We start from the raw sequence: 144,179 nt of genomic DNA on the forward strand, positions 1-144,179 counted from the left end.
TGCGGAACACTTGTATTTAACTATCATTATCCCATTTACGTACTGTTCACTGGTATCGTCATCATTAGATAAAGGGAACATCGCACCATACAATAGTATTTTAGTTGATGTATTGTACAGGAATACATGACTTCAACAGAGATATGATCTGCTATATTTCTCCATTATTGGGTCATTGTTGACATTAAATGTAGGTCAAGGAAAACCCAGAGAATTTCATTCATGGTTTAAACACATGTGGCGGGGTATTTAAATACGGCATTGTAACACCGACAAATGTACTCTTCGCTTCTTAATGTAGCCCGTTAGCAATACATGTGCGAGTTCCATAGCTATATCATATAATTTAACCCCTTTTCAATCGATCACACAAGTAGTTGATAATGTAGATGTCACGTGCAAAGTCAGCTGCTCATGTAATATATTTTTTATTTCATTATTCTATTACCAAACTGAACCTAAGAGATACAATTTACTCATTTTCCTCTGATAACAATCATTACTATGATAGTACTTACAACTGAAGATCCCATTCACAGAGATTATATATTTTGTATTAAGATATTCCTTTTGTAGTGATTATATTGGTTCTACTTATTTTTCCTGTCATCAGTATCTCAATAATGCGTCGTTAGATCGCCCAGAACTTCCCTACGTTATATCATAGATCAATTATTCCCGACATATTCATATTATTTCCTTTGTAAAATTTATTTCTGGTTCGGGGTTATTCACCCAACCATACCCATTTACGCTACAATTTTGACTCTTCAATGTTTTCGGCTTAAGCTGTTAAAGTGAAACTTGCAGGATAGATACTAACTGTGTAAATTCAACACAATTGATTGTCTGTTGAAGTCATTTCCTGTCAGCAAGAAAAAAAAATGATAAGAAAAATCTTTAATAAGATCGGCAAATATAACTAACACATCACAACAAATAAACATTGGTTTTGGGATGTCACATGCAAAGTCCATAGATTAGAACAGTTCCTCGGTTCTTCTTGCTTGTCGTAATAAACAACTAAATTGGGTAGTCCGTCGGACGAGATTGCAAAAAACTGAGGCCCAGGGACACTGCAGGTGTGACACGATTAAGATTTCTACTGCCTAAAGACCGTAAGAGCAGAGCATAGACCTAGATTTAGCAGCGCTTCTCCGGCATTTATGACGTCTCGAATAGAGAAAGGAATCTAGAGATGGGCATTAAACAATATACAACCAACCAAAAATGTTTTTGAACTTTCCAAACCGTAAATGTAGAAATGTAGTCTCCTATTCTTGGTGTCAAATTAACGACTGTGCAGTTTAACACGAGCATAGTTTCCATTCTATAAACCTCTCATCTTAACAAATGTGTACAGTTAACATCACAGGAAAGAAAAGGTGTTGAAATCTATGAACGGTTAACGGAATCTTTATGAGTGCCAAAGGACCCTGGTGCTTTGTAACTCAGGTTTACTGAAATGGAATATGACACAACTGTAAAAATTTAACTTTCTATGATATACGTTCCAGTTCTTCGTTACAATTGGAAAATATAGGTTCATAATAAACCACCATTATTATGAGAATTATAATTTAAAAAAAAAAACTGACGATATAAAAATCTCTCAAAGCTAGTTGATTGGATTGAACCATTCAACAGACCGGTATTACATTAGCGGTTGACATTACAGATTATATCCATTGGAGGTGGATTACGTTAGCATGTACATGCGTAACCTTTATTGTAATCAGGATTACATTAGACAGGTATTGTACTTTTATTAGATATGTGTTATAATCTGATTAGTCGGTACAACAAAGTACATTTCATGTGTATTTCTATGTCACATACAGTCCCTATCTGTTATTGAATATTGTCATGTAATGCCAAAGAACCCATTCATGAATGCACACAAACAGTCCCTATCTGTTATTGAATATTGTCACGTAAAGCCAAAAAAAACCATTCATGAATGCAAGGTGAAGATAACGAACAGTGATCAATCTCATAACTCCTACAAGCTGTACTGTGCGAACCATTGGATTTAAGTTGTTTGTTATGAGATGTGAATTGTCAAGCGTAGTGCTGACAAAAAAGGACGCATATATTACACCATGGAATCTCTGGAGGATCATTTTAAGGATTTAAAAGAATGTTATCAATATCAAGGTACACAACAGTACTTTTTTATTACGCTGTTTTAATTCAGCATATATGTATTATATAGTATTTGCCCAACTATCTATTTTGTATTGCTTGTAGGAGTTAGGAGATTGATCACTCTTCGTTATCTTCGTTATCGTAACCTTGCATCAAATAACTAGCATATTGAAACAATGAATGATGCAGATAAGTGGGCAATTGATGTAGTCGCTAGGTACAAACTGAGAAAACACATATATACCAACATATAATAAAACTAACATGGGTCCAATGAAGATATCTAGGAACGTGCTATCGAGCTAAAACTAAAAGCGGAAATTGATAATGTTTTGAGGGAATTCATTTTACATAATCAGAAGACATAGAAGCACATATAGTGTTTTAAACCTGAAATGACATTCAGATTCTTACTGAATAAGCTAAAATGAAAAAAAAAAATATTTATTTCCCCAAAGTATGTACAATTCAGGTTCTTATCGTTTGAGTGGTATTATCTGTAATGTGTAGAAGGCATGCATTACCTAACCGACGTCTCAATAGCCGAAAACATATAAGATAATGACAATAATAAAGAAGACTATGACTTGTTCGATGGAGATTGATTGACAAACGGCAACCCCCATAGCATAATCCAGACACAAATGAAAACTTAAAATTGGTATCATGTCCTATTGATATTGACAATGTAGATATACTTCTAGCTTATTCCAGTGTATGTATTTCATAGGAAAAGTTCATGGAAATCTTATGAAACAACATGATCACATTCTAATTCGTCTTTCACATCAGATTCATAGACTTTTTATCAAAATAACTTTTCATGAAAATTATACCTCATCAAAATGTACATTAATTAACTTTTATTACATTTTCGCATTGATGCATCTTTGAAAAATTTAAATGCTTTTGTGAAATGTTGCAAATCTTGACCTACACAGACTTTCAAGACAATAGCAATAACGTCACTTGCTTGTGCAGCGTGAATAACCAGTCTTTACACGCCATACTAAGCATACCTCACTAACACGTCTATGCAATAAAACCCCATGCCAAATGCATGTAGGAAAGGCATTTAAACTATATGACAAACAAACCATTTCTATATCTAGGTGAATTCCCAATTTTTTACAAACACGTACATTTCTCCATTTATTAAAAACATCGTGACAATAGCAACACCATCGACCAAGTTTTGATTTAAAATAGGTTAATTATCTCAATTAATGATAGGAAGATAAATGAGGATTACAATCTCTTTTTAAAATATAACGAACAGTAGCCAGTCTCATAACTCCTATAAGGAAATAAGCAATACAACAGTTTGGCAAACACGAACCCCTGGACACCAGAGGTGGGATCAGGTACCTAGAAAGATTTTGATTGTATCGAGAAAAACGCAACACACAAAGTTTTTTTTAAAGGATAGTGAAATGGTTCTTCTGATCAGGAAAACAGAGTTATTCGTTGTTAAAACGCAACTTTACTGAACAAGCTGATACTTCAAATGTATACGACCTACAAAATTCTACTGTAGCAAAGGAAACACGTTGTATGAAACAAAACTTATATTTAGATCTAAAACTTCATAGTTATTTCGGATTTCAAACATTTCGGTTGAGCATCACTGAAGAGACATTATTTGTCGAAATGCGCATCTAGTGCATCAAAATTGGTACCGTATAAGTTATATATATATATATATATATATATATATATATATATAGTTGACACATACAACGCCAAACAAGTGGAGCCAAATTCGTCCAAGGATAAGAGCTATGCATGAGGGAGATAATCCTTAATTTTGAAATGGATTTCTAAATTTTATAACAGCAATTAAATATACATTCGTATTTTCAAGCTAGTAACGAAGTACTTAGCTACTGGGCTGTAGAGACCCTCGGGGACTAACAGTCCACCAGCAGAGGCCTCGATCCAGGGGTCATAATGTAAAACTTATACGGTACCAACTTTGATGCACCAGATGCGCATTTCGACAAATAATGTCTCTTCAGTGATGCTCAACCGAATTGTTTGAAATCCGAAATAACTATGAAGTTTTAGATCTAAATATAGCCAAAAACAGCGTGCCAAACAAGTGGAGCCAAATTCGTCCAGGGATAAGAGCTATCCATGAGGGAGATAATCCTTAAGTTAGATCTAAATATAGCCAAAAACAGCGTATATATAGCTTTTTAAATAAATATATACGCAGTTCTGAAACTTGGATGGGTTGAAAGGGTCCAAATTCCGACATTGTCTAGTTTTACATAAAACACATAACCTATTTTTCAGTGACATTGTTAAGTGTTGAGATAAGATTTGTATAACCTTTATGTGATGTGTTCTGGATAGACTTAGGTATGTAAGTAATTATGGCTAGTTATGTTTGGCTTATTACCAATAAAGACAGTCATGTTTTCGGAAGAAAAAAAAGAACCAGATCACTCCGAAATATATATTTTAGGAGTACCAATACACATTAAGCTCCAGATACAGGAGGATATATATTGGGTAACATCCGATATAATTATTGGACAAGCAGTGTTTTTTTTTTCAATATCAAACCGCTATGAATAGGTACGACATTCAATATTTCTTCTGCTTGTTTCCATTTCAATGATCGTAAATTTCTGATATCAATATTCAATATTTGATTGAAATTTTCTCATCCTTTTCTCGTAAAACTGATTTTTGAAATCCGTTTTTTTTCTTTGTTGTACCCTGGATGGCACATATTGATTATAATTAAATCTGTGTTTTAATATATATGATCGAACTTGATATCAGGGACATGCATTGTGAATCGGGTCAGTGCTATATGAGTCATAGTTGTCTTGCTTTTGTCGGGTAATTCTTTTGCGCTCAATTGGCTGAAATGAAAATAGCACATCAAATGCAACGACACGACAACGTTACAATATGCATAGTATCAAATCACAAACTTAACATTCGCTGTACTGGTGTCATGTTGTACCTCTTTGATTGTATTGAGAAAGAAACAACACACAAAGAATAGTTATTTTTAAAGCATAACGAAATGATTAATCACAGTAAATGATTCATTCTTTAGATTTGGTTTTATTTGAAATCATTCATTTACATATAGGTTTCATACAAACAAATCCCCAAGACCCAAGATCCAATCACGCAAATGATTGTATCATCAGAATGATTTGATGCGTATTGTGCATTGAATATAGGTTCTTTCATAATGTACAATGTAGGTAAGTGAGGATAGTTAGGGATTCTACAACGGTTACTGATGTTTTAGAATAGTTTTCAAACATCATTTAGATTCAGATTAAGCATCCAAAATCATCGTGTTTTACTCAGCTAGGGAAAGGAATTATCTTCTATTTAGAATTCACATTTGGATTTCGGCAATATATTTCAGAGGAACAATCAGAAAAAAGGGTGAAAAGTAATAATTGTGTTATTATTTTGAAAATACAAGACTTTGTATGGCAATGATTCATATGATTGAAACACATTTCAGTTAGATATTGTGAATTCATTGGTCGTATACTCGCCACGATAGCTCAGCGGCAAAGTGTACACTCTGTGACCTGGGGCTCATGTGTTCGAGTTTAATCTGTATGGAACATATACTTATATACATGCAAGGTGAAGAAAACGAACAGTGATCAATCTTAAAACTCCTAAAAGCTATACAAAATAGATAGTTGGGCAAACACGGAACTCTGGACACACCAGAGGTAAAATCAGTTGCCTAGGAGGAGTAAGCATCCCTATAAGGAATTCATATGACTTCAAATTCAAAATAATCACTGACCAAGAACATACAGGTCAATGCAAGCATATGAATCAATTATGAACAACCTTGCCTTCACAGAAACCATGTACGCAAGGTTGTTGAATATGCAATTACAAAGAATAGAACATGGTCGAGAGAAAAAAAACCCAACACGTACATTTGTCAAGTAACTGAAAGACTTCATAGCACACTATCAAAGACAGATACATACATACTTTCAATTTCCAGTTCATTTATTTTAACAAAATATGGCACTGGTACATCTTTCCACGTTAAAGAACAAATAAACAGGTGGTAACAAAATGGATAGTTAAAAACAGGTAAATGGTAAAAATGCAAAGACATGAAATATTGCTGCCACCAGTCAACATTTTTTATCTATCATTAATATACTATCCCTTAGTCAAACATTCTTCGAACATCAGTCATTAAAATCTCTATTTAACATCACTCAGTCAATCTCTAACCTCACTCAGTCAATCTCTAACATCATTCAGTCAATCTCTAATATCATTCAGTCAATCTCTAACATCACTCAGTCAATCTCTAACATCACTCAGTCAAGCTCTAACATCACTCAGTCAAGCTCTAACATCACTCAATTTCTAACATCACTCAGTCAATTGCTAACATCACTCAGTCAATCTCTAACATCACTCAGTTAATCTATAACATCATTCGGTCAATTTCGAACATCACTCAATCAAATTCTAACATCACTCATTCAACCTCTAATACTACTCAGTCAATATCTAAAATCACCCAGTCAATCCCTAACATCACTCAGTCAATCTCTAACATTACTTACTCAGTCTCTAACATTACCCAGTCAATATCTAACATCACTCAGTCAATCTCTAACATCACTCAGTCAATCTCTACCATCATTCGGTCAATCTCTAACATCACTCAGTTAATCTCTAACAGCATTCGGTCAATCTCAAACATCACTCGGTCAATCTTTAACAACACTCGATCAATGTCTACCTAACATCACCCAGTCAATCTCTAACATTACTAAGTCAATATCGAACATAACTCAGTCAATATCTTTCAAAAATCACTCAGTAAATCTCTAACATCACTCAGTCATTTTTTATCTAACATCACTCAATCTGTAACATCATTCACTAAACCTATCTAACATCAGTTAGTCAATCCCTATTTGTCATCAATCAGTCAATCCAAAACTTTTTGATATGGTGCATAGTCTGCAAATTTATCTTTTGTTGTCAATTTCAACCCCCCATTTGTCAGTCAATCGTTATCTGCCATTAGTCAGTCAGGTTTAACTGCCATTAATTAGTCGATCTTAAGCTGCCATTAATCAGTTTATTTTGATATTCTATTATTCACTCAACTTACACACTCTTTACTATATCGTTCAGACTATGTCTACTGCCAATGGATATTCTTCCGTGAACCTCTCGTCTTCAAGTTTCCCTTCATTATCTTCAACATCGATGTCTGTCTTCCGCAGTGTCTGAGATTCTGAAGGTACACAGCACAAGTCACAGTTTTGAATTACGTCATAAAACATGGGGTTGAACAGAAACATTTCTCAATAAAGGAAAACAGAAAAAAGGATTAGGGTGACTTACCGTACTTTGTTTTGAACAGGGATGAAAAAATACCTGAAATTGTTAAAAAGTACTGGCTAGTTATATTTATTATGCTTTGACCATCACAAGCATTCTTTGCAGATAAAAAAATCAGATGAAAGTGCGTATAATGTGTTGATACCTTTCAAGGAACAATATTCTTTATCTTTGCAAAATCTGTATGCAACTAATATCAGGCAAATGATGATAACTGTTATAGCCCCGGATATGCCCACACCAAGTAGAACCCTGTAAACATGAAGTCCACATCACATGATAATATCTAACACGTTGCATAAGATCTGTCAAAAAGATGATAAATACAGCATGTTCAGTCTAAATGTTTTTTCTTTAATTTAGTTAAACATAAAAATAATTACGTATTTCTGGGGGATGATTCCAGCTTTTGATTTTCTACGTTCGTATGGTTAATATTAGGGGCAATCTGTGACTCTGACGTCAGCCCTGCCTGGATATGGACATACACTGGTGACGATGTTAAGATTATAACCTCGTTTATCGTATATACGCTAGAGGACGTGCTGATATTAGGTCTCGTTGTCTTTCGACGTTGATGGGCTTGGTTATAACATTCTGAATCTGTAAGTATAAAATAGTTATTGCACCCTACATATAACTACATCTGTGTCTTGAAATACATTTCGCGTGTTTCTAATACAGGAAATATCTGCTGTGTAAAACACAAAATAAATTGCATTTGAATGATGTTTTAAAATAGCAAAGATTTTAAGGTCAAAATGTAAACGTTATTTTGTACGTACATTTGTAACTCTCATTTGATTTATAAACAGCTGGACATGTAGCGCACTTTTTATCCCTATTGCGTTGGATTCTACGTCCACCAAAACTGTATTCTGTACAGACGTTTCCTATAAGGAGATATTGTTACTTTATCTTCAGTTATAATTTTTGTGTGGTTTCAAAGATGACAAGATGAAAATAATGACATTTTAAAAAATAGATTTGATTTGAATGTGTTTCTTACCTACAATATTTATGACTTTAGAACACACTTCTATTGTCTCATTTTGCCAGACATTCATCACACAGTGGTACTCAAATGACCCGCAGCTGTTTTTTATGTTATGACAACCTTTCTTTGATGCCGCAGTCGCCCACTCTGCAGCTGTTTTAGGGCAAGCTTGGACAATCTTCGCCGTTGATTGAAATGTTGTGCATCCCTCTCCTATGACCAGTATCTTAAAATATTTCCACACATTCAATTTAAATTACTATTTATGTTTCATCGTCTTCATCAGGATCGTTATTATCTTTTCATTACGTTGAATTAGACTTTATGAAGTTAACAAACACAAATTGACAATCAAACAATTTGTAAAGATCAAAACTGTATAGCGTATTCAAGCCTACCTTAATATCTAAAAGACATGCACTGGCAGCGATTATCACTTTGAAATATAGCAAAGTCATATTCATTAATGTTCCGAACCTTCTAAACGCACACTGTGAAGTAGATATGCATTATTTCAATGGTTATAAATCATGATTCAACGTTCAATGACGTATAAAGGTACTGTTAAGATACTTATGTATTGTGAGTGGATACTTACAGCAAGAGTGATATTGGGATGTTTCCTTTTACAGATAATCAAGCGTACATTGTTCGCAGGTTGCTTTTGATATGAAGTATGCATAGATATATAATGTGTACGTTTATAGATATATATGCATGCATAAGTAGATATCTGGGGATCCTTTTTATGAGTCATGGGAATACCCGACCGACTCCAGATTTATGTATAAAGTGTCGTCAATAAACGAAATGATAAACAATAGGTATGCTTCCATAACACACCGGAATAAAGTATAACATTTAAAATGCCTGTAAGAAGTTTTCACTAACCCATGAATTAGTATTCGACGTCTTGTCCCAGATGGGTATTTTATTATCGTTTCAGAGTACAGACTTCTAATTGTAAAGGTATGTATCGGTGCACAGTCATATCGTCAGTAAAATAGGCAGGTCCAATACAGCAGCGAGTTAGTTTTATAAAAAGCAAGAATATAACGCGGTGTGGCAAAGACGATATCAATAACCAGAGTGAACTATTCAGATAATTTCGACATCTGTTGGAATATGGACTCATGAGGAACGCAAAAATACAGATAATTAATTTTTCTACAATTTTGTGATGCATATACTGTATAATATGATAAAGGATGGAATAAAGGCCACTGACTTCTCACTTAATATTGTTGACATGTTCGTTTAAATATAATCATAAAGTATTGAATGTCTTCTGAACAAAGAAACGGACATTCGAGAAATAAGATTTGCCATTTATTTTTTGTGTCTTGGTAGTAAGCCACACATTTTAAAACCTTGAAATATGTACCTCTTTAAAGGTATACCAACTATGCTCAGAGTACTTGTAACGAAAGAAATCGTCTGTAAAATGTGCAAGACATTTGGAATAACAACACCAGTTAGAACATTTAATTTCTGAGTGATGTATTATCACTGGTTAAATTCTACATCATACTTTTCATATTGGTTTTGTGTTTTAATTGAAATGAGAAGTTAAAAATCTCTGAATGATTTTGTGAATTTTGTAGAAAGTCAATTCCTTAATTACTATCATAAAATGTGATATAATCAAATCCACGTATTTTGTTACATATGTCTTTCATTGAAAACGTTTTTCAAAATTTCACCAGTAAAGGTCTCGTATTTGAAAATCACTACCTATATTTATATGGAGCGGAGTGGATCGAACTCTTTAATCGGGAAGATGAATTAATACAAGGCCTTGCTTTTCTACAGAAAAATAAAATTGATTTTTTTTCTATATGCATTTTGACGGACTTTCAAAAAAACGCAATCCCTATTTTGTTCTGAGTATGAAAGATCAAAGATTTAGTTTTCAAACTTATTTCGAAATTCCATACCATGCATCGGCCTCATGTTTAAGATCAACTACAAGTGTTACTCGCTTTAACTGCTTACACGCTGTGAGTAACATTACACAAAATTTTTCAAACGCTGTTTGCAAAGCAATAACTAGGTATAAATTAGGTAAAAACCATCATCGAAAATCCCATTTGTTGATGACAAATGCACTTACAAGTGAAGAAATGGTTCCGCGCTTAAGTAATGATTTGCAAAAGCAAGCACATTACGTGGTGTAAGCAAGCGGTATTAATCGGAAAGTATCTGGAAGTTTTATTATTCAGAATTGCAAGATAAGACGATTGATCCTGTTACACCCGCAAATGTTGCCCTATCCCAAATCGGCGGCAACAATATGGGATGACATTTTACCCCAAACCGTCGCCCGCCATCCAAAATCGTCAACAGGACGAAGATTTCGGAAAACATTGCACCATCATTAGGTACTATATTACACCTCAAATCATCACCCGTCCTAGATCGTCCCCCACCAATATTTTATTGACGTGTTTTTTAAGGATATATTACACATATATATTTCATTGAACCCAGTCTTATATGGGGGTACATAGGTTTCACTAGGTCTGTTTGTCTGTCCGTCCCCACTCATATCTGTTTGTCAACCTATTTTGCTGAAATTGTGTATCTAAATTACAAATGACAACTGACATGCCTCCCTATAAATGAGAATTCTAGAATGAAAGCTTAAAGTGCAACGAGCTATGTACAATTTTCAGCAACTCAGCAATATTTCTTATGTTTATGAACCGATATGTGGGTTACATGTGTTCCTGGCATGTACTTTCCTTAACTTGAAATCTCTTAATCGTGTTCTCAAAGCGTCGAGAGTTGCAATCATAACTAACTGTTCTTGACTGTAACTCTGGTGTTTGTGAAGCGATTGAACTAAACTTTTGTATATAGGTTATATAAGGGACTAAACACATAGGTTTCAGTTATTTGTTTGTATGAGAGAGAGAGAGAGAGAGAGAGAGAGAGAGAGAGAGATTAGTTTCACACAAGCAGCGAGGGATTTTTATCGTACCTTATCTGTTGAGATAAAGGATCTCGTATTTTGCGGTCCCATCCGAAGGACCACCCCATTTAGTATCCTCTTACAACAAACAATTGGTACTGAGGATCTATTCGAACCCGGATTCAGAATTTACTTATTACAAATTACAGCGTGTGTGCCAGAAAAACGATATTTTTCAAATAAATGAAATAAACAATAAGACAAGTAATTACCTAGCGTTGCGTTCTTAAAGTCCCTCATCATAAATTGGCTGTCAGTGGGTGTAACTAGTATTGTATAATATCGAAAATACGATATGTGTTGGTAAACAGAAACCGCTTTGATTTGATGCATGAAAAACACCTATCGCTTAAAATGAACAAATCTGAGACTTGGCTTGTGAAAGTAACCAAACGTTTAAGGAATCGAAGACCAAAGAGAAGTTTGATAGAGCAGTTTAAAAATTGTCCTTTCACTGGATTGGTGGTGATCTTCTTTGGAAACGTCTTTGAACAACAGATATCCATGATCAACACTACTTGTTTATCAGAGACATAAATCTAAGGATTAAAGCTCCATTACACTTATTATCTTTATGGACAGACTTTCAAAATTCATATCACCAAAACTGCTGAAGAAGTTTGTACACAATATACGCCTCCACTTGATACTGCCTCAATTCAAAATACATATAGGATTCTCAAATATGGATAAAGAGATACCATTAAAAACATAATATCTTTTGCACTATTTAGATGTACAAATAAATGGATGTCTTCTCCAGGATACCAAATGCATTGATAAGGGATAAAAGTTCAAAATTGATTTCTATTAAATCCAGGAGAGGTTTAACACAGCCACCACATGAAATTACAGATTTCTCTCTAGTTCTAGAGATAGTATTTAGGAATTTACATATATGTACAGAAGTTTCAGTTCCTTTCCCTCAGAAATAAGTCATACAATTTTTGAGGACAACAAAGTGGTGTTTCTATGTTATGATAGTACATATCATTTTGAGTAAAAAAAAAAGGAATAAATAATTTTAAAAATATGCTCAAAGTAAGATACAAACCAAAGTATAGATATGTTACGGAAAACTACTACAATGTATATGAAAACAGGATATTCAAGTAAACAATAAGCCCTTCGTAAATAAACATATTCAATCTGATTTCAACATGTGTGATGTATCACAATGACTATAAGATTGTCTCAGGAATATGACCTTTCTAAATATTTTATGTCAAACTTAAAAGATTAGTGTAGAGGGAACAATCCACATAAAATGTCAGATATTTGATCGCTGAATGCCCTCACTTTCGCTTGAGTTTTAATCAAGCTGTCAGAGACAAATTGAAAAGCCAAGTTCCGATGAAGTCTCAGTCTATTTTCTTGCTAACTTTATGAATAGAAATACGATATTATAACAAAGGTTTTAGAAGCTTATCAAAATTTTATTCAAAATTTCTTTTCGTTCTTTAGTTATAGACTTTAAAAATAACAACGGTTAACATTACCTGAGCTGGTGAAGAGTTACGTTGTCGTAGTGTGTTGTTCAAATTGATCCTCAATAAGGTCATTGCAGGACGCGTTGCAAAATGGATATGGCACACCATACTGTAGGAAATAGTTGGTGGCTTTAATGAATACTTTCGCTAGAAAAAAATATCAAAGACGTAACATTTGGAAAGAAGGCAGACCAAATTGATAAACTTGTTGATATACTGGTGCACACACTTGCTATTTATGGTGATTCCCTCATATGTTGGAAATGAACTTCTTGTTTTGTTCGGCCTTGGTGAATCCAGATGTAATCGTAGCGCCGTCTAACCCCTGTTAAAATACTACAGAAACCCTTGCTTTAGTTACTGGTCAACATTTAGTAAAATTAAAAAAAAAAGTTATGGTGATTATCAATTGTTAAAGATTCAATACATTCCATACGGGGGTCCGTGTTTGCCCAACTGTCTATTTTGTATTGTTTGTAGGAGTTATGAGATTGATCATTGTTCTTTATCTTCGCCTTTCAGGGATTTGTGTAGTTTTATGTAAAGCAAAGGATGATCCATGTTTGATAATGACTACACAGGTACTTCAAACCGGATTGAACTAATGTGCAACATTGCCTATGGTGAAAGCAACGCTAATTTCAAAAGAAAATCAGAAACAAGATTTAGTAAATGTAAATATATAATATTCAACACTCTTATTTCAACAGCAGCAAACATATCATGAATTGCATTTGATTTTAATTTCTTTATGCAGTATTAAATGATTTTTGAGGTTTATTATTCCTCATTCTAATAGAAACACAATTGTAAATCTTTCGGCTGTAACCACCATCAGCTAACCTCCAACAAGAAAGGGAATTATTTTTATATATATCATCTTTTTTCAGAAATCAATGTAAATAAATGAAATCATGTGACATAAAATGTGCATGTAATAAAAAATCAAATTATTCATGCCAACTATTGTTATCCTCATATTGCATTCCATGAAAATAAATAAATTTGATAGAACTAGTAACTTGGGAAAGTAGATTAATTGTTTTATCAGCATGTTTTGCACTCTTAAATCGGACAGTGATATTTGAAAGTTAATATCCACTGTGCTTAGGTTTTTGTCAAATGATCTCAATGTCTGGTCGTACTTCCTGAAACCAACTATGCTACTATCTGTCTATACTCCAAACAAGAAGGTCATTGATCTGAAATACCCGTTTGAAGATCAGAAATGGCTAAATAGATCAATTTCAAAAGGACAGTTGGTAATTTACGTTTTACGCTTTTACGCTACCTCGCTAACAAATTTTAGTCAAAACTGATTATTAGAAATTTCGAATGCTTTCAACGACAAGCAGTATTTTAAAAGTAATCAAAGTTAATCGAAATCAAGATAAAACAATAAACGATTTTTAAAAGACATTTTAACTTGTTGCTCATTGTAAAGATATAACTCGTACAATTACCACATCAACGTTTAAAAAAACGATAATATTTCGCACCTTGACCAGACATACTAGAATGATATATATCACTTTAGATTTTGAAAAAAAACCTATCTATTTATGAAACATAGTGAATGACAGCATACAAAATACTGGTCAGCACTGCGCGTTGTTAATGTAAACAAGGTCCAATTATATTGACATATCTATTTGCACATTTATGATTTTATCAGCGAAAGGCACGTTTAAGTTGTACATCTTTACATAAAATAACACAGTGTATGCATTTGATTTGTCCCAGTCGTCACCTGCATTTTAATAACTCTGATTTGGATTTGTTCATAAAATGACATTTTCTGATAATAATTATTGTTGTATCATATAATTTTGATCGCTAAAACGACCATACGTACCTTGAATTTTTTATATATTATATATCTCTGCACTGTATAACTCGTTGACATTTACCTTCGCAAAGCAGCCAAAAACGTACAAAAAAAAAAAGCGACTGATGATCCGATTGAAGATATAAAGTTTGTCATAGCCGAGGGCGAAAACAAACATCCAAATGCATAAATCATTCCTTTTGAAAATAATTTGTCTCTAGTTTAATGTTTCGGCAGCGATAATTCTCCTGAAAGGTGGTAAAAGTTAAAAAAAATCAGCCCATTTTCCAGATTCTGTAAAGGTTTGAAAGAGTACACACTATTTAAAGTGACATAGATTCACCGATATGCTTGGGTATATGATATGTAGGATAATCGACTTCTTGCATATCCTACATTTGTCTTCATAATTACTACCTTCTACTTATACTGTATATATATATATATATAATTTGTCATAGCCGAGGGCGAAAATAAATATCCAAAAGCATAAATCATTTCTTTTGAAAATAATTTGTCTCTAGTGTAATGTTTCGGTAGCGATAATTCTCCTGAAGGGTGGTAAAAGTGAAAAAATATCAGCCCATTTTGAAAGAGTACACACTATTTAAAGTGCTTGGGTTTTTGATATGTAGGATCATCGAGGTCTTGTATATCTTACATTTGTCTTCATAATTACTACCTTTTACTTATACTGTATATATATATATATATATATATATATATATATATATATATATATATATAATGTTAAAATCAGTACGTGTAAATACAGTTTACCATTCGTGTATTCATTTCCATTGGTAAGGACACATCCGTTTACGAAATCACATGCTTCATTGTCACAGGAACAATTTTGTAGGCATCTTTCTCCATAGGTGGGATATGGGCATGGTTTACTGCAGTTGATCCAGAAATATCCAGTTGAACATGCTTCAAAGAAGCAATAAATGCAGAACATCAATGAAAATTTAAGGTACATGTAAATTATGATTTCAAACGATTCATTATTTACATCAACGTAAATATGAATTGACAAGTATCACGCAATATACTGTTAATTCATATGAATATGCAATGGATATGATATGTCTAGTGGTTCGTGGTTTCCCTGCTCTTAATTTTGTATTTTTTATAGGATTTATGCGATGGATTACTGTTCCTTACTTTCCGTTTTCATCAATTTGTTAAATTATATTTGTTGTTTTAATCTTGTTGTAGGAGAACCTTATATGTGTAGAAGCATAAGTGTACTTCGCAAAAAGAGCAACTTGTAGAAATATCTGCATTGAAGCAAGACTAAGCCTTTCTTCGGAGATACATGTATGATATCTTAAATCTTCTAGTGTGAAAGGTGTAAATTTTGAAATTTTCTATAAAAATTACTTTAAAAATAAGGTATATGCATAGCAAAATATCCATGTACATGATTTGAACATGTTCAAACATACGCTGGTTGTGTGCGATGTCAGCTTTGTGTATTTGCATCACTTATGAATCAGTGCGAAGGAAAACCATATATGAAAGGTGAAGATAACGAGCAGTGATCAAATATATCTACAGCACAAATTCAGCAAAAGGGCATACACGGAGTAGGAGAGGAAGAAACATCATTCGCTACACGAAATCGCTATTGAAAAACAGGTGAAGATAACGAACAGTGATCAATCTCATAACTCCTATAAGTTATGATTTGTCAATTTGCAACAGTAACGATTGACAAGCTAGACAGACCGATATAATTTACTCTAACTAGCCATTGAAAAGTTCATGAATGGGATTTGTAAAGCTACGATATTGAAGTATATGTTATTTAACTTATCTTATGAATGAATTGCAGAAGTTGTTCAATTACATATCAATATGCTAGATAGATTAAGTGTGAAAACATTGAAGCCATCACCTCAAGTAGGATAGCGAATCATTCAAATGTGTGTGTTAACATATTTTGTTCCGTAAGAGTTTGGTTTGACTTAAATGAATTTAAAATGAAATAATTTGATGTGTATTGGGGATATTAGGTCTACAATATTAGGTATTTCCGTAAAGTTATCAATAAGCGATTAATGTACACTTGGTTGTCATGTATTTACAGTTTAACATATCATTTGTAACTTATCACCCCGATTGATAATCCCAAAGATAAAATTGAGTGGATATGTTAATAATGCATAGCCATATATAATCACCAACATTGGGAACCCTACTTTATGTTGATACATTTGATATATTGGTGGTTGAGACTGAAGATAAGAACTTCACATTTGCTTTTTGAATAATTTTGATATTTTCCACATGCTCATAATTTAGATAATTCCGAACTTGTCTTCATTGTGATCAATACATCTGTCTAGTATTAAACTTGGATTCCCCCCTTACAGTTATTATTATTATTATTCATGTATATACATGTAGCACTGTATCTAATGAACAGAATTACCCTAATGCGCATTACATATAAAACAATAAAAACAAACCAAAAGAAAGAACTAAAATAAAGAACAATAAATACATAGAAAAAGGCATAAAATAATACTAAAGGTGATGTGTTTTTTTTAATAACTGTGTACATAAATATCCAATTACAGATTAAATGCAAGTTTAAAAAGGTATGTTTAAGTTTGCTTTTAAAAACAGCTAATGAACCCTAGACACGAAGATCCAACGGGAGGCAGTTCAACAGAGTTGATGAAGAAACATCAAACCGTTCAAGGTGTAAACTAGCAAATGCTTAATTACTTACTTATGAAACTTGGTATGAACATATAATCAGCGGAGTGATAATGTTTGATAAATTAAAAGGACATTGGTAATGAGGTTGATGCCATTTTGTGTACTAGGACGCTTTTAGCAAGTAAATGGATGATGGCATATTTTCTTTCAAACCTTCATGATGCACACTAAACTAAATACTTTTAATGTAAGAAATAACAATTTCATCAAATAATTCCGAACCAAATGTAGGAAGAGCTAATTAATTTTCATAAAATGAAATTTTTAACTTGTAGGGATTATGAGATTGATCACTGTTCGTTATGTTCACCTTTCATAATAAACTGCAAGTTTAGAGAAGAACTAATCATACTCGAGCTGTTGTCTGTAAACACAATTTCTATTTAGATTCGATTAAGCCATTTTTAAAGAAACGAATCCACATATCAAACAAGTACAAGATAACCTGTCCATTTTATCCCCCTCATGTGGTGTTTTCATCTAAACTGTTTTCCCCCCAGATATTTAACTTTCACTGCAAGTTTCAAAATTTGGTTTAATATGTCTTGTTACTTTATTCTAGCATAGGGCTCATGGCGGGTGTGAACGGTCGATAGTGGATGCTTACTCCTCCTTGGCACCTGATCTCACCTCTGGTATATCTAGGGGTCCGTGTTTGTCCATCTCTCTATTTTGTATTGCTTGTAGGAGTTATAAGATTGATCACTGCTCGTTATATCCACCTTTCAGCACGTATATGTACATAAACGCAATAAACATAAGTAGCATTAATCTGTTCGGGAATCGAATCTCTTTTTTTTTTAAATTTGCATAATGTAGAGCTGAATCAAGAAAATATGGGCAATCTACACTGTACATTCCATTGATATAAAGTGAACGACCTTTCAACGCATACCTTACCTTAGTTAGAATTGATGATACGATAACTTTATGTACGGACAATAAACCTTACTTACCAACACAAGCTTCAGCAACTGGATCCCATCGGGTACTAGGACAGCACTCCTTATAGAACCTGTATTGAATTTGATCGTTATATACAATAGCACTAGTATCTATTTATCTATATATGTAACATCAAACGTGTTCTATCCGACTCGGTTCTCTAAGAATATTTGACAGAATTACACCTAATAGAAAAACGCATCGAATTTAATTGAATTTGATTGGTAAGCAGCCATTGATGATAATAGGAGAATTACAAGGAACTTTTCTTATGTTATATTTAAGCAATATGTTGGATAAATATAAAAACTTTTTTCGACGTCTACTGTGGTTACAACGCCATCAGATTTCGTTCAGATTTATCCACATACTGTGATACACTTAGCATACCAGCCAGAATCTGTTTTCTGGGAGATAATGCTTTTTTGTGAACTGCAGTGCAATATCTAGATTTACGAACAATTTCTTGTAATTGTCCTTCAATAAATGAATAAATGGATAACTGTAAAGATAGACATTTAACGTTATCGATTAAAATTTCAACTGAAATACATGAGTTACGCCCATAAAGAAATATGATATTAACACTATTACCTTGTGCAGGGTCCTTTATCAGTGACTGTCAAGTGTGTAGTAATTGCCAAGAGAAACACATACCGGTATTGAAACATGTTATATGTATGTGGATTGATTCAGAAATCTTGGGATTTTATCGATATTGGCTGATAGTTAATTTCCTCAAACATCTTCCGCATAAATTGTTGAATGCATGTATATGTTACATTTTCGGGGATTTGAAATATAACTTCATGATTTTCCCCCCAAATTCTCTTTTGTAAGACATGTAGGGAGTACAATTATGATGTAGCTTGTACAATTTCCATGATATGAAGATGTGATGATAGCAAACAATCTCATGACTGTTTCAGTAGTTTCACTTACATGGATACAACATATAGACACTTTAAAACAACTTATTAGACTTATGCATTTAGCGAAAAAAGAAAGACATAGAACCGGTACTTTAAGGTAATAGCAAGAGCATATTGAATGCAGATACATGTATGAGGAAAGTATACCTGTCGTAAGAAGACGTTGATCTCAAAATTCAATTCATGCCTCCCATATTTTATAATTATACAACACATATGGAGAAAATAATACAATTCCCGTGGGAATCCAGATTAGAATAGGTCCTCAGTACCCAATGTCTGTCGTAGGAGGCGACTAAATCGCGTTGTATTTCGGATAAGACCCCAAAAACTGAGGTTCATTGATATGCGGTGGTATATTAAAGATTGCATCCTTCTCAAAGACCTCGATCTCCGATTATAAGCAGTCCTTCACCGGCAGTGGCGACGCCTCCATAAAAGGTGAAGACAACTCCTATAAGCGATACAAAATAGAGCATTTGGCAAACACGGACTCCTGGACACACCAGATGTGGGACCAGGTGCCTAGGACGAGTAAGCATCTCCTTTCGAACGAGTAAAAATTTCCAAACGTTACGTTAAACAATATAAAACCAAACATTCGATATGTAGTAATGCTATTTTAAGAAACCGATTTACACAGTCTCCTAACTTAGTAATGACACAAAATTCAACATGATTATATACAATAAAACAAAGCCCCTGGATATTTCAATTAGCACATTAAAACACATAATTTTTCAACATTATTTGATACAAAGATTACTTAGAATTGTATTCTCTTCACTTTGATTCTCAACAATGTAATTCTTTTTAGTGGCGATAACAAGGAGATAATTATGGTGTACATATGGAAAACAATAGGTCAGTGTCCCAATACCGAGAAGAGAAATAACTTTAATCTACAATACATCAACATGTTGTGATATGATTAGAGTAGTTTTAGGAGAAGTCATTATTAGGTAGATTATTCATATACACTTTACTCAATCTTAATTATGTCTTGGTTACCGACCTTAAAAAGGGGCATGTGTCTTCGTTGGAACAATAATACATCTTCTGATCCCAAGGGTTATGTAGCACTTTGATGGAATTTTCTGCAGTTACTAACTTTTGATGAAAATGCCAAACTACAGGCTATTTGCACACAAGAATGCACTTTTGAATCGTTTCAGCTTAAGCGTTAACTCCTTTTTACATCTGTCACACATTAAAACTGAACTTGTGGAAAGCTAAATCATAATAATATGTACAACTTATTTGATAAGAATTTGATGTTTTTGACTCATTTTTAGTTTAATTTTGTGTGTCCCTGTGAACATTACACAGTATAAAACATTCTCTCTCTCTCTCTCTCTCTCTCTCGATCGATCGATCGAGAGAGAGAGAGAGAGAGAGAGAGAGAGAAAGGTACATTATATTATGGGCTTTCAATAACACACAAAAGCGTATGATTCTATGAAATCATTGCGTACGGACTTCCTTATAGGTATGATAACAACTTTCCGAAAATTTCCTCAATTAGTTGTCTTGATTTTAGAAAATACGCGTTTTCTGCCAATTATATCGGGTCCTTAGTAGTAGCATACTATTAGCTGCTCCGAAAGTGCATATGTATACATAAGACAGTATAATTTCGGTATTGCCGTTTAAGAATCCTTTAATGTATATGTCAACATACACTCGATTATTTCTAATGCCGCTGTATACTGTGTTCTTCTTTTTGTTAAACATTGTATGGAGTATCAAACATCGATGAGCAATTATATCATCAAAATGAGGCATTCGTTCAAGGGAATTTCGGTATTGGATGTCAAAAACAACAGATGTCGAAATAATGCAATGTTCCTTATAGATTTATTCGTTCTCTTTTATAAGAAAATAAGGCAACAAGTGTAAACGTCTGTTAGAATTTCATTCAGCACCACATATGTAAACAACAAGTTCAATTGTCCAAGTGTCATGCTGATTTAACCGTAGTCAGGCCCACTGCATTCTGTAACGGCGATGATTGGGCTGTAAACCTCTGTAAGGTTTTCCGCAGATAATCCGCAGATAATCCTTGAGATCCATGAGATTCAAATGTTTGCTTTACCGTCGTTGCGGCTGCTGTAAACCTATCCCGCAAGTGGTGTTGCAGTATGAACGCCTGTTGACGTTGGTTTTTCACAATTGGTCAACCAGGTCTTAGTTGATCATTTATGGACCCTGTTCAGTTCATTTTTCACACACTGAACAAACGAAATTTGCCTATACCAAATCACTGGGTACATCCCAAGTCCAGGCTTTATGGTTGGGTAGCCATGCCATTGTACTTATCATTATTAAACCAATCAATGATTAGTGGTACTTGAGAACGGGGTGGCTTGTACTCTGAGCCCAGTGATTCCACTTATATGTATTCAGCTAACATTTGATATTAAAATTAGCAAATGTTTGGGTGACGTAGAAAAGCAACAAATACAGGATACCAGATATTTATTCTGATAGAGCGATGTAAATATTTACTCGAATTATATTTAGAATATTTTCTCTGTTTTCTCCATATTTATATTTCGATTAATTAATTGCATCTTGCTTAAAGTTTCGCTGACCGGTGAAGGGCTTCAAATTTAGGCCTATGCTCGGTGCGTACTGCCACTGATCAGTGGGGGTTCTTTCGCGTGCAACACCTACTGTGACACAGAACATCTGTATTTAAGGTCATATCCTAGGACCCGTGACATTCACAGCTGATGCTAAGCGTTTGGCGATGGAACTGCTACTACCTGTTTTAGCGACTTTAGGTCTGTCGCGCCCGGTATTCGAACTCTGGCCTTCCACATGCGGGGCGAACGCTCTAACTTCTCGGCCACCGCAGTGGTTTTATCTTTATCTTTTGAAGTATCTGGCATGCCCAATCATCATCTTCATTAAAGTAGTATAAGAACTCGTTTTCGGGCTTTACAAAACGAGACATCCCGAAATCGAAATAAGTTTAAAAGAAGCAGGGACAATTTTATATCTCTATCAGCATGTTGATGTTGGTCGCTGAGATCATTCAGGTGATCTTGATTTCAAAAAATGCAGAAGGCTTCTGATAAGTTAAACACAAACCACAAAATTTTTAATTACTTGTGTGAAACATGTACTAGATTCGTTACGTTTTATAAATCCGTTGCAATGTAGTATATACATATCAGCTTCGAATTGATAATTTTACTGCAAAATAAAACCTTTATAGAATCTAACGTTCAAAGGTTGAGCTACCCGTATCAACAATTATTATTAATCATTTATATAGCGCCTTATATAATCCAATAATTCGACTTGTACATCACTGAAGAGATATTATTTGTCGAAATGCGGATCTGGTGCATCAAAAGTGGTACCGTATCAGTTTTACTTTACGACCCCGGGGTCGAGGCCTCTGTTGGTGGACTGTTAGTCCCCGAGGTTCTATACAGCCCAGTAGCTAAGTACTTCGTTACTAGCTTGAAAAGACGGATGTATATTTAATAGCTGTGATAAGATTTAGAAATTTATTTCAAAAATAAGAATAATCTCTCTCATGCATAGCTCTGATCGTTAGACAAATTTGACTCAAGTCTTGGGCACTCTGTTTTTTCTAGTTGTTACAAGTTTATTGTTATTTCGGATTTCCAATATTTCGGCTTGAGCATCCAATAGTTTGCTTTTTAAATTAGCGAAAGACAAGACGGTATGTGGAGATACAATGTATCAGTAACTAGATAATACAGACTATAGGAACTCTTCAGTTTCTGGAGATAAAATATTGTGCCATGGACGTCATCATTCGAACGGAAAGTTTACTATTTTCGCTTTGGGTTTTTCATACTTAAACGGTAAGCAATGCAAATTTAATAGTGATAGAGAGTTAGTTGAACAGTCAAATCACTTATCTGAAGCGAACAACAGTGTTATTTGAAGCGAACAGCAGTGTTACCTAAGTGCACATTGATTGCTAGAACCGGCCGAAGCTGAGAGTAAATGACATGAATTATGAAGGACTACTCCGAGATTCGGTGAAGACGTCAGCCCAAATATTCATCCAAGCCGAATTTCAGCCGAGATTATGTTGATTCTACAGTGTATATTAATATACATGTATACGTATACATGTATACAATTACACATCACTTATTAGTCGTCTTCACATCTCAACCTAGAGATTCAACACGAAAGAGAGGGAAACAAGGACGTAACATTTGTTTCAAAATAAGAGGGAGGGCTATGAAACTTTTTTTATGTCGACAAGTATAGAGCTGCCGTTCAAAGGTATGTGTGGGTGGGAGTTGCTTTGTTCCTGGGGGAGCCAGAATCCTAAGATGTGAGGTATAGAGAACTTTAAGCTTTTAGGGCTGATGACACATTATTTAAAAATGTCAGGATAACTTGAGGTCGTCTGCTTACATTGGGCGCGCTGTGGTACACTTATAATATACAGTAAAGCTTTAAACCACCCTTTCTTTTTATGGCAATTTGCTGGGTCTCTTCATGCATTTCTCAGCTCGTCATTCACAGTTAATAAATGAAATGTACATTTGAATATCGAGAAATTTAACTTAATGAAATGTTAAAACGAGTAGTGCATTGTCAAAGTGTCGAACAAAGGTAGAAAGAAGAAGAGTTGCTAAAGAGTTTACATTACTCTTGTAATAAACATAATTATCTGTTTTTGTGTTTTTACTAAAGCAGTCTGTATATTCATTTCAGTCTAATTTCTGTAGTTGGAGTTGATCCCCTTAAATTGTAAAAGTCAGCCGTCGATTGTAAAAGTAAGCCTCTTCGTAAAACTCCAGTAATCCATGTGCAGAATGTCCACTGAATTATTATTCACATAATTCGAGAAGATATAAGTATTGTTTGATAGGCAACCGGTTTTAGAATTCCCCTTATCACATGCCGATTGTTGCTATGGGCTATCCTAGAACATATTTTGATTTCATTTTCCTTTCCCCTGAAATTGAATAGATAATAACTTATAATCCAAAGTATATTGCGGTCGCTGAAACATATCTCTTTTCTGACAAAAATATGCTTTTAAACAGGATATTAAAATTGTCATCGTTTTAGATGTACAGTCCACTCAACTTATATTGAAGTCGGTTACATTGAAATAACTGTTATATTGAAAATGAATCCCCCAGTAGCAATATTTGTGTAGTTCAGCATTGGTTATATTGAACTTTGGATATAATGAACTATTCAGGTCGGTCCCCTGAATTTCATTATATCCGGAGTAGACTGTATTTCCTTTCAAATAGTGAAAAAATGTTCTAATATCTTTTGACCACAAGATTCAATATGTGTGAAGCCGATCAAGAAAATATCAAATTCAACAAGACAGACATTGCAAGATGATGAGATTCTCAACTGCAAGGATTCAACGTTTTCAAAACGTTCCTACGCGTAAAATGCGATACAAAGCAAAATGAGACAATTAACAACAATCCATCAAATTCTACAAATGAAGATGAGAAATATGAAACCAGGTATAATTCTTATCAAACAAATTTCAGTGTGTGTGACATGGGTGTCCGGGTAGCGCAGAGGTAGCGCTCTCGCTTCTCACCGCTGCGACCCGAGTTCGATCCATGTGATCGGCAGTGGTTAAATGTAAGAGGGAATGGCTGTCGCCCGCTTAGACACGTGGGTTTTGTCCGGGTACTCTGGTTTCCTCCCACATAAGATGATTGGTTGTTTATTGTTTAACGTCCCTCTTGAGGGTATTTCACTGATATGGAGACGCCACCACTGCTGATGAAGGGCTGCACAATTTAGGCGTATGCTCGGCGCATATGGCCATTGAGCAGGGAGGGATCTTTATCGTGCCACATGTGCTGTGACATGGGACCTCGGTTTTTGAGGTGTCATCCGAAGGACCGCCCAAATTAGTCGCCTCTTACGACACGCAAGGGATACTGAGGATCTATTCTGACTGTTCCACAGGAACCCACAGAAATGACACCCTAGCGCAAACAGACATGCATTAAAGGACCCCATTGGAAATAAGAGTTCGAGCTTTCATGGGTTATCCTTGGTATCTATGTATGTTTATATGTAAGTGTATACCGAAGACATATTTATTTATTCTATTTTTATTTCCTATCTTGAATTTTCCAAAATTAAGCTGCTTTAAATTAACTGTCCTTCGATATGTATATATACAAATGGAGAGAGAGAGAGAGAGAGAGAGAGAGAGAGAGAGAGAGAGAGAGAGAGAGAGAGTGATACACTGTACATAGAGAGCGAACGGTGAACGCACGCAGAGCGAAGGGTGAGCGCACGCAGAGCTAACGGTGAAAGCAATTTAGTGAACGGTGAGCACAAAGAGAACGATGAGCGCACGGTGAACGCAAAATATTCTATCCATTCGGTATATTTCAGATTTTTCCCTTGGATTGTCCTTACTTTGTAACCAGGTGGAGAATATATATATATATATATGAAAACATCTGTGGTTTTTTTTTTGGTTTTTTTTTTCATTTTTGTGCAAGCACTGGATGTATATTTCTCATGAAAATGATCGTAAAGTTCAGATCAATGCACGTAGCAATCATGCACAAACAAAAGCAAACTTCATATGTGCATTGTTTACAGTATTACATATACAGATGCATGTATTCACAGAAAATAGAAACATATATTTTATAATATCTAGAAATCTTGACGTTTTCATAAATCATGAATATCGGTGCGTCATCTCGGGTACTGACTAAAACCCGGTCTCGGTCCCGGTCTTCGGTCTCGGTCCCGTGACTAAAACCCGGTCTTCGGTCCCGGTCCCAGATACTTTTATTCGATAAAAACAGAATATATCAGGATATGTGAGCCCCATTTCTCAATAACTTAGGTATGACATCTAATGCCTGCATTCTGATAATAAATTGATAATATTATTTTCTTCTTTCGTAAAATAATATGTGAAAACTCCGGGACCGTTGGGACCGAGAAATAAAAACAATGCTAAAAGCCGGTCCCGGTCTCGACATTTTTCCTCAATTGCCGCTTTAATCTACCTTTTCATAAAAAAGATAAGGACGTGATACTCCATGGCACCCTTTTGTATATATATATTTCTGATTTATTGTGTGTGTAGGTTTTTTTATTCCAATATTCTTTATATTTATATGTCAGAATCGAACTCGACTACATGTACGTGACATTTTGTCCCAAATGATCGCGTTACACTACCTTTTCATAAGAAGATAAGGATGTAGAGGGGAAATAATATATATGTACTTATCCTGGTGTATTTGTTTGTAATTTACAGTTAGTTTATTTGTTCATTTATTTTATTTCTTCTATTCCTGTCAAAATCAGTTTTCAAAGATTCATGTTTTGTATTCCGAACCCGATCTCTTTATATGGGTATATATCATAGTTTTACATATATTTGTATATAACCAATGAATAATAACTATAAAATATTTCTTCCTGTCTTATTTGATACTTAGGTTTCTTTTTTTTCAGTTGTGGTTCTTTTAGATACAATGCTTTAAAACAAACCCACCTAATAATATATTTATAGTATCTATAAAAGTGTGTCATACATAGAGCACATGATCACCAAAAATGTCAGATTCTGTATACTTATACAGACTTTAGATGCTCTTCAAATAATCTATGGTATGTTTTTACTGTGATAATATGTGGTAACTATATTTATTGTGAATAGTTATGTACGTATATATATGTACAAACATACATGTAATTAATTATGCTGCACAAAAACTGTTTGTTTTCTATTTTCAAAATATCTTATATTTCAAAGAGCATAAATTTGACATAAACTGACAAATTTACAAACAACGAAATCTAAATTTATAAATATACAAGACATACATGTAAATTCATTTAAGAAATAAATTTCAGTTTTGAAATACAAATAGGCCTACTGTTAGCGCTTCAAGAAAAGTATGCCTGCCTGAAGCATTTTATACCCTCGTGTATTTTTACTAACCATTCAAAAGTTATGGCTAAGGTTAAAGATTTTCAAAAGTAGGTCAAATTTGAAAGGTGAAGAATTGCATGTAAAGAAAGGTCTTGTCACAAGGAGTACACATGTGAAATATGAAAACCCTATCAACATGCATTCAAAAGGTATGCCGAAGGTTCAAGTTTTTACTGACAAACAGACGAATGGACCAAAAACTATATAAATGCGCCCCGAATACCCGATTACGGGGGTATAACATTTGCTTTTTAAAAGCATCATTCTTGTATTCAGAATCTTTCTGGAAAGGGGCGGGGGGAGGGGGTTGTTGACAAGAGTGCACATTAATTTTGTTTCGCTATCAACAACAATTATTCATCATGTTTCAAAAATTATAATAAAATTTAAGGACAATATTTGTTTTGTTTTTTTCCATTTCACTAATGAACATAATTTTTAAAGAACTTCATACATCGTACATTCTGGACTCATATTTTGCACGTGCACTCTACTTTGTATTATTCTAATATTTACATAGCGGTTTTTCTTCCCTGATTAAAACAACTAACATAACATCATAATTTAACAAATTAATGCGATTCGCACGATACACTCGTAAATGAGAGAGAGAGAGAGAGAGAGAGAGAGAGAGAGAGAGAGAGAGAGAGAGAGAGAACAGTAACCGGCGTATACATATACATGTACAGAGACCCGGTTCGGAATACACCAACATTGAATTTGAAAATTTTATCAATTTTTGACCTAAATGAAAAAAAAAAAAAGAATTAATTTTGTAAAAATTACATCCAACAGTAAATTACAAACAAATACACCAGGATAAGTGCATATATATTATTTCTCTTCTACATCCTTATCTTTTTATGAAAATGTAATGTAACGCGTTCGTTTGGGAGGGAAAAAATCACGTAGTTGAGTTCGATTTTGACATAAAAAGGAAAATTGAATAAAACACAAACATACAATAAATCAGAAACATATATGTGCATACAAAGGAATGTCATTGAATATAACACTCTTATCTTTTTTTAATAAAAAAGTAAATTCAAGCGGCTATTTAGGAAAAATAAAAAATATCGAGACCGGGACCGGCTTTTAGCACTGTTTTTACTTCTCGGTCCCACCGGTCCCGGAGTTTTCACATATTATTTTACGAAAGACGACAATAATATTATCAATCAACTATCAGAATGCAGGCATGATATGTCATATCTAAATTAACGAGAAATTGGGGCTAAAATATTCTGATGTATTCTGTTTTTATCGAATAAAAAAATCTGGGACCGGGACCGAAGACCGGGTTTTAGTCACGGGACCGAGACCGAAGACCGGGGCCGAGACCGGGTTTTAGTCAGTACCGTCATCTCGGTATACAACTTGTAATGATTTATTTTGCATAGTATTTAATTTCTTAGTACAAGTGTATAAACAGTGCATGTGAATTAAAGATAGTCTAGTATTTAGTGCCTTGCATTTACACGTGTACAACGCATAGAAACTATATGTAATTTTCCGCTGTATAAATGAATAAAATAAAAACAACAATCATAATTTCAAAATTTATGAGAGCGGTTATTTGGATTATCCCCGAAAGGAGTCAAGATAAATGCATTACACAAGCAACACGGGTAGAACAGGTATCTCGTGTTGACACCTGGACGCTTCTAAATAGTATAAAAGTTTATTCCCACGTAGATTTTGCGTATTGTCACTTCACTGCAAATACATGTATAGTATATCGACCTGAGGAAATAATGTGTGATCATGAAGTAACATTTAGATTGTGCAATATTTGTATATTCTGATGCGAAAAAAAACGTTTATTGTACTGAGCTATACGCATATCATATCGGGGGGGGGGGGGGGGGGGGGGGGGGGGGGCAGAAATGTACGAGAAATATTTCATCTTTTGATTAGAGACGAGACAGTGTATTCAAAAGTTTCAAATCTGGGGAAAGGAGTAAATGAATTTATTGACAATGTCTCCCATAAATATAGGCGTAAAATAATCAGAAATACTTGTCAAATCAATTTGACATTTGGACACGAATGTGCATTGAAATGTACAGTGTAGCATAAGTAAGAGACAGAGGGGGGGGGGGGGGGGGGGGGGGCTTAAGAAAAATAATAAACTTATATAGAATCATTGTCACGTGAGACAAAATAAAACATCATAAATTGTGATTTTGTCCATTCTTGAAAATGTTAAAATGATAATTTTCATTCGTAGCCTTAATTGTACTGTGTAAAATGTATGTAATAAAACAATGAAGATAAGAAACGTGTATTACCAATAGTAGATATACATCCTCTGATAGGATTACAAGAACTGGCATTACAAGCGCACTGTAGTTTACACTTGTTTCCGTACAAACGATAGAAACATGGACGACTGCAGTTCAATCCGTAATATCCGGGAGAACATTCTGAAAAGAAATGAAATGTAAGAAATAAAACCTAAAAAATTATACCATCAATAGAAAGGTCCATCAACTCGTTTGGAAAACTAGTAATATTGCTTTATGGATTTAGTTAAACGCATTCATTAGGGACTGGTAGAATACTAAATATAGTGTTATTAAAAGTCCTTAGAATTTCATTTCATGCAAATATTTGGATTCCGTCAATGAAAAAATGAAGTTGGAATTAAAATACGGTGATGACTAGATGGTATCCCTCAAAAGCAGGTGACCCACGAGTTACTTGCCCCTGATCATATATGGAAAGATAAGTCGTACGTCGAATAATATTTCGTAAAGAAATGTGTTTACGATGAAGAAGGCAAAGAAAATTGTTGGGATTTTTTTTTTACTAATTAAGATTACTAATTAAACCCTAATTAGCTGAACTATTAAAAATGTAAGAAATAAATAAAGCAATGAACGCAATATGGAGAGAAATACGATTTGATAGAAAGTGTACAGAGTATTATTTAATTAACATAATTAATCGAACCCTAATTCTCTCAGATGTTAAAACAGTAAGAAATTTGATATAAAAAACTGTAAGGGGCGAGATCAAAAGATTGATTTCGGATAAAAATCTAAATTCAAATAGTTAGGGGGAGGAGGGGGGTGTGTTAAAACTTCTGTAAGTTTCTCTCATCCTACATCGATTACACATTAGTCGAAAAAGGAGAAAGACAAGTGACTGTTAAAACTACATGACGATATTACATTTTAATGAACATTTGATAGTTTTAATCTACACTTTCATTTGTGAATAAACAGAAGATAGGGTATACAGAGTTATTTATACTCGTTTGTTCTTACTTGTTAATCGATTATCATATCTAGCGGTGGTCAAAGTAACATATCTTTAGAAATTATTTTTGAAAGTACAGAAGGGTATTTTTGATCAAAAGTTAATCATAGAAATTATTTTAATTACCCCCTCCCCCTCATTCAGTACACAAAATCAACTCAAAACTTTCATTCAACACTATAACTCACTAAAAAGACCATTCCTCAAAACCTGCTTTTGGATATCGAGTTAATTATTAAGACCAAACTAACTCAAGATCCAGGGCGATATAAACACCTACTTTTGAGGGATACCAGATAAGCTTTGCCACCCAGCGAGGCCTATGCTAGCCCTGCCTTTCAGGGATACCAAGTTACTTAATAGGGCTCAACTAGACCAGGTTCCCGGGCGATCTAAACACCTACTTTTGAGGGATACCAGATAAGCTTTGCCACCCAGCGAGCCCTATGCTAGACCTGCCTTTCAGGGATACCAAGTTAATTATCAAGGCTCAACTAGCCCGGGTAACCGGGCGATCTAAACACCTACTTTTGAAGGATACCAAATAAGTTTTACCACCCAGCGAACCCTATGCTAGATCTGCCTTTCAGGGATACCAAGTTAATTATCAAGGCTCAACTAGCCCGGGTAACCGGGCGATCTAAACACCTACTTTTGAGGGATACCAAATAAGTTTTACCACCCAGCGAACCCTACGCTAGACCTGCCTTTCAGGGATACCAAGTTAGTTATCAAGGCTCAACTAGCCCGGGTTCCCGGACCCTAAAATCACCTACTTTTGAGGGATACCAGATAAGCTTTACCAGCCAGCGAGCCCTATGTTAAACCTGTCTTTCAGGGATACTAAGTCAATTATCAAGGCTCAACTAACCCGGGTAACCGGGCGATCTAAACACCTACTTTTGAGGGATACCAGATAAGCTTTACCACCCAGCGAGCCCTATGCTAGACTGCCTTTCAGGGATACCGAGTTAATTATCAAGGCTCAACTAGCCCGGGTTCCTGGGCCCTTAAAATCACCTACTTTTGAGGGATACCAGATAAGCTTTACCAGCCAGCGAGCCCTATGCTAGACCTGCCTTTCAGGGATACCAAGTTGATTTATAGGGCTCAACTAGCCCGGGTTCCCGGGCGATCTAAACACCTACTTTTGAGGGATACCAGATAAGCTTTACCACCCAGCGAAACCTATGCTAGAACTGTCTTTCAGGGATACCGAGTTAATTATCAAGGCTCAACTAGCCCGGGTTCCCGGGCCCTAAAGTCACCTACTTTTGAGGGATACCAGATAAGCTTTACCAGCCAGCGAGCCCTATGCTAGACCTGCCTTTCAGGGATACCAAGTTAGTTATCAATGCTCAACTAGCCCGGGTTCCCGGACCCTAAAATCACCTACTTTTGAGGGATACCAGATAAGCTTTACCAGCCAGCGAGCCCTATGTTAAACCTGTCTTTCAGGGATACTAAGTCAATTATCAAGGCTCAACTAACCCGGGTAACCGGGCGATCTAAACACCTACTTTTGAGGGATACCAGATAAGCTTTACCACCCAGCGAGCCCTATGCTAGACTGCCTTTCAGGGATACCGAGTTAATTATCAAGGCTCAACTAGCCCGGGTTCCTGGGCCCTTAAAATCACCTACTTTTGAGGGATACCAGATAAGCTTTACCAGCCAGCGAGCCCTATGCTAGACCTGCCTTTCAGGGATACCAAGTTGATTTATAGGGCTCAACTAGCCCGGGTTCCCGGGTGATCTAAACACCTACTTTTGAGGGATACCAAATAAGCTTTACCACCCAGCGAAACCTATGCTAGAACTGTCTTTCAGGGATACCGAGTTAATTATCAAGGCTCAACTAGCCCGGGTTCCCGGGCCCTAAAGTCACCTACTTTTGAGGGATACCAGATAAGCTTTACCAGCCAGCGAGCCCTATGCTAGACCTGCCTTTCAGGGATACCAAGTTAATTATCAAGGCTCAACTAGCCCGGGTTCCCAGGCCCTAAAGTCACCTACTTTTGAGGGATACCAGATAAGCTTTACCACCCAGCGAGCCCTATGCCAGACCTGCCTTTCAGGGATACCAAGTTCATTAATAGGGCTCAACTAGCCCGGCTTCCTGGGCGATTTAAACACCCAATTTTGAGGGATACCAGATAAGCTTTACCACCCAGCGAGCCCTATGCTAGACCTGCCTTTTAGGGATACCGAATTAATTATCAAAGCTCAACTAGCCCGGGTTCCTAGGCCCTAAAGTCACCTAGGGATACCAGATAAGCTTTACCACCCAGCGAGATCTATGCTAGAACTGTATTTCAGGGATACCGAGTTAATTATCAAGGCTCAACTAGCCCGGGTTCCTGGGTCGTTAAAATCACCTACTTTTGAGGGATACCAGATAAGCTTTACCACCCAGCGAGCCCTATGCTAGACCTGTCTTTCAGGGATACCAAGTTGATTTATAGGGCTCAACTAGCTCGGGTTCCCGGGCGATCTAAACACCTACTTTTGAGGGATACCAGATAAGCTTTACCACCCAGCGAAACCTATGCTAGAACTGTCTTTCAGGGATACCGAGTTAATTATCAAGGCTCAACTAGCCCGGGTTCCCGGGCCCTAAAGTCACCTACTTTTGAGGGATATCAGATAAGCTTTACCAGCCAGCGAGCCCTATGCTAGACCTGCCTTTCAGGGATACCAAGTTAATTATCAAGGCTCAACTAGCTTGGGTTCCTGGGCCCTTAAAATCACCTACTTTTGAGGGATACCAGATAAGCTTTACCACCCAGCGAGCCCTATGCTAGACCTGCCTTTCAGGAATACCAAGTTGATTTATAGGGCTCAACTAGCCCGGGTTCCTGGGCCCTTAAAATCACCTACTTTTGAGGGATACCAGATAAGCTTTACCACCCAGCGAGCCCTATGCCAGACCTGCCTTTCAGGGATACCAAGTTCATTAATAGGGCTCAACTAGCCCGGCTTCCTGGGCGATTTAAACACCCAATTTTGAGGGATACCAGATAAGCTTTACCACCCAGCGAGCCCTATGCTAACGAGGCTGGTCTGAGGGGTATACCCAACTTACCCTATAATAATGTCTAAGTATAAAAGTACTTCCTGTTTTGGGTTAATAGTATGTTTTTCTTTATCCTTGGATTTTTACCCTGGTTCGAGGGGCAATGGTTGATAACATACCCTCCGAAAATTGCAGCCCGATCCCCCAACTTTTGGGGTGGGGATGGACTTTGATATTTTTTTGAAATTTTTTTATAAGCCAAGACTGGCCCTAAAATCTCATATCAGTGGCCAGTTCGAGCCTTTTTTTCAACCCCCACCCCGGGTGCTAAGCGCCCCCGTCAGAGATTTTCTGGGTGGGGTAATAAAGAGTGAACCCTGCCCTACGGATCTGGCAAGCTTCGCGCCTGAAATCAGCCTGGAAAGGGGATAGGATGATGTTTTACTAAGGTAGCCACTTGCCCTTAAAGTGCAGGGCTCGCCCTAAAAGGGTTTTTTCCAGGGTTGTGCCCATTTAGAAAAGGGGGTTAGACCCCTTCTTTCGACCCCAAAGGACCCCCAACATTTCAGGTCGGCTCCTAAAAGGATATTACAGAAGAAGTCAAAGGCGACGGTTGACGCTCCAGTTACTTCCCGGAGGCCTTGGGGGTGGTCTTGGCCCCTAGCCCCTATTTTCAACCATGGGGCAATAGAGTGGGGCCAGGTCATGCTTGGGTACAAAGGGGTCTTCGGCAGCCCCAAAGACTTGGGCTCAGTGAAGAATCAAAGTCCCCGACTCGCCTCAAAAGGGTGGGGCTAGGGTTGGGGTCAGAAGGACCCTTTGCCCTTGACCCAGGCCCCTGATTTTTGGGGCCTGAATTGCACAATCCTTTCTAGGTAAAGGGCAACAAGATCCGTTATAGGATCTTAGAGATAGCGTCTTTCAAAAATGGCCCATATTCGCCATTTTGGCCATTGGGGGACTTCAATCCTGACCCCATATCTCCGCTACCCTGTACGACCCTGTAGGACCCTTTGGGATCTCAAATGGGAGGTTTGGGGTCCCATCTTACGTGAATGTTGATTCCCTAGCACTAAGGCTTCTAGGACTTCTGGCCCTTCAAAAAAGTGGAAAAAAGTGAAAAAATCGACTTGGGTCCCACTTGACCCCTGATTTCAAGAGGCCAAATTTCTCCCATGGGAGTCGAGGGCGGTCCCTTAAGAGGTCCTTCGCGAAAATTGGAACCCTCCAACCCACTCGATCTTAGGGCAACGACTCTTAGAAAAAAGGTCGAAAATGGAAAACATGGGGTCCATTGGGGAGTTGTTGTCACCAAACATTTTAAGGAAAAACAATGCCTTTCTAGGATTGGGTAAAACATAAATGGGGCTCAAAAGGGGCTAAAACTCAGTCTCCTCGCACGCTCAATTTTAGAGTTACGCCCCCTAAAAAATGACCCAAAATTCGAAGGTCACCATATGGGCCCTTCGACCCCAAAGGGCCAACATACCTCATGAGGGGCGACTCCCATCCCTATCAAGGGTCCTCCGGTAATTTTAGCTCTCTAGTCCCATTAGTTCCGGACCCTCGAAAAAATTATTTTGAGGTGATGACCGGGAAGGGACAAAATTCCGACTTTTCAAAAAGGGGCTCACTGGCCCCGGACCGGTTGGGATCGCGTCCCCGAAGGGCCCTTCAGCTCATACTAGACCCGGGAGCCCCAACACCTCCCTCCAAAAAGTTATTCAAAAAAGATCACTCGTGCGAACAATGCTTGCATGGGGCAAATTGGCCCCATGGCGTCCGAAGTGCACCCCATGGAAGGGGCCTCAAACCGATTGGGGGTCCCTTGCACCATCCGTTCCAGAGCACTAAACCTTAAATGAAAAGGAGTACTCCCCATGGGATTCCCGATGACCGGAGGGGCCATGTCACCCCATGGGGATTTCGGATCGTCCCTTACGAGGGCCCCATTTTCGAATTGGGGACCCTTTGCCCCACTTCTGTCAGGTAGCCATTTTGGCCCTAAAACAATTTTCCAGGACCCAGTAGTCGTTTCTGCCCTCAAAGTAGCCAAGTAGCCCTATAAAAATCACTCCTCTTTCCAGCAAGCACGGTGACCATACCTCGGGACCTAGGGACCCCATTTTCCGCACAGGAACTCCCAGAGAGGGGCTCTGTTGACCCCTAGAAGGGCAACTCCCAACAAGGGTCAAAAGTGGATTGGGGTCACCCCTTAAGAAGGTTGTGGTCAGGGTGGGTATTTAGCCCCCTAGCCCCAACACGGCCCCATGGGGCCACACAGTGGGGCCCAACATTTCTCGCACAGAAAGGGGTCTGGTCTGGCCCCATCCAGTAGGTCTCAGTCCTGACTATAAAAATGTTGGGCCCGTCCCTGATGGCTCTGGGACCCCACAGGGATCGAGATCGCCCCCTTCCAAGGACTCTCTCCCAAATTGGGGTATCCTAGCCTCATCGACCCCGGACCAACAGGTCTTCCACTAGAGGGTGATCACTCAAGAAAATCCTGCCCCGGGGGGGGGGAAACTGGATCCATGGGGCATCAGGGAGCCCCATCCAAGGTCCTTGCCCCAATTTCAGTTCCGTAGCCCCTTCCACTCCGGAGCTACAAAATTTGCAAAAAGGGTCCAAAAGGGCAAAAGGGGCTCTTTTGGAAGGTTCATATCTCGGGACCCGAAGTACTTGGAGACCCAATTTTTTGCGCCCCCCCCCCCGACCCCTCGAGGGGTTCTCTTACGATCCATGGAAAGGCAGGTCCCTAAAGGGGCCCACAATAGTTTGGGGCCACCCTTTTAAAACGGTCATGTCAGGTAATATTTATGGCCCTTAGCCACAAATGGACCCCAAGTGGGCACAGAGTTGGGCCCCACTAATCTTCCAAACAAATAGGGTTAGGTCTGACTCCATCATGAGGGGCTCGACCAGTGGTTAAAAAGTTCTAGCCCCACCTCTGGGGACTGCTGACCACAAGGGGACTCATTTGCCCCACAGGGGCCGAGAACGGACCCCTCTTAGGCCCCATCCCAAATTGGGGCCCGCTAGCCCCATCGACCTCAGCGCTACACGTCTACCAGTGAAGGGTGACCCATTTTTCAACTCCGGCCCCAAAGGGGCAAACTGGCTCCAGAACCCTCGAACGCGACCCCTCTCAAGGTCCCTCCCGAGCTTTGAGTGTTCGGGCCCCACAAGTTTGGCAGTGACCCCTCTTTTAAAATGGCTGTTATTCAGGTAGCCAAAATAGCCCTAAAAGGTAGCCAATATGGCACTTAAACAAAAACGTAAACAATCCCAGAAGTTTGAGAGTGAGCCATTTTTTCAGATTGCGGATCTTCCGATAGCGAAAACGGACCTTCAAAAACGTTAAAAAATCCCCAACTTTCGATTGGTCATATCTCAGGACCGAAAGTACTTAGGGACCCTATTTTTTGGCCCTGGATCCCTCGAAGGGCCCTTGGTTGATCCCCGGAAGAACAGGTCCTTAAAGGGGCTGGCAATAGTTTGGGGTCACCCTCTTTAAAGGGTCATGGATAAGGTTTTTAGCCCTTTGCCCGAAATCGACCCCATTGGGCCATACAGTGGGGCCCAATAATATTAGCTCCTTAAAAAATATGGGGCTGACCCCATCAAGTGGGGTTCAGTCAGCAGTCTAAAAATTCTTAACCACCCTTTGAGGACTCCTGACCCCAAGGGGGCAAATTTGCCCCACAGGGGCAGAGAACGGACACCTCTTATGCCCCAGTCCCAAGGGGGGTCCTCTAGCCCCATCAACCTCAGAGCTACAAGTTCTCGAATAGAGGGTGTCACCCTGAAACACTTGGACTCCAAGGGGGCAAATGAACCCCATGGGGCTCCAAGGCGCTCTCCTCGAAGGCCCCTGCCCAAATTTGGGTCCCATAGCCCCACCCACTCTCGAGCCCCATAACTTGCAAAAAGGGTCGAAATCGTTAAATGGGGCTCTGTTGGAGGGTTCATATCTCGGGACCGGAAGTACCTAGGGACCCCATTTTCTGGCCCTTAACCCCTCGAAGGGCTTTCTGTCGACACTGGGAAGGGCAGTTCCCAAAAGAGGCCAACAATACTTTGGGGTCAATCTCTTCAAAGGGTCATGCTACGGTAGGGTTTTTAGCCCTTTACCCCAAATCGACCCCAAGTGGGCACAGAGTGGGGCCCCACTAGTTCTGTAAACGAATAGGGTTAGGTCTGGCCCCATCATGAGGGGCTCGACCCGTGGTTAAATAATTCTACCCCACTCCTGGGAACTGCTTACCCCAAGGGGGCCAATTTGCCGCACAGGGGCCGAGAACGGACCCCTCTTACGCCCCATTCCAAATTGAGGCCCTCTAGCCCAATCGACCCCAGAGCTACATGTTTTCCAGTAAAGGGTGACCCTTTCTAAACTCCTGCATCGTTGGGGCAAACTGGCCCCAGGGGGCTCGAGAGAAGCAACACGGAAGGTCCCTCCCCAAACTTGAGTCCTCTGGCCCCACCCATTTGGCAGTGACAGTCTTGGAAAAAAGCCATAATTCCGGTAGCCAAACCTGCCCTTAAAAGTAACCAAAATTGCCCTTAAAAATGTAAAATTCTCCATTTATCTAAATCGGTACCGGAAGTACCTAGTGACCCCATCTTCTTAAAAACTGACCCCAAATGGGGCCCTCTGATGACTCGGCGAAGGCCAGGCCCCATGAGGGGCCAGAGTGGATTGGCATGACAACTTTAGAAAGGTAGGGTCGTGATAGGTTTTTGCCCCTTAGGACCCCATGGAGCAACAGAGTGGGGCAGTCCTTTTGCCACTCGGGAAAAGTCTGGTCTGGCCCCATCCACTTGGGCCCAGTCGGAATTCAAAAAATGTTGGCCCCACTTTTGAGGACCCCTGACCCCAAAGGGCCGATTTGCCCCAAAGCAACCGAGAACGGACCCCTTTTAGGCCCCATCCCAAATTGGTGTCCTCTAGCCCCATCGACCCCAGACCTACAAGTCCTCCAGTAAAGGGTGTCACCCACTTTATCCCCACGGTGGCAAATAAGTTCCATGGGGCTCCAAGGCGCTCACCACGAAGGCCCCTCCCCAAATTTGGGTCCCGTAGCCCACCCACTCTCGAGCCCCAAAACTTGCAAAAAGGGTCGAAATCGGCCAAGGGGGCTCTCTTTGAGGGCTCATATCTCGGTACCGGAAATACCTAGGGACCCCAGTTTTTAACCCTGGACCCCACGAAGGGTCTTCGGACGACCCCTTTAAAGGCAGGTTCTTAAATGGTCTTACAATAGTTTTGGGTCACCCTCTTAAAAGGGTCATGTCGGAGTAGGGTTTTTCTTATGTATAGTAACCATTGGTGTAGCACCAATCAGCGGGGAACCAGTTTAGGTTGGGACCCAATCGTAATTCCTCGAATGTCTCGCGCACTATCATTCTCTCAACAAAGGGGGTGTTACGCAAGCTTCTCTTACCAGAGGGGGCGCTACGAAAGCGTCGCTTATACCTCTGTCAACGTTTGGAATCACGTAATAATATAATCACATGATATAAACAATTATTCTCGTTTCCTTTCCCTTTAAAAGTAGCGCACAGAACACTGGGTAGAGAATGGCGCACTATGTCGAGTGCACGAGACATTCGAGGCGTTCCGATTGGGTTGGGACCTAGGTAAACTGGTACCCTGTTGATCTCGCTTCTCTCGTGTGTAGCACCAATCAGTAGGGAACCAGTTTAGGACCTAAGGTAGTCTAGTGCAACCAGACGCTCGGCTGTTTCCAGAAATCTCCGACGAGCAGAGATTTTCGTTGCAGATTTGCCGAGACAGCCGAGTGTCTGGTTGAACGAGACTAGACCTAGGTCGGGTATGACGTAACAATGGAAGCCGGGAGCGGTATGACGTAGGAATGCAAGAGCGTACAATCTCCCCGTCGAGGCCTCACTGCGTCACCTATGTATAGACCTCTCCTATGTGACGCAGTACAATATACAGAATTGTATATTGTGAGTCCGCGATTATCACGCGGGCAAATAACACTAAAGAAGTAGTTCATAGTTAAAGCTTGAAAATATTGACATTAAGAGCATAAATATAAATGTATGGATTTTATTTTAAATATAAAATGATCAAAAGATCATTAAAGACAAGGGATACTCTGTTCAAATTATAGTGTAAAGTAATAAACTTGTTGTTTACGTTCTTGATTTGAACTATTTACGTTTAACGTTATGGTTCTTTTTTCGTCATTCTACAGTGACGTCACACAGTATACAATCGCTATCTCATGCCTAACTGGAAGAATTTGGTTTGTGAGCAAACGAACTCTGGCGGAAGTTTGAAGAGTGATATGACGTTAAGTCGAGCATGACGTAAGAATGGGAGTTATTAGCTTTACGTCGGGAAAATAACGTTAGAAAAATTGAAATAGCAGAGAACACAATGACGTAACAATTGCAGTGATATGTGATATAGGTGTAATGGTATTTTGTAGTATGGGTGGTGGTATGTGGAGTATGGGCAGTGTAATAGTATGTGGTGTATAGGTTGTAGTTGATAGTGTATGGGTGGTGTACACCACATACACCACACCACCACCCATACAATCACCTATATCACCTCCTATACATACGTGGTACCACTGGCACACTTATTATTAACACATTTAAACACTACGCCGACTTTATCGATTTTTCCCTTGTCATTGCTACGTCATAGTGCTCTTGGCTTTCTCAATTTTTTCTGCGTTATCATTACAACATAGCGCTCCCAACTTCTATTGTTACGTCATATCCGACTTGACGTCACAGGTCTCTTGTATTTTTATATCATACCCTAAACTGGTTCCCCGCTGATTTGCAAGAGAAGCGAGGTCAACAGGGTACTATTTCATATCATACCCGACCTAGTTCACCCCAATCGTAACTACTCGGCTATTTCTGCAACCGCAAATGAACCTCATATGTGGATCGACGCCATCAGAGTCTGTTACCATGTGTACAGAAATGCAACTATGACGTCACAGGCGTACGTTACAATATGAAACGCGAGCTTTCAAATGCATTTAAGATATCATACATGTCTAAGGTATTCTACCACTACTATTTTTTACTTTTATGTTTATGTATTGGAGTGAATAAGACGTTAATGATACCAAAACTGAATCTCTGGTGAAAATATAAATAATACATTATACAAGGATTCGGTTTTGGCCTTTTAACCTCATCCACAGGCACGCTTCCGGCGAAGAAATGCATCAATTTGATGCAATTCTTGCGCCGATCCACGTCCGAGTCTTTTTACTGGTTACGGTAAAAGGCGAGCGCGTGATCCGATTGAGTCGATCCTAATCCTACGTCATTGACATTTTACGTTATAGCGCTAATGGCTTATATTGTTACATCATCACTTGACATTTGACCCACCTATCAATGCTGTTTATACTTACACGGAATGTGATATTGCAGAAAAGAAGGATCAATTATACACGTAACTCTCAATTAGATTTTTCACCCAAGATTTATAATAAATCATTTCTTTTTATGGTAATGTTGGTATATCAGTAACAATTCTGATTACATATAGTTGCAATGTCTCAAGCTCTCTCAATGCAATGATACATGCTTTTGCCCAAAATATGATGATATATCTTGAGTATATATTTGTATACAGATAAAAATATTATTACTATCTTACCTTCACTCAATGGACTTATTGATTAAACTGCAAAATCAAAATAAATGAGGAGCCTTTCTTTTACACTGCAGTCAGAGAGAGAGGGGGAGAAAAAGAAAGGGAGAGAGAGAGGGATGGATAGAGAGATAAAGAGGTGAGAATGAGGGAGAGAGAGATAAAGAGGAGAGGGTAGAGAGTGAAGGGAGAGGGGGGAAGGGTGGTACAGAGAGAGAAGAGGAAGAAGACAGGAGATAGAGAAAGGATGGGAGAGACATGGAGTGGAGAGAGAGAGGGTAGATAGAGAGAGAGCTGTGGGAATAGATAGGAGAGAAAGAGGATAATCAGAGAAGGGAGAGGGAAAGAGGTTAGAAAGATGGAGATAGAAAGAACAACAGAGGGAAATATATATGGAGAGAGGTTAAGAGAGAGAGAAGGGGGAAAGGAAAGAGATAAAGAGGGGACAGAGAGAAGTTAAAGGGTGGGAGAGGGAGGGAGAGAGAAGAGAGAGGGAAGAGAGACATAGGGCATAGGGAGATAGAAAGGGAAAAGAGAGGAAGTGTGGGAGGGGGAGAATGAAAGGAGAGAGAGAGTTTAGAGAGAGGAAGAATGGGGATTGGAGATAGAGAGATGGGGACAAGGGGAGAGAAAGAGGAGAGGAATTAGAAAGAGAGGAGGGAGAGAGATGGAAGAGGAAGGGTGGGAGAGGGAGCCGAGCGAGAGAAGGGAGAGATGGGGAGAAATAGAGGAAGGATGAGAGAAATGGAGGGAGAGGGATAAGGGGAGAGAAGAGATAGGAGATAAACAGGGGAGATGGAAGAGAGATAGGAAGGGTGGGAAAGGAAATGAAAGAGAAAGGGTAGGGGAAAGAAGAGAAAGAGGAGGGAATATAATTATGGAAGAGGGGATATGGGAGAGAGGGAAAGAGGGCGAGAATAGGGAGGGAAAAGAGAAGAGAGAGAAGAAGGAAAATGATAAGAGAGATAGAAAGAGGGGAAGGATTGGAAAGAGATAAATGGAGAAGATGAGAGAAGATAGAACGGGAAGAGGGGAGAGAGATAAGATGGGTGGAAAATGGAGAAAGGGTGGGAGAGAAAAAAGAGAAAGACATGAGGGAGAGATAGACGGAAGAATGGAAGAGGGAATGCGACAGAGGGAGGAGAGAGAAGGGAGAGATGGGGAGAGATAGAGAGGAAGGATGGGAGAGAGAAATAAGGGGAGAGAGGAGATAGAAATGGGGAGAGGGACGAGAGAGAAAGAGGAAGGGTATAAAATGAGTGAGAGAAAGGGTGAGGAGAGAGAAAAGAAAGATGAGAGAGATGGAAGAGAGAGAGGGGGAAAAGTGGAAGAGGTAGAGAGATGGGAGAGAAAAGAAGAGAGAGAGAGAGAAGAGAAGAAAGACATGGGGAGAAATGGAGAGGGGAAGGATGGGATAGGGAGAAAGAGATGGAGGGGGAGAGAAGAGAAAGGAGATAGAAAGGGGGAGAGGGAAGAGAGATAGGGATGGTGGGAAAGGAAAGGAGTGAGAGAAATGGTTGGGGAGAGGGAGAAGAGGAGAAAGGGAGAGAGAGAGAGGGAAGAGTAGGATAGGGAGAAATATATAGAGAGAGAGTGAGAGAAAGGGTAATGAGAGGAGAGAAAGAGAGGAAAAGGAGTGAGAGAGAAAACATGGAGAGAGAGAGAGAGGAGGAGGAAGGGTAGGGAGAGAGAGGGGCAAGAGAGAAAGGGAAAGACAGGCATGGAGGCATTGAGTAGGGAGATATAGATTAGACCGAGAGAGAGTGAGAGGAAAGATGGGAGGAGGTAGAGACAAGAGAGCGAGAGAAATAAAAACAGTAACAACTAACACCCAATATCATATGTGCACACATTCATTTACAAATTATCATATCTGATGAGCTTAATCAGTCTATCAAAAATTAATATTCCGTACTAAATGTTGTTTTAATTTGATCTAGTCAATGCAACGTGGTGATTATTTCATAACGTTTAAGGATGTCCATGGAGATTTTTTGATCATTACAGTGTAGCGTCATTTTCATTACAGTACGAAGTGTTTCTCATTTACTAATATTATACATCTTAGTTCCATAGTAATAACTATGCTAGGCGCGAAATACGTTATTGTAATAGCATCATTTGTACACAATAGTCCTCAAAGGCAGCTTAGTAAAACAGCATAGGAATTGGCTTAGCTGTCCAAGGATTACAAACTCCGTATCTCTAAAAGACAGATCTTATGAATCGATCTTTGTATAGGAAATCAAAAATACTATCCTTAAAAGGCAGATTAGTACCGTAGCCTAAAAATTGTACTGCACTCGTCGTTATGCGTTGCTGATTAACTCAGTATCCCTGAAAGGCAGGTTTAGCATAGGGCTCGCTGGGTGGCAAAGCTTATCTGGTATCCCTCAAAAGTAGGTGTTTAGATCCCCAGGAACCCGGGCTAGTAAACCCCTATACATTTACTTGGTATCCCTGAAAGGCAGGTCTAGCACAGGGCTCGCTGGGTGGTAAAGCTTATCTGGTATCCCTCAAAAGTAGGTGTTTAGATCGTCCGGTTACCCGGGGTTGGTTGGGCCCTATTAATTAACTTGGTATACCTCAACGACAGGGTTAGAATAGGTATCGCTGGGTGGCAAAGCTTATCTGGTATCCCTCAAAAGTAGGTGACTCTAGCGCCTGGGAACTTGGGCTAGTTGAGTGTCGATAATTAACTCGGTATCCCTGAAAAGCAGGTCAGATATAGGGCTCGCTGAGTGACAAAGCTTATCTGGCATCCCTCAAAAGTAGGTGACTTTAGGGCCCGGGACCTTAGGCTAGTTGAGCGTCGATAATTAACTCGGTATCCCTGAATGGCAGGTCTGATATAGGGCTCGCTGGGTGGCAAGGCTTATCTGGTATCCCTCAAAAGTAGGTGACTCTAGCTCCTGGGAACTTGGGCTAGTTGAGCGTCGATAATTAACTCGGTATCCCTGAAAGGCAGGTCTGATATATGGCTCGTTGGGCGGCAAAGCTTATCTGGTATCCTTCAAAAGTAGGTGACTTAAGCGCCCGGGAACTTGGGCTAGTTAAGCGTCGATAATTAAATCTGTATCCCTGAAAGGCAGGTCTGATATAGGGCTCGTTCGGTGACAAGGCTTATCTGGTATCCTTCAAAAGTAAGTGACTTTAGCGCCTGGGAACTTGGGCTAGTTGAGCGTCGATAATTAACTCGGTATACATGAAAGGCAGGTCTGGTATAGGGCTCGTTGGGTGGCAAAGCTTATCTGGTATCCCTCAAAAGTAGGTGATTGTAGCGCCTGGGAACTTGGGCTAGTTGAGCGTCGATAATTAACTCGGTATCCCTGAAAGGCAGGTCTGATATAGGGCTCGTTGGGTGGCAAAGCTTATCTGGTATCCCTTAAAAGTAGGTGACTTTAACGCCCGGGACCTTGAGTTAGTTGAGCATCGATAATTAACTCGGTATCCCTGAAAGGCAGGTCTGATATAGGGCTCGTTGGGCGGAAAAGCTTTTCTGGTATCCCTCAAAAGTAGGTGACTTAAGCGCCCGGGAACTTGGGCTAGTTAAGCGTCGATAATTAAGTCGGTATCCCTGAAAGGCAGGTCTGATATAGGGCTCGCTGAGTGGCAAAGCTTACCTGGTATCCCTCAAAAGTAGGTGACTTAAGCGCCCGGGAACTTGGGCTAGTTGAGCGTCGATAATTAAATCGGTATCCCTGAATGACAGGTCTGATAAAGGGCTCGTTGGGTGGCAAAGCTTATCTGGTATCCCTCAAAAGTAGGTAATTTTAGCGCCTGGAATCTTGGGCTAGTTGAGCATCGATAATTAACTCGGTATCCCTGAAAGGCAGGTCTGGTTTAGGGCTCGTTGGGCAGCAAAGCTTATCTGGTATCCCTCAAAAGTAGGTGACTTAATCGCCCGGGAACTTGGACTAGTTAAGCTTCGATAATTAACTTGGTATCCCTGAAAGGCAAGTCTGATATAGGGCTCGTTGGGTGGCAAAGCGTATCTGGTATCCCTCAAAAGTAGGTAACTTTAACGCCTGGGAACTTGGGCTAGTTGAGCGTCGATAATTAACTCGGTATCCCTGAAAGGCAGGTCTGATATAGGGCTCGTTGGGTGGCAAAGCTTATCTGGTATCCTTCAAAAGTAGGTGATTGTAGCGCCTGGGAACTTGGGCTAGTTGAGTGTCGATAATTAAATCGGTATCCCTGAAAGGCAGGTCTGGTATAGGGCTCGTTGGGTGGCAAAGCTTATATGGTATCCCTCAAAAGTAGGTGACTTTAGCGCCTGCGAACTTGGGCTAGTTGAGTGTCGATAATTAACTCGGTATCCCTGAAAGGCAGGTCTGATATAGGGTTCGTTGGGTGGCAAAGCTTATCTGATATCCCTCAAAAGTAGGTGACTGTAGCGCCCTGGAACTTGGGCTAGTTGAGCGTCGATAATTTACTCGGTATCCCTGAAAGGCAGGTCAGATATAGGGCTCGCTGGGTGGTAAAGCTTATCTGGTATCCCTCAAATGTAGGTGACTTTAGCGCCCGGGACCTTGGGCTAGTTGAGCGTCGATAATTAAGTCGGTATCCCTGAAAGGCAGGTCTGATATAGGGCTCGCTGAGTGACAAAGCTTATCTGGTATCCCTCAAAAGTAGGTGACTGTAGCGCCCGGGAACTCGGGGCTAGTTGAGCCTTGATAATTAACTCGGTATTCCTGAAAGGCAGGTCGGATATGGAGCTCGCTGGGTGGCAAAGAGTATATGTTACCCTTCAAAAGTAGTTGTATATATCGCTCATGAACACGGGCTTGTTGAGCCTTGATAATTAACTAGGTATCCCTTAAAAGTTATATTCACATAGATTTTACGACCCCCTCACGTTGAAATAGATATGATGAGTGTTAAAATTAATCGATTAACAAGTAAGAACAAACGAGTATAAATAACACTGTATACTATATCTACTGTTTACTCACAAAAAAAGTGTGTATTGAAATTATCAAATGCTTATTAAAATGTAATATCGTCATGTGAGGAAAAAGAGGGAAAAGATGTTACAATTGTCTTTTTTTTTCCTTTTTCGACTGCGTAATCGATGTCGGATGAGAGAAACTTACAGAAGACTCCTCTTAACTATTTGAATTTAGATTGGTATCCGAAATCAATCATTTGATATCGCCCCTTACAGTTTTTTATATCTAATTTCTTACTGTTTTTAACATCTGAGAGAATTAGGATCTGATTAATTATATTAATTAGCTAATACTCTGTACAATTTCTATCAAGTCTTATTTTTCTCCATATAGCCTTCATTGCTTTATTCATTTCTTACATTTTTAATAGTTCAGCTAATTAGGGTTTAATTAGTAATCTTAATTAGTAAAAAGTCCCAACAATTTTCTTTGCCTTCTTCATCGTAAACATATTTCTATACGAAATATTATAAGACGTACGACTTATCTTTCTATCTATAATCAGGGGCAAGTAACTCGTGGGTCACCTGCTTTTGAGGGATACCATTTAGTCATAACCTTAAAATACACTTACTGACACAATTTTCTAGTTCTGGGTCCCATTTTGTGTGAGCACAACATCCTTGAAAATTTTCTTCTCTGCAAAATATAACATACCCTAACATAATGCATGTTCACAGCTATATCCATCATTGCTTCACATTTGCATCCCCAAGGAGTTACTCATTTGAAACTACTCGATCTAAAATAAACTGAATACACTTCTCTGAAAATCAGTGAAAACGAATATTGCTTTGAACACGGGACAAATGAAATAATATCATGAAATAATTATTTTTATACATTGAGTGAACACAGATTAAACTAAACCGAAAGACATACTTATTTATCAAAGAATGTTCAATTTTGCACATGAAGTCAATCAAAACTATCAATTTCTTTTCTTTTCAAATCTTTCATTTATTCTTTTTCATATTCCTGCATTTTTACAAATTCATATTAAAATCCTATATGACGTATGTTTACACAATCTGAAACATGGAGTACATATTCATTAGATCAATATCCACCTGTTAGTAAGTAATTTGTTACTATATTTACAACATGCATGATGTTCATCAGTCTGATCTTTAATTAATCGTGGTGAATGATGACATAGAGTGTTGAAAGGTCATTCATTGTCATTTTGTTAATTTTGGAAAAGTTTTGTGATTTCAACATTTACAAACAGGTGTTAAAATGTTTTACAATCCACATATTGATCAACACCACTTCTTGGAATATATTTTGGTATAATTGGACAGACAATTTCCCTTGATGAAAATTGCATAATAATATCCTATCTTTAGACGCGTACTTTGTGCATTTTCTATTTCATCAAGTACATCAGTCAGAGTAAAGTCTACAAACACTGTGACACAATTGTTTTCTGAAAATGTATTCGGATATTAGAAGGAAATGTTGAATCTAACTTTAACGTGGCATATGTAAAAATAGCAGAATCATAATTCCACAACAGGCACATCTGTTTATCACATTGAGAGGATCTGCAAATATGGGATGTTGCTGAAAGATTGATAAAACTGTTTTTAACAGAAATCAAAACTATTTCTTCAAACCTCGATGCATAATGTTCTCAAATTCGTGATTTTAACTATCATGACATTGCTCTCTCTCTCTCTCTCTCTCTCTCTCTCTCTCTCTCTCTCTCTCTCTCATGCACGTATATGATATGATAATAGGTCATTATCTCGGTTTGAGAAATAGTGTTAAACATTTTGAACATCCTGTATGACTAATGTAGATGTTTTGTTTTCTTCTTTTAATTGTAAACTTGTGTTTGTTGTAGTTGTCTACAAAAAGTCTAAGTATCTCTATCTTTCATTTACTTATCATTTCATTAAACAGTTCATTGTACTTGTTCTTCTTTGAAATGACTGATACAACAAAACAAAGTAGTTTAACAGTGAAATATTGTATCTACTAATGACGCAAATTAAGCTTCACAGACAAAAGCTGTTGGTTGTTATTTGTTTGTTTTTCACATAAAATGAGACGTCACCATTTGGAGTTGAATTACCATAAACTTAGACATATGCTTAACGCTTACTCCTGTAACACTGTGGGTTTTTCAACGTGCGCATACCTGCCGTGACACAAGGCCCCTGTCTCTAAGGTGATATCCGAAAGACTCGTGATTAAAACTAGTAAATGCCGAGTGTTTAGTGAAGAAACACTCAATCCCAATGTTTTTTTTTATCAGCATCGTCCATTGTACCAATAGAAATTAAGTGCATCATAATATATACTTTTAAAGGTAAGGTGTACAATAGATATATAATCACTCATACCAACCATTCATAATCCACTCATACATTTCAAAACTAGCTGAAATTATACCAAAAACAAATTTTATTGAGGTTGCTATAATAATAATAGTATCAAAAAATATAAATTTATACAAAACATGCAGTAAAAAATATATCATTCAGTGGGTTCAAATATATTGTTCCACTCACTCCAAGTATTAATGTCTTTGGTTTGACGCGGCCATGACATGAACGGACAGACACAGGAGGAAATCATCGATAGCACATTTCGTTACACAAGGTTCGAGTACGTGTTCTGGTTTTTCCAAAAATAATTGTCAAAAATAACAAGTTTACCTTCAAATATACATCGTTTATGTTTTCTTATCCATTTTCAACTGTGATATAAACAACTATTCATGTCTATCAATGCCATATCTAATAGAGTTCCATTGATCAATAGTGATTGGATTGGTAAAACAAATCCTTTGGAATATTTCTTATATATTTGCTTATCATATTTTTCTCCGCTAAAAACTACTCTTATATGTATCCTTTGCAGCAAAAGACTTTTCGTATATGGATCTTCACAATCATCATCAATTTATTTTTTTTAACTGAGGGTCGGTACACTTTCCAATGGAAAACATTCATGTTTAACACTATCAATGATTCAGATTAAAAGATATATTTGAACGATCTCCTCAACCTGAAAGATTGTTAAAATCCCTACTCATAACTTAAGGATAATGCATGTCCACACCGATGATCCTGGTGCCTAAGTCAGTAGCAATGGAAACTTAAGTGTATTGTCATGTAGTTGAAAATGAATGCAATATATAATTTGTCTTGATTTGACAAGTTCAAGCAATTTTCAAATCAAAATAAGAAACAAATATGACATATGTAATAGAATCTTAACCCACCATCTGTGCTTCGTGACTGGAGATTCATGGGATCGAGCTCCGTTCGTACTTTGGGCGAGTCGAACAAATCTAAAACGTACAAATGGGTATTGAATGTTCCTTTGCCAAGCGTTCAGCATTTACAAGTGACAATCGCGGGTTTTGCAAATGTTGATTTTAAATAACAGAGGAAACTGGCATAGTACATAATGTACAACCCTATAATTAATTGCCCAGAACGTTATTCATACTGGTCAAACTAAATTGGTGGTATCTTATTTTTCAAACTTATTTTGACTACATATCACTCCGTTTATCTGATCAAGATAAAAGTCTCATTTCGGATGTCACCAGTCAACAGTGAGTATATGCTCCCCAAGCACAACTAATTTCGCTTCTCATGTGTCCTGGGGCTCGCATGTGTTCTGCTCTAAATTTAGTATTCTCTATTATGTGATTTAGGAACATTATCAATATTAGTTATTGTATCATGTTCATATACAGCTAGTGAGTTTTCAATATAAACGAAAAATTCTGAAAGGGACGTGAACAAAACAAAACAAAGAAATAAACAAATAAAGAGACACTCTAGATGCACATCAGAGAGTGAAGAAGAAGTAGCACGATCGTCAAAATTCAAAGCTTTGGTGAGAATTGTTACTCAGGTAAAGGTGAACAGAAAATTGAGCACACCTATTACGTGACTGTGTTCTTACACAAACTACTTATAACGAGTGCCGTGGTTTAAAAATATGTATTAGCTTGGTAGTATTTGGTGTTTTTATAAGAAATGAAAGAAAGCTATACTAATGCAATACCTAAATGATATTGATCAAGATTTCATCATTGAAATTTCCAGGTCTTGTTGGATATGACGTTGAGAACGGAATACACCTGTTACGATAGGCGTTAGCAAGATCAGACAATCACCGTAACTAGTACAGCTGTACGCTGTTCAAAACGGAACATGTCTTCCTAAACTTACGCCAAATGCGGGTTCAAATAAAATTGAGACCAAATTCCATATATGTGCTGAAATATGTATGTATTCTATAGTGAAATGTGTACTGTATTGGACAGGAATTAGAAATACGTTTGTACTTTTTAGAAATAGACTGTCGACGTCTGTGAGTCGATAATGAAAACTATTAGATAAGAAAATCAGATTAACATAAGAATTGCCTGTGGTAAATACAAATACGATTGAAGTGTATGAGGTAAAACACCGTGAAACATGATCTTTTTTTAAATGCTGGAAAACTCACCCTCAAGACAACTCGCCCCCTCTTAGGACAACTCGCCCAAAGACAACTCGCCCCTTCTTAGGACAACTCACCCCAAGACAACTCGCCCCTTCTTAGGACAAATCGCCCTCTCTCAGTACAAGTCACCCCTTCTCTTGAGATAACTCGCCTCCAATATTATATATCAATATATTATCACATTTTATTTTCATTTTGTGTGTGTGTGTGTGTGTGTGTGTGTGTGTGTGTGTGTGTGTGTGTGTGTGTGTGTGTGTGTGTAATTGTACAAAAATGTACACGTTTAACCCTATAAACATACGTCTTTTTATTTCATACTTTAACACGAATAGTAAATTCTAATAGAATTATCAACAAATTTAATTATTGCATTTCAGAAAAAAAATGTATTTTTCATAATTCATTTTGACAAGGAAAATTATATTTACTGATTTTCAGGTAATTGATTAAATGTCTCCAATACTGAGAAAAATGTTGGGGGTTGGGGGTTGGGTGGTGTGTTATCGATACAGTATACATAAGTGTAAATGTGAAACATGAATGCTCTGATGCATGTATCTTTTAATGCGTTTCTCATCTAATTCCCGTTGAAAAATCATAAAATTCCCATATTAGAAATTTTATAACGGCTTTGCCTTACTGATTCTTTTTACGCAACGATTTCAGAGTGAAAATTACTCTGATGATGAGTACATTATAACGTTTGAAGTAAATTTATAACAGCTTGGGGAAATCAAACAATGATATTTAACAACAGACGCAGATTATAGATAATTATACTACACCAGCTGTAGTCCAAGCTAACACTTTCCTTACCAAACGCTAATATAACTTGCTTCCGCTCAAATTATGTATTTTACATATACATAAAAGTGATGATGAATTTACTGAACCCAAACACTGGATTTTTACTAAAATCTTTCGTCTTGCATAAAAAGACACGAAGTTCGGTGTTTATGTGAACATTTCTTTTTGTTTGAGATTTATATACTATTTATAAGAAATCTATTAATTTCTGCTAATTCATTTCTTGGATTTAGACTAAAGATAATAATTGTAAACATGTATGATATGAAGGGGCGGGTTATCTCAAGAGAGGGGGCAAGTTATCCCGAAGATGGGACGAGTTGACTTGAGGGCGAGTTGTCTTAGGGGCGAGTTGTCCCGAAGAGGGGCGAATTGTTTTGAGGGCGAGTTGCCTTAGGGGCGAGTTGTCCTGATACTATTCTTTTTACATAATAATTAATATTGGATGACAGTAAAATACTATTCTAAAAAGGAAAACAAGGAAAAGACCATTAGGTTTTCCATATCATAAAAATATGGCAAACACGACCAGCTAAAAAAATCAAAATGATAAACATTCAATCATACATGATGCTGAAAAACTCGCGAGTCTTCCATACATGCTTAATATTTGGATATTTTATTGCCCATAAATGTTAATGACACACTACATTCTCACTGACAAACGGGGTGACTTCACTTTCGCATTGAAAAGGTGAAGATGACGAACAGTGATCAATGCCATAACTCTGATAAGGAATACAACATTAAGAGCACGGATAAGACGGACCCCTAGACACGCCAGAGATTGATTCAGATGTCTAGCCGGAGTAAACATCCTCTGTTGATCGCTTACACCCACCGTGGCTCATATATCTTGATCAAGTAAACGGAGTAATCCGTAGTTAAACAGTGTGTAAAGAACGACGTAGCAATCGGTATGAAACAAGTCAGACAGCATTTGACCCTATGATAGATTGCATTGGCAAACTAAATCGAGACTGTTGAAACCTCTGTAGCATCAACTTGCTTGTCAGTATCCTATCTAAATAAAAAAAAAAGATAATTCATAGAACAAGTCTTGCGTATGAAATTAATGAAGATACATAAATCCATTTGCAGGTGATCATAAAATATACCTACATAGATATGGGAAGTTGACGATGGAGAAGCTGATGTTGTGGTAAAGTTGAGTTGTTAGTTGCCGTTAAAGACATTCTCACCTGACATTTGGAGTAATGTCAATTTTGTAGTAAGTGTATTTTTCATTTCTATATTGAAGGAGAATTAGGAAATTAAAAAGAAAACCTGGAGTCGCAACGCTTGTTATTGAGCTATAGTGTTCTAAACATGACCTTTTTGCACTTAAAATTTATTCAATTAAACTTGATTTTTCTGTTAGTGTCAACACAACATAAGCAACACAAATCAATCATTAAATAAAATAGATACATAATCATGTTCTCTAACACTACAGATGAAGAAAGAAATTAATACTAATAAAGGAAATAAATAATGACTTTTTGCACTTGATATACAAAAAAACTTCATGATATCAAAATTGAGGGTTTAAAAAGATGTATTAGGAGTAATGTCAATTTTTAAAATTTTACATAATTTTCAAGGTCTGTTTTTTTAATTTAGAATGCATCTAAAAAAAAAAAGTGGGGGTTGGAGATCAGAGTTTTGAATTATTGGCGAAAATACTAAATTTTTATACAAAATTTTGAGTAAATTAATTAAAATGTTTTGAAAAATCGGTGTTCTGTTTGGAAAAATATATCAACCAAGTTCATACATTACAATATTTGAACTAGTTCCAAGTCTCAACTACCTGTATCATAAATTATAAAACTGAAGTACACGTATAGGGGTATAAAAATAGACGATACATTGGATGAAACAGAAACTGTAATATCATGCAGAATAAGAACATTTTGATTAGTGAATCCTTCCGCCACAAAACATAGTCTTTGTCAAACCCTTTCAATATTTGAATTGACACCAAAAATTTCAACTGGATAGGGTTCAGCAATAGATGTGTAATATATCTGCACCAATGGGATCAGTATTGAACCATTGAACATTTAGTTTTAGCATCCTGCGCAGTTGTACTCAAAAGCTCAGGAGCTAACTTCCTTAACATACATATTCAGCTGAGTTTCTCTTATATTGTCATTAGTATGTACACGTGTGTCATTCTTTGAAAATTGTTGTTAAAGATATGTCATTTAATATATTAATTTTTGAAATCTTTAAAACGGAGAACATTAACATCCCCTATTAGTTTTCCGTGTATATGACATGCAAATTAATGAAAAAGAGGAAGATAAACCTGACTAATATTAAGCTCTGAAGTTCATTTTAAGATGTACGTTAAGTATACATTATCGCAAGATATTATCTGATGTCAGTTTTGTTTTCTTCTTTCATTTGCTCCATCACCTTCTGAAGGCACGTTCTCCTCATTTCTACACTTATTAATATTTTCTGTCATTGGATCAACGGTTGTGTATAACGAGTCCCTGCGTCCTCAAGGGATTGAAGTAAATAAATGTAATTCAACATAATCCTCTACTGATCATATTTTCCTTCCTGGTTCCTTAACAGTACTGATGATCTCTTCTTACATATTCTTTAGTTGTATTAATTTGTAGAAAAAAAAGGATTTGCTGTCTTTGCAATGAGATATCACCGCTTTCATTAAAATGATGAAGGTTATCACCACGAGATTGGAAAATGAAGTGAGAAGAAAAAGATGTGAAGGGGCAACACCATTTCTTTTTTGTAGATGAGAACAGCGCCATAATCCCAGACAAGTGGTTCTGATTGGTTAACAGCAATTTGTGATTTAATTGATTGATAAAGATGGAGATTAAGCATTGGAAACGGTAGCAATATTTGAAAAGAATACAATGACAAGATTGCAAAGAGAGAAGAAAAATATCCAACGTTCGGACTTTCATAAAAAGTGAAGATAAAGAACAGGGATCAATCTCACAATAGCTATAAGCTATACAAAATAGAGGATTAGGTAAACACGGATCCCTCGATATACCAGAGGTTGGATCGGGTGTCTAGGAGGAGTAAGCATCCCCTGTCGACCGGTCACACCCGCTGTGGTCCTATATCTTGATCAGGTAAACGGAGTTATCCGCTCTCAAAACCAATGTGCTAAGAACGGTCTAATAATCGATATGAAGCATGTCAGTTAACAGTTGCACAGTGATATGTTGTATTGGCAATCAAGGTTGTTATAACGACCATAACATTCGCGAAATGCTGCCATTAAATGAGGCTTGCATGAACAATACAAAATAGTATAAGGCAATTTATACAATGTGCTGATAATGTGTACGTGGTGATCCAGGTGAATTTTACAATAAGAGAATATCGAGTACATTTGTACTTAAGCAGTAGATTTGTTATTATGGATATGTTTTTGTGTGTTTTAGTGTTATCATGTTTGCTGTTGTTGAAAGAATATAAAAATGTGTTGTTAAAACAAACTGTAGGACAATCCTGATCCTTTAATAAAGCAGTTATTGCATTTTGATGAAGACAGTTTATTGCTATATGGACCTTGTCAGGGTCAATGAATTAATAGCCGACCAGATCCGCATATGCATGAGTACAACTCATTAAAAGTGAATAGTTATCTAAAATATTTATTATCTATCATCATACTTCAACGATATCAACACATACTAAAGCAAACCCTGGGGATCCGCGTTAGAATAGGTCCTCAGTACTCTTTGCTTGTCGTAAGAGGCTACTAAATGGGGCGGTCCTTCGGATTAAACCGCAAAACCGAAGTCCCCTGTCAAAGCAGGTGTAGCACGATGAAGACCCCTCCATGCTCAAAGGCGGTTAACGCGAGCATAGACCTAACTTTTGCAACCCTTCACCAGTATTGTTGACGTCTCGAGAGGGACGCTAAACAATATCCAATCAATCAATCATAGTAAAACTACGTGTAAACAAAATTCAAAAAGTATTGGAATGAAAACAAGTGGCTTCATTACACATGCAAGGCATTGAACGTTTTATATTTTTCGATGTTGGTATAAATGTAGTTTTTGGAGCTTGGGGATAACGTTCATTTTCGTATGAAACAATCTCTGCATCTTTTGATTTTTTGTATGTACAATCACATCGAACTATGAGATCCCGTCCACATTGAACATATATAGTTCCTATCTTGCCTTAAATCTTGATCACGATTCAGTTTTATGATGACTCTATCATTAGAATTCGTACATATGTTCAAAGTGTTTACAGTAATCAGTGGTTTCTTTCTTTTTTTTTCTTGTAAAGATTAATATATGGTTTTAATGATTTAAAACTCCGTACCCTAAATCATATAGAGAAATGGGAACTAATCTACTACGGTATTCAATAAATAACATGTCAATAACCTTGAAGAAAATGTACAGGTGAAGATAAGACACCGCGATTTTTGAGAAAAATATATGAAATTTACTTCCACTTTGACAAAGTTGATTTATTAGATGTTCTCAAATTATAGTAAGCACTTCAGGTTAATGTACATTAAGATTATGCGGACAATAAAGCTGGTAGATTTAGGACCAAAAGTTGATGTTACGGGGTTTATACAGTCTCGATTGGGGGCGACATTTAGCAACTTTTATTTGCAAATACAATTTGTCATTAAGTTGAATAATTTATAAAAATAATTAATTGTCATTAAGTTGAAAGTTCCCATGGGGATCTGTGTTAAAATAGGTCCTTTATACCTCTTGCTTGTCATAAGAGTCGAATCAATGGGACGGTCGCTCGGATGATACCGCAAAAACTGAGGACCCGTGTCACAGCAAGTGTGGCACAAAAAAGATTCCTCCCTGCTCAAATACCGCATGCGCCGAGCATAGGCCTACATTTTGCAGCCCCTCACCTGTAATGGTGATGTCTCCATATCAGTGAAATATTCTCGAGACGCGGGTATGTTAAGGCAAGTTGTGAAAATCTTTACTGGGATAAAATCCGCGAAACAATGTGACGTCATAATTGAAATACGTATATCGCCAAATATATATATTAAATTCCGATTTTATTTTTTATTTAAGTTTTATTTATGCATAAAATAAACCATGCAGCTACTAAGATCCAACGAAATTCGATATGTTATACTGCTGTCGTGTAATTTCTGTCTGGTGAATATGGAAGTAAACTGATGACGTCATGACTATACATCGAGTAACGTTGACACATGCAAGGAATTTGTTTATGTGTGCCATGCAAATATCGACAAAATGTGGAGTATTGGAGATATATGACATGGAATATATAGAATATATATATGAAACGTTGACAATTTATTGATACTAAGAATGTATGTTGATATCATTTATTGACAATTTTGTTTAACGGGGGAAACATTCCATTTAGCATGTCGTTCCGATTTTCCTCTGTCACACACGGAAATAAAACTGCAAAAGTAGCACATTACGCCGCATTCTTTTAGAGACTTTTTATACACCATGTGAAAGGTCATAAACTAATGTACACGGCAATTACTGATAGAATCGTCTGTTAAGAAAACTTTTAAAGAAAACTGCATAGCATTAGGTCTAGTGCAAAATGTAAAACATGGGCTAGATGGTTCGTGTTTAAACATTTAATAATTATTTCTTACTAAAAGTGGTAGGATTCTATGAAAAATGCTGATATACTATGGGTGTTTTACCATCATTATCGCCAGTTAGACCAATATTTAAATCTGGGGTAGTGTGCTACTTTTCCATTTTCTTTCAATGTACATCCATGATCTATTTATAACAGTCATGCAATGACGTCATACGGAAGCGCATGTTTGTCTTGTTGTTATGATACAAAATGCTACGATGTAAATAACCAAAATAGCTTTTAAGAGTTAGTAGCCCCCTCTCTGTGTGTAAGACATTAAAACAAATATGCAGTTTACGTGCATAAATGAAGCATGATCTGTCTTAAGATACCCGCGGAGAGACATTAAACAATATTCAACTAATCAAAAGATTAGATCGAATGTTGTTTTACGTGTTTGACACCACTTGTTTAGATGTTCTTTACATTACTGATTTTGACGACGGGTTACTATATTTACTTGATTAAGATATCGCAAACTTTCTATATTTATGTAGCAATATTCCAATATCACCTGCATATAGTGTTTATATATCTCAACTGATTCAATATGCGATGGCTTGTTCTAAGCATAGTCAGTTTTTAAATCGAGGCAAGTTACTGACAAACAAGTTGATGTTACAGGGGTTTCAATAGTCTCGATTGAAGTCAGTATTTCGCAAATTCTATGGTCGTTATAACGATCTAGTTCGTCAATACAATCTACCATTGGGTCAATTGCAGTCTGATGTGTTTCATACCAATTGTTATGGCGTTTTTGCACACTGATTTTGACTATGGATAACTCTGTTTACCTGATCAGGATATGGGGCTCACGACGGGTGTGACCGGTCGACAGGGAATGCTTACTCCTCCTAGTGAATTGGTCCTACCTCTGGTGTGTCCAGGGGTTCCGTGTTTGCCCAACTATCTGTTTTGGATTGTTTATACATGTAAGAGTTATGAGATTGATCACTGTTCGTTATCTTCACCCTTCATATAAATGTCACAGCGAGAGTATCCAGCCAACACGGGATACGTAATTCTGATGGGCAATTTATCACACCACGGATGATTACATCATGTATTGATAGATTAACATTAGATGCATACATGTATATAAGAGGGATTATGCATCTAGTATTGCTGTTTGGATTTATTCAATCAAATACCTACTTAACTATAAGAATTATGACAAACTATGTTGCACAATTCGACTAGCTATCAACCCGATTGATAATTATATTTTTGATTTACTTCTTTACAACTTCTTTATCATATTGAGCTGATATTGAGCTAAATTGTCACATATTCATCGCCCATAAGCCAGGGTTTCTATGTTGCCTCATGATCATCAGACGGTGAATCTTTTCTACTCGGTGGAATTTTACTACCCCACACTCCATGTAATGAATTATTATGTCAGACTTCAGTATTAGCTATGGAATGATTTTCAATCGTTATGTCGAGGTTTTGGAAATATATGTTACTTTTGATTTAACGTTTCCATAGATACTAACTCATTTTAAGTAATTCGTTATAGCGAGATAATTAACTCGTTATTACGAGATAACTAACTCGATATAACGCGATTAATTTGTTACATCGAGATAACTAACTCCTTATAACGAGATCACAAACTCCTCATAGCGAAATAATTAACTCGTTATAAAGTTATTATTAACATGTTATAACGAGATACTAACACTTTAGAACGAGATAATGACTTACTATAACGAGTTGCATATCTTACGTCTTCAAAAAATCAGCCAACCCGTCTTTAATATACCGTGGCATTTAACATGACATACTTACTTGCCCTGTAATATCTATTTTTAATGTTTAAATATTTTATGACTGGGTTACATAAATAACTATTGGAAATTGCCATTTGGCTATAAATAGATCATCCAGTGTGCTATATAGGAGTGCAACTTTGAGTCAAATAATTCAAAGATATTTGCATTAATGGATGTTTTCTTAATTATGATACTTTGTTGATTCAATACAATTTATCTCAAGATAAAACTTTTTTTTTAATTTGACATAACATTTGATACCTTACAAACATAAAGATAAGAATGAGTGTTGTTTGTATTTTCGAGGACAGATAGAACAAACAGTATGTACGTTAAATAGATTATGAAAAAATATGACATGCTTCATTTTCGTATACCTCCGTCTCTTATAATGATGTGTTCCTTTCTTCTTTGGTTTACGTTGTTCAGAAATGACCCAAATGTTTAATCCTTCAATACAAGCGATTTCTAAGCAAAATATGAAATCAAAATAATATCAAATCCTCTTTTGAAAATGGATCATAATTTGTATTCCGGAATTATTTAACATTTTAAGCATATCTTCCTCATGCATAGCTCTTATCCTTAGACGAATTTGACCTCACTTTTCCCTCTCTGTTTTCCCCTGAAATAACTTTTACAAGTTTATTGCTATTTTGGATTTCAAAAATTTCGATTGAATATCACTGAAGAAACATTATTTGCTGAAATACGCATCTGGCGCATCAAGATTGGTACTATAAAGGCGCCCTCGGATCATAACCCTACTAAGAACTGATAATTTGTGATGCATCCCTACTAAATAGTCCATAAGTGTATAGTATCGCATTTTCTCTATTTTTCACTTGCATCGTCCTCCCATAGATGAAGGAAATACCCCAACACACTATCGTATTTTAGTTGATGTCTTGTACAAGAATGCTGACTTCAGCAAAGGCATTATCTGCTATATTTCTCCATTATTAGGTCATTGTTGACATTAAATGTAGGCCAAGGAAAGCCCAAAGAATTTCATTCATGGTTTGAACACAAGGAGTAGGGTATTTAAATAGGGCATTGTAACACCGACAAATGTACTCTTCGCTTCTTAATGTAGCCCGTTAACATTACCTGAGCGAGTTGCATAGCTACATTCTATAATATCCGAATACTTCCTAATAGATCACACAAGTAGTTGATGATGTAGATGTTGCCTGCAATGTCAACAGCTAATGTAATATCTGTTTATTTTATGATTTCATTACCAATACTTCCATTGAAAGACCTGAATCATAGAGTTTCTATTATTTCTTATTAAGGTACTCCTTTTCAGTGATTCTATTGGTTCTACTTATCTTTCCTGTCGTCAGTATCTCAATAATCAGTCGTTAAATCGATAAAATATCCCCATGTTATATCATATATAACTTATTTGCCCACACATTCATGTGATTTTCTTCGTAAGATGTATTTCCGATTCGGGGTTAACAACTTAATCATTCCTATCAACGCTACAATCTTTGTCCTTCAATATTTCCGGCTCAAGATGTCAAAGTGAAACTTTCAGGATAGATAGTAACTGCGTAGATTCAATATCACACCACTGTAAACAATTAACTTTCTACCCTATACGTTCGAGTTCTTCATTATGATTGGAAACTTTGGGTTCACAGTACACGTATTAATACATGTATTTGTACAAAAGGGGGGGGGGGCTGTACAACGGGAAAAACGAAAGAGAAAGAATGGAGAAAAGAATAACAGAAAGGAGCTAACGAAGGAGTACCTTAAAAATATCAGTTATGAATATCAGTTACAATTATAACAACCACTATCATTATGAGAAACGAGAATCATAATCAAAAGAGACTGAGGATGTAAAAATCTCCAAACTTAGTTTATTGGATTGAACCATTCAACAGACCGGTATAACATTAGCGGTTGACATTGCAGATGATATCCATTGGAGGTGGATTCGATTAGCAGGTACATGCGTAACTTTTAATGTGATCAGGATTACATTAGATAAGTATTGTAATTTTATTAGTCGGTAGAACAAGGTACATTTCATGTGCATCTCTATGCCACAAACAGTCCCTATCTGTTATTGAATATTGTCACGTAAAGCCAAAGAACTCATTCATGAATGCACTGTGCGAACCATGGGATTTAAATTGCTTGTTATGAGATATGAATTGTCAAGTGCAGTGCTGACAAAAAAGGACGCATATATTACACCATGGAATCTTTGGGAGATCAGTTTAAGAATTTAAAAGGGTTTTATCAATATCAAAGTACACAGAAGTACATGTTTATTACGGTTTTTGATTCAGCACATACGTATTATATCAAATAACTAGCACAGTAAAACAATGAATGATGCAGATAAGTGGGAACGTGATGTAGTCACTAGCTACAAAGTGAGAAACACACATATACCAACATATACCAAAAATAACATGGGACCAATGAAGATATCTGTAGAAAGCACGTGCGCTTTTGTAGAAGGCACGTGCTTTTGAGGTAAAAATAAAAGTTGAATGTGATAGCAATGCTTTGAATTCATTCATTTTACAAAATCAGAAGACATAGAAGCACATATAGTGTTTTAAACCTGAAATGACTTTACGGAAATTTCGACATTCAGATTCGATGGAGATTAATTGACAAACGACAACTCCCATATTATAATCAAGACAAAAATGAAAGCTTTAAATACATATCATGTCGTATCGATATTGACAGTGTAAATTTACTTCTATCATATTCCAGTGTATGTATTTCATAGGGAATATGCGATGGAAATCTTATAAAACAACATGATCACATTCTAATTCGTCTTTCACATCAATTTCATAGAGTTTCTATGAAAATTATTTTTTTGAAAATCAAATGTCATCAAAATGTACATTAATTAACTTTTTTTTTTACATTTTTGCGTCGGTGCGTCCTTTTGAAAATTTGCTTGCATATGCTAAGTCTTGACAATTTTGACGTACACAGACTTTCAAGACAATAGCAATAACGTCACTTTCTTGTGCCAATACGAATAACTAGTTTTTGCACGCCATACTAAGCATACATCACTGACAATTCTGTGAAATATCAATGAAACTCCTTGTCAAACGCATGAAGCAAAGTCATTTAAACTGTATGACAAACCCACCACTTCTATATCTAGGTGAATTCCCGATTTTCTACAAACACGTACATTTCTCCATTTATTAAAAAATAAATCGTGATAATAGAACTTCATCCAACTAGTTTTGATCTGGAATTAGCTAATTATCTCAATTAATGATAGGAAGATAAATGAGGATTACAATCTCGTTTTAAAATATAACGAACAGTGACCAGTCTCATATATATCGAGTAACATCCGAGATAATCATTGAACATCCAGTGTTTTTCTTGTAATATTAAACAGCCATGAATAGGTACGACATTCAGCATTTGTTCTGCTTGTTTCCATTTCAATGCTCGTAAATTTCTTATATCACTATTCAATATCTGATTGAAATTTTCTCATCCTTTTCTCGCAAAACTCATTTTTGAAATCCGTTTTTTTTTCTTTGCTGTACCCTGGATGGCACATGTTGATTATAATTAAATCTGTGTTGTAATAGATATGATCGAACTTGATATCAGGGACATGTATTGTGAATTGGGTCGGCGCTGTATGAGTCATAATTGTCTTGGATTTGTCGGGTAATTCGTTTCCACTAAATTGGCTTAAATGAAAACAGCACATAAAATGTAACGACAAAACAACGTTACAATATACATAATATCAAATTACAAACTGAACATTCGTTGTACTGGTGTCGTTTCGTACCTCTTTGATTGCATTGAGAAAGAATCAACACACAAACAATAGTTATTTTTAAAGCATAACGAAATGGTTCATCACAGTAAATTATTCATTCTTTAGATTTCTTTTTATTTGAAACCATTCATTTACATATAGGTTTCATGCAAACAAATCCCCAGGATCCAATCACGCAAATAATTGTATCATCAGAATGATTTGATGCGTATTTTGCATTGCATATAGGTTCATTCATAATGTACAATGTAGATAGGTGAGGACTTTTAGGGATTCTACAACGGTTACTGATGTTTTAGGATAGTTTTCAAACATCATTTATATTCAGATTAAGCATACAAAATCATCGTGTTTTACTCAGCTAGGGAAAGGAATTATCTTCTATCTAGAATTCACATTTGGATTTCGGCAATATATTTCAGAGGAACAATCAGGAAAAGGGTGACAAGTAATAATTGTGTTATTTTTAGAAAACAAGACTTTGTATGGCAATGATTTATATCATTAAAACACATTTCATTTAGAGATTGTGAATTCATTGGTCGTATACTCGCCACGATAGCTCAGCGGCAAAGTGTACAATTTGTGACCTGGGGCCCATGTGTTCGAGTTTAATCTGTATGGAACATATATTTATATACATGCAAAGTGAAGATAACGAACAGTGATCAATCTCATAACTCCTTTAAGCAATACAAAATAGATAGTTGGGCAAACACGGACCCCTGGACACACCAGAGGTGGGATCAGGTGCCTAGGAGGAGTAAGCATCCCCTATAAGGAATTCATATGACTTCAAATTCAAAATAATCACTGACCAAGAACGTACAGGTCAATGCAAGCATATGAAGTAATTATGAACAACCTTGCCTTCATAGGAATCTTGTACGCAAAATCCATCATTGTTGAATATGCAATTACGAAGAATAGAACATGCTCGAGAGAAAAAAAACCCACGTATATTTGTCAAGTAACTGAAAGCACAATATCAAAGACTAATACATAACATAGTTTCAATTTTCAGTTCATTTATTTTAACACAATATGATACTGGTACATTTTCCACGTTAAAGAACAAATAAACAGGTGTAACAAAATGGATAGTTGCAAACAGGTAAATGGTAAAAATGCAAAGACATGAAATATTGCTGACACCCGTCAACATTTTGATCTATCATTAGTATAGTATCCCTTAGTCAAACACTCTTCGAACATCAGTCATTAAAATCTCTATTTAACATCACTCAGTCAATATCTAACATCACTCAATCAATCTCTAACACCACTCAGTCATTCTCTAAGATCACTCAGTTAATCTCTAACATTACTCAGTCAATCTCTAACATCACACAGTCAATATCTAACATCACTCAGTCAATCTCTAACATCACTCAGTCAATCTCTAACATTACTCAATCAATCTCTAACATCACTCAGTCAATCTCTAGCATCACTCAGTCAATCTCTCACATCACACAGTCAATCTCTAACATTACTCAATCAATCTCCAACATTACTCAGTCAATCTCTAACATCACTCAGTCAATCTCTACCTAACATCACCTTGTCAATCTCTAACATTACTCAGTTAATATCGAACATCACTAAGTCAAGTTCTTTCTAAAATCACTCAATCCATCTCTAACATCACTCAGTCAATCTTTATCTAACATCACTCAGTCAATTTGTAACATCATTCACTAAACATATCTAATATCAGTTAGTCAATCTCTATTTGACATCAATCAGTCAATCCAACACTTTATGATATGGTGCATAGTCTTTACATTTGTCCTTCATTGTCAATTTCAATTTCAACCCGCCATTAGTCAGTCAATCGTCATCTGCCATTAGTCAGTCAGGTTTAACTGCCATTAATTAGTCAATCTTAAGTTGCCATTAATCAGTTTATTTTGATATCCCATTATTCACTCAACATGCACATCCTTTACTAAATCACTCAGACTGCATGTACTGTTAATGGATGTTCTTCCGTGAACCTCTCGTCTTCAAGTTTGCCTCCATTATCTTCAACATCGATGACTGTCTGCCGTGGTGTCTGAGATTCTGAAGGTACACAGCACAAGTCACAGTTTTGTATTACGTCAGGAAACATATCTCGATAAAGGAAAACAGAAAAAAGGATTAGGGTGACTTACCGTACTTTGTTTTGAACAGGGATGAAAAAATACCTGAAATTGTTAAAAAGTACTGGCTAGTTATATTCATTATGCCTTGACCATCAGAAGCATTCTCTACCGATAAGAAATGCAGATGAAAGTGCGTATAATATGTTGATACCTTTCAAGGAACAGTATTCTCTGTCTTTGCAAAATCTGTATACAACTAATATCAGGCAAAGGGTTATAACTGTTATAGTCCCGGATATGCCAACACAAAGTACAACCCTGTAAACATGAAGTCCATTGTTATTTCGGATTTCATACATTTCGGTTGAGCATCACTGAAGAGACATTATTTGTCGAAATGCGCATCTGGTGCATCAAAATTGGTACCGTATAAGTCTTACATGATAATATCTAACACGATGAATAAGATCTGTCAAACAGATGATAAATAAAGCATATACAGTCTAATTTTTTTCTTCTTTAACTTCGTTAAACAGAAAAATAATTACGCATGTTCGGGGGATGACTCCAGATTTTGCTTTTCTGCGTTCTTATGATTAATGTTAAGGGCGAGCTGTGACTCTGACGTCAGCCCTGCCTGGATATGAAAAAGCACTGGTGACGGTGTTAAGATTATACCCTTGTTTGTCGTATATACTCTAGAGGACGTGCTGATATTAGGTCTCACTGTCTTTCGACTTTGATAGGTTTAGTTATAACATTCTGAATCTGTAAGTATAAAATGGTTATAGCACCCTACATATAACTACATCGGTGTCTTGAAATATTTTCGCGTGTTTCTAATATTTGAAATATCTGCTGTGTAAAACACAAAAGAAAATGCATTTGAAGGATATTTTAAGATAGCAAAGATTTTAAGGTCAACATGTAAGCGTTATTTTGAACGTACATTTGTAAGTCTCATTTGATTTGTAAACAAATGGACATGTAGGGCACTTTGTATCCCTATTGCGTTGGATTCTACGTCCACCAAAACTGTATTCTGCACAGACCTTTCCTATAAAGAGATATTGTTACTTTACCTTCAGTTAAACTTTTTGTTTGATTTCAAAGATCGCAAGAAGAAAATGAAAATATTCCTCATTTCAAACTGTTTCTTACCTACAATATTTATAACGTTAGAACACACTTCTATTGTCTCATTCTGCCAGGTATTAATCACACAGTGGTACTCGAATGACTCGCAGCTGTTTTTGATGTGATGACAACCTTTCTTTGATGCCGCAGTCGCCCACTCTGCAGCTGTTTTGGGGCAAACTTGGAAAGCCTTCGCAGTTGATTGGGATTCTGTGCATTCTTCTCCTATGACCGATACCTTAAAATATTTTCACACATTCAATATAGATTATTATTGGATGTTTCATCGTCATCAGCAGCATCGTTATTATCTTTTCATTTCGTTGAATTAGAATTTAATTAACTTAACACACACAAAATTACAATCAAACAATTTGCAAAGAAGAAAACTGTATAGCGTATTTAATCCTACCTTAACATCGAAAAGGCATGCACTGGCAGCGATTACCACTTTGAAATATTGCAAAGCCATATCAATCAATGTTCCACAGCCTTCAAACGCATGCTGTAAAGTAGAAATTCATTATTACAATGGTTACCATTCCTGATTCCACGTCCTCTGATGTATAAAGGTTATGTTGTGATGCCTATGTATTGTGAGTGGATACTTACAGTAAGAGTGATATTGGGATGTTTCCTACTACAGATTTACAAGCGTACGTTGCTCTCAGGTTGCTTGTGATATGAAGTATGAATAAATAGATAATACCCGCATTTATAAATATGAATACATGCATAAGTAGAGATATGGGGATCTTTATTATGAGTCATGGGAATACCCGGCCGACTCCAAATTTATGTATAAAATGTGACCTCAATAAACGAAAAGATAAACAATAGTTCTACTTCCATAGCATATCGGAATAAGGTATAACATTTACAATGTCTGTAAGAATGTTTTCGTCATATTATCATTCAGTATTCATAGTTTTGTCCCTGGTGCGTATTTTATTATCGTTTCAGAGTACATACTTCTAATTGTAAAGGTATGTCTATCGGTGCACAATCATATCGTCAATAGGATAAGCAGGTCTAGTACAAAAGAGCGTTATTTCGTAAAGAGCAAGAATAAGACGTGATGTGGTAAAAACAATATTAACACCAGAGCCAGCTCGTCAGATAATTTCGACATCTCTCGGAATTTGGACTCGTGAGGAACGTAAAGATACAGGTCATCAATTGTTCTACAATTTTATGATGCATATACTGTATCAAATGGTAACAGATGGAATAAAGGCCACCGACTTAGTAAAATGATCATAAGATCATAAAGTTTGGAATGTCTTCCAAACAAAGAAACGGGTACTTGATATTTAATATTTCCCATTTATTCCTTGTATCTTGGTAGTTAGCCATGAAATTTAAAATCTTTGATAAATGTACCTCTTTCAGGATATACCAACTATACTCAGAGTACGTGTAACTTGCATTTTTCTGACGAAGGAAGTCGCCTGGTATAATGTGCGAGACATTTCAATAGCTACACCAGTGAGGACATGTAATTTCTATCTGATGGATGCATCATCACTTGTTCGATTCTACATATGCTTTTCACATGGGTTTTGTGCTTTAATTGAAATAAGATTTTCAAAAAATCTCAATGATCTTATGCATTTTGTAGAAAGGCAATTCCTTCAATGCTACAGTACGGCCAACGCGGATCCCGTATTTCCCGCGCTCCCCCCGCGGGATAGAGCTACCGCGGTATATCTCAGGTAACCCTGCATATCCCGCGCTCTCCCCGCGGTCCCGCTGTCCTCGCCGCGGTCTCACCTGTAGATGATTAATGCCATCAACAAACGCGAGTTATCTCCCATTAACGTAAAAATAAATACTGATCATCAACTGAAAACATATCGTTTGTTCAGCAATACTATAAATAAATCAATTACCATATACATGTGCATGCACCGCTTGTAAAAACACATTTTACAAAAACTTCTCATGTTACCTTTATTGAACCATACATTCAATATAAGGGTAGATTACCATATACCAATGTCGGAAGATGACCATATACAAGTGCATATATATACGCTTTATCCGTAAACCGGCAAAGGTAACTTCACGAAAACTGATTATCCCTGTCAGTATCAATCACATATTTGTGGTTTCATAAATTGTTTTTCAGGAATTTAATTCTATACAATGTATTTGTACAAATATTTAAAAACAAAACAAAACATGGATAACATAAATTTATATCAAAGTAGATGAAAGAAAACCTTGCATCAGCAAATTCTAATCTTTATAAAATTTGAGAGAGAGAGAGAGAGAGAGAGAGAGAGAGAGAGAGAGAGAGAGAGAGAGTACTATTTAACATAGCTGACTGGACTGTGAAGAAACGGTCATGGGTATGTGTATATCTGTTACATAACACGCCCTGTCTGCTTCAACGCCTCAGACATCGATCGGCGCATGCTTTACCCGTGAAACAGCAAAAGTAACTTCACGAAAACTGATTATTTCTGTTAATATCAATCACAGAGTGGTGGTTTCATAAATTATTTTTCAGGAATATAAGTCTATACATGTATTTGTACAAATATAAAAAACATGTATCACGCATATATTAAAGTAGGAAAAGGAAAACCTAGCATCATTAAACTCGATATAAAATTTGATAGGGGAGAGATAAAACGTGTAAAGTGAGGACAATTTTTAAGGATTTGACAAAAATCTGCCAAATTACGTCTCCGTAAACGTGACCCGCAGCATAAGAAAGATGTAGATACAAAATGTTAGATTAGAGGGGACAAGTGGTGTGAGGATATGTTCTAATTAATATTCTCTCAAAACCATTTTTTTCCCAATTCGAAAGAGAGTATTAGATAGGTGTCCCTATAGCTATATAAACACAGTACATATTTGCCTTTACATCAACATGCGTGTATTCTCGTCTAAACATTGTGAAGACGTCCTAACTTAATAGGTTTCATTGTTTGTGCCATAGTTTGGCGTGTTTTCTTTTGTTAAAAGTGTGGGTTATCTGTACTAGTCTAATGTTGTCTTAGCAGATTCACGGGTAGAGCGTGCGCTGATCGAGGTCTGGGGCGTTGAAGCAGACAGGAAGTGTTATGTAACAGATATACACATACCCGAGACGTTCTCTACGCCACACAAACACCGATTGGTAATCAATACAAATAAAGCATCAATCCAATTAAGTTGGATCCAAATTCTCAAATTTTAATTAAATTTTTGGGGCTTTGAATATAAGAGAGAGAGAGGGGAAAAAAACCGCAATGCATATTTTAAGGGATATAATATAATACCAAAAAGTAGATAACAAGTAAAACGCAGTTTTGGGGTATACACCACCCCTGTCGTATATATGTGGCCTTACTCTACAGCGTATATTAAATTTTGATTTAACATGCAATTAGAGAGTAATTTTGATGATACTGACATTCATATGTACCGTAATAAAAAGGAATTAGTAAGTTGTAAGCGAGGAAACCAGCACATGACGAAGGAATTAAAAACAAACACCCTAGTTTAATTACTGGTAAAATTTGTTGCGTATAGGTAATTGTAAGCTGATAAGTAGATCCCATGCCCTGGAGTAGAGACATTACAATTTTGACATCCTGTATTCGACGCGTTGAACATATACACACAGGGTCTTGTTTTAAGAACACTGTCAGCAGGGACCTAAGAGGTGTACATAAAAACGATGTTCGATTGAAATGAGAAAACAAAAATCTTTCTTTTAGCATAATATAAAATTTACGTTTTTTTATTCATAAAACATACAAAATAATATTTTGTTAATTATAAATTTTTGAACCAATTCTCGAAGTCTACACAAACGCCATTAAAACAGGCAGAACATATTATTCTTGCACTAGTATACGGTCATTTGTAGATCTATTTGTATTATTTTTTCACTGTAAAAAATATTAGGACACAGCTCCTAATCCTTATCATTAAATGTAGCATAAATAAAATGTTTTGTTTTGGGTTTTTTTTTAGAATAAAAAAAAATCGGAGGTGTATTAAATATGCTAAATCCTAAGTATATCTGGTTTTAGTAGGTCCCTGATTTTCTGGTTTTTATTTATTTTTTTTCTAAAATGATTTATTTAATATACCGGTATGTAATGCGAAATAGCTGGCCATAAGCAAGCCGTACTCATTTTCTGCCGACGAATAAAATAGCTATCGTACAGTTAGTTTGTCCTAACAGGTAAATGACGGTACTTCACACCGCGGCGGTGTAAATCTGCCCCGCGATGAAATCCCACGGAGGGTTAGCGCGGGAAGGATTAACATACCGCGGGGGGAGCGCGGTCTAATACGGGATCCGCGATGACCGTACTGTATTATCAGATGTGATGTAATCAAATACATGTATGTTGTTACTTATTTCTTTCATTAAAAGCTTATTGTAAAAACATTCTTAGTGTGGGTCTAGTGTTTGAAATCAACTACCTTTGTTTATATGAAGTGGAGCGGATCAAACTCTTATCTCGGAAGACACATTAGTACATGCACTATAATGACCTTGCTGTTCTACAGATAGATATAATATTATATATATCGAGATATATATATATATATATATATATATATATATATATATATATATATATATATATATATGACATATATGCTGACGGACTTTAAAATACGTAACTCTTGTTCTGAGTATGAAAGATCAAACATTTTGTTTTCAAACTTACCTCAAAATTCCCTACCATACATTGGCATGGTTTTTTAAAGCATCTACCTGTATTACCTGTGTTAATTACGTACACGCTGTGAGTAGCATTGGGAGAACATTTCCACATGCTAGTTGCAAAGCAATGAATAGGTAAAAATCATTTTGTCTGTATGGAACAACTCTTTTGTTGATGGCAAATACACGTACAAGTGAAAATATACTTCCGCGTTTAAGTAATGATTTGCAAAAGCAAGCACTTGGCATGATGTAAGCAAGCGGTAGTAATAGGAAAATAGCTAAACGTTTTATTGTTCAGAATTGCAAGATAAGACGATTGATCCTGTTACACCCGCAAACGTGGCCCTATCCCAAATCCCCGGTGACGATTTTGGACAACATTGCACTATCATTAGTTAGCTGTTTATACTGTATAACGACATTTGGACAAACTGTGATCTCAATTTCAATACAAACACAACAATTCATCAGAAGGAGGAAATATCATCAAAGAATATAAAGTGTGCTTCTGTTTAAAACAATGAACTGTCATATGCATTTACAAATAAAACCATCAATTTTTTTGTCCTGTTCCTGTGAAATTGCCTTGCCGAACAAATTAAGTAATATTTAGAGTATCCATGAACGAGTGTATCTTCGGATACCAGTCGAGGGGGCGGAGCCCCCGAAACTGGTATCGGAAGATGCACGAGTTCAAGGTTACTCTAAATGTTTTGTATCATTGCGCTCAGAAATTATTGCATCATCCTTAATTATATAACTGTACTCTAACAAGTAACTGCATGACCAAAATTTAGACCAATCAAAACTCATTATCGAAATTGCATGTTTATCCGATATGGTCGAATAAAACGCTTGTCACTTTTTAAGCAATAACCACCATGGACGATGACTGGGAATTTTTGCTCTCACAGTTTGCAGAATCCGTATATAGAAAATCAGATACATGTTGAAGATTCGTTGCAAAGTATGACGCTCGATCTACCGGGACTAAAAAATGAACCTCATGAATTTCGATATAGGAGATATTTTGGACATGATGGAGACTGATTTGAGTGCGCCAAATCTCTCCAGTCCTGAGGTCGAGATGAAAAATGAACGATTTGAACCGGTGTCCGATGATGAAATTCAGCGTTTGATAGACTCACAAAATATCTCAACACTCGTAAAAATACTAAATGGGCAATTAAAACGTTCAACAAGTGCCGTGCCGCACGGGACAGTGTCCCATTTTTGACCGAGATGAATTACTGGATGCAACGATTTGTGTTGAAGTAAGAAAACAAGAAGACAGCTCGGAATATCCAATACGTTTATTTGAGTTTGTTTTATTGATAATTAAATGGACTAGTTTGTTTATATTGTTTCTCATCCAATGTAAGGTCAAATGTCATTGAGATTGTCGATTCACCCTGACATCCTCTATCTTGATAGAATATGTTGTTAGAGCACAACAAGTCATGGTGTATCACAGATAAAGACACAGTGATCTTCAAAGGAAAAACACCACAGCAATGATACAACTATTATCATCGTATATATTTATTTATTTATTTTTTACCTGTATCGTCATCATTAGATGAAGGAAATGTCTCACCATACTATCGTATTTTAGTTGATTTATTGTACAATAATGCATGACGTTAACAACGATATGATCTGCTACATTTCTCTATTATTGGGTCATTGTTGACATTAAATGTAGGCCAAGGAAAACCCAAAGAATTTCATTCATGATTTAAAGATATAGGTCAGGGTATTTAGATAAGGCATTGTTACACTGACAAATCTAATCTTCTCCTGCTAATATAGCCCGATAACATTTCCTGTGCGCGTCATATAGCTATATTATATAATTTAATTCCTTTCCAGTGGATCACACGAGTAGTTGATCATGTAAATTTCACGTGCAATGTTCATCGCTAAGCTAATTTAATATGATTCTATTACCAAACTGAATTTAATAGTTACAATCTACTAATTTTCCTCTGATAACAATCACTATTATGATAATACTTCAAACGGAAAACCTCGATCATAGAGATTCTATTATTTCTTATTAAGGTATTCATTTTGTAGGGATTATGTTTGTTCTATTTATATTTCCTATCATCAGTATTTCAATAATTAGTCGTTAAATCGATAAAATGTTCCTATGTTATATCATATATGAATTATTTGTCCACACATTCATGTGATTTCCATTGTAAAATTTATTTCCGATTCGGGGTTATCAACTAAACCATTCCCATCCACGCTACAATAATTGTCCTTCAACATTTCCGGCTCAAGATGTCAAAGTGAAACTTGCAAGATAGACAGTAACTGCGTGGATTCAACATGAGTGATCGTCTGTTGAAGTCATTTCCTGTCAGCACGAAAACAAAATGATAAAAAAACAAACTTCAAGCAAATCGCAACAGATTATATACAGTTGCGTTTTTTATGTCCTAAAACACTTTTCAAAACATCAGCTTGTTATCAGAAAGCATGCCATTTAATAAGATCGGAAAATACCATTATCACAAATCGGACGCAAACATGAATAACGAACTACAACAAATAACCTTGAGTTTGGAATGTCACATTTCACTGGTAAACCAAATTGGACAATATCTAGATTCTTTTTTTCTCTTCAATTAACCTTCCCCATAACAAGCTATCATGAACTGAGCATGCAGAAATTCTGCCTCTTAAAACCCCTAATTACGGAATATATGGACGGATGTTATTATTGTCAGGTAGGTATCGTCACAATAAACAACTGCATTTATACACATATGCTACAATATCAATTAATTGTCATTTATCAGTAAAGTATATAGATAAGAATATGTCATCATGTCCCCTTGCTTGTCGTAAGAGACGACTAAATGGGGTGGTCCGTGGGACAAGATTGCAAAAAAAAACCGAGGCCTTGTGACACAGCAGGTGCAACACGATTAAGATTTCTACCTGCCCAAATACCGGAAGATGAGAGTATAGGCCTATATTTACCAGCCCTTCTTCGGCATTCAAAGACGTCTCCATTTGAAAAAGGGAATATTGAGAGTGACATTAAACAATATACAACCAACCAACCAAAAAGGATTTAGAACTTTCCAAACCCTAAATGTAAAAATGAAGTCTCTTATTTTTGGTGTCACATTAATGCATGTGCAGTTTGTCTCGCGTATAATTTCCATTCTATAAACCTTTCATCTTAACAAATGGGTACGATTAAAATTACACGAAAGAAAACGTGTTGAAATCTATGAACGGTTAGCGGCGCCTTTTTGAGTCCCAATGGGCTCTGGTGCTTTGTTACTCAGGTTTACTGAAATGCAATATCACAGCACTGTAAACATTTAACTTTTTACCGTATACATTCCAGTTCTTCATTATGATTGGAAACTTTGGATTCACAATGCACGTATTAATACGCGTATTCGTAAAAAAGGTCTATACAACGGGAAAAACGAAAAAAAAAAGAAAAGAAGAAAAGTTATAAGAATAAGAGAAAGGAGCTGACGAAGGAGTACCTTAAAATGGTCAGTTTTGAATATCAGTTATAATTGTAACAACCACTATCATTATGAGAATCATAACCAAAAGAGACTGAGGATGTAAAAATCTCCAAAACTTAGTTTAATGGATTGAACCATTCAACCGACCGGTATTACATTAGCGGTTGACATTGCAGATGATATCCATTAGAGATGGATTACATTAGCAGGTACATGAGTAACCTTTAATGTAATCAGGATTACATTAGATGGGTATTGTAATTTCATTTGTCGGTACAACAAGGTACATTTCATGTGCATCTCTATGTCACAAACAGTCCCTATCTGTTATTGAATATTGTCACGTAAAGCCAAAGAACCCATTCATGAATGAACCGTGCGAACCATGGGATTTAAATTGTTTGTTTCAAAATATGAATTGTCAAGTGCAGTGGCGACAAAAAAGGACGCATGCATTACACCATGCTATCTCTGGGGTATAAGTTTAAGGATTTTAAAGAATTTTAACAATATCAAATTACACAGAAGTACATTTTTATTACGCTGTTTTGATTCAGCACATACGTATGATATCAAATAACTAGCATAGTAAAACAATGAATGATGCAGATGAGTGGGCAAGTGATGTAGTCACCTGCTACAAACTAGGAAACACACATCTACCAACATATACCAAAAAATAGCATGGATACAATGAAGATATCTATAAAAAGTACGTGCTATCGAAACTAAAAGCTGAATATGATAATAATGCTTTGAATGAATTCATTTTACATAATCAGAAGACATAGAAGCACGTATATTGTTTTAAACCTGAAATGACTTCATGAAAATTTCGACATTCAAATTGTTACTGAATGAGATCAAATGAAAATGGTATTTATTTCCCCGAAGTATGTACTGATCAATTTCATATCGTTTGAGTGGTATTATTTGTAATGTGTAAAATGCATGCATTACATAACCGACGTCTCAATATCCTCAAACATATATACACTGTCTTTGCCTATAATAGCTCTAAAACTTCATTGTTATTTCGGATTTCAAACATTTCGGTTGAGCATCACTGAAGAGACATAATTTGTCGAAATGCGCATCTGGTGCAGCAACATTGTACCGTATAAGTTTTACATTATGACCCCTGCTGGTGGACTGTTAGTCCCCAAAGGTCTCTACAGCCCAGTAGCTAAGTACTTCGTTACTAGCTTGCAAATACGGATATATATTTAATTGCTGTTATAAAATTTAAAAATTCATTTCAAAATTAAGGATTATCTCCCTCACGCATAGCTCTTATCCTTCAAAGAATTTGACTCCACTTTTTTGTCACACTGTTTGTTCCTATAATAGCTCTAAAACGTCATTGTTATTTCGGATTTCAAACATTTCAGTTGAGCATCACTGAAGAGACATAATTTGTCGAAATGAGCATCTGGTGCAGCAAAATTGGTACCGTATAGTTTTTACATATAATGTAATGAGAAGAATAAAGAAGACTATTACTTGTTCGATGGAGATTTATTGACAAACAGCAACTCCCATGGCATAATCCAGACACAAATGAAAACTTTAAATACATATCATGTCGTATCGATATTGACAGTGTAAATTTACTTTTAGCTTATTCCAGTGTATATATTTCAATGGGAAAATGCGATGGAAATCTTATGAAACAACATGATCACATTCTAATTCGTCTTTCACAGTGTTTCATAGTGTTTTTATGAAAATAGCTTTTCATGAAAATCATAACTCATCAAAATGTTCATTGATTAACTTTTTTACATTTTCGCGTCGATGCTTCCTTGAAATTTTACTTGCATATGCGAAGTGTTGCAAATCGTGACCTACGCAGACGTTCAAGACAATAGCAATAACGTCACTTTCTTGTGCCAGCGTGAATAACCAGTCTTTACACGACATACTAAGCATACCTCAATAACACGTCTATGCAATAAAACCCCATGCCAAATGCATGTCTGAAAGTCATTTAAACTGCATGACAAACAAACCATTTCTGTATCTAGGTGAATTCCCGATTTTCTACAAACACGTAAATTTCTCTATTTATTAAAAAATCGTGATAATAGCAACTCCGTCGAACAAGTTTTGATCTAAAATAGGTTAATTATCTCAGGAAATGATAGGAAGATAAATGAGGATTAAAATCTCTTTTTAACATATAACGAACAGTGACCATTCTCATAACTCCTATACGGAAATAAGCAATACAGCAGTTTGGCAAACACGGACCCCTGGACGCAACAGAGGTGGGATCAGGTTACTAGGGAGAGTAAACACACCCTGTCAATCGGTCACATACAATGCAACGCCAATGACAAAACAACTTTACAGTATACATGATATCAAATTTCGAACTGAAGATTCGCCGTACTGGTGTCGTTTGGTACCTCTTTGATTGTATTGAGAAAAACCGCAACACACAAATTAAAGTTTTTTTTAAAGGATAGTAAAATGGTTCTTCTGATCAGGTAAACAGAGTTATTCGTTGTCAAAAACGCAACTTTACCGAACAAGCTGATACTTCAAACGTATACGACCTACAACATTCTACTGTAGCAAAGGAAACACGTTGTAGGTGTCAACCTATATATATATATATATATATATATATATATATATATATATAGCTTTTTAAATAAATATATACGCAGTTCTGAAACTTGGATGAGTTGAAAGGGTCCAAATTCCGACATTGTCTAGTTTTACATAAAACACATAGCCTATTTTACATTGACATTGTTAAGTGTTGAGATAAGATTTGTATAACCTTTATGTGATGTGTTCTGAATAGACTTAGGTATGTAAGTAATTATGGCTAGTTATGTTTGGCTTATTACCAATAAAGACAGTCATGTTTTCGGAAGAAAAAAAAGAACCAGATCACTCCAAAATATATATTTTGGGAGTACCAATACACATTAAGTTCTAGATACCGGAGGATATATATTGGGTAACATCAAATATAATTACTGGACATGCAGCGGTGTTTTTTTTTGCAATATCAAACTGCTATGAATAGGTGCGATAGTCACCATTTCTTCTGCTTGTTTCCATTTCAATGCTCGTAAATTTCTTATATCAAGATTCAAAATTTTCTCATCCTTTTCTCGCAAAACTGATTTTTGAAATCCGGTTGTTTATTCTATGCTGTACCCTGGATGGCACACATTCATCATAATTAAATCTGTGCTGTAATAGATATGATCAAACTTGATATCAGGGACATGTATTGTGAATTGGGTCGGCGCTGTATGAGTCATAATTGTCGTGGATTTGTCGGGTAATTCGTTTGCCCTAAATTGGCTTAAATGAAAACAGCACATAAAATGCAACGACAAAACAACGTTACAATATACATAATATCAAATTACAAACTGAACATTCGTTGTACTGGTGTCGTTTCGCACCTGTTTGATTGTATTGAGAAAGAAGCAACGCACAAACAATAGTTATTTTTAAAACATAACGAAATAGTTTATCACAATAAATGATTTATTCTTTAGATTTCTTTTTATTTGAAATCATTCATTTACATATAGGTTTCTTACAAACAAACCCTTAAGATCCAATCACGCAAATGCTTGTATCATCCGAATGATTTGATGCGTATTGTGCATTGAATATAGGTTCATTCATAATGTACAATGCAGATAGGTGAGGACAATTAGGGATTCTACAACGGTTACTGATGTTTTAGAATAGTTTTCAAACAACATTTAGATTCGGATTAAGCATCCAAAATCACCGTGCATTACTCAGCTTGGGAAAGGAATTATCTTCTATTCAGAATTCACATTTGGAATTTGGCAATATATTTCAGAGGAACAATAAGAAAAGGGGTGAAAAGTAATAATTGTGTTATTATTTTGAAAATACAAGACTTTGTATGGCACTGATTTATATCATTAAAACACATTTTATTTATAGATTGTGCATTCATTAGTCGTATACTCGCCACGATAGCTCAGCGGCAAAGTGTACACTTTGTGACCTGGGGCTCATGTGTTCGAGTTTAATCTGTATGGAACATATATTTATATACATGCAAGGTGAAGATAACGAACAATGATCAATCTCATAACTCCTATAATGTAAAACTTATACGGTACCAATTTTGATGCACCAGATGCGCATTTCGACAAATAATGTCTCTTCAGTGATGCTCAACCGAAATGTTTGAAATCCGAAAATAAGCAATTGCTTATTGAAAATAAGCAATACAAAATAGATAGTTGGGAAACACGGACCCCTGGACACACCGGAGGTGCCTAGGAGGAGTAAGCATCCCCTATAAGGAATTCATATGACTTCAAATTCAAATTAATCACTGACCAAGAACGTACAGGTCAATGCAAGCATATGAAGCAATTCTGAACAACATTGTCTTCATAGGAACCATGTACGCAAGGTCCATCATTGTTGAATATGCAATTACCAAGAATAGAACATGCCCGAGAAAAAAAGCCCCGTATATCTGTCTAGTAACTGAAAGACTTCATAGCACAATATCAAAGACTGATACATAATATAGTTTCAATTTTCAGTTCATTTATTTTAACACAATATGGTACTGGTACATTTTTTCCACGTTAAAGATTAACAAAAAAAACCCCCAAAAAACAGGTGTAGCAAAATGGATAGCTTCAAACAGGTAAGTGGTAAAAAATGCAAAGACACGAAATATTGCTGTCACCAGTCAAAATTTTGATCTATCATTAGTATATTATCCCTTAGTCAAACATTCTTCGAACACCAGTCATTAAAATCTCTATTTAACATCACTCAGTCAATCTCTAACATCACTCAGTCAATCTATAACATCACACAGTCAATCTCTAACATCACACGGTCAATCTCTAACATCACTCGGTCAATCTCTAACATCACTCAGTCAATCTCTAACATCACTCAGTCAATCTCTAACATCACTCAGCCAATCTCTAAGATCACTCAGTCAAACTTTAACATCACTTAGTCAATCTCTAACATTACTCAATCTCTAACATCACTCAGTCAATCTCTAAAATCACTCAGTCAATATCTAACATTACTCAGTCAATCACTAACATCACTCAGTCAATCTTTAACATCACACAGTCAATCTCTAACATCACACAGTCAATCTCTAACATCACACAGTTAATCTGTAACATCACATAGTCAATCTTTAACATCACTCAGTCAATCTCTAGCATTACTCAATCTCTAACATCACTCGGTCAACCTCTAAAATCACTCAGTCAATATCTAACATTACTCAGTCAATCACTAACATCACTCAGTCAATCTTTAACATCACACAGTCAATCTCTAACATCACACAGTCAATCTCTAACATCACACAGTTAATCTGTAACATCACATTGTCAATCTTTAACAATACTCAGTCAATATCGAACATCACTAAGTCAAGTTTTTTTTTTAAAATGACTCAATCAATCTCTAACATCACTCAGTCAATCTTTATTTAACCTCACTCAGGAAATCTGTAACATCATTCACTAAACCTATCTAATATCAGGTAGTCAATATCTACTTGACACCAATCAGTCAATCCAAAACTTTATGATATTGTACATAATCTTTAAATTTGTCCTTCATTGTCAATTTCAATTTCAACCCGCCATTAGTCAGTAAATCGTCATCTGCCATTAGTCAGTCATGTTTAACTGCCATTAATTAGTCAATCTTAAGTTGTTGTTAATCAGTTTATTTTGATATTCCATTATTCACTCAACATGCACATCCTTTACTATATCACTCAGACTACATCTACTGTCAATGGATGTTCTTCTGTGAACCTCTCGTCTTCAAGTTTGCCTCCATTATCTTCAACATCGATGACTGTCTGCCTTGGTGTCTGAGATTCTGAAGGTACACAACACAAAACACAGTTTTGCATTACGTCAGGAAACATATCGCGATAGAGGAAAACATAATAGGGACTAGGGTGACTTACCGTATTTTGTTTTGAACAGGGTTAAAAAAATACCTGAAATTGTTAAAAAGTACTGGCTAGTTATGTTCATTATGCCTTGACCATCACAAGCATTATCTACAGACAAGAAATTCAGATGAAAGTGCGTATAATATGTTCATACCTTTCAAGGAACAATATTCTCTATCTTTGCAAAATCTGTATACAACTAATACCAGGCAAAGGATGATAACTGTTATAGCCCCGGTTATGCCCACACCAAGTAGAACTCTGTAAACATGAAGTCCACATCACATGACAATACCTAACACGATGAATAACATCTGTCAAAAAGATGATAAATACTGCATGTCCATGCTGGATGTGTTATCTTTAACTTCGTTAAACAGAAAAATAATTACGCATGTCTGTAGGATGATTCCAGCTTTTGATTTTCTGCGTTGGTATGGTTAACGTTAGGGGCGATCTTTAACTCTGACGTCAGCCCTGCCTGGATATCGACATACACTGGTGACGATGTCAAGATTATACTCTCGTTTGTCGTATATACTCTAGATGACGAGCTGATATTAGGTCTTACTGTCTTTCGACGTTGATGGGCTTGGCTGTAACATTCTGAATCTGTAAGTATAAAATGGTTATAGCACCCTACATATAACTACATCAGTGTCTTGAAATACATTTCGCGTGTTTCTAATACTTGAAATATCTGCTGTGTAAATTACAAAGAAAATGCATTTCAATGAAATTTTAAGATAGCAAAGATTTTAAGGTCAACATGTAAGCGTTATTTTGAACGTACATATGTAAGTTTCATTTGATTTGTAAACAGAGGGACATGTAGCGCACTTTGTATCCCTGTTGCGTTGGATTCTACGTCCACCAAAACTGTATTCTGCACAGACGTTTCCTATAAGGAGATATTGTTACTTTACCTTCAGTTATAATTTTTGTGTGATTTCAAAGATGGCAAGATGAAAATGACATTTTAAAAAAAATTCATTTGAAAGTGTTTCTTACCTACAATATTTATAACTTTAGAACACACTTCTATTGTCTCATTCTGCCAGGCATTAATCACACAGTGGTACTCAAATGACCCGCAGCTGTTTTTGATGTTATGACAACCTTTCTTTGATGCCGCAGTCGCCCACTCTGCAGCTGTTTTGGGGCAAACTTGGACAGCCTCCACAGTTGATTGCGATTCTGTGCATTCCTCTCCCATGACCAATACCTTAAAATAATTTCACACATTCAATTTAGATTATTATTTGATTTTTAATCGTCATCATCAGCATCGTTATTATCTTTTCATTTCGTTGAATTAAAGTTTAATGAACTTAATGCAGACAAAATGACAATCAAACAATATGCAAAAATCAAAACTTTATAGCGTATTGAATTCTACCTTAACATCGAAAAGGCATGCAGTGGCAGCGATTATCACTTTGAAATATTGCAAAGCCATATCCATTAATGTTCCAAACCCTCTAAACGCATGCTGTAAAGTAGAAATTCATTATCTCAATGGTTACCATTCCTGATTTCCCGTCATTTGATGTATAAAGGTTATGATATGATGCCTATGTATTGTGAGTGGATACTTACAGTAAGAGTTGTATTGGGATGTTTCCTAAACAGATATGCAAGGGTACGTTGCTCTCCGGTTGCTTTTAATATGATGTATGCATATATAGATAATACATCTGTTTATAAATATGAATGCATGCATAAGTAGAGATCTGGGGATCTTTATTGTGAGTCATGGGAATACCCGGCCGACTCCAAATTTATGTATAAAGTGTGTCGTCAATAAACGAAAAATATACAAAATTTCTGCTTCCATAGCATATCGGAATAACGTATAACATTTAAAATGTCTGTAAGAATGTTTTCGTAATATCATCATTCAGTAGTTTACGTTTTGTCCCAGGTGCGCATTTTATTATCTTTTCAGAGTACACACTTATTATTGTAAAGGTATGTATCGGTGCACAATCATACCGTCAGTAAGATAGGCAGGTCTAATACAGCAGAGCGTTATTTTTGTAAAAGGACTAGAATATGACGCGGTGTGGTAAAAACAATATTAACACAAGAGCCAGCTCGTCAGATAATTTCAATATATGTCGGAATATGGACTCGTGAGGAACGTAAAAATACAAGTCATCAATCGTTGTACAATTTTATGACCCATATACTCTATCATATGCTAACAGATGGAAGAAAGGCCACCGATTTCTCACTTAACATTGTTAAAATGCTCGTTTAGATAAAATCATAAAGTATGGAATGTCTTCCAAACAAAGAAACGGATACTTGAGATTTAATATTTGCCATTTATTCCTTGTATCTTGGTAGTTAGCCATGAAATATAAAACCTTTGATAAATGTACTCCTTTCAGGATATACCAACCACACTCAAACCAAGTGTAACTTGCATTTTCTGACGAAAGAAATCACCTGGTACAATGTGCAAGCCATTTTGAATAGGTACACCAGTGAGAACATTTAATTTCTATCTGATGGATGCATCATCACTGGTTCGATTCTACATATCCTTCTCAAATGGGTTTTGTGCTTTAATTAAAATGAGATTTTCAAAACATCCCAATGATTTTATGAATTTTGTAGAAAGGCAGTTTTTTTAAACAGTTATTATCAGATGTGATGTAATCAAATACAGGTATGCGGTTACCTATTTCTTTTATTAAAACCTTATTGTAAAAACACTTTCAAGTGTGAGGCTGATGTTTGAAATCCACTACCTTTGTTTATATGGAGCGGAGTGGATCAAACTCTTGTATCGGGGAGATACATAAATACATGTACTAAGATGACCTTATTTTTCTACAGAAAAACAAAGCAGATTATATATATATATATATATATATATATATATATAGACATATATATATACATATATATATATATATATATATATATATATATATATATATATAATCTGTTTTGTTTTTCTGTAGAAAAATAAGGTCATCTTATATATATACATATATATATATATATATATATATATATATATATATATATATATATAATCCAGGGCGACGATTTGAGAAACATTGCACCATCATTTGGGGCAACGATTTGGGATGTACTATAGTACTCCTCAAATCGTCAACCGTCCTAAATCGTCTCCCGCCAATATTTCATTGACTTTTTAGGGTAGATTACACATAAGTTATCTTATTGAACCCCCTCTTATATGGTGGTACATAGTTTTCATTAAGTCTGTTTGTCTGTCTGTCCGCACTCATATCCCTGGTGTTGTTTGACTTAATCGGTTGAAATTATATATGTAGATTACAAGTGACCCTCTGACATGCCTCTTCATCAATGAAATGAGAGCTCAAAGCGCTGCAAGCTATGCACAATTTCCAACAAATCTGCAATATTTCTGATGTTTGTGAACGGATATGTGGGTTACATTTGTTCCTGGCATGTGCTTTCCGTAACATAAAATCTCTTCATTGCGAGTTCAAAGTGCATTAAGCTGTAATCATAACGAACTATTTTCGATTGTCACTCGGGTGTTTTGAACAGATTGAACGGAAATTCTATATGTAGGTTATTTTGGGACAGAACACAAAGGTTTCATTTATTTGTTTGTTCGCTGGTTTGTTCATATAGTTACTTAAAGAGGGAGAGAGAGATGGTAGATTAGTTTCACGCAAGCTGGGATGGATTTTATCGCACCAGAGCTGTTTTGACAAAGAATCTCATATTTTACGGTTTCATTTAGTCGCCTCTTATGACAAGCACTGAGGGGTGCTGAGGACCTAAAATAATCAGGATCCCCGTAGGAAAAATTCAGAGTTTACTTATCAGAGATTACATTGTGCATATCAGAGAAACGATATGTTCCAAATAAATGAAATAAAAAATAAGAAAAGAAATTACCCATGGTTGCGTTTTTAAAATCCCTCAGCATAAATTGACTGTCAATTTGTGTAGCTAGAACTGTATAATATCACAAATACAATTTTTGAGGACAGCAAAGTGGTGTTCCTATCTTATGATTGCATATATCATTTTGAGTTAAAAAAAACAGGAATAGATAATTTTAGAACTATGCTCAAAGTAACATACAAACCAAAGCACAGATATGCTGTGGAAAAAGACTACATGTGTATGAAAACGAAAGATCTAAGTAGAGATCAATTCTTTCTCAAATGTACATATCCAAAATTTCAAAATGTATGATGTATTGCAATGACTATAAGGTAGTCTCAACAAAATTAGATTAATATAGAGGAAACAACCCACATAAAATGTCATATATTTGATTGCTGAATGCCCTCACTTTCGCTTGAGTTTTAATCTAGCTGTCAGAGTTACTGGTCTCTGTTATCCTTGTCTGTCACCTGTGTTTCCTTTTGGGACAAATTGAAAAGCCAGGCTCCTTTGAAGTATCAGTCTATTTTCTTGGTACCGTTGTGAATAGAAATACGATATTGTGACATAGGTTTTAGAAGCTTATCAAAAATTAATTCAAAATTTCTTTGCGTTTCTTATGTGTTTATTTTAAAAACAACAACGGTAAACATTACCTGAACTGGTGAACAGTTGAGCTGTCGTGTTATGTTGCGGAACATTTGTATTTAACTATCATTATCGCATTTATTTATTGTTCACTGGTATCGTCATCATCAGATAAAGGAAACATCGCACCATACAATTGTATTTTAGTTGATGTATTGTACAGGAATGCATGACTTCAACAGAGACATGATCTGCTATATTTCTCCATTATTGGGTCACTGTTGACATTAAATGTAGGCCAAGGAAAACCCAAAGAATTTCATTCATGATTTAAACGCATGTGGCGGGGTATTTATATACGGCATTGTAACACCGACAAATGTACTCTTCGCTTCTTAATGTAGCCTGTTAACATTACCTGTGCGAGTTTGATAGTTACATTATATAATTTAACCCCTTTTCAATGGATCACACAAGTAGTTGATGATGTAGATGCCATGTGCAATGTCAACTGCAAATGTAATACATCTTTATTTTATTATTCTATTATCAAACTGAACTTAAGAGATACATTTTACTCATTTTCCTCTGATAACAATCACTATTATGATGATACTTCCAATGAAAAACCTCGATCATAGATATTCTATTATTTCTTAGTAAGGTATTGGTTTTGTAGTGATTCTATTGGTTCTACGTATCTTTCCTGTCATTAGTATCTCAATAATGGGCCTTAGATCACTCAAAACTTCCCTACGTTATATCATAGATAAATTATTTGCCCACATATTCATATGATTTCCTTTGTAAAATTTATTTCTGGTTCGGGGTTATTCACCCAACCATACCCATCCACGCTACATTTTTGACTCTGCAATGTTTTTGGCTTAAGCTGTTAAAGTGAAACTTGCAGGAGAGATACTAGCTGTGTAAACTCAACACAATTGATTGTCTGTTGAAGTCATTTCTTGTCAGCACGAAAACAATTGATAAGAAAAAACTTTAATAAGATTGGAGATCGGTGGCAAACATCACTAACAAATCACAACAAATAAACATAGGTTTTGGAATGTCACATGCAACGTCCATAGATTAGAATAGTTCTTCGGTTCTTGCTTGTAGTAATATACAACTAAATTGGGTAGTCCGTCGGACGAGATTGCAAAAAACTGAAGCCCTGTGACACAGCAGGTGTGACACGATTAAGATTTCTACCTGCCCAAAGACCGTAAGAACAGAGCATATGCCTAGATTTAGCAGCCCTTCTCTGGCATTAATGACGTCTCGATTAGATAAAAGATATTCTCGAGATGGACATTAAACAATGTATAATCAACCAACCAAAATGTTTTAGAACTTTCCAAACCGTAAATGTAGAAATGTAGTATCTTATTCTTGGTGTCAAATTAACGCCTGTGCAGTTTGACACGAGTATAGTTTCCATTCTATAAACTTCTCATCGTAACAAATGTGTACAGTTAAAATTACACGAAAGAAAACGTGTTGAAATCTATGAACGGTTAACGGAACCTTTATGAGTCCCAAAGGGATCTGGTGCTTTTAACTCAGGTTTACTGAAATGCAATATGACACAACTGTAAACATTTAACTTTCTACGATATACGTTCCAATTCCTCGTTACGATTGGAAAATATGGGTTTACAATTCACGTAATTGTCCAAAAAAGGTGTACATACGGAAAAACGAAAACGAAAGAAAGGACAAAAGTTACAAGAATAACAGAAAGAAGCTGACGAAGGAGTACGTTAAAATATCAGTGATGAATCAGTTATGATTATTACAACCACTATTATTATGAGAATCATAATTAAAAAAAAAAAACCTGATGATATAAAAATCTCCGAAACTTAGTTTATTGGATTGAACCATTCAGCAGACCGGTATTACATTAGCGGTTCACATTGCAGATGATATCCATTGGAGGTGGATTACATGCGTACATGCGTAACCTTTAATGTAATCAGGATTATATTAGATAGGTATTGTAACTTTATTAGTAGGTACAACAAGGTACATTTCATGTGCATCTCTATGCCACAAACAGTCCCTATCTGTTATTGAACATTGTCACGTAAAGCCAAATAACCCATTCATGAATGTACTATGCGAACCAGTGGATTTAAATTGTTTGTTATGAGATATGAATTGTCAAGTGCAGTGCTGACAAAAAAGGGTGCACATATTACAAAATGCTATCTCTGAGAGATCACTTAAATTTTTTATCAAGATCAAAGTACACAGAAGTACATTTTTATTACGCTTTTTGATTCAGCACATACGTATTATATCAAATAACCAGCATAGTAAATCGATGAATGATGCGGATAAGTGGGTAAGTGATGTAGTCGCTAGCAAGAAACTGGGAAAACATACATATACCAACATATACAAAAAATAGCATGGGCCCAATGAAGATATCTGTAGAAGGCACGTGCTATCGAGCTAAAACTAAAAGCTGAATGTGGTAGCAATGCTTTGAATTAATTCATTTTACAAAATCAGAACACATAGAAGCACATCTAGTGTTTTAAACCTGAAACGACTTCACGTGGAAATTATGACATTCAGATTGTTACTGAATGAGGTAAAAAAAAAAAATGTAAGGAATATCCTCAAAGTATGTACTAATCGATTTCATGTCGTTTGAGTGATATTATTTGTAATATGTAAAATGCATGCATTAGATAACCAACTTATCAATAGCCGACAACATATAAGATAATGAGAAGAATAAAGAAGACTATTACTTGTTCGATGGAGATTGATTGGCAAACGGCAAGTCCCATAGCATAATCTAAGCACAAATGAAAACTTGTACATATTTATCATGTCGTATCGATATTGACAGTGTAAATTTGCTTCTAGCGGATTTCAATGTATGTATTTCATAGGGAAAATTCGATGGAAATATTATGAAACAACATGGTCACATTCATTTCGTCTTTCACATGAATTTCATAGAGTTTCTCTGAAAATAACTTTTCATGAAAATAAAACCTCATCAACGTGTACATTGTTTAACTTTTTTTTAAAATTTCGCAACGATGCGTCCTTTTGAAAATGTACTTGCATATGCAAAATGTTGCAAATTTTGACCTACATAGACGCTCACGACAATAGCAATAACGTCACTTTCTTGTGCCAGCGTTAATAACCAGTCTTTACACGCCATACTAAGCATACCTCATTAAGAATTCTATGAAATACCAATAAAACCCCATGCTTAATGCATGTAGCAAAGTCATTTAGACTGTATGACAAACGTATCACTTGTATATCAAGGTGATTTCCCGATATTCTGCAAACACGTAAATTTCTCAATTACATGTACGTAAAGAACCGTGATATAGCAACACCATTGAACTAGTTTTGATCTTAAGCAGGCTAATTATATCAAGCAATGATAGGAAGATAAATGAACATTGAAATCTATTTTTAAAATATAATGCATGGAAGGTGGAAATAACGAACATTGATCCGTCTCATAACTCATATAAGGAAATAAGCAATACAAAATAAATAGTTGGGGAAACACAGACCCCTGGACACACCAGAGGTGGGATCAGGTGCCTAGGAAGAGTAAACATCCCCTGTCGATTGGTCACACACAATGCAACGCCAATGACAAAACAACTTTACAGTATACATAAGATAAAATTTCGAACTGAACATTCGCTGTACTGGTGTCGTTTCGTACCTCTTTGATTGTTTTGAGAAAAAAGCAACACACAAAGTGAAGTTATTTTCAAAGCATAAAAAATGGTTGTTCTGATCAGGTTAACAAAGTATATATATGTCTTTCTATCTATCTGTCTGTGTGTGTGTGTGTGTGTGCGTGTGTGTGTGTGCGTGCGTGTGTGATTCTGCCATATTGGGGACCTGCTACAGATACGCAAGTCTTAAAGTGGGGGCTTCAAAAAGTTTGGGGACTTGACTTAGGTCCCCAATCTTTTTTATCGTTCAAAACAAATAAATAATATTGTCATTTATCAGTAAAATATATAGATAAGAATAGGTCATCATTTCCCCCTTGATTGTCGTAAGAGACAACTAAATGGGGCGGTCCGTGGGACGAGATTCCGCAAAAAAAAACTGAGGCCTTGTGACACAGAAGGTGCGACACAATTAAGATTTCTACCTGCCCAAATACCGGAAGAGGAGAGTATAGACCTAGATTTACCAGCCCTTCTCCGGCATTCAAAGACGTCTCTATTTGAAAAAGGGAATATTGAGAGGGACATTAAACAATATACAACCAACCAACCAAAAAGGTTTTAGAATTTTCCAAACCCTAAATGTAAAAATGGAGTCTCTTATATTTGGTGTCACATTAATGGATGTGCAGTTTGACACGAGTAAATTTCCCATTCTATAAACCTTTCATATTAACAAATGGGTACAATTAGAATTACACGAAAGAAATTGTGTTGAAATCTATGAAGGGTTATCGGTGCCTTTTTGAGTTCCAATGGACTCAGGTTTACTGAAATGCAATATCACACCACTGTAAGCATTTAACTTTTTACCGTATACGTTCAAGTTCTTCATTATGATTGGAAACTATGGGTTCACAATACACATATTAATACACGTATTTGTAAAAGCAAAAACAAACCGGGGGGGGGGGGGGGGGGGGGCTGTACAACGGGAAATTCGAAAAAGAAACAAAGGAGAAAAATTAAAAGAATAACAGAAAGCAGCTGACGAAGGAGTACCTTAAAATATCAGTTATGAATATCAGTTACAATTATAACAACCACTATCATTATAAGAATCATAACCAAAAGAGACTGAGGATGTAAAAATCTCCAAACTTAGTTTATTGGACTGAACCATTCAACAGACCGGTATAACATTAGCGGTTGACATTACAGATGATATCCATTGAATGTGGATTACGTTAGCAGATAGATGCGTAATCTTTAATGTAATCAGGATTACATTAGATAGGTATTGTAATTTTATTAGTCGATACAACAAGGTACATTTCATGTGCATATCTATCCCACAAACAGTCCTTATCTGTTATTGAATACTGTCATGTAAAGCCAAAGAACCCATTCATGAATGCACTGTGCGAACCATGGGATTTAAATTGCTTGTTATGAGATATAAATTGTCAAGTGCAGTGCTGACAAAAAAGGACGCATATATTACACCATGGAATCTCTGAGAGATCAGTTTAAGGATTTAAAAGGATTTTATCAATATCAAAGTACACAGAAGTACATTTTTATTACGCTTTTTGATTCAGCACATACGTATTATATCAAATAACTAGCACAGTAAAACATTGAATGATGCAGATAAGTGGGTAAGTGATGTAGTCACTAACTACAATCTGAGAAACACACATATACCAACATATACCAAAAATAATATGGGCCCAATGAAGATAGCTGTAGAAGGCACGTGCTTTTGAGCTAAAAATAAAAGTTGAATGTGATAGCAATGCTTTGAATTCATTCATTTTACAAAATCAGAAGACATAGAAGCACAAATAGTGTTTTAAACCTGAAATGACTTTACGGAAATTTCGACGTTCATATTTTTACTGAATGAGCTAGAATGAAAATGTTATTTATTTCCCCAAAGTATATACTAATCAATTTCATATCGTTTGAGTGGTATTATTTGTAATGTGTAAAATGCATGCATTACATAACTGACGTCTCAATAGCCGACAACATATAAGATGATGATAAGAATAAAGAAGACTATATTACTTGTTCGATGGAGATTGATTGACAAACGGCAACCCCCATAACATAATCCAGACACAAATGAAAACTTCAGATTGGTATAATGTCCTATCGATATTGACAGTGTAAATTTACTTCTATCTTATTCCAATGTATGTATTTCAAAGGGAAAGTTCATGGAAATCTTATGAAACAACATGATCACATTCTAATTCGTCTTTCACATCAGATTCATAGACTTTTTATGAAAATAACTTTTCATGAAAATTATACCTCATCAAAATGTACATTAATTAACTTTATTACATTTTCGCATTGATGCGTCTTTGAAAAATTTAAATGCTTTTGCGAAGTGTTGCAAATCTTGACCTACGCAGTCGTTCAAGACAATAGCAATAACGTCACTTGCTTGTGCAGCGTGAATAACCAGTCTTTACACGCCATACTAAGCATACCTCACTAACACGTCTATGCAATAAAACCCCATGCCAAATACATGTAGGAAAGGCATTTAAACTATATGACAAACAAACCATTTCTATATCTAGGTGAATTCCCAATTTTCTACAAACACGTACATTCCTCCATTTATTAAAAAATAGTGATAATAGCAACACCATCGACCACGTTTTGATCTAAAATAGGCTAATTATCTCAATTAATGATAGGAAGATAAATGAGGATTAAAATATCTTTTAAAAAATATAACGAACAGTGACCAGTCTCTTAACTCATATAAGGAAATAGCAATACAAAAGTTTGGCAAACACGGACCCCTGAACACACCAGAGATGGGATCAGGTTCCTAGGAAGAGTAAAGATCCACTGTCGACCGATCACATACAATGCAACACCAAGGACAAAACAACTTTACAGTATACATAATATAAAATTCCGAACTGAAGATTCGCCGTAAAGGTGTCGTTTCGTACCTCTTTGATTGTATTGAGAAAAGAGCAACACACAAAGTAAACTTATTTTTAACGCATAGTGAAATGGTTCTTCTGATCAGGTAAACAGAGTTATTCGTTGTCAAAAACGCAACCTTACTGAACAAGCTGATAATTCAAATGTATAGAACCTACAGCATTGTTCTGTAGCAAAGGAAACACGTTGGAGGTGTCAACCTATATAAAAATATACGCAGTTCTGAAACTTGGATGGGTTGAAATGGTCCAAATCCCAACATTGTCTCTAGTTTTATATAAAACACATGACCTATTTTACATTGACATTCTTAAGTGTTGAGATAAGATATGTATAACCTTTATGTTATATGTTCTACGTAGTCTTAGGTATGCAAGTAATTATGGCTAGTTATGTTTGGCTTCTTACCAATAAAGACAGTCATATTTTCAGAAGAAGAAAAAACCACCAGATCACTCCGAAATATATATTTTGGGAGTACCCATCCACAGGAGGATATGTATTATGTATAGGGTAACATCAGATATAATTATAGGACAAGCAGTGTGTTTTTTAGTTTTGCAATATCAAACAGCTATGAATATGTGCGACATTCACAATTTGTTCTGCTTGTTTCCATTTCAATCCTCGTAAATTTCTTATATCAATATTCAATATTTGATTGAATTTTTCTCATCCTTTACTCGCAAAACTGATTTTTGAACTCCGTTTTTTCTTTGTGGTACCCTGGATGACACATATTGATTATAATTAAATCTGTGTTTTAATATATATGATCAAACTTGATATCAGGGACATGTATTGTGAATTGGGTCGGCGCTATATGAGTCATAATTGTCTTGGATTTGTCGGGTAATTCGTTTGCGCTCAATTGGCTTAAATGAAAACAGGACATAAAATGCAACGACAAAACAACGTTACAATATACATAGTATCAAATTGCAAACTGAACATTCGCTGTACTGCTTTCGTTTTGTACCTCTCTGAGTGCATTGAGAAAGAAGCAACACATAAAGAAAAGTTATTTTTAAAGCATAGCGAAATGGTTTGTCAAAGTGAATGATTCATTCTTTAGATTTCTTTTTATTTGAAATCATTCATTTGCATATAGGTTTCATATTAACAAATCTCCAAGATTCAATCACGCAAATGCTTGTATGATCAGAATGATTTGATGCGTATTGTGCATTGAATATAAGTTCATTCATAATGTACAATGTAGATAGGTGAAGACAGATAGAGATTCTACAACGGTTACTGATGTTTTAGAATAGCTTTTGGTTACATATATTATTTTGTTTGACATCATTTAAATTCAGACTCAGCATCCTGTATCACCGTGTTTTGCATCTTATATTTAAAGCAGCTAAACAAACTTGCACACCCCTCCAATTTCTTCAGAACCAGTAGATTATATAGCTTAATTAACTTTACATTTTTAAACTTTTGTTTTTAGTTATATTTCATAATGTTTTAAATATGCATATAATACTTCAGCAATGGTCTTTAATCTTTTAAGAATATAGCTTATATTAAAAATCCAGGGTCAATTCTACAGAATTGGGTTCTTAATAATTTGGTATCAAGGCGGGTAAAAATGCAGTGGGGGATTTTCTGGCTACTAGTTGAATATATATTACACCAAAATATAATTATAAACGTATATACATATCAACTTATTTATGATGGCAGAAAACCTTGTGAGGTGTGTGTAGAGGGTGTTGGCTCAGCTATAGAAAGGAATTATCTTCTATCCAGAATTAACATTTGGGCTTTGGCAATGTATTTCAGAGGAACAATAAGAAACAGAGCGAAACATCATAATTGTGTTATTATTTTGAATATACAAGACTTTGTATGGCAATGCTTTACATCATTGAAACACATTTCATTTAGAGATTGTGCATTCATTGGTCGTATACTCGCCACGATAGCTCAACGGCAAAGCGTGGACTTTGTAACCTGGAACTCATGTATTCGACTTTAATCTGTATGGAACATATAATTATATACATGTATATAAAAGGAATTCAGATGCCTTCAAATTCAAAATGATCACTGACCAAGAACGCAAGCATCTGAAGCAATTCTGAACAAGATTGCCTTCATAGGAACCATGTACGCAAGGTCCATCATTTTTGAATATGCAATTACCAAGAATAGAACATACCAGAGAAAAAAGCCCCATATGTCTGTCTAGTAACTGAAAGACTTCATAGCACAATATCAAAGACTGATACATAATATAGTTTCAATTTGCAGTTCATTTATTTTAACAAAATATGGCACTGGTGCATGTTTCCACGTTAAAGAACAAATAAGCAGGTGTAACAAAATGGATAGTTGCAAACAGGTAAATGGTAAAAACGCAATGACATGAAATATTGCTGCCAACACTCAAAATGTTTGATCTATCAATAGTATACTATCCCTTAGTCAAACATTCATCGAACATCAGTCAAAACATCTCTATTTAACATCACTCAGTCAATCTCTAACATCACTCAGTCAATCTCTAACATCACTCAGTCAATATCTAACATTACTCAGTCAATCTCTAACATCACTCAGACAACCTCTAACATCACTCAGTCAATCTCTAACATCACCCAGTCAACCTCTAACATCACTCAGTCAATCTCTAACATCACTCAGTCAATCTCTAAAATCACTCAGTATATCTCTAACATTACTCAGTCAATCTCTAACATCACTCAGACAATCTCTAACATCACTCAGTCAATCTCTAACATTACTCAGTCAATCTCTAACATTACTCAGTCAATCTCTAACATCACTCAGTCAATCTCTCAAATCACTCAATCAATCTCTAAAATAACTCCATCAATCTCTAATATCACTCAGTCAATTTCTAGCATTACTCAGTCAATCTCTAACATCACTCAGTCAATCTCTAACATTACTCAGTCAATCTCTAACATTACTCAGTCAATCTCTAACATCACACAGTCAATCTCTAACATTACTCAGTCAATCTCTAAAATTACTCAGTCAATCTCTAACATTACTCAGTCAACCTCTAACATCACTCAGTCAATCTCGAACATCACCCTGTCAATCTCTAACATCACTCAGTCAATATCGAACATCACTAAGTCAAGTTCTTCTAAACTCACTCAGTTAATCTCTAACATCTCTCAATCAATCTTTTCTAACATAACTCAATCAATTTGTAGCATCATTCACTAAAGATATCTAACATCAGTTATTCAATCTCTATTTCACATCAGTTAGTCAATCCAAAACTTTATAATATGGAACATAGTCTTAAAATGTATCTTTCATTGTCAATTTCAACCCGCCATTAGTCAGTCAATCATCATCTGCCAGTTGTCAATCAGGTTTAACTGTCATTATAATTAATTAATATTAAGCTGCCATTAATCATTTCATTTTGATATTTCATTATTCACTCAACATACACATCCTTTACGATATCACTCAGACTACATCTACTGTCAATGGATGTTCTTCTGTGAACCTCTCGTCTTTAAGTTTCACTTCATCATCTTCAACATCGATGTTTGTCTGCCGTGATGTTTGAGATTCTGAAGGTACACAGCACAAGTCACAGTTCTGTATTACGTCATGAAATATGGGATTGAACAGAAACATGTCTCGATAAAGGGAAACGGGTAAAAAGATTAGGGTGACTTACCGTACTTTGTTTTGAACAGGGATGAAAAAATACCTGAAATTGTTAAAAGTACTGGCTAGTTATATTTATTATGCCTTGAACATCACAAGCATTCTCTACAGATAAGAAATGCAGATGAAAGTGCGTATAATATGTTGATACCTTTCAAGGAACAACTGTCTCTATCTTTGCAAAATCTGTATGCAACTAATATCAGGCAAAGGATGATAACTGTTATAGCCACGGATATACCCAAACCAAGTAGAACCCTGTAAACATGAAGTTCACATTACATGATAATATCTAACACAATGAATAAGATATGTCAAAAAGATGATAAATACAGCATGGCCATGCTGGATGTGTTTTCTTTCACTTCGTTAAACAGAAACATAATTACGTATTTTCGGGGGATGACTCCAGATTTTGATTTTCTGCGTTTGTGTGATTAATGTTAGGGGCGAGCTGTGACTCTGACGCAAGCCCTGTCTGGATATGAACAAGGACTGGTGACGATGTTAAGATTATACCCTCGTTTGTCGTATATACTTTAGAAGACGTGCTGATATTAGGTCTCACTGCATTTCGACGTTGATAGGCTTGACTATAACATTCTGAATCTGAAAGTATAAAATTTTTATAATAACCTACACATAACAACACTTGTGTCTTCAAATACATTTCGCGTTTTTCAAATACTTGAAATGTTTTCTTTGTAAAATACATTTGAATTATGTTTTAAGATGTACTGTAGCAAATATTTTAAGGTCAAAATGTAAACGTTATTTTGTACGTACATTTGTAACTTTCATTTGATTTATAAACAGGTGGACATGTTGCGCACTTTGTATTACTATTGCGCTGGATTCTACGTCCACCAAAACTGTATTCTGCACAGACGTTTCCTATAAGGAGATATTGCTCTTTACCTTCAGGTATAAATGCAGTGTGATTTCAAAGATGGCAAGATGAAAATAATGACCATTTCAAAAATCATTTGAAAGTGTTTCTTACCTACAATATTTATGACTGTAGAACACACTTCTATTGTCTCATTCTGCCAGGCATTAATCACACAGTGGTACTCAAATGACCCGCAGCTGTTTTTCATGTTATGACAACCTTTCTTTGATGCTGCAGTCGCCCACTCTGCAGCTGTTTTGGGGCAAACTTGGACAGCCTTCGCAGTTGATTCGGATTCTGTGCATTCCTTTCCTATGACCAATATCTGGAAATATTTTCACACATTCAATTTATATTATTATTGGATGTTTCATCGTCATCATCAGCATCATTATTATCTTTTCGTTACGTTGAATTAGAGTTTAATTAACTTTACACACACAAAATGACAATCAAACAATTTGTTAAGATCAAAACTGTATAGCGTATTCAAGCCTACCTTAACATCTGAAAGGCATGCACTGGCAGCAATTATCACTTTGAAATATTGCAAAGCCATATCCATTAATGTTCCAAACCCTTTAAACGCATGCTGTAAAGTAGAAATTCATTATTTCAATGGTTACCATTCCTGATTCCACGTCCTCTGATGTATAAAGGTTATGTTGAGACGCCTATGTATTGTGAGTGTATACTTACAGTAAGAGTGATATTGGGATGTTTCCTACTACAGATTTACAAGCGTACGTTGCTCTCAGGTTGCTTTTGATATGAAGTATGAATAAATAGATAATACCCGCGTTTATAAATATGAATGCATGCATAAGTAGAGATCAGGGGATCTTTATTATGAGTCATGGGAATACCCGGCCGACTCCAGATTTATGTTTAAAATGTGCCGTCAATAAACGAAAAGATAAACAATAGTTCTGCTTCTATAACACACCAGAATAAAGTATAACATTTAAAATGTATGTAAGAAGTTTTCACAATATCATCTTTCAGTGTTCGACATTCTGTCCCAGATGAGTATTCTATTATCGTTTCAAAGTACAGACTTATCATTGTAATGGTATGTATCGGTGCACAATCATATCGTCAGTAAAATAGGCAGGTCTAGTACGGCAGCGAGTTAGTTTTGTAAAGAGCAAGACGATGACTCGGCGTGGCAAAGACGGTTTCAGTACCAGAGTGAACTCTTCAGATAATTTCGACATCTGTTGGAATATGGACTCATGAGGAAAGCAAAAATACAGATAATTAATGTTTCTACAATTGTATGATGCATATACTGTATCATTTGATAAAGGATGGACTAAATGCCATTGACTCCTCACTTAATATTGTTAACATGCTTATTTAGATACAATCATAAAGTATTGAATGTCTTCCGAACAAAGAAACGGATATTCGAGAATTAAGATTTGCCATTTATTCTTTGTGTGTTGGTAGTTAAACAGGAAATTTAAAACCTTTGAAATATGTACCTCTTTAAAAGTATACCAACTATGCTCGTGGTATTAGCACAAACCCTGAAGCGTACAGTCCCGGAAACGTTCTTCTTTCCCACTTGAACGGTGAGCAAACGGTGAACGCACGGTGAGCGAACGGTGAACGGACGGTGAGTGAACGGTGAACGCAATTGGGTGAACGGTGAGCGAACGCAGAGCGCAAAGTGAACGGTGAACGAACGCTGAGCGCACGCTTAACGCAAAATGATCTATTTACTCGGAATGTTTCGGATTTTTCCCAGGGATTTTACTTATTTCATAATCAAGTAATAACATATTTTACAGTTCTGGATATATTCAATGTAATATGTTTTTGTACAAGTACCGAGTATACATGTATGTCTTTCATGAAATTATCGCAAATTGTACATTAATACACGCAACAGTCGTACACAAACAAAAGCAAATTTCGTATGTACATTGTGTATACCATTATATGCACAGATACATTTAATGCATGGGTATAATATATAAACAATGCATGTGAAAAGGAAAACACTATAGTCTACATGTGTAATGACATCAATAATTAACAGGTGTTCATGTATGGCTTCAAACTTTACGAGCTTGATCGTTTGGGATACCTGTAATTAGCAAACACCCCCGAAAGGAGTCAAGATAGACGCAGTAAACAAACAATACGGACGGTATACCCTGTGTCAACACCTCAACACTCCTAACAGTATTAAATAGTCCTACTTACATTTTGTGTCATTCATTTGTCACAGCTACATCGACCCGAGGAAATAATCAGTACACAACTTTCTATTTTTATTATTGATGTGACCATATATTGCAGTTAGATCGTGCAATATTGTATATATTTGATGTAGATAAAACTGTTTATTATACTGAACTACCCGTAGAATGTTTAAAGGCTAATGCAGAAACGTACCAGATAAACAATTACATCTTTGCATTAAGGACAAATATTACAAAAGTTTCAAATTTGGCAAGAGTTGTAATGACAATGTCTTTCCTAAATATAGGCATAAAAATAACTATATCAGTTTGACATTCTGACACGTACATACGGTACAATGCACATTATGTAGCATCGTTTGTTTGTTTTTATTTTTAAAAGTAGGGGGTTGACTTGTTTAAAACTCTTGTCAAGCTATGCAAAATAATTAAAATAATTTGTGCCCGAACTTGTAAATGCTAAATCGTGAACACATGGGAAGAGGTTTTTATTACCTGAAACTGCCTTATTTTTTGTACTTGGGTTAAATTCATAACGACAAGCTCTTATATTCGTCTCTCGTTTATTATTGTTTTGAACAAAAGCTCAAATGAACCTTTCGGCATTCACAGTGGATAATCCTGACATTTTGTACTTCAAAATTAAATTTCTGATATAATAAGAAAGTATCCTTCCACTCTTACGCACACATTGAATTTTCATTTTCGCCTTGCTATCAAGATTGGTCCTTTCACTTTGGTGTTCCGAATGACAATGAAAAAAAACCTGAACGATGAACGAACGGTGAGCGCACGCTGAACGCATTGTGAACGATGAACGAACGGTGAGTGCACGCTGAACGCAAAACTGTGAAAGGAGAGCGCACGGTGAACGCACGCTGAACGAACGGTGAACACACACTGAACGCACGCTGAACGCACGGTGAGCGAACGGTTAACGAACGGTGAGCAAACAAAAAAAATTGGTAAAGTAGAACGTTTCAGGGACTGTACTACTATACCACTTGCACGGAACGGTACGAAATGATCCTTCCACGGAACGCTGAACGATCTGCACGGAACGGTGAACGGTTTGCACGAAACGCTGAACGGTGTGTACGGAACGATGAACCGTTTGCACGAAACGCTTTGCACGAAACGCTGACCACTTTGTAGGCGTGACTTGCAGGCTTTGTGAACAGTCTTCACGATACGGTAGGCGTAACCTGCACACTTTGATTTAGTCGATATTATTTGGTTCAAATAGTTTCAATATTATTGCAGTTTTCTAGATATATAAAAAAAAGTTGAGAAAGAAATGATAATGATTCATTTTAAAATGATTGCCCATGCACGACGCGGTAATTTCATTTTTGCTTATTAGATGAATGAATTTCGGAAATAAATGAAAAATATCCAAAATTCACATCGTCACGGAATATTGATTAACCAAATTTTATTGATTCATTGCTCTTTTAAATTCATTGAAACTGAATATGAAATTGTCGCGTCTGTTTCGCTATTTTTGTACATTCATTCTTAGTGTCGTTAAAATACATTTGCAATTTGTATATTCTAGGCCTCTTCTCAAAGACAGATGTTGAGTAAACCTATATATTCTATATACATGTGTACGTGTATGAAAACAGATAAAATGATTTAAAGAAATCTCTCGTCGGGAAAGATTGAAATACTTTTGGACGGGAAGAGGGTTGTGAACGGTCTGCATGAAACGCTAAGCATGACCTGCACGCTTTGATTTTTTTTGGCATTAATTGTTTCATCCTGGGGTTAGTTTAAACAAGTATAATGACTTACGAACACATTGGAATAAAAGGAAATGAATATTTTTAAACTTCGGAAATAAAGGAAAAAGATGCATAAATTGTATCGTCATGGAATATTTATTATTCAACTTTATTTATTTATTGTTCTATTAAATTCATTGAAAAGTCGCGTCTGATTCGTTATTTTTGTACATTCAATCTGAGTGCCGTTAAAACACATGTGCTATTTGTATATTTCAGGTCTCTTCTCAAAGACATATCTTGAATAAACCTATACATTTTTACATAAGTGTATGACAACAAATAAAATGATTTAAAAAATTCTCGTAAGACTGGAACATATTCTCGGGCGGGAGGGAGGTGCATCTAGACATAGAATTAGCCAGTCGATAAGAACTTGTCACCTTGGATAAGAAGGGAATTTACAAAACAAAAAGAAACAATGAAAATATCATTGAAATAGATTAAGAAGTAAATCATATAAATGAATAAATAAAACAAATAATGACTAACTACAGTAATGATCAACAGATATGCGAGCGGTTCTAACGTTCAATTTTAATTATATTGTAGCATTTGCCTCAATTTTAAACCTATAGAAAACTGCATTCATTTTTCAAAGACAAAGGATATAAACACCCCTTTTGTCATATTTCAATTGCCCCAGCCGATCGTCACACCTTCTGTACGAATACCTGGACATATATTGTGGTAATAAAAAGGTTCTATGAATTTGCGTAGAATATACAATTTATATACAGGTCGGTCTTTGCATTATGTAGACAGTTCCAATAAACGATTTTGATGAAAATATTTTTTTTATTAAAAAAGAGAAACTTGATCATACAAATGTAACAAGACAAATAAATTATTCCTATGTATAAATTAAAAAAAAAATTAAATAAAAAGATAACAAGGGCAAACATATAAAATGTACATGTCTCTGCACTTTCTAGAAACTACCAAATATAAAAAAAGTATCGGATTTTGCTCTGCCTGTTGGTTTTATAATAAACTGTTTTCTTTCGATTTTTGCAGATTTTTACTGTTGAAAGCCCGTCTTAGATACATTTTAAATAATTGGTCGAATTTCCAACAACCTGTCCTACATCCCGTGCCGAAATGACTTGCACGGTCTGTATGTTTCTGATAGCGTAATTTGAACAATGTGCACGTTTCTAAGGGCGTGTCTTGATCATGCACGGAACGATTCTTGCACGAAACGATTTGAACGGAACGCTGAATGGTCTGCACAAAACGCTGAACGGTCTGAACGGAACGGTGATCGGTTGCACGGAACGAAACGAAACATTTTGGAGGTGTAATAGCACGCTTCAGGGTCTGTAATTTTTCTCACGAAAGAAATCGTCTGGTAAAATGTGCAAGACATTTGGAATAGCAACACCAGTTAGAACATTTAATTTCTATCTGGTGGATGCATTATCACTGGTTCAATTCTACATTATATTTTCCACATGGGTTTTGTGCTTTAATTTAAATGAGAAGTTAAAAAACTTTAAATGATTTTATGAATTTCGTAGAAAGACGATTCCTTAATTACTATCATGAAATGTGATATAATCAAATTCACGTATCTCGTTACATATATCTTTCATTGAAAACGTTTTGCAGTATTTCCCAGTAAAGGTCTAGTATTTGAAATTCACTATCCATGTTTATATGGAACGGAGTGGATCAAACTCTTCACTCGGGAAGATGATTTAATACGTGGTCTTGCTGTTCTACAGAACAACAAAATTTATTATTTTTTCTATATGAAAGGTAAAGATATCGAAAAGTGACCAATCTCATAACTCCTACAAGCAACACAAAATAGATAGTTGGGCAAACACGGACCCCTGGACACACCAGAGATGGGATCAGATGCCTAGGAGGAGTAAGCATCCCCTGTCGACCGGTCACACCCACCGTGAGTTACATGTATCTGCAGACAAAATTGGTGTGCCAAGAATGGCTTTAGAATCTGTATGAAACACTTCATAGCATTTGACCCAATGATAGGTTGTATTTGCGAATTAGATCGTTATAACGACCATAGAATTTGCGAAATCCTTACTTGAATCGAGACTGTTGAAGCCTCGCATGGCATGGTGTAAGCAACTGGCAGTAATAGGAAAGTAGTTAGACGTTTTATTGTGCAGAATTGCAAGATAAAACGATTGATCCTGTTACACCCGTAAACATTGCCCCATTCCAAATCGCCGGCGACGATTTCAGGATGCATTTCACCCCAAATGGTCGCCCGACATCCCAAATCGTCACCAGGGGGAAAATGTACCATCATTAGGGGCGACCATCTGGGATGTACTGTAGTACACCTCAAATCGTCGCCCATCCTAAATCGTCCCCCGCCAATGTTTTATTGATGGTTTTTAAGGATACATTACACATATATACTTCATTGAACCCCCCTCTTATATGGGGGTATACAGGTTTCACTTGGTGTGTTTGACTGTCCATCCCCACTCACATCTCTGGTGAACCCATTGGGCTGAAATTTCATATGTAAATTACAAGTGACCCTCTGACATGCCTCCCTAAAAATGAGAATTCTGGAATGAGAGCTTAAAGCGCTGCGAGCTATGCACAATTTTTAGCAACTCAGCAACATTTCTGATGTTTGTGAACCGATATGTGGGTTACATGTGTTCCTGGCATGTAGTTTCCTTAACATGAAATATCTTGATCGCGATTTCAAAGCGCCGCGAGCTGTTTTGAAAATTTTGAAAAGTTATCTATTTATGAAACATGGTGAATGACAGCAAATGCATACAAAAAACCAAGATTGGTCATATCTGTACGTTGTTAATGTAAACAACTTTTAATGATATTTACATATCTATTTGCACATTTATGATTTTATCAGCGAAAGATACGTTTTAATTATACATCTTTACATAAAATAAGACAATATATACATTTGATTTGTCCCAGTCGCCGACTGCATTTCAATAACTCGAACTGGATTTGTTCATGAAATGACATTTTCTGAATACAACAATTGCTGTATTATATAATTTTTATCGCTAAAACGAGCATACCTACCTTGAATTTGTTATATCGTATGTCTCGTTGTCATCTACCTTCGCAAAGAAGCCAATATCGTCATAAAACAAAACGACTGATGATCGGATTGAAAATATGAAATTGGTCGTATCCAAGGGCCAAAATAATCATCCATTAATCCTTTTTTAAAATACTTTGTCTTTAGTTTAATGCTTTTTAGTCGATGCCTGTAGTCACATCGTATTTTCTCCTGAAAGGTGGTAACATTTGTTTAAAATTAGCTCAGTTTCTGGATTCCGCGTACGCTTGAAAGAATACACACCATCTAAGTGACATAGATCCACCGCTATGCTTTGATATATAATACGTAGGATCATCCAATTCTTGGATATCCAAGATTTGTCTTCATAATCACTCTTCATTTTTGAGACATTTTACATATGTGTGTGTGTGTTTGCATTTATGTTTATGCGTGTATGGGTGTGCATGTTAAAATTAGTATGTGTAGACATAGTTTACCATCCATGTATGTACTTGCCATTTGTAAGAACACATCCGTTTATGTAATCACATGATTCATTGCCACAGGAACGGTTTTGTAAACATCTTTCTCCATAGGTGGGGTATGGACATGGTTTACTGCAGTTGGTCCAGAAATATCCAGTTGAACATGCTTTTATTAGAGGCAAATATATTCAATTTAAAAATATCCATTTATGATTTGAAGGATATCTTATTGGCATGAATAGTGAAGATAACGAACAATGATCGTTCTCATAACTCCTATAATCAATACAAAATAGAGAGCAAACACGGACCCCTGGACACACCGGAGGTAAGATCAGGTTCCTAAGAGGAGTAGGCATCCCTTGTTCACCCGTCACACCCGCTGTGAGCACCATATCTTCATCAGGTAAACGGAAATATCCGTAGTTAAAATCCATATGCGAAGAACGGCCTAATAATCGGTATGAAAAAGGCAGACCCAATGATAGGTTGTATTGTCAAACTACATCGTTATAACGACCATAGAATTTACAAAATCCTGACTTTAAACGTGACTGTATCACCAAGTTGTTTGTCAGTAGCCTGCCTCAATTAAAAAAAACTGACCATACACAGAAAACAACCTATTGCGTATCGAACCAATTCAGAGATATAAACTTCATATACAGGTGATAATGAAATATTGCTACATAAATATGGGAAGTTGACGACGGAGAAGCTGAAATCACCCCGCTTGTCATAAGGTTGCGTTGTTAGTTTGGCGTTGATATATACGTTCAATAAAATATCTAAGTATGAAGCAGAAGTGGAGGACTCTGTGCTGTCTTTTAGTTCGAGTTCACTGGAGTATATCAAATCGACATATGAATGAAAAGTATTATTGTTAATAGATAGAACGTCGTTGATACATCTAAATTTCGAATTGATGGCCTCGGCAAGACATTTTGTCTTCTCAAGTAGAAATTTTTGAATAATTCTGCTACAATATTGTAAACAAAGTTTTACTCGCGTGCGTGATTCGCGAGAACCTGATGATCTTGAAGGTTTTTCATCGTGAACCAGTTGTCCCATAGGCTTGAAAATGTTTCGATCGCGAAAATCATTCGCAGCTTGCCAGTTAACAGGTAAATCGGGAAATAAAGTTGGCGCGAATAAAAGTTGGGTTACAGTATACTCTTGATTCGATTGGCTATGAAATGCATCTGGTTTTTCCGTCATATACTTTTATTTTTTTTATTCTTTATAACATATATGAGATTGATTAAAATTCTTCATAATTCTTTTAACCTTTGTTTTGATCTTGTTTTGGGGTAGCTGAATTCATATAAAAGCATAAAAGTACTTCATAATGAAAACTACTCTTCGAAATACCATTGTGCATATATGCTTTGTGGTATTAGAACTACAATACTAAATGTTTAAGTGAATTTACCAATACGACATGAATACACACTAGGATCTCATTGATTTTTGATCATATTATATTAATTTACCACATGGCATATCTTTCTAACTGATTATCACAGACATATATCTGAGGAGATATGAAAATCGTTCATGTAGTCATAGGGGGGAATCCTAGTTTTTGTTCATATATCATGCGGTCCACGATTTTTGAGACGTAAGATAAAAAGTTCTGATTGATTTTAAATACGTTTAACCTTTACCATGTTTATAAATCAGGGGGTCGCATTTTAGATAGGTCCATAACTGTTGGCATTCCTTTGTATGGTTTTGTACGTGTATTTCCTCATTTCATTTCAAATTGAAAACAAGCAGATGCTTAATTACTCATTCATGAAACCTGGTATGATCACGTAATCAGAGGAGTGATAGTCTCTGATTAATTAAAAGAGATTAATGTTATTGTATGCACTGAAATAGTTGGATGAGAACATTTTGGTTCAAACGTTTATACACACTATATATTTTCTATGTTAGGAACTAAAGGGTCTTTTCTAGAAATTATATCCGACTCCATCGTGATTTTAAAAGTAAGGAAATAAAATTTCTGAAGAGTTGTAAGAGGACAATGGATAATGAAATGTAGTTTAGAGAGAAAATAGTCATAATCGAGCTTTCTTTGTTTTGTTACTACAATTTGATAAAGATTTCTTTATTTACATTTTTTTAGGCCTCTATTCAAAACATGCATTCATATTTAATACCAAATATAAAGATAAGCATTGCATTATATCTTGGACAATTGGTGTTTCATATAAAGTGATTTTTCTTTGCGCTTTCAATGTTAGTTTTATATCTGGGTTCGGAATCTTTTGTTGTTTTATTCTAGCACGCATGTTTACGCTAACATACATGTAATAAACATTTCTAACATCACTTTGTTCAGGAAGACTGCATTTCAAAGTATATCTGATGGAGAGTTAAATCAAGAAAACTGTTAGTGATCTGAGGACTATAATCCCTCTTTATCAAATTAACAACCTTCATTGTGAACCTTTCAACTCATGCCCTGATTCAATCTGATTTGATAGGAAGATAAGTTTATGTGCTTTTGTAATCTTGTGGAATAAACATGGCTAACCCACACAAGCTTCTGTAACTGGATCCCACCGGGTATTAGGACAGCATCCATAATATAACCTGCATTTAATTTAAACGTTATGCATACTGCTTTTCCATACCATATTATATGTAGCGTTCAAGGTGTTCGTTTTACGAGGTTTTCTAAGAAACAACATTTGACAGCATAGTACCTAATAATAACTGCAGGGCAATTAAAACGAGCTTTTCTTATGTTACATTTAAACAAGATGTGAAATAAAACGTAAACCTGAATGACTTTTTGTCCGCGGTTTAATATTGTTTTTACAACGCCATTAGATCTCATTTTGATTTATCCACACACTCTGCTGCACTTGACATACTATCCAGAATCTGTTTCCTGTGAGATAATGCGATTTTGTAAACTACAGAGCAGTATTTGAATTTAAAAAAAAACTCCTTGTAATTGTCCTATAATTAAAACCTGTAGGAATCTGTATTTAACGTCATCGACTAAAATTTCAGCTGAAATGAATCATTAAAAAGAAAAACGAATATGATATTAACATTCTTACCCTTGGCAAAGTCCTTTACCAGTGGCTGTAAAATGTGTAGTAATTGCCAACAGAAACAAGTGCCGCTACCGAAACATTTCATATGTATGCTGATAGATTCAGAAACCTTGGGATGTTATCAACTACGAATGATTACCAATTTTTTCATTCCGCATACAATGTACCCCTTCCGCATAACATATCAAATACATGCTATATTTTAAGCATATTTTTATTAAAAGAAATAACAATTTGTATTTTATTCATTGTTATCTTATGTAAGACATATAAAGAGTAAAATTACTATAATACTTGTACAATTTGCATATGCAATGCATCTGAGTTCATCTAAATAGTGATTACATTGACAACATTGGAATGTTAGACAAAAAGAAACCTAAGATAGCTATGTTTTAGCCAAAAAAATATCAGCGATATTTTCTGGCCCATATTATGTATTAATATGCACCATGTGGAACTCTATGTATAAACACAGCTATTATTTAAAGTTGCAAATTTCATTCAAGTCCGAATGTCAACCATATATATAACTATGAATTTCACAAAGTCAGGTTTTGATATTACTGAAGTAAACAATGTTAAAGATAGAAATGTTCACAGAGAAATAGTCAAAACTATTTTGGTAGAATACTCTTATGCAAACTCACACGCCGTTTAACTTTGACATATCCGCCTACATGGGTATAAATTGACCAATGAAATGAACTACGGAAAGTTCAAAATTCAGGGGAAAGCTCTGTGATATTAATTTACAACAGTAAAGGAGTAAGAGATAAGTATAACCAAATCAACGAAAATACAATCCTAAGATGTTATCTTAAATTTGATAAAATTGTAAAAACCAATTACCACTATAGATAGTGAAACCGGAAAGAGATGTAAAAGTTGCAAATTGCAAACACGTGTGAAAATGCGCTCCCTGAAGAACAAACATGAAGTAAAACAATTAATTATTTCTTAATCAATTTGATTTGTAAATGCTTAATAATACTTAATCGCTAAAATAAAACAAATCATATTAAAAATTACAATTAATTATTTACATGTATAAACCATGTATCAAACAAATGCACAAGGCAATTGAATGTTTATACATGTACAATGTATAAAAATAAATTGATAAATTGTTGTTTTTTTTTAAATCACAGTGTCCGGTATAAGATATTAAAAGAAATAAAATAAACAGTTCATAAAGTCACAAATTTAACGAAAGCGCTTTCATTCCTCAGGCGTTACATTTTAAAATTAAAATGAAATGAAAGCGCTTGGGTTACAATTTCAACTTTGTACTGTTTATTTTATTTCTTTATATATATATATATATATATATATATATATATATATATATATATATATAAAGTAAAAAAAAAATCTAATGCTCAAACTTTTATCTATAGCGCTTTCGCCCTGCGGGCTCGTCAGTAGATTTGTAAACAATGTAAACAAGTTCCATTATGACGTCATCCTCGTGATGTTATGTGGGCAACGTTAAACATAATGCAGTCATGATTGTGACGTCAGAACATTATACAATGTTAATGTTAGGCACTTTTGAAAAATACAGACATATTTTAAACAGTTCCGTCTATAACTTTTAAGCGCCTCTAAATTCCTGTACATTAAAGGAGACATTCTATGTAAAATATACATGTTAAATAACATGAAGTAAAAATATTAACAGTTTAGTTTCGGCTTAAACAGTTTTATGAAATAGTTTTCCTTGGCTTTGCGTAATTGTTCATTTTCCTCTTTTACTTTGTAAAATGGGAAAATATAAAAACTACCTTCCCCACACGAATCAAAGTGGCCGCTACACGGTGTGTTTCTTATTGTAGGATCTCTGATCTGTTGTTTATGTACACGAACACTGTCAGCCAATTTGGTTCCTATTTGTCCTATATACTTTTCTCCACATGTAGGGCACGTCATACAATAAAGTAGATTTTTAGATTTACACGTCATAGTTGAATTTACTTTGAAGTTCATTCCGTTTTTGAAAGTTATGGAGTGGCCGGTTTGTATAAATTGGCAAGTACCTCCACAAGTGAACCTCCACAATTCCGTGTTCCTGTTTTTCTTGATTCCATTCATTGATGTTTTCTATAAATGGTGACCTGCTATTTGTGACTTACAAGTTTCTCTGGAATGTATCATCATAAGACACATCGTCGAATAACGCTGTTTTATTAACAAATACTCTGATATATTTATTTATTTTGCATTGATGCAAAATTAAATATATGTTCTCCATTCCTATAATAATGCTAAAAAAATGTGGAAAGCATTCTACAATTTCCTTGCGAATGCTGGCTAGATAAGTTCTCAATTCCCTTGCTTGTCGTAAAAAGCGACTAAATGGGGCGGTCCTTCGAATGAGATTCCAAAAACTGAAGCCCCGTGTCACAGCAGTCGTGACACGATAAAGATCCCTCCCTGCTCAAAGGCCATAATCGACGATCATGAGACTATATTTTGCAGCCCGTCGTCGGCAATGATGACGTCTCCATATGAGCAAAAACTTCTCGAATGGGACGTTCAACAATGTAAAACAAAAGTATATCAGAATACAAAATACTATTTTAGGAAAACAATTGAAGCCATCTCGCATTTTAGTTACTTTTCTTGGTACTTAAACAAAATTCAACATGCTTATGTACAATGAAACAATGTTCCTTGACATTTTTAAGTAGCACATTTCCATATATGATTTTCCAACATGATTTGATGCATACAAGAATTAAAATTGGATGCCTTCTCATTGATTCGAGGTAATGTAGTAGCAAGGCAACAAGAGTACCTCAAACGGTACAACACACGCCCGTCGGGCAGTGAAATTCAATATGGAAGTATAATATGTACTCTGAATTGATACTACACCAATTCTGAATAGAACAAACCGTAATGTAGATCATGTTGCGCCAATCCATCTGACATGTGAAGTAATGATATAATTCTCTGAGAGGGAGGCTGTGACAAAATGTCGATGCAATATATGTATCTATGACGAAAATAAAATCAGAAACCATGTGATCTTCTTTTAAACCTAAAGTAGTATGTATATCTCTGAGAGAGAGGTTGTGACAAAACTTTAGAGCAATACCTGTGACCTTCTCTAAAAAATAATTTGGAAAACTTTTTGACCTACATCCGTCCCTATAGTAGGCCATCAAGCACCAATCCAACCTAAAAGTTAACTACACTTGTATTCCTCCAAAAGAATCCTTTATCTGTATCTGTAAAGAAAAAAACCCGGAAAACTGTTTGTCCGATTTTAGCCTAAAATAGGTTAAGGACGGGGCATCAAGCTGAAATGCAAAATGAAGTTGTATTCCTCGAAGAAGAAACCATTGGCTAAATTTCAGGATAAAATTTCTATCCATAATAAGAAACAGCCCGGAAAATCGACCTACGTTTAATCTTAATGCAGGTCACGGACGGACGGGCAAATCCAGCTGAATGCAAACAGAACTTATATTCCTCCGAGAGGACGGTTATGTGTAAATTTTAGGGCAATATAAATATGCAACGAAAACAGTCAAGGAAACCGTTTGACCTACTTATAACCCCAACAGTAGGTCAAGGACGGACAAATTCAGCTGAAATGCAAAGTCACTTTGTGCTTCTTGAGGGAGAAGTTTTCACCAAATTTTAAAGTCGTTCATACATCCGTTATAGGAAAAAAGTCTGTAAAACATGACCTCGGACGCACGGACGGACAGACAGACGGACAGACGCATGGACATTGTCATACCATATTGTGTCCAGTCTAATGATATAAAAATGACATTGTACAGGTGAATGGCAATACGTTAAAACATGCATGTTACAACTCCGTGACCCAATACTGACCAGAGAAAGCAACATTTGAAACTAACTTGATTTATACTCCATGAAAATATCTCCGTGTAATTATGTTATTTTGTGGACAAGTCATTTTTAAGTCTATTATCTATTTACACCATTTTGACGATTTCGTGGTTATTGCCTTTCAAAAAGGACATGTTTCGTCAGTGTCCCATTGATAAAAGTATTTACTCTGACAAGGATTATTTACCACTTTGATTGGATTGTATGCAGTTACTGATTATCCTAAGAACATGAAAATGGCAATCATTTAGACAAACAGTCGAACTATAGGCTACTGGACATGCATATATGGATGTAATTTTGGTTTATTTCAGCCCATTTGCTTTCTCACATTTACTTCTGTCATTTAGTACATGTGGACTTCTGGAAAGTTAGATTTTATACACATAAAAGGTGAAGATAACGAAGAGTGATTATCTCATAACTCCTACAAGCAATACAAAATAGATAGTTGGGCACACACGGACCCCTGGACACACCAGCGGTGGGATCGGGTGCCTAGAAAGAGTAAGCATCCCCTGTCGAATATATATCGAATAATACATGACATGATGGATAAAAAAGCGTATGATTTTATGAAATCGTGGCATAATGACTTCATTATGGGTATGAAAACCACTTTACGCAATTTTCCTTAATTAATTGTCTGTATTTTAGATAATATGTGTTTTCCGCAAACTATATCGGGACCATACTATTTTCAAACAATTCGGTGCTTAGAAAGTATAGATCATACATTACTGTCAATGATGTACCGGTTAATAAACTCTGTATTCAAATACTTGTAGCGCAGCGGTATTTGTGTCGTTTTCGTTAAACATCGCGTGATCGTAACTAAAGTTGATGCGCAATTATATCATCAAAATTATGCATCGATTTCAGAGAAATCTGACATCTGATGTCAAAAAACAGTAGACTTAAAGATAATGCAATATTTCGTGTAAATTTATTCCTTCTATTTTATAAGACAATAAACACCACACTGGTAGAGAGCATCAAAATATAATTACAACACCAAGGTGCTTAGTAGTCTCTTGTAGCTTGAGAAAATATCTCGAAAGAGAAGTAATCTAATTATGTTGACCAAGACAAATATATTCTTCACGGTTCGACAAAATTATGTTTCTGTGTACTAAACGACTTAAACAACAGAATGGGCACACGTGAACGTTTCATAATTTGATGCATATTTATTTTATTCTTAACTACAATGTCTATTATTTGCAATGATTGATAATCGACAGGAAATAGATGCACATTGAACGAAACATGCATGTAAATCCGCATTTCGCAAATAATGCGTTAGAAACTACGTTGTTTTACCTATTGTGGCAATAATCATTGCGTCAACTGTAGAAGTCTTTAAAGTCTGGATGGCTGAAACGATGTTGCATTTCACGTCTGTGGGTATTCAGATAATATTAAAGTATTGATAGAAGATCATTTTAACAGAAAGTATCAAATCAGCCGATACATTTTGAAATGTTTTGAACACACACGTAAATTGTAATATGAATTATTTTGTTTAAAAATGCTAACAAAATTAATAAAGTTTAATTTGAATACTTACTATAAAAGCCCATTAATAATACGATCACTCATTTAAGAGTACACGAGAATTTTCAGAACAAAAATGATAAATGTATGAAATGTGATTGTTTTTTAGGTTTCAATATTGGATGTGTACGATTAAAATTGCAGCTGAACTTAAAATGGATCATTTTAAAATGACCAAGTGTGCCTCAAAAGATCTTAAACTTACAAGTGCTACAACATGTATATTGGGAAAGTTCATAGAAAACAGAAAAAATACGGATGCCATCCAAGTCTGTCTATCACAAAGATGCTAGATACATGGAACCAACAGTTTTATCACACATAATTGGACGAAGTTTAAAAGTTGGAACATTTTATTTTCCTAAATCATCAGCATTTTAACTTGATAACTCTATTGGTTTTACACCAAATTACATTATTGAAATACAGATAAAAACGAAACGTTCCAGGGGATTTGTACAACGGGTCTCATCAAGGCGATATGAGGACCTAAAAGCGACTACATCTGTAACAGACCCCTCTTCTCGGGTCAAGATGTACAATTCAAGCTATAGTAATTACAGAACGTGTGAACGTCCGTTTTCATCACTTCCCGTATGGACAGGAAGTGATACAAAATACTTCAAGTAAATCGCAACAGATTACATACACTTGAGTTTGTTACGTCCTAACAACGAAGCTGATTATGAAAAAAGCGTAAACTGACCCAAACCAGGTTATACTCGTATAACTTGTCACAGAATTAAAGTCATTCCTTATAATTTAATTCAAGAGACAGATATAACAACCTTCGTTTATCAAAATGTACATCAACTCGGAAAAATACGAGTCAACTGAGCCGCGCAATGATTCACTTGGCAACAAAGATAGCACATCGCATCTAGCTGTGAAGGTCGCCATCTTTATTCTTAGTTATACGGATCCTAGCCTATTTTTCAAAATATAGTATCGAAGATGAAGTTTGTCATGATAGAAAATATTTGTAGACTATGTATACATTGCGTATTTCGCTGCCCTTCAGAGATAGGAGATCGACTTTGAAGTCGCTGATCTCCGACAGATTGAGAAATTATGTGAAATTGCATTGTTTAAGCTTACTCAAAATAAATCTTCAAATATCAGAAATGCAATAATTTGCGGTTTTTAACTCTGTGAAAAATTGTACTTCTTGAAAACTTACCATTGCATGCATGGCTGTCGCTAATAGTAAATCCAACACAAGACAATATGTATAAGCAAGTGACAAATATTGCAATCACATGTCAGTGTAACTGACGCCATGTGATAAAATGTGACGTATGAATTTTTGTTTGCTTTGCTGAAAGGCGAATCAAGCAATGAAACACACACACACACACACACACACACACACACACACACACACACACACACACACACCTCTTTTTCGCCGGTGAGAAATGTATTTAAAAATGAATAGGGCAATGCTTACCTGGTAAATCATTAATGCGAATATCATATATTTGCTTTAATATATTATTCGACCATCATACAGAGAAAGATGTTTTACAACAGTGATTTGTGTACAAGTAAATGCTAACATTGACAACGAGAAAACAATATATGTATCGAACCTAAGAAACTCATTGTACACGATGACTTTCTATTCCATAGAAGACTGAAAACAGTGATGTGAGGTAAATTTAGAGAGAGAGAAAAAAATACTTCCGGCTTCTGGTTGTCAAGGGTGTGTGTCCCCATACCAAATCAGCTGACCACACCAATTTATACAAAAATAACCTGCGTTCCTCAATTGGAATTTGACCAATCAGAGACAAGGATACAATAAGAATTAAATTATTCAACTATAAAGTGTTTATGTAAATCCCGTAAAAGTATGCAATTTGTTTATATGATCTACATACCCGTATATTTATTAGTGATATGTCTCACTGACCCGTTTTTGAAATATTGAAACCAGTAATTATACATTCCTAATCCGCTAAATGGAATGCCTTGACTGATTTTCAAAATTTTTATTACATACCTATTTTTATCTGCACGTAACCGAAACGGGTGCACCATTAAATTGTCATTGGATTTTTATTTCAGGAAATAGGTATAGTGAATTTTTTTATTAGCAAATGCTATCTATGTTGTCTACATATACGTGGATGATTTATTATTTTTATCAATGAATTGAAATACTGGCGAATGATGACCATGAAAGCACTGAAAGTGAAAGTACCTTCATTTTATCCGAATCTTACGCTGTGTGCAAGATTTATTGTGGTCGCTTTTCTTATCTTTCACCACTACCATACATGTAAGAGTATTTTACCCATAAATAATATCATACTTTTATACTAACTATTAATAAATCAACTTTAATCTATTTTTAGCTTTAAGATCTAGTGCCCTATTAACAAAACAAAACTGGGTATTTCCACTCTGCTAAAAATGTTATCTGTTTATTTGCTATATCTGTGAAAGCAGTCACAGTAAATGGTTTATTCTTCTAATGTTTACATCTATCAATGTTCCGTCAATATTAATCCTTTGATTTGTCGTGTAAGTGTACTTAAGCTTTTATATATATATAAAAACACTACCGGTTGACTTAAAAAAGAATTAAAATCTTATGGAATGTAAATAGAAGGAATACTGTAAGGTACTTTGAATTGATAAAAACCGGTATGATGTGTGTATTAATCGGTTAAACCGATAACACTTTATCACATACCTATATTATCATATATTCCATGGTATCACTTATTTCTTTGTTTACCCCAATAATGCATCCATTACTAAATATATTTATAGCATAAATCAGGGTAGATTCGAAACTATTTTTAGAATTTGTATTCTAAAGAGAATAGTATGAATAATTATGCACACACTCCGGTTTGACGTACCTACACAGGGTTATTTGTAATCTATAAAATATTCGATGCATAGTTCACCATTCTACAAGCGATTGTTTGTTGTTTTGAATCTTATAACTTACTTCACATTGTCTGACAGGGAGTGAGGTCTGAAAATCGGGAAGAGTTTGTGAAGCGAATGTATTAACAGTTAGAGTCGAAATAAAGACGAACACATGTGTGTTATGTCCGTAAATCATTCATATTACAATTTATTCTCTACAAAGAGTGAAATAAGCTCTGCTCTTATCAAAACATCCTTAATAAATCAATAACTTTGAAACATTTTTGAAAGTCTTCTATGTTCTTATGGTAAACCACAGAGGGCATACCACTTTTTCATCTTGCAATAAGTATTCTTTTCCCAAGAATATGTTTTGCTATATTTAGAATGGATAATTTACACATAGTGGTACTCGTGTACTTTGGGGATACAACTTTATTAGTGCATGTATTACTGACAACGAAATGAACAATCCACTGTATTGCATCATATGGTTGAAACATTTTGTAATTTCTGATTGACTGAAATTGAACGCACTAGAACAGTCTCGTTTAACGTCAGCATTTCGCAAATTATATGGTTGTTATAACGATCTAGTTGATAGTGCAGGGGTTCCAACAGTCTCATTTAACGTCAGCATTTCGCAAATCATATGGTCTTTAAAACAATCTAGTTTGCCAATACAGCCTATCATTAAGTCAAATCCTGTCTAACGTGCTTCATACCGGTTGAGTCGCCGTTCTTGGTAAACTGCTTTTGATTACGGATAACCCCTCTTACCTGATTAAGATATATAGATTACGGTGACTGTGATCAGTTCACAGAGGATGCTTACTCCTCCTAGGAAACTGATCTCATATCTGTTATACCCATGGGTATGTGTTTGCCCAACTCTCTATTTTGTATTGTTTATAATAGTTATGAGATTGATCACTGTTCATTATATTCTCTTTTCATTAAAAAAACATAGAACGTTATGTTTACCTCCATTTATCTTCGGAGTGAATATACATTCTTATTTTTTTAGATGGACTGAAAATAAATTGGAGGTTGCGAATCTGTACTGCATGATAATTTATCATTGCTTGGAGTCCAATGAGAATTTAACTAGGTATTGAACTGTAAGCAGATATAGGCTAGCAGGAATAGTTTGGTGGGTTACAGAAAGGGTTTCTAATTTTTTAATCATTGAAATAAAATAAACATAAAATCATCTTTAAAGAGTATCGAATAGATTTGTGCACAATAGGCGCTAACGAAGAGGACCGACCAGACATCATGTTGTAAAATGTAAAAGCCGGATCCAATACTTCAAATTGTTCTATCATATTTAAGAAATCATCGATATTTCCTTGATTAAAATTATGTTTATCTGTCCTGGAAATTAAAGTAATTACTTCGCCCATCGAACACTTACCCAATTCATAATGTACTTTTCGAATAGTTAAATCATCGGATTTAAAATGTAAACGATTGTATGGTATATTTCCATGCTATACCTGTAACTTTCAGAACATGGACCTCCAGTAAGACATTCAATGGATGTAACTGGTTGGGATCTGCAACCCTGTACGTGTTTTATTGCTGATTACACAGTCTATATAATTCACTTCTAATTGTATTCATCAAATATGGCAGATCGTAAATGTGGAAGGATAATTAGATCATTAACAACATATTTCATAAATACAGGTACGTCACTATATATATATTCTTATCCTTTTTGTCATATGTATTTCTATATATTTTAATTAAAGTACAATAGCGTTTTTATATGTAAAATCTATATAATTAACATTATTTTGTCTTTTCATCAAGTTTAGGTATTTGCAGAAATTATCTACAAATAGCAGTCCCCATACTGATATTGTGTGTTGTGAACGTAAGTTAAAGAAATACCCTTTACATTAATTGATTAAAGGAATTTTGAAATAATGATTAAGCACATCAAATATTGTACAACAAAATATTCAACAAAATATTTAGCAGAGGACATATGAATCGCTGTTGTCATTGGCAGGTAAATGTATCTGTGGATACATCTATATGTGTGAGTAATGTTGATAGAGTTTTATCATGTCCAAAAACTGAAGAAGAATGGATTGTGGCTGCTAAAAGGAAAAACTGTGCCACCAAGATTGCTAAGTATCCAAAGTGTGCTTTTACTGATCCACCTAGGTATCACTGTCTCCCAAATGCCTGGAGAAACGCGACTTATGAACTTTGTGGCGTTGATACGGAAATCATAGGTAAGCAAGTCACATTAATACACGTCGAATCATGATAACGAAATGAACATCTAGTGTTTTGTATTATGAAAAGATACATATGTATTGGATAGTTACTTCATGCTCTCGCTTACAAGACCCTTACGTTTTCCTTCCATTGCTATCATATCCACAATACATGTATATGAGAGGGCGGACAGGGTGAGAGGGAGATGATATGTAGGTGAGGGAAGGACAGGATTACGCTGGGAGGGGAGGGGAGGTGAAGAGGACTACCCTTGTCCGCTCCCTTATTGTCTTTTGCCAGACAAATGAAACAATTTACAAATGCAGAAAATAAGGCTTCAAGAATACATTTCCAGTACCGCGTAAGCCTGTTTTATTGATATGTATTATAACCATTGCATTGCATACATGTAGTAAATATGCTTCAGTACCCAAATGAAATGCAATTGAGGGGGAGGAGGAAGGAGTGAGAGGGGGGAATGGGGTGAGAGGGAAAGAGGCCTACCCCTGTCCGCCCCCTCATATATATGTATGTACGGAAACAATTCATATTCTTGGATGTAGGTTATCATTTCAAAACGAAAGGTCACTTTCACATCAGTATTACATAAAAAAATAAATACAATCAGACAGGTTTTTTTACCTTGGAAAATATAACTGAAAGAGAGAAGAAAAGAATCATTCTGCGATATCATGTACCAAGTACATCGTCTCATATTTCAATATAGCTTTCTTATCAACAAGAACTATTTTTTTCTGGATAACATGTAAAGAAAAATTACATACATTAGACGAATCGTATTCTGAGACTTCAATTCAAATCTTCCATCATTTTGAGAAATGTTGTTAGAAACTATGATAACATACTTCCTATGTTAAAGTGTGTGTTTCACTTGATTCAGAGATCTTTACAAAAATAAAACAATATAACTGGCATTCAATATAGTATTGTATATCCTTTGTAGGGTTGTCTTGTGCAGAATACAATGAAGGTGGGAAATTGATACAACCAAACCACGGGAATTTATGCAAAGATTTTGAACCTAGCTGTCCTTTTAAGTACAATTCTTCTACCGCATACAGATGTTTGTATTTTACATTCATTCAGCCTTTTACCTAAGCTTAACAAATCAAATTTCTGGGTTTCTAAACCGAATGCGATTGTGATTAAATACCACAGTGTTAAACCATACCATGTTCATACAGAAATGCTTTCAAAGTATGAATGCTAGCAAAGAAATATCATTCCCCACGAAATGTGGGTTTTGGCAGTAATGACAGTAATAATCTTCTGTCCCTTCATTTTATTGACTTTAAAAACTTTGCAATCAAAGGCGAAGTGACTGAAATTTCTCAATTGATTATTAACAATTGAAATACTGTTATGGATAATTCATTTTGTGTTACCGTTTTGGTTAACTTGAACGAAAATGGCTGATGTGCTTTCACATTATCATTATCTTATATTCTATATAAATTAAGATTAATTAAGTTGTAAAGTAAGTAAAACTTTTATCATAGGTCCAAAACATCGTCATGTGGAGCAATCACTATACATATCGTGTTAAAGTTGGTTCTTTTACTATTTGTTCGCATAGATCACGGGTGCTATAAGATCTTACATACTGATCTCAGAACAGAGGAAACCCTTAGTGACCCACAATCCGGTTATACAACAGTTGCAAGTGTGACTACTACCAAGACTGGGGATGAAATGTAAGTCTTTGGTATTCTTAGGCCACCTGAGTAACTCAGGTGACCTACTGCCGTTCTTCTTCGTCCGTCGTCGTTGTTCATGTGTCATAAATCGTCCGTTAAAAAATATATTTAACTTTCTTGAAAACCCCAAGGGCAGTTTTCACCTTTTTCGGTGTGAAACATCCCTAGAATAGCAGGAATATTAACTGTGAATTGTATGACCTTACCATTTCTTGGGCATCATGGGCGGCGCCAAATATACTAACACAGACCATATTTCTAAAATCTTTTCTACTTCCACACACTGGGGAGAGAATTTAAGTCCTTGAATTTGATGTCAATGAAGCTGTCTACTAAGTTTAGACATTGATGACCCCATGATCAGGGGTTCAGGTCATATGACAGGGCCAATATGACCATTTGGTGAATATGTATTATGTGTTCTTCTGTGCCCCAATATTTATTTAAGAAAAAAACTATATGCATGGTTATGATTTCCAAGAATCCCTTTATCAAAATGATGAAATTCATGGTATTTGGGTTGGATGTTCAGGCCCTAGGGTTGGGTCAACATGTCCATAAAGTGAAAATGTATTAGACATAAGAAATTGCCTTCTCTAGTCTCATATATATTGGAAGAAAAAAATGCATAACTATGATGTTTATGACATTCTCTACCTAAATTGTGAAATCCATGGCTACTGTTCAGGGGTTTAAGTCCTTGAGCAATGTATCAAAATTAGAATGTTAAGATGATTGATCTGCTTCAACCTTCCGCTTTTCCTTTTTATGTGATTGAATAGCAACTGTACAATTTATGCATTTTTAAAGATCATAAACATGTGCACAAAGGACTCCATATTGAGGAATATTCAAATATGAAAGTAGATTGATTGAATGATTGTATTTTATTCAATCTCTCTCGTGAATTTGTCACTCATATGGAGACATCACTAAGACTGGTGAAGGGCTTTTAACTTAGGCTTTTGCTCGGCGTTTACGGTCATTGAGCAGTGAAGGTTTTTTAGCGTGTCACACCTACTCTGACAGGGGACATCCGTTTTTAAGGTCATCCCCGAGGACCCATGCTATTCGCAACTGATACCGAGCGTTTGGCGATGGAACTGTCATTACCTGTTATAAGGATTTGGGTTGGTCGCGGCCGGAATTCAAACATCGGCCTTCGATAGGCGGGGCGAACGATCTACCCTCTAAACCACCGCGGTGATTTGAAAGTACGAGCGGTGATCAATCTCATATCTCCTATAAGCAATACAAAATAGAGTGTTGGACAGAAATTCAGGCAGGCGAAAAAAAAAGTTAATGGTGCAAGGGTTTCAACAGTCTCTTTTAAAGTAAGCTTTTCGCAAATTCTGTAGTCGTTATAACGATCTAGTTTGCCAATACAACGTGTCATTGGGTCAATGCTGTCTGACGTGCTGCATATCAATTTGTTAGACCGTTCTTGGCACACTGATTTTGACTACGGATAACTCCGTGTACCTGATCAAGATATAAGGCTCACGGCAGGTGTGACCGGTCGACAGGAGGTGCTTACGCCTTATAGAAAGCTGATCCCACCTCTGGTGTGTCCGGGGGTACGTGTTTGCCCAACTCTCTATTTTGTATTGCTTATAAGAGTTATGAGATTGATCACTGTTCATTATCTTCACTTTTCATGAAAATCTTTTTCATACCCCCCATTTCCCTCTTGTACTACATGTATTTCTTCTATGCCATGAATAGTGACCATTCATACTTGTTTTGAATACCACTTTGTTGTACGTTGTATGTGATCACGGAACCTATCATTTTATTCTTAACTTGGATTGTACGTATCATTATGAGTATGTTGTTTGTGTTTCAGAAGGACCCGGGAAGCAATTAGTATCATGTACTAATCGGGTTGCCTTCTTAATACATTGTGTATGTGAGTGTAACATATATTGTACATTGTGTATGTGAATGTAACATGTTTAATATAGGTGATCCACAAAATTTTATCTGGCTCATTTAATCTGTTTTTAAGGTCACTATTTTCCATCGTCACGCCGTTTCTGGTACTGTTGCTGATTTTGATGGCTATACCACTGTACATAACGATAAAATATGTATTTAAAAGATGGATCCATAAGGAAGGTACATTGTTATTACATATATAAGCAAACAATTGATGAAATGCATATGCATACAAGCATTAGCGTTCGGTATTGAAATATCGCATATTGTTAGCCAAATACACACTGGAATTCAAGCATGTATGTTAAATACATAAAACAATCAAATCAAAGGAAACACAATTCAGATAAAAATAAAGGCTCAGTTTTGAATTTTATTATGAAAAGATGGAAACTCCTATAAAGAATACAAAATTCAAAGCAAGGAAAAAGCAAACCACTGAACATATCAAAGGGAGGATCAGGCGCCTAAGTGAAATACGCATGTCCTGTTGACCGGTCACAAATTATAATATATCATATTGAAAGTTAATTTTTTAATATCGTGAAAATAATTTTAAAATACTTCAAAAGTTTACAATTTGACCCTGACCATGATGTCCTGCGATTTCTGTCTAATTTCCTGACTACATGTATAAATGATACTGATATGAGGAGTGGAAGTTCCATGTACTCGGGCTTTAGTAATTATGCTTATGGCGATAAATCCGATATTGTTTTTTAAATTTCATTCGTTTGCCAAAGATTTAAAGTAGTTGTCACTGTAATATCACGGCATTCGATAAACATTGTGTATTGATTTGATTTTCTTTTTCGTCTTAGACTCTAGCTAACGTCTTCTTGAAAGCATCCATTCACTTTTTTTCGGAAGACAATGAATCTATGCCGTATTCGTTGCAGACATACACGTTGTTTCCTATATGTTTCAAACTTTTAAAGAACGTCAGTCCTTTGTACATTCACGTTTTGACCAAATAACAATTACCCTATATCTGGTCGATCCCTCATTAATGGTCTCCTGTGTTTTAGTTCAATGTAACATATGTTCCTTTCTAAGTTTAAACTGTGACATCAAAGACGCTACTACCATAGGAAATACTTTTATCCTAATTTTCAAAGGTAAAATAAGCAAATAAACAATCTTATTTAAACCGGTATGTTGGTGCAGGATTAACAAAATACATTCTAACAGTTTCGATTTCTGGACGCGGGTCGAAAATAAGCATGCATATGAAAATGAATTGTAGTGTTGTTATATGATGTTCATTTCAAAATTGTATAGTACATGTATTTTTCTACATACAGGTAAAAAGGGGAAGCATAATATATGGAACATTACTCTTCGTTATCATATTATATATTATATATATATATACCACTCAGTACAACAGTGTATCACTCTTGTCATCAATGTAGTTTGTAGTTTATCGATACTTGTCGTTTATGCGTGTTATTTGTTTATGTAATATATGTTCTTGATAAAGACGCGGGTTGCGTCGAAAATTCGAGTTTTAAATAACCAACAGTGTCGTGGCCTTTTCAATGCTTATATATATATATATATATATATATATATATATATATACATGCAAACACAATACCTACAATACCTATTGCACAATACTCATTTGTTTTTACAGATAACAGGGAAACTACAGAAGAAATCACAGCAATGGTTTAAAATGTGTGTTAACAAATGTCAGCTCATGTATGTATCGTACTATATTAAAACTGTGTTGCAATTATCAATTTGATTGACCAGTTTACTGGTATTAGAGGCTAATAAACGATTATTAACATAACACAAGGTTTACCCATTGTGATAGACTGGAGTAAAACATAACATCAAAAGTACACAATTCGTACCGTATTTCATATAAAATGAACCGAACTCTACAAAATAAGACGTAAAATGAAGCAGAATGCAGACATTCAATTACAATACGAATGACTATCTTTCCATTTATTAATAGCGACTTTTAATGCTGATTTGACGGTTGCAAACATCCGTTTCTCCATAAAAATCAGCATTAAGGTTTGCAAATAATAAACGAGAAATTGAATACTCCCTAAATACGTATCTTGTTATTATGTTTCCTATTTTTGCTAGTAAATTTGATGTTCGATTTTTACAAAACATGTCAGAATAGTACACTAACGGCATGTCAGTTATGATGAGATATAACGTGTTTTAATGTATGATTACACAACCCAACGACATACGTCATATCCTCTTCTACACGTAAAACATCTGATATTGTGAGAGGATAAACAAGCAAATCTTACGTCAAGCTTATGCCTAACCATATTAACGTACGAAAAATCCAATCAAGTATATTCAAAGGGAAATATTTGAAGTTTGTATGAAACTGACGACTTTAAATCAACTTTGTTTCACTCGAAAATTTTACTTCATTTCTAAGACTAAGTGTTTTGCAAAGGAAAAATACTACTTATCTATGAAGTGTGAAGTATGATTTATTTTGATTGATATAATAGATGAGATGAATATATTAAATTGATTAAACCCGTCAACATCAAACAAGATACCCAAAATATTTTTTTTAGAAAAAAAGCTGCTTCTGCCAACCCACCCTATTTGTCGGCATATAATGTATTCTTGTTTGGAAAATATCATGATAGTATGAAACAATTGTGCAAATTCAGCAACCGTGTATAATAGCATCATCATGACAATTGAACAGTTTTCCGCTTCATTAAATACTTGACACTTATAGTAATTCCACAATCATGTGATGTCATAAGAGCTTACAAAATCAATGATCTATTTTGATTTATCTTACATTTTGTTGCAGTATTTCCTGATATTTATTGTAAAACAATCGTGTTAAACATAAATCATTTCATAAGTTTAATTCATACATGGATAATCAACTATATATTTTTAAATATTGAATCTAAAGGCCATAAATCTGTTTTTATTGATTGTCATTCTTTATTAAGTTAATTGTACGTTATATTTCCTTTAGTTGTCAGATATTTGGTAATCTTTTTGTAAAAAAAAAATCCAGTTCCATGAAATCGTTATCAATATTATTATATCATTATGACTAATGCTTGTGCAATCTTAATAATGCTGTTTAAGAAAAATGTAATCTTTTAATGTACTATTCTTTTTATGCATGTCTCACATCTTATAAAGTGCATTAAACTGTACATGGTATTTGAAAATTCATTGGTTTCAGCTATATTAAATGGAAATAAATGCACGATCTATACTTGTATCAGATAATAATGCGAATATGGAGCTACCTTAAACTAATAGCATTGTATGTACTACATTTGTGCATGATACACATTCAATGTGTTGTTAGTTAGCCCTTCTATTTCTTTTAAGTTGATTTTGTATCAATTTAAATGGTTACAAGAATGTTAAAGCATGTTAATATTTCCAATAAAATCATAGTTTTACGAATGGTTTGTTTCCTTTCTTAATATTAATATTTCTTATTTAATGATTATTATAATTATTACCTCTCCAGTTATCTAAGGAATGACTTTAATTCTCGGACAAATTATACAAGTAGAACCTGGTTCGGTTCAGTTTACGATCTTTTTAATAATCTGTTTAACGTATACTCGTATAATTTGCCCCCAACTTAAAGTCATTCCTTATGATTTAATGCAAGAGACAAAGATACTGACCTTCGTTTATCAAAATGTACGTAAACGTGAAAAAATACAAATCAACTGAGCCGCGCAATGATTCACTTAGCAGCAACGACGAAACGTCTAGCTGTGAAGGTCATCTCTACGAAGCCTAGCCTATTTATCAAAACATCGTGTTGAAGGTGAAGATTGTCATGATTGAAAATACGTGTAGACTATGCATGCAATGCGTATTTCTCTGCCCTTTAGAGATAGAGATATACTTTGAAGTCGCTCGTCTCCGACATCTTGAGAAGATACGGGAAATGGCATTGTTTAGGCTTACCCAAAATAAATCTTCAAATATCAGAAAACGTTTTTTGTATTCTTTTTCATTACAGCATCTTCTTCACTTAAGAAGAATCATGATGCAAGTCTATTGAAGAGAGTTAGGTGCCATGTACATTTCATTTCAATTCATAAGACACCTGATAAAGTCGTGTATATTTCAAATAAGTTTTCACTGTTCAAATATCGTCATCACATATTTCCTCTTCATAAAATTCCAATGCATTATTTTCCAATTACATCCTTTGCAGATGTGGATAACATAAAGTTGTTTTATATTTGCTTCCACGTGGTTCCATGAATAAATGTAGTATGATGAAATAATTACTGCACTCAGGAATACGTAACACTAGTATAATTGTTTAAAATAAGTCAGTTTATTTCTTTTTTATCGGGTCACTAAAGCCAAAGAATTCCATTCATGATTTAACTGTGTAGCATGGGGTATTTAAATAGGTCGTAGGGCAGACGCATCGTAAGATTAGTAAAGAGCTACGAAGCCTGTGAAATATCACACCGTGTTTATTGAATGCGAGAACCAAGGCCATCAGATTATCCACCTCATTTTATTCGACACAGTTCAGGCGAATTGACAAAACGTGAATGAAGAACGGTCTTGTAGTTTTAGTGTATGTGTGCGTCTTGTAATTGGAAGTGGAATTGTTGGTGACTGTATGAGTTTAAAGTTTGATCAATCACAACAACAAATGAAGACAATCATGCAAATCAATGCCAAAAAGTAGATACTGTTAGAACTATACAAAATACACATCACACATGTAGTGGGATATGTTTCTGGCTTATATGTACACACACTAGACGGGAATAAATATCTAGGTATAATAGTGTTAGTAATAGTGATTTTCATTTTAAGCGATTCTGATTTAGAGAATGGTTCATTGCCTGGATCCAGTTTCATGCAGTATTCATGGGAGTTTCAAAAGGCTATTGAAATACTTGGCAACCAACGACTACATAGCAATTTTTTGTGAAACTGGCTGGTTGTGTATTTCTTCAAGTTCCGATGGAGACATTTTCATTCATACGAAGACGTCACCATTGCCGATGAAGGACTGTAACATTTAAGCATATGCTCGACGCTTACGGGCTCTGAGCAGGGATGAATATTTATCGTGCCATACCCGATGTTATAAGTGGTATCAGATATTGCGGTTTGATACGAACGACCCTCCCATTTATTCACCTTTTACGACAGACAGGCGGCACTGATGATATATTCTAACCCGACCCCCAATAGCATTGTCTATGAAAAAAACCGACATCGTTTTACTGTCATCTACAGAATACTTATATGTAGAATTAGACTGGTGTTTATCGAAGTAATTTTCTTGGATGACGGAGAACAAGATATGGAAATTCCACATTCTGTATCCATTGGAGACGCAGCTGTCTATGGTGTCAGAAAATATGGTCTTTAGTTGATCGGGAGGAATGGTGAAAATTCGCATGCTTTGGTGTTTTGATTTGGAGTCCACGTTTGCCCAACTATCTATTTTTTATAGCTTATAGGAGTTATGAGATTCATTACTGTTCGTTATTTTCACCTTGGTAACAGAGTTGTGATGATAAATTTACTAAACTCCTTTTTTGTAGTTTTTGAAGATTTTACATTTGATCTCCACCATATACGACGTTACTTCCACACTAGTGTACTCAGAGACTGTTAAAGATGAAATAATAAAAAAAGACAGAATTATAATAGTTTTTTTTTTACCGTAGAACATCGTTAAGTGTAAGTCAAGAGTCACTTTCTGAATATAATAAGTCTATAATGCTCTGTTTTTCTACTCGGCACTCTTTAATGGTGAGGTTAAAATGAAAATAGAAGCTTCAATGGAAAATGGCATCTGGTGTTATTGATAGGCGCGCGTCATGTGTACTTTTATATCAAAACCAGTCACTCTATTTTAAACATAGACTTGCTCAAGTCTCTATGTTGTTTTTATTACTTTATCATTCGTTCAAATTTTTCTGTGTTTCAGAAGTCTAAATATCTGCTCTCTACTATACTTAATGTCACCAAACATAGATGTTTGGCATTAAAAGTATTAAAGAGAGCAATGATAATTAAACATAGAGACTTAAGCAAGTCTAGGTTTTGAACTTATACCAAATGTTGTTTGAAATAGCAATGCTTTCCTTGATTTTATTTTACGAAACCAGAAAAGATAGAAGCATTCTTTAAAAACTGAATTGAATACCCAGCATATGTTCAGATTTAACCGAATGAATGAACGTGAAAACAGTAGATACTCCCCAAGGTCTCTATTAACTCATCCCGTGTTGTTTGAGTTGTAGTTTTTAGAGTGCATAACACATAACCTACCAGCCGACAATAATAAAAAAAAAATACTAAGATAATCTTACTTATGTGAAACATATACGGTATAATGAGATCAATAAAGAATAATTTTGCGGATTCGATGGAGATTGATAGAAAAAAAACTTCTACCATAGAAAAATCAGATTAGAATGAAAATATTTTAGGAAGTATTAAATGATGTCGATGTACAAATTGCAGTATACAGGTTTAATACATTTGATTATGTATGAAACAATAGATTACTTTCAACATGTCTGTCACATATTCTTGTCAGAATTTCATATCGAATTGTTTCCAGGAAAAGCACTTATCACGAAAAATAAAACCTTCTTATCAAAATGCATATTAGTTTGCCTGTTTGTTTCGTATTATTATGATTTCATTCAATTTTTTATTTATCTAATCGGGGTTTTTTTTTGTTTTTTTTTTTGTCTTTCCTCTTTTCTTCCTTTGTGAAAATTTACCCACATAAGTGCTGTAAATCTTGCCCTATACATGTCACTCTAGACCTTAGCAATGAGTGTTCTTTCTGCCAACGTAAATGGAAATCCTAAAAGCGAATCACTCTGCACTCCACCCTAATCGCATGTCGTTAACAATTCTGTGAAATATGAATAGTACCCCATGCGGTATACAAAACGCAAAGTAATTTAAACTGTGTGACAAACCCATTACTTCTATTTGAAGGTAAATTCCCGATATTCTACAAACACATTGGATATATTTTCCCATTTGTTAAAGAAATTGTGATAACACTTTTGGTAAGATAACACGTACAGGTAATAAATATGTACATGCATTAAGTACAAGAACTAAATTATAAGTACTGATGTGAACGGTCCTTATCTTGACACTTCAGATTAAAACAGTGAATCGTCTACTATCTAACAATTGCTCATGCAATCCGTATAGGAGTTAAGCGATTGGCCATTGTTCGTTATCTTCACCTTTCCCTGTTTAGCATGATGTGCTCTTATCTTATCAGTTTCTCCCAAAGCAAATGCTATTTTTTATTAAATTTAAAACGAAGCAAATACACAGCTGATAATGTAATACTCATATACTATAGAGTGAATCCATCGTACTAGTTCTTGATCTAAACTAGGTTAGTTTTCTCAATTAATGATAGATAGGTGACAGCTGCAATCTCTTTTCAACATGTAACGTATGTAACCCAACTTTACTGAACAAGCGGATAATTTAATAGAACCCCCATTGCTGTTCTTTAGCGAACAACACATGTTAGAAGTGTCTACGTAGCGATTGTCAATCTATTTCTCGTCAGCTGATAGGCTCCCCTGGAGTTACACATGACAATTGTTTGGCATACACGGCAAACATAAATAAATGTATATAGCTTGTTTTTATAGAACTGAAACTCTATGAGGTCAAATATTTCAAATTCTGTCATCATTCTATAGTTTTACAACCTTTTTATACTGGGTAAATATCATTGTCAATTGTTGAGATGAGATTAATATCAAATTTAGATGATATGTCCTGCACATGCTTGAGTGTATTAGTAAGCATGTATTTAGTTTAATACCAATAAAGATGGTCATAATTGCAGAGGACAACATCCCCTGATCCCTCCGAAATACTTATTTAGCGAGTACCAATGTACATTAAGTTGTAGATGGAGGAATATTTATGTTGGGTAATATCAGATAATATTATTCACCATCCAGAGTGTCACTTACAATAATAAATAGCTATCAAAAAGACATACGATATAATCCTTTTTATGTATGCTTCCAGTCCCATGCTCGAAAACTTCTTCTCTCAATATTTAATATATGATTGAATTTTTTAGTCCTTTAATCGGAAAAAAATATTTTTGGAATCCGGTATTTTTGTTGCACATTCTTTGGCTAACATTGTTTCTGATTTATTCTGTGTTTTGATATAGATAATCGAACATGGTATTAGGTATATGTATTATGAATTAGGTGGGTATTATATGAGTTATCATTGTCTTGGACTTGTCTTGTAATTCTCTTGCACCCAATTAGCTTAAATGAAAACAGCACATAAAAATACAACTACAACGACAAAACGACAGTGCACATAGATCAAATTTCGAATGGAAGATTCACTGTACTGGTTTCGTTTTCTGCCTCTTTGAATTGTTTTAAAACATCAAACAATTGAACTTTGTATTTTAAAGCACTGTGTAAATATTTGAAGCAGGAAATTATTCATTCTATAGATTTTTTTTTAATTTGAAATCATTCATTTAGATTTCTATATTAACAAATTCCTGAGATTCAATCACACAAATGCTTGAATGTTAGTTTGATTTGATTTGTATTGTAGATTGAATATCTTAATGTGTTCATACACAATGCAGATGTGTGGATACAGAGATACCGCGCCGTTTATTAAAATAGTTTTTATAGTTTGAGTTGCATGTACAATGTAATATTTTAATCTTCAAATATCAAATGGAATCATACTAAGCATTTCAAATCACTGTGTCTTACAATGTTATGTGTAAAGCAGCTAAAGAGATTTAGGCACCCTCTCCTTGAACATATTGATTTATAGATCATATTGTTTCAAAATGCATATAATATTGAGTAAGCATCTTCAATTTCTTCAAAAGAAAGTTTAACCTAAAATATGGGGTGTAATTCTAAAGAATTCGGGCTATGATAACTTTGTCGCTAGGGTAGGTTTAAATATAGTGGGATATTTCTCTGGCTGATATTCGCATATATATCACACAAAACTGCAATTACAAGAGTTCGTAAGCATGTATAGACAGATTATCTTTGATTAAAGGATACCTTGCAGGGTATATGAGCGAGGGTTGGGGGTGCTGGATCAGCTAGATATCGTATTTTTCTCTCTACCCAGAATTCCTAGGGCTTTGGGGACGATCTTTCAGTCCAGTGATACAATAAGATATTAAAATGTGAAAAGTAAGAATTATGTGATTATTTTGAAAGTACAAATCTTTGCATAGTAAGGATTTATATCATTGAAAGATATTTTATTGACTGCCAAAAACTAAGCATTCATGAAGGATATACGGGTCACGGTATATCAGTTGTAGAGCTTTCACTTCGTAACCGGGAGGACGTAAGTTAGATCAAGTACAATATCTAGAGAACATATAGCTACAAATGTATCAGGAATTCAGATGACTTCAAATTCTATATGATCATTCAACACGAAAGTACAGGTCAATGAGAGCATCTGAATCAATTCTGAACAACAGTGCCTTCATAAGAACCATGTATGTAAACTTCCCCATTGTAGAATACACAAGTACTAAGAATTGAACATACTCTAAAAGAAATACGCCAGATTCATGCTATCTGAAAAACTGCATGATGTGATCGTGCACAATATCAAAGACAGGTGCAAAACATAATTTCAACTTCCGTTTCATTTATTTTAACAGCATTTGGCACTGGTATATTGGTTCACATTAAAGAGCAAATAAATGAACATAGTAATACAATGGATACAGATAAAGAGTAAAAATGCAATGACATGAAATATAGCTGCCATCAGTAAAATGTTCAACCTGTCATTGATATAATATCACTCAATAAAAACTACAACTAACATCAGTCAGGCAATTTCTAGCATCAGTCAGTTAATCTCTATCGAACGTCAATCAGGCAATATCTAATATTAATCAGTCAATATCTATCTAATATCACTCAGTCAATCTCTAACATCACTCACTTAATCTTTATTTAACACTACTCAGTCAATATCTAACCACAGTCACTAAACTTATCAAACATCAGTTAGTCAATCTTAATTTGACATCAGTTAGTCAATTCAAAACTCATATTTGTCAATATGGCCAATCTGGAACTAGTTAGTCAATCTGACCGGATCAATTTTGGCATTCTTAAGGTATTTTGATGTCAATAGTCAGTCAATTTCAATATGACGATTTCCAGTCAGTCTTGCTTTGCTCATCCTCAATATCGTGCATGATCTTTCAATTTGTCCTTCATTGTCGATTTCAACCTGTCATTGATCAGTCAATCTCAATTTGTCATTAGTCAATCAGTTTTAAGCTGGTATTCATTAATCAGTTAATTTTGATATCCCATTATTCAGTCAACATACGCATCATTTACTATCATCATCTCAAACTACTCGCATATCTACTGTCAATGGATCTTCTTCCGTGAACCCCTCAACTTTGCCTCCATTATCTTGGATATTGATGTCAGGATGCCGTGGTGTCTTTGATTCTGAAGGTACAAAGCACATATTACAGTTTGTATTATATCATAAAATATTGACTTGAACAGAAACATGTCTAGAGGAAAACAGGAAATATGGATCAGGTAGACTTACCGTATTTTGTTGCGAACAGGGATGAACAAATACCTGAAATTGTTCAATAACACTAGCTACATCCATTATACCTTGACCAACATAAGCATTCTGCACTTATAATGAATTAAGATGAAGGTACATATAATTTATTATTACCTTTCAAGGAACAAAATCCCCGATGTTTGCAAACTCTGTATACAAGGAATATCAGACAAAGGATGAAAACTGCTATTGCTACGGGTATGATCACACAAAGAAGAACACTGTAAACATAAAATAACACAATAGACAATGCATAGCAATATCGAAGACGATGAATAAGATTTTTCCAAAAAATGATAAATATATCTGCGTTTTACATGCTCTTTTTCCTTAATACCTTAAACCAAGAATAATTACGTATTTTCGGGGGATGACTCCTGCTTTTGATTTTCTGCGTTCGTATGGTTAATTTTATGGGTGAGATGTGATTCTGACGTCGGCACTGCCTGGATATGGACAAGCAATGTTGACGATGTTGTAGATTTACCCCCATTCGCCGTATATATGCTGGACGACGTGGTGATATTAGGTTTAGCTGTCTGTCGACGTTGATAAGCTTGGCTATAACATTCTGAGTCTGTAAGTATTAAATGATCATAACTTGCTACAAACAAAATTGCATTTCTTTAAAACACAGGCCACTGTAGTTCAGTGGCAGAGCGTTCGCATCGTAACTAGAAGGTCGTGAGATCGAGCCCCACTCATGCCATGGTCGAATCAAAACCATGGTTTAAGCATATGTAATGATTCTACCTTCGCCAAACGCTCAACATTTGGAATCACATATAGCATTAACTACGGAAGTCCCTTGTCGCGACAGGCATTGGCACATTAAAGAACTCTGACACTTAAGCACTAAGCATAGGTGTAAATTTGTGACACTTCATCTACAAATGGTGACGTCTCAATATGATTGAAAAAAAGAGACGGGGTATAAAAACAAAGAAACAACAAAAAGAAATACATTGGACCAATCTTTTAAAATCATACTTAATCTTAAAATGTAAACGAAGCTTCTGTACGTACATTTGTAACTCTCATTTGATAGATAAACATCAGGACATGTAGCGCACTTTGCATTCCTATTCCGCTGTATTCTACGTCCACCTAAACTGTATTCTGCACACACTTTTCCTGATGGAAAATATCATTTCATATTTACTTTACCCCCAGCTATAATCTTCATGAAATTCCAAACATGACAAGATGAAATAATGACACACAATAGAAATATTTTCTTGGAAAGGTTTCCATACCTACAATATTCATGACTCTTGAACAGACTTCTATTGTTTCATTCTGCCATGCATTAGCCACACAGTGATACTCAAATGCCCCGCAGCTGTTTATTATGTGACGACAACCTTTCTTTGATGCCGCAGTCGCCCACTCTGCAGCTGTTTTGGGACAACCTTGGACAACCTTTGCTGTTAAGTTGGACTCTATACATCCCTCTCCTATTGCAAACATCTTAAAATATTCCAACACTTTAATATCAATTATTGCTATAAGTTTCAGCAGCAGCAACAGCATCATCATTCAATCACTATAATCATCATCATTCCATCACTAGCATCGTTGCTATTATATTCTATTCCAGTAGGTTAAAGTTTAGCAATTAATGTACATAAAATGGCAATTGGATAATATGGTATTTCGTAGTTATAGCAAATTTTAAATTTTATGAATCTTACCTTAACATCTAAAAGGCATACACTGGCAACGATCATCATTATGAGATATTGTAAAATCATATTTGTTGAAGTCTGAACCTTCTAAACAAATTCTGCAAAGGAAAATTCATTATTACTATAGTTATATGTCATTTCTGTTTCTTCAAAATTAAGTTCCTTGAAGTATTATTAAAGGTATTGTTGTGAAAAGCGTGGCAGTCAATAGATACTTACACTTGAAGTGATATCGGGATGCCTCCAACAACAGAATTGAAAGTGTGTTGCTTGCAGGTGGTTTAGATTTGATATGAAGTCTGCATAGATAATACCACATTTATTAATGTAAGCGATCCATATCTCATTCAAGATCGGAGACAACGATTTTTTTTCCGTTTTGTGAGTCATGGGAATCCCCGACCGACTCCAGATAAATTATTATACATGTATGTGTGTGTTTAAAATAACCCAAATGATAAACATCCGTTCTGCTTACAAACCACGTTGGGGTAAATTATAACATTTATAATCCCTGTAGGAATACGTCATAATATCAACATTCAGTCTTCGGTGGTTTTTGTCCTACGTCCCTAGGTCTAGTACAGACAGACCGCTATTCTTGTAAAGAATAACAACAGAACGTGTCAAGGTACCACAGATAATAAAATGAAGTAAGCTATATATATATATATATATATATATATATATATATAGAGAGAGAGAGAGAGAGAGAGAGAGAGAGAGAGAGAGAGATCCAATAATAAAAGTCAAGAAACACAAAACTCGAATAACATTTCACTGTTAGCTCTTTCAGCTTTAATGCCTCTTCAGACAGTAATAAATTTAAATAATATTGCAAAGTCACATCAACATATCGCGACGTAAGTAATTGTCCTTTGTGACGTCATAATAATTTACACGTGTAGCTGTATAATACACACAATATTAGACAATACTGGGATATCAATTGCAGAGTTCAGTTCAATATAGTTTCAATTTTACAAAGTAATTTTCTATTAAGTTTGGGATTAAACAATTTTATAAAGTATTCCTCCTTTTTAACTCTGGAAATTTCGCAGTCATTATCCATTTTATAAAATGGAAATATGTTGAAATCTCCATGACCACAATTGGCAAAATGTTCGAAACATGGCGCATTTCTGATACTTGAGTTTGCTGTTTGTGGACGCGCATACGGGCGTTTAGTTTGTTGGTTTGTCCGATGTAGATTTAATTACAGGTAGGGCAGGTCATACAATATATTATGTTTTCGGATTTGCATGTATTGGTAGAATTTGGTGTAATTTTTTTGCCGCATTTAAGAATTTTTTTTCTGCCTTCCACTAGATGATTACATGTACCGCAAAGTGAATCCCCATATTTTTGCACAGATTTGGAATTTTCCGTAGTAAATCGGGAGCGCGTTAGAAGTCAATTCAGATTAGGAGACTGTCTTCTGCTGTTTTTTATTTGAGATTCTTTTATCAGGTTTTTCAGATTTTGGGATTGTTCTAGTATAGGAAAAAATATTCTAGCTGTTCCAAAAATACTTTGGTTGCGTGAGTTATGCGTAATTACAAAAGGAATATCGTTCTTTACATCGTTTTCCTCGTGTCGGGAGTTTCTTACAATATATATAGGTGTGTTCCGTGACTTTTATTATTGGATGTATTTACTATATCAAATACAGAATTCTTTTTACAACCTATGTATATATATATATATATATATATATATATATATATATATATATATATATTTAAAAGCATTAAAGTTCCAACAACACCCGATACCTCAGAGTGTCGGATCCACAACATGGATACAAGGTCAAATACAAAAAATTATACAAAGAACTAAAACGACCAACGACACGAACAACGAGATTGTCAAAATTTTCGGTACGACCCGTCCCTTCTTCAGGACAAACGAAAAGAATTACATAATGTGGTCAATATCAACAGAGCATAATAACAAAAACTACAAAAAAATACATGCATGGTGAAGATAACGAACAGTGATCAATCTCATAACTTCTACAAGCAATACAAAATAGATAGTTGGGCAAACACGGACCCCTGGACACACCAGAGGTGGGATCAGGTGCCTAGGAGGAGTAAGCATCCCCTGTTGACCGGTCACACCCGCCGTGAGCCCCATATCCTAATCAGGTAAACGGAGTTATCCGCAGTCAAAATCAGAGTGCCAAGAACGGCTTAACAATCGGTATGAAACACGTCAGACAGCATTTGACCCAATACGAGGTTGTATTGACGAACTAGATCGTTATAACGACCATAGAATTTGCGAAATGCTGACTTCAATTGAGACTGTTGAAATCCCTGTACCATCAACTTGTTTGTCAGTAGCTTACCTCGATTTAAAAACAGACTTTACCCAGAACAAGCTCTTGCATATCGAATCAGTTGAGATATATAAACACCATATGCAGGTGATAATGGAATATGGCTACATAAATGTGGGAAGTTGACGATGGAGAAGCTGAAATCATCCCGTTTGTCATACAGTTGAGTTGTTAGTTTGCCGTTAATGTCTACTTTCAATAAAATATATTAGTATGAAACAGAAGTGGACGACTCTGTGGTGTCCTTTATTTCGAGCTCACAGGGATATATCAAATCGACATATGAATGAAAGCTATCATTGTTAATAGACAAAACGTCATCGATATATCTAAAAGTCGAATTGAAGGTCACAACGAGAGATTTTTTCTTCTCACGTAGAAGTTTTTGAATAAATTCTGCTTCATATGAATATAAAAACAGGTCAGCTAACAAAGGAGCACAATTCGTGTCCATGGGAATTCCAACATACTGTTGGAAGACCTGATCACCAAAGACCACGAAGATATTGTCAATGAGGAACTCTAGCATATTTTTTATTTCAACTTCAATTGGTACTTGTGCGTGGAATCAGAGTGGTGTTTAACAAAGTAAGTTTTTGAATATTTGGAGAATCGACAATGGACAAGCTGAAGTCACCCTATTTGTCATAAAGTTGTTGCTTATTTGTTTGCCGTTAACAGCCATGCTCAATAAAGTATCTAGAGATGCAATGAATATGGAAAACCCTAATTCACGTTAATATATCTTATTGACATATAACTAACAATGAGTATTCTTTACAGATGTGAATATATAATGACACTTTTCGGGTACAAATGATATGCTGCTAGTGGATAAATATAATTCTTACCCCTTAAGACGTTTTGTACAGACAAGCTAAAAAGACATTGATAAATGTTTGGTAATATTTATAGTTTGCCAAATGTAAAGATTCGTTTTATTTCATAATATATACTTTAAATCAATTATATAGCGAATCAATAAAGTTAATTTTGTGATGTGTGTGTGTGTGTGTGTGTGTGTGTGTGTGTGTGTGTGTGTGTGTGTGTGTGTGTGTTGCCGTTGCTATAGGGGAACATGTAGTGCACGATTGTGAGGATTATCTATTAGATTTTTTTGTTGTAACTTTGAATGCCATTAAATAGTGCCAGTTCTTTTAATTCGTTGTGTGGTCACAGGAGATTCATATCCATATCATAACGCTCCCATCTTCAAACTCTTCACGTTCAACGTTCATCATGCATTGTCCGTATAACGTTTACTGTGACATTGTAAAACACGCTGACTTTTCTGGGCGTTATTGGAACCTCAATGCTAACGAGTCGTAAAATATTACACGCCATTGTCTTTGTATGGATAAAAAAAATTGGACGGTCTTGTCGCAAACATAAGGGTTTGATGTCATTTGGATGATAATTAAGGTACAGTCGGATGTAAATGCGGCGCGGGTTGATGTCATAGGAGCAGAAATGATTCAGCACAGGACAGCATATCGGCTATTTGTTTATGTTTCCGCTTGACTCATCTGCAGTTTTTGTGAAGATGTAAACCGGTTCCAAAAGTGCTACAACCTCATGCAAATATCCTGACCAAGCCCTGTAATCCTCAGTTGACCAGTACGATGGTGGGTAGTAGTTGTACATGTTTAAGGCGTTTATAGAAACGCTTTTGTCAACATTCAAGAGTTCTTGTTACGGCATTTTGGGTACTTCCAAACACCATGATTAATACTGCCTTGTTGTTTGCATCACTAGGTAACCAAGACAGCCTTTACGCAATGAGTGAACCAGATATCTGAACGACAGCAAACAAATCTGAAAAGCATAAAATAAGATTATGCCGCATGTGTCCGTGACGAGCTAAGTGGGCTATTATTACATGTAGTTATATGGATCATTGGCAGGGTAGATAGACTCGCATTGAATTTGTACCGTATAAGTTTTACATTACGACCCCTGGGTCCAGGCCTCTGTTGGTGGACTGTTAGTCCCCGAGGGTCTCTACAGCCCAATAGCTACGTACTTCGTTACTAGCTTGAAAATACGGATTTATATTAAATTGCTTAGATAAAATTTAAAAATTCATTTCAAAATTGAGGATTATCTCCCTCATGCATAGCTCTTATCCTTGGACGAAGTTGGCTCCAGTGTTGAATTTGGTTATTTGGTTTTTTTTTGGCGCTTTAGTTTTCCTCTTAGCTCTACAAGTTTATTGTTATTTCGAATTTCCAGAATTCCGACTTGAGCATCACTGAAGAGACATTATTGGTCGAAATTCACATCTGGTGCATCAAAATTGGTACCGTATAAGTTTTACATTCCCTGTCAAAGTGTATCTTCTCCCGAGCTGTTAGACCAAGAATGCATATAACTAATATGTCCTACTGCAAAGCGACCAATGTAGAAATTGTACTGAAAAAAAATATTGACACAATTTATTAGAATTTGTTTATACATTTGTGAATTACTTTCACAAAAAATCAAACAATAACAATCGTATTTCTTTTATTTCAACTTAACATTTAATGTGAGAAAGTTATCAATAACATGTCATGTACATATGTTTAATATAGGGTTTATGAATGATAACTCATTAATTGCGATTTTATAATTGTGAATTTTCATTACATTTTGGATTAAGTATTTTCAAATCCATAATTGAAAATTAACTGTTTTACTTCTAGTTTGATCTCGAGGCAGCGCATTTTCACACGTGTTGTCAATTCTCAACTTTGACAACTCTTTTCCGTTTCACTATATATAGTGGTAATTGGTTTTTACAATCTATCAAAGTTAAGATACGATCTTAGGATTTGTTTTCTTTGATTTGGTTAGGCTTATCTGTGGTAAATTAATGGAATAGAGTTTTCCCCAGAATTCGCAACTTTCTTTAGTTTATTTTTTTTTGTCAATTTAAAATGCAAGTAGGCGGATCTGTCAAATGTGAGATTTGTGTCAGATTGCATGAGAGATTTCTACCTGTGAAATTAAGTTTAACTTTTTCTTTGTTAAATTTACTTGTTGGATCTAATTAAATTGAGATATACCAAATCCGGTATTTGTGAAAATTTGTGAAATAACATGGTGGAGAATCTTAACTTTCTTTTTGGACTAAATTTCTGATTTGCAGTGAGTAGCTGCATTATCAGAATGGATGATGAATCTGCATTTGAAATAATTTGCCTAGGACAAGTAAGCACCCCCTGTCGATCGGTCACACCCATCGTGGGCCCTATATCTTGATCTGGTAAACGGAGTTATGTGTAGTGAAAATCATTGTGCCACGAACGGCCTATCAATCGGTATGAATCATGTCGGACAGCAGTTGACCCAATTATAGGTTGTATTGGCAAAGTAGATCGTTATATGGATCACAGAATTTGCAAAATGCTGACTTTAAGCAAGATTATTGGAACCCCTGTACCACCGACTTCTTTGTCATTAGTCCAATTTTTAAATCGAACACGTCATCGATATATCTAAACGTCGAATTGAAGGACACAGCAAGAGATTTTTTCATCTCACGTAGAAGTTTTTGAATAAATTCTGCATCATATGAATATAGAAACAGGTTAGCTAACAAAGGAGCATAATTCATGACCATAGGAATTCCAACATACTGTTGAATGACATGATCAAAACCACGAAGATATTGTCAATGAGGAACTCCAGCAATTTTTTTTTCAACTTAAGAGTACTTGTACGTTGAATCAGAGCAACGTTTAACAAAGTAAATGTTCAGATGACTGATCGCTACATACATGTAGGACTATTTGCGTTTTCCATTGTTGTTGAAGGAACAGCTCATTATGAGTAGATACAAAATAATAGTCCCTTGGATGAGGGGAATTGATTCACAAGTATGCATTTTGGTAAGCTTGTTCAAAGTTAACATTGATGACGGGGGGGGGGGGGGGGCACTCGGTCTCCTGATTCACTGTAAGCCATATTTATAATGAACTTTCTTCTATTTGAATATCTAAACCCTTAAACCACTGAATTGTTGACCATTGTATGCACTTCCCTTCAAATAACATAAAATGTGCCTCAATCAATATCTTATGAATTATCATTTACCTATTTTAGTGCCTAACCATGTGTACATTTTATATCAATTTATTTTTAAGCAAATCTTTCAGAAATTAATTCCTGACAAATCATTTATATTTAAAATAACCTCCTTTGTTATATGAAAGTCATCAATTATATTTGAAAAATATAAATTCTCTTTATTTTTAACAGATTTTACAGACACCGTGCATATTGCAGATCTGCTAATGGCTTGGGAAAACAATCGGAAAGGTCTTATATCCTGTGTTGTGACTATGATAAGAAATCATTCTATCACAACAGTACTGTGGATGTGCAAAAGAATTTTAATGCATTTTTCATAAGTGATATGAATACACATAAACAAGTAAACATAGTTTGGTGTTCAGTTTTTATTTTGTACATAATATATATCATCAATTTACATATAATATGTAATTTGGGTTAAACCCAAAAGGTCTACAGGCCCCTGTCACCTGAGTTTGACACATGTTGGTAGGAATTTGTGATCGAGGCAGGAGAATTACCAACAACATCCACTATATTAACGTCCTGGAGTTTCTGTAGGAACCAAACATATCACTTCCTGTATCAATTTAAAGGCTTAATCTGAAATGCACATTCATATGTCTGATGATTTTTATCAAAATGATAATAAAACGTTACAATTCAATAAACGTGTTCTTATTGTTTATCATGATGAATATCCACTCACATACATACTAATTATATGGTCAATTTAAAAAATGTAGATATTTGAGGTGAAGAAAAACAAAAAAAAAACAAAAAAAATCAAATGTCGCAGAAAATTAATTTTCATATTAATGAAGCACTGTAAAATAAATGTCTATATTATTTAATACCAATGTTCTTTAATATTTTCTTCATTGAAATTGCTAATTTATTCAAGTATTTCAAATAATTTAATGCGAATTAGTAGAAAAAATGAAAATAAGTATGCCAATGGTCAAAATTGACCTACATGTAAAATTTGTACATGTATTCCGTTTCTTTTTCCAAACAACTGAATTTATTTAATGATACAAGTTTAATTTTTCATCTCATAATTATAAGAATGTTATCAAAAATATGGTTGTAAGAGATATTCATTTAAGAATTTCACAATTCATCTATTTAGTAAATTGTAAAATTGCTTCTTTTTTGTTGTTCTGTAACTTGGGAATTTTGCATAGTACCAGCATGGATATATATATGCGCCACATTTATTTAATCAAAAGTGGATCATGTGTACTTAGTCATGTTGTATGTATATATCATAAAACCGATCAAGTATACTCGACTAGTGATATTTTTATTGTACTACTACTTGTGTAGATTTTTTTATACCTATTTCTGGATTTTATATTTAATTATTATATTTGCGAGAGAACTCAGTACAAATACGTTTATCTATATTTACTTGTTTTAAAATCATTTACCTTAATGGCATCAAAATAATATGAGTTTTAGAAATATTTACAATTTTGTCATGTTAGGCCAATGATTGTTGACACTGTATTGAGTTTGTATTCAAACGTAGTGACAGTATTGAGAGTAACATCATCGACAAGGTGTAAAAATCTAAAACGCATGTAGGAAGAACACAAGTGAAAAAATATTCAGATTTTATACAAAGTTGCTTAACATGTATATTGTATTTCATTCAAATTCACACATTTGCAAAAGTTCACTTCAATCTAGAATAATATCCATAGATATTTTGCTTGATATCCTTCACCTAACTTGTATACATGTGTATATACATGTATGTATGTAGGTTACATGAACACTCAAAGTATCCATTAAATTTACATCAATATGAAATATTTTGAAAACAAATTTAATAATACAATTCATGTCATTATGCAGCTCTAGTACAAATCTTGCAATCATTCCATACGTGGTTTGGGTAGTCATTGCATAAGTGTGTGTCCCATTCATGATGAAATCATTTTGAATGGCAGGATCATTAATGGAATTGGATGCATGTTGTTTTTGTTGGCTGTCTTGGAATTGGGGAGGTGGGGGAAGAATAATTCGGACATTGTCATCAACTTCTATTTCATATAAAGTAATATAAACAAATTAATAAAAGTGTACTTCAGTTATGAATAACTTGTGTGACTGCATGAAGGGGGGGGGGGCTGTAATAAAAATAAGCTTCAGTTTGAAATAAGAATTGTGTAACGGGTGGGAGTAAAGGGATATTCGTATAGAGAACAAATAAATCGTGTCATACTATATTAATGTCAATAAAAAAGCCAATATGATTTACATCAAAACTTACGTTCTCCACAGCTCTGGAAGTTTTGTTTATGAAGGGGAAAGTTCAAATCTGTTTTCCGTTTTCGGTCCTTTCAGGCCTTTGTAGCTACCTGTAGCAGTTTGTAATCAAAGATAGTTGGGATTGCCTTTTTCTTTCATTGCATTCGTGAGTGTTCCATGTAAAGACCGTGTCTTGGACGGTTTATGTCGGCATAACAGTCCTCAATAGAGTGCTTCGACGGCCAATAATTAGTCCATTGTTTTTAATTTCCTCGACCAAACACAACAATCTTTTTGTGTGTAGGGAAACTAAACATTGTTATTATCTGTTTATATTAAACATTGCAGTCAGGAACCGCACATAACACCATATTTTCTCGTTGTTTACCGGACGTCATCTGTAGACCAGTCGTTATAAAAATAAACCTCAAACAAATAACAACAAAAACAAATGTTGTTATAATCAATCAATTGTGTATATTTTTACAACATATCAAAAATCGACAAAAATCGACCGAGCAGTTAATTTAGAAATTAATCAAGAATATTCCGCATTTTACTTGTAACAATAATGGCATACGCGGGGTATCGTACCTGAAAATGTGCCGTCAACACGAATCAGACGATGTAATGTTTTTGTAATTTGGGTAAGTTTTTATGTGTTTTGATGATTTGTCAAATAAGTAATAAATGTTAGAGACCAGACGCATGATGGAATTTATTATATTTCCTATAGGATATATACTTTAATATTTGTGCACTATGATTTCTAAGTCGGGATGTTCAATCTTAAATTATCGGTCTGGTGTGTTATTTTTCAATTTACAAGCAATTGAATATGTACATTTAATTTATATACTTACTACAATGGATATAAGATAAAAACACTACCAAAATATATACATTAAGAGAACAAATATTTCAGATATATATCAATTGTTCGAAGGAATTCTATCACGTAAAAAAAGTACGGAACGCTTTTATGGTAAACATTGCTTAATAGTATTTTCAAAACTTCTAAAAGTGTAGTAAGATCGCAATATATAATATATGTGTAAAATCAAATGTTTTCCAAGCATTAGGCATTTGTCCCTCACAAGTGAATTCCATCGACTTTTTAATTTCCAGGTAGTGATAGAACTCTTGATTTGCTATACATCTCTTGGTGATAGTCAAGATATTGTTCAACTAAGAGAAAAGGGGATCATAACTGTGAACGGACGAGTGCCGTCAGAAATGACTCCATCGTAAATTGTTTATTCCACCGAAAGCTGGTGGTCGTGCATTAGGAAGGATGGTCTCGAAAATTCACTTTTACAAAGACATAGGAATTTCAACTTTCGAAAAACTTTTCTTCGTTTGTGTAGCTCCTGTTTTGGACTAGCATAGTAAAGTACGTGAACTCCAAAACTACCACAGCATTGAGATGGTTCAGAATAACGCACTTCGTCATTATCACTGATGTATTCCTTTACCTGCACTGCATGGCGAATTCGGATGGAAGATTCCTCACTATTGACACTGTATAAACTATACGATACTGGGGTTGTCTACTATCAATGGACAAAATCATTAAACACGTGTAAATCAATAAATGATCAATCTAACTGGACATCACAAATGAAGTCATTATTTAAATTTTCAAATTCTACAGAAAATATATGATAGGATACTATTGTGTGACACTGGTGATTTAAGAACAAGTTGCTTCATTATCATAATAATGAAGTGGCTAGTTCATGTAAAAGTAAATCAACTCTTAAGTTATGTTTATATAAAGACATTAACACTAATTTTAGAACCGAAAATTAATTTTCCACGGGCATTTCAAAATATCGAAGATCTTTAAAGATCTATGAAGATGTGGTATACTTCCAATTAGAACAGAAACGGGGCGATACAAAGGAGAAGAATTAGAAGACAGAATAGGTACTCTGTGTTCTTTAGATTGTGTACCCGTGGGGGGAATGAGATCAGAAAAAAATGACACCCCGTGTCACAGCAGGTGTGGCAGGATAAAGATCCTTCCCTGCTCAAAGGCCATAAGCGCCGAGTACATAGGCCTAAATTTTGCAGCCCTTCACCGGCAATAGTGACGTCTCCATATGAGAGGGACGATCAACAATATACATGTATAATCAATCACTTTTAATAGACTGTGTAGAAGATGAGTCACGTTTTACTACCTTGTACGGCATACTTAAATCTCAGAACAGATTTTTCACTACTGGTTGTAACCCCATATTGTGCACATGTATGTTAACTTAGATTGTATTATTATTATTTTATTAACGAATTTCCTTCGGCAAACTACCCAGTTTATATAGGTCCGATGGATCGGGTGTTTTGAATTTGCATTTATAGGAAATGATGTAAGTCACTATAACTACTGACTTACTGTAACAATGCATGACAATAAAGTGCATAAAAATGTCGCCATGACTACATTAATCCCAACACAATAATAATTATTAAAAAATGAAAGTTTGTTGTCTGAATTTACAAGTCTTAATCATGAATAAAGTC

General features: G+C 35.5%; 6 protein-coding genes and 1 long non-coding RNA gene across 14 annotated transcripts; 2 read left to right on the forward strand and 5 right to left on the reverse strand.

Moving 5' to 3' along the window:
* Positions 1–6,144: 6,144 nt before the first annotated feature.
* On the reverse strand, positions 6,145–19,215 carry LOC130052836 (uncharacterized). Of its 4 annotated transcripts, none has more exons than XM_056158931.1 (12): positions 19,089–19,215; positions 18,506–18,564; positions 15,597–15,749; positions 13,218–13,324; positions 12,998–13,097; positions 8,923–9,015; positions 8,537–8,750; positions 8,313–8,420; positions 7,911–8,130; positions 7,673–7,779; positions 7,531–7,563; positions 6,145–7,420 (listed from the first exon to the last, which is right to left on the reverse strand). In XM_056158931.1, the coding sequence occupies exons 5-12, from the start codon at positions 13,094–13,096 to the stop codon at positions 7,314–7,316; spliced, it is 981 nt and encodes a 326-aa protein (XP_056014906.1). In that variant the 5' UTR covers position 13,097; positions 13,218–13,324; positions 15,597–15,749; positions 18,506–18,564; positions 19,089–19,215; the 3' UTR covers positions 6,145–7,313. The 4 variants fall into 4 exon arrangements, with proteins under 4 accessions (XP_056014906.1, XP_056014905.1, XP_056014907.1 ...); XM_056158930.1 differs by having other exon boundaries at positions 12,998–13,135; positions 19,089–19,214; XM_056158932.1 differs by lacking the exons at positions 12,998–13,097; positions 13,218–13,324; positions 15,597–15,749; positions 18,506–18,564; positions 19,089–19,215 and adding an exon at positions 11,508–12,966.
* LOC125674690 (uncharacterized) lies at positions 6,145–96,688 on the reverse strand. 4 transcript variants are annotated; one of them, XR_008801245.1, is made up of 9 exons: positions 96,559–96,688; positions 96,359–96,451; positions 95,971–96,184; positions 95,754–95,861; positions 95,357–95,576; positions 95,119–95,225; positions 94,978–95,010; positions 93,908–94,867; positions 6,145–6,341 (listed from the first exon to the last, which is right to left on the reverse strand). XR_008801245.1 is itself a non-coding variant. In XM_056158936.1 (8 exons), exons 2-8 carry the CDS (start codon positions 96,422–96,424, stop codon positions 94,761–94,763), a joined length of 855 nt encoding a protein of 284 aa, XP_056014911.1. In that variant the 5' UTR covers positions 96,425–96,451; positions 96,559–96,688; the 3' UTR covers positions 93,543–94,760. The 4 variants fall into 4 exon arrangements, 2 of the variants coding, with proteins under 2 accessions (XP_056014911.1, XP_056014910.1); XR_008801246.1 differs by lacking the exon at positions 6,145–6,341 and having other exon boundaries at positions 93,543–94,867; positions 95,975–96,184; positions 96,559–96,673; XM_056158936.1 differs by lacking the exon at positions 6,145–6,341 and having other exon boundaries at positions 93,543–94,867.
* On the forward strand, positions 7,954–17,354 carry LOC130052842 (uncharacterized). 2 transcript variants are annotated; one of them, XR_008801247.1, is made up of 3 exons: positions 7,954–8,132; positions 15,695–15,792; positions 16,038–17,354. It is a non-coding gene; the product is annotated as an uncharacterized LOC130052842 (long non-coding RNA). The 2 variants fall into 2 exon arrangements; XR_008801248.1 differs by lacking the exon at positions 7,954–8,132 and adding an exon at positions 13,486–13,662.
* Positions 65,718–67,725, reverse strand: LOC130052841 (uncharacterized). Its single transcript, XM_056158944.1, has 3 exons — positions 66,406–67,725; positions 66,018–66,231; positions 65,718–65,913 (listed from the first exon to the last, which is right to left on the reverse strand). Exons 1-3 carry the CDS (start codon positions 66,463–66,465, stop codon positions 65,777–65,779), a joined length of 411 nt encoding a protein of 136 aa, XP_056014919.1. The 5' UTR covers positions 66,466–67,725; the 3' UTR covers positions 65,718–65,776.
* On the reverse strand, positions 77,796–82,098 carry LOC130052838 (uncharacterized). The gene is made up of 8 exons (XM_056158939.1): positions 81,754–82,098; positions 81,554–81,646; positions 81,166–81,379; positions 80,948–81,055; positions 80,547–80,766; positions 80,309–80,415; positions 80,167–80,199; positions 77,796–80,075 (listed from the first exon to the last, which is right to left on the reverse strand). The coding sequence occupies exons 2-8, from the start codon at positions 81,617–81,619 to the stop codon at positions 79,969–79,971; spliced, it is 855 nt and encodes a 284-aa protein (XP_056014914.1). The 5' UTR covers positions 81,620–81,646; positions 81,754–82,098; the 3' UTR covers positions 77,796–79,968.
* Positions 96,689–113,740: 17,052 nt separating the features above from the next.
* Positions 113,741–124,088, forward strand: LOC125674689 (uncharacterized). Its single transcript, XM_048911924.2, has 8 exons — positions 113,741–113,953; positions 116,275–116,454; positions 116,586–116,644; positions 116,783–117,011; positions 117,962–118,081; positions 118,595–118,712; positions 120,724–120,833; positions 122,293–124,088. The coding sequence occupies exons 2-8, from the start codon at positions 116,394–116,396 to the stop codon at positions 122,331–122,333; spliced, it is 738 nt and encodes a 245-aa protein (XP_048767881.2). The 5' UTR covers positions 113,741–113,953; positions 116,275–116,393; the 3' UTR covers positions 122,334–124,088.
* A 6,244-nt stretch (positions 124,089–130,332) lies between these two features.
* LOC125674688 (uncharacterized) lies at positions 130,333–133,329 on the reverse strand. The gene is made up of 8 exons (XM_048911923.2): positions 133,214–133,329; positions 133,001–133,092; positions 132,563–132,776; positions 132,333–132,440; positions 131,664–131,883; positions 131,421–131,527; positions 131,283–131,315; positions 130,333–131,176 (listed from the first exon to the last, which is right to left on the reverse strand). Exons 2-8 carry the CDS (start codon positions 133,058–133,060, stop codon positions 131,070–131,072), a joined length of 849 nt encoding a protein of 282 aa, XP_048767880.1. The 5' UTR covers positions 133,061–133,092; positions 133,214–133,329; the 3' UTR covers positions 130,333–131,069.
* Between the last annotated feature and the right edge of the window lie 10,850 nt (positions 133,330–144,179).

The sequence above is a fragment of the Ostrea edulis genome, chromosome 3 (assembly GCF_947568905.1).
Source record: "Ostrea edulis chromosome 3, xbOstEdul1.1, whole genome shotgun sequence".
In the NCBI taxonomy this organism is placed as follows: domain Eukaryota; kingdom Metazoa; phylum Mollusca; class Bivalvia; order Ostreida; family Ostreidae; genus Ostrea; species Ostrea edulis.

Coding starts and splice junctions, on each gene's coding strand:
- LOC130052836 (XM_056158929.1), bottom strand. CDS start 9,281: ATGACTCATAAAAAGGATCCCCAGATATCTACTTATGCATGCATATAT. Junction 8,421..8,536: donor TAAAGTCATAAATATTGTAG/GTAAGAAACACA, acceptor ATCTCCTTATAG/GAAACGTCTGTACAGAATAC. Junction 7,564..7,672: donor AGAATATTGTTCCTTGAAAG/GTATCAACACAT, acceptor TAACAATTTCAG/GTATTTTTTCATCCCTGTTC.
- LOC130052838 (XM_056158939.1), bottom strand. CDS start 81,619: ATGGATATGGCTTTGCAATATTTCAAAGTGATAATCGCTGCCACTGCA. Junction 81,380..81,553: donor CATGCCTTTTCGATGTTAAG/GTAGAATTCAAT, acceptor AATTATTTTAAG/GTATTGGTCATGGGAGAGGA. Junction 81,056..81,165: donor TAAAGTTATAAATATTGTAG/GTAAGAAACACT, acceptor ATCTCCTTATAG/GAAACGTCTGTGCAGAATAC.
- LOC125674689 (XM_048911924.2), top strand. CDS start 116,394: ATGGCAGATCGTAAATGTGGAAGGATAATTAGATCATTAACAACATAT. Junction 118,082..118,594: donor TTCTTCTACCGCATACAGAT/GTTTGTATTTTA, acceptor TTGTTCGCATAG/ATCACGGGTGCTATAAGATC. Junction 118,713..120,723: donor ACCAAGACTGGGGATGAAAT/GTAAGTCTTTGG, acceptor TCTGTTTTTAAG/GTCACTATTTTCCATCGTCA.
- LOC125674690 (XM_056158935.1), bottom strand. CDS start 96,424: ATGGATATGGCTTTGCAATATTTCAAAGTGATAATTGCTGCCAGTGCA. Junction 95,577..95,753: donor ATCAAATGAAAGTTACAAAT/GTACGTACAAAA, acceptor TTATACTTTCAG/ATTCAGAATGTTATAGTCAA. Junction 94,868..94,977: donor CCTGTTCAAAACAAAGTACG/GTAAGTCACCCT, acceptor GTGTACCTTCAG/AATCTCAAACATCACGGCAG.
- LOC130052841 (XM_056158944.1), bottom strand. CDS start 66,465: ATGGCTTTGCAATATTTCAAAGTGGTAATCGCTGCCAGTGCATGCCTT. Junction 66,232..66,405: donor CATGCCTTTTCGATGTTAAG/GTAGGATTAAAT, acceptor AAATATTTTAAG/GTATCGGTCATAGGAGAAGA. Junction 65,914..66,017: donor TAACGTTATAAATATTGTAG/GTAAGAAACAGT, acceptor ATCTCTTTATAG/GAAAGGTCTGTGCAGAATAC.
- LOC125674688 (XM_048911923.2), bottom strand. CDS start 133,060: ATGATTTTACAATATCTCATAATGATGATCGTTGCCAGTGTATGCCTT. Junction 132,441..132,562: donor AAGAGTCATGAATATTGTAG/GTATGGAAACCT, acceptor ATTTTCCATCAG/GAAAAGTGTGTGCAGAATAC. Junction 131,177..131,282: donor CCTGTTCGCAACAAAATACG/GTAAGTCTACCT, acceptor TTGTACCTTCAG/AATCAAAGACACCACGGCAT.